At 41.7% G+C, this 129,703-nt stretch overlaps 3 protein-coding genes and 1 long non-coding RNA gene across 10 annotated transcripts in view; 3 read left to right on the top strand and 1 right to left on the bottom strand.

Annotated features, from left to right (window-relative positions):
• The first annotated feature begins 11,676 nt into the window (after nucleotides 1-11,676).
• Nucleotides 11,677-74,681, top strand: MTMR2 (myotubularin related protein 2). The gene is made up of 15 exons (XM_050331393.1): nucleotides 11,677-11,846; nucleotides 33,557-33,662; nucleotides 49,369-49,444; nucleotides 52,630-52,724; nucleotides 52,902-53,012; nucleotides 55,083-55,184; nucleotides 55,886-55,969; nucleotides 62,624-62,773; nucleotides 63,574-63,762; nucleotides 66,053-66,238; nucleotides 67,095-67,301; nucleotides 68,875-68,967; nucleotides 70,019-70,132; nucleotides 71,553-71,729; nucleotides 72,702-74,681. The coding sequence occupies exons 1-15, from the start codon at nucleotides 11,761-11,763 to the stop codon at nucleotides 72,861-72,863; spliced, it is 1,938 nt and encodes a 645-aa protein (XP_050187350.1). The 5' UTR covers nucleotides 11,677-11,760; the 3' UTR covers nucleotides 72,864-74,681.
• Nucleotides 74,682-76,086: 1,405 nt separating this feature from the next.
• On the bottom strand, nucleotides 76,087-100,173 carry CEP57 (centrosomal protein 57). Of its 2 annotated transcripts, XM_050331394.1 has the most exons (11): nucleotides 100,062-100,173; nucleotides 94,816-94,972; nucleotides 91,622-91,801; nucleotides 91,195-91,316; nucleotides 90,189-90,302; nucleotides 84,649-84,726; nucleotides 83,398-83,502; nucleotides 83,167-83,247; nucleotides 82,560-82,804; nucleotides 78,650-78,794; nucleotides 76,087-77,296 (listed from the first exon to the last, which is right to left on the bottom strand). In XM_050331394.1, the coding sequence occupies exons 1-11, from the start codon at nucleotides 100,089-100,091 to the stop codon at nucleotides 77,060-77,062; spliced, it is 1,494 nt and encodes a 497-aa protein (XP_050187351.1). In that variant the 5' UTR covers nucleotides 100,092-100,173; the 3' UTR covers nucleotides 76,087-77,059. The 2 variants fall into 2 exon arrangements, with proteins under 2 accessions (XP_050187351.1, XP_050187352.1); XM_050331395.1 differs by lacking the exon at nucleotides 90,189-90,302.
• Nucleotides 100,174-100,729: 556 nt separating this feature from the next.
• On the top strand, nucleotides 100,730-113,902 carry FAM76B (family with sequence similarity 76 member B). Of its 6 annotated transcripts, none has more exons than XM_050333195.1 (10): nucleotides 100,730-100,932; nucleotides 101,033-101,097; nucleotides 101,627-101,681; nucleotides 103,203-103,358; nucleotides 104,301-104,497; nucleotides 106,488-106,535; nucleotides 106,735-106,815; nucleotides 107,493-107,625; nucleotides 110,571-110,672; nucleotides 111,329-113,902. In XM_050333195.1, exons 1-10 carry the CDS (start codon nucleotides 100,828-100,830, stop codon nucleotides 111,416-111,418), a joined length of 1,032 nt encoding a protein of 343 aa, XP_050189152.1. In that variant the 5' UTR covers nucleotides 100,730-100,827; the 3' UTR covers nucleotides 111,419-113,902. The 6 variants fall into 6 exon arrangements, with proteins under 6 accessions (XP_050189152.1, XP_050189151.1, XP_050189154.1 ...); XM_050333194.1 differs by having other exon boundaries at nucleotides 107,490-107,625; XM_050333197.1 differs by lacking the exon at nucleotides 106,488-106,535.
• A 15,090-nt stretch (nucleotides 113,903-128,992) lies between these two features.
• The window catches only part of LOC126649236 (uncharacterized), a 5,098-nt gene continuing 4,387 nt past the window's right edge, over nucleotides 128,993-129,703 (top strand). Inside the window, exon 1 of the long non-coding RNA XR_007630997.1 lies at nucleotides 128,993-129,159. This is a non-coding gene — a long non-coding RNA (uncharacterized LOC126649236). The remainder of the gene's footprint in view (nucleotides 129,160-129,703) is intronic.

The raw sequence follows: 129,703 nt of genomic DNA, 5'->3' as shown, positions 1-129,703 counted from the left end.
AAGATAGTGCCGTTTAAAGAAGTAAATAATTTAAAAAATGGAATTAAAAAAACCCACCCTGAAGAACACTTCATTAGTTTCTCAACATTGAATATAGTCTTTTTGTAAGTGACTCAAGTGCACAAAACCTCACAAAACTTCAGAAATATTCTTTTCTTACATCTGTGTTTTTAACCCTCAGTAGTGGCCTATTTTGGCTTTCCCTTTGGGTTTTCTTTTTAAAAAAAATTTAAAATTGAGTCCTTTTTATACACTTAACTGTGCCTCCAAAGCCTCCTGCTATTAGATCGGTTTTAGCTTTCAGCAAGTGAGAGTGTGCAATAAAGCAAAATCTCCCAGTGGCCACCAACGCTGCGACACAGCATAGCTGTGCACTTGGATGACAGATTAGCTCCAGAAATGCTACTTTTTATTAAACTATCTTTCATCAGAGAATCCTTTCACCAGGCTTTTACAGCTTTTGATAAAAGGCAAGATTTTCAACAAGGAGCCCAAGCCCTGGCTCCAATGCCCACTCTGATCAAAATGATGATGTCTGGCCCACGGATTTTAGCCCCACCACTTCTAGCAGCACCCTGGTAATATGATGCAGCCCAGGTAGAAATAAGCAATGCAAACGAACAGAAGTCTAGATAATATATAGAAAAGAATTAAGGTCGTTTAGCCTGATAGAGAGGAGATCTGAGAGAGGATAGGATAGCCTAGACAGAGTCTTTGAATGGATAAACCATTGTTTCCAGGGGTAAAGATTAGGTATTTTCCATACTGATCTGTACAGGCCAAGAAATCACATGTTCAGTTTAAATGTCAGATGGAAGCTTTTAACAGGAAGGATAATATGAAGATGAGGAGGGTAGGGGGTCTGAAGCTCCTCAGGACGTGCTTGGACAGCTGTCAGAAATTATGGTGGTATGGTTAGCTGTCTTCAGCCAGCGGAATGAACTAAATACCTTCATGGGTCCCCACAGAAAGGCAGAAAAACTACTGAAAACAAATGAAAAGTTTTTGTGTTGAGGAAGAAAAGGAAAAAAATAGTTTTGTGGTGTGGGGGAGCCCAGCTGGTTCTGGGCTCTCTGTAAACTGAGATACCGAAGATGGAACTTCTTACACCTGGCAGAGGGTCAACCATGGACAGTAGGACTGTGACACAGAGTGGGTTTCCTGTTAGGAATGTTAACCTATTGTGTTAAGACATGTGGTTCTGTGTCCAATCATAAATTGTTATGTTAGTGGTAAACCAATGCTGTGTATACATGTGTTACCCAGAACTGTATAAAGGTAGATACACTGTTGCAATAAGGTAAGCTGGTATCCTGAAACCCTGTCGCTTTCCCGCCTTGACAGCAACATTGTGGGGCTTAAATCAATGAATACTCATGAAATTATACGAACATCAACATCTCACAGCCCACTCCCCCATTCTGTAATGCAACTACTCAAATTCCATTCTGCTCCCATACCATAAAAACATGACAGGATGCTTAAGAGATATGGGTTTGTCCCAACGGCCGTGTCTGCCCCTTCAGATGCTTTCCTGGGGAGTGAAGTTAAGGAAATCTATTTGAGCCCCCTTTCCTGAAGAAAAAGATTTTGATTCTGTGCTTACATTTTTGTGTTGAAGTTACCAAGGCACACTGGCTAATCACTGGAATGATCAGAAAGTCCAAGTGATATCCGAATCCAGCCCAGAGCATGTCTAAGTTGATGTCTTTGTTCACTTCACAAAACTAAACAGGAGTAGCTTGTGAGAGGATTAGATATCTGCAATTCAATCTAGATGATTGCTTTATAATGGAAACCCACCCCTCTCTATACCACCCAGAAAGCCATCACAGGATGAAGTACTGTGGGCTCCTGTTCCACCCTGGTTGAAGCTTCAAGGGGCTTTCAAGACAGAGGTAAAAGAAGACATACAGCTGCTACAGGAGACAGGCTTAACAGTGTGTGAATGCCATGTGCTTGTAAAGATATTTAAAGGATTAGTGGAGAATTAAATGTTTGTCTTTGTTGTTCAGCACAGCTTCAAAGCTGGAAGACGACAGATATTAAAGAAGATATTTCCCTTCTTTTAAATACCGGAAGGAGACTCCTAAAACAATAGCTGGAAAATGCAGGCATGACCTAACAGATTTATACACAATGATGCTGAACGATTCTTATCAGATGGGTGAAGAGCCTGCTATTCTGCAGTATAAAATGGTGATATAAAGTTCACAATTTAAAATACCAATGAACAATCCCTAGCGCAGACAAAAACGCCAGCTCAGGATTGCTCTCTGGGAAACACAAGGCAAGCATCCTGGCTGGTGGTTTCAATTCATCCTTCTGTGTTGGGCTGTGGGTTACCTGGCCAAAAGCAGTGATGTTTCCCATGGCCCCTCCTCAGAGCAGTTCTCTTGGGCACCCAAGGGTGGTTACCAGTTCACTTGCTGCTGTTAAATCTGCCTTGTACCGAGAATCAGAGCTCTTGAGTTCCAGGAAATTTTCTCTATAACCTTTTAGGAAAAAGCAAATCTGTCAGAGAGATGCTCTTGCAGAGATTCTTAGGCCAGCAGGTGCTTTCTGGGGGAAGGCTTTAGTTAAGGATTCAAGTAAATTCAGTGCCTTAGGTGGCAAGAGGGATGGGAGAGTCTTTCTCAGAGGTGTTATGACAGTAAATTAGATTTTTACTGAAGTGAGAAACTTGCAGCTCCAGGAATAGGGCTAAAGGGGTCTAAAGATACCTTGGTATGTTCCTGATCCCAAGTTATTCTGCGTAGCTTAGATAAATCTGGGGACATTGGCTAAGTTGTGGCCCACACCCTGCAGTAACTGCCTTTCAGTCACAAGAGCTCTGCCCAGGGCAGCCACTCTGTTCTGCACTGTGGCTGTGCTCTGGCTCGGGGCCCTTCTGTCTCCAGCATCATCCTCTCAAAAATACCAAGTCCAGTGGTTCTGAAAGTAGTTTTAGAAGGCAGACCGATGGCTGTTTTCTGCATGAGGGAACATCTCTTCCAGCTGCATTTGGGAGCTGTATGGATTATTCTTCTTCACTACTCTTTTTTTATTTTAATCATTATAGAAAGGGCAGAGGAAAGGCAAAAACCTCACTCATTATATATTTCTCCCCTCCTGCTCCAGCCTACTTCTCTGAAAGATGTCATCACTGAAAGAGTTAATTTGGACTAGTGGCAATTGATATCATCCTTAGAGAATAAATGAAAATTCTTTGTAACAGTAAACACTCTTTCTAAGCAAACACAGCCTGACTTCCTAGGCTGCCCATCACCTAACACAGCCTCATTACTTATGACTTCACAGGCCCCACAGTGAAGAAAATAGCTTTATTCATCTTTACTGTTGCCATAGTATAAATTTGAAATGCATTCGGTTTTGTCTTAGGTTTAATGAGAGTGAGAATATGCTCTACACAATATTATCCAAGTATTTTTACAATGTGCACTGAGCTAACATATATTCAGATTATTGAGCAATATATTCAAAAAGCGAAAGGCTTTAAATTTTGTCCATGAAGAATGTTGTAGCAGAACAAGGACATTCCTTGCCTTGCCTTGCCTTGCCTTCTTTTCCTTTCTAAAAGAATCTCTTACTGGGGATGTTGGTCCATCCTACAGTTGAGTTACATAAGTCTTGCCTTTACAATGGATTCTTGTAATTCATCTCCAGGAAGGATCAGACATCAATTTTTTTGAAGCAGGTATGCATGCTCTGCAGAGGGAATGCCCTTGGGATAAAGAAGTATCTTTGCCTTGGAAATTCCACTCTGCTTTGGTTGAGAAGTTGAATCTTAAACCTCTGTTCTTTCACTTCTCAGTTTCCTTAGGCTGGAAAGCATGTTGGCAATACTCCAGCATGACTGAAGCATTGAGGGAGCTGTGAGGCACATGCTGATGGTTCAAGCTAGAGCTCATTCTGAATTCCTGCTGACTTCGGGCACTGCCAATGCCGCAAAGCACCTCTGCTCTCTGCAGTTGTTTCTACAGCAGAGTTGGCCAAAGCAAACGTGTCCCAGCCAAAGCATCAGCCTCCAAACTGGCTGTGCTCACAAACCACCTGAGCTTGTCTATCAGCACACTGGGGATGGGCTGAACCTGTTGGCAGAGCAGCAGCAGATATTGCCCAGAGACACTGATGAGCTGCCAGAGCAGCTGCAGATGGGAGATGGTGGAAGACTGTGCTTCACATCACCATCCTGTCACACCACTCTGGAACCCCCATGATGGACTGAGAAGTGTCATTCCTGGGCAGGCGAAAAAAAAGAAAAAAGAACAGTGCCTTAAATTCCTTTGTTCTCCCTCCACGGTAGTGCCAACATATCCAGCACTAAAACTCACTTCTCATCCTTCTCCTTCCTTGTCAGGGTCAAGAATTCCCAAGCTAAGAAACGAGGGCTAGCATCTTCCTTCATAAACTCATCACCAGCAATATATGACCCTTTCAATCTCCCAAACAAACTGCAGGGACATGCAGGGCAGGCTTTTCAGGGCAGGAAAGAGGATACTGTATTGTGCTCCTTCTCCTTACCTTTTGAGCCAAACACGAGACAATAATCCATTTCAAACATCCCAGACCCCAACCACACAGACATGCACAGAGGAATGAGGGTATCAGAGCCACCAAAGTCTCTGAGTTAAGTACTGCAGGCTCAGAGGTGATTGACTGTAGATGATTGTGAGGTAACTTACTACACATAAGATAATTAAAGCTTAATTTTGGCTTCACAAACTGCAGGAGTTTACATATCAGCACTCTGTCTTGCTATGCAGGGTAAATGCAATTGACACCTAAATGCTGAATATGACCAGAAATGGCAAAATTTGGTGTTGCTTGTGAAGTCTGAATTCAGCCATACTTATGTGCAGGCATTAAACTGATTTCTAATTACACAGTCTCTTCATGGTTTTTGTCCTGAACCTTCACTGCATCCAGCACTGAGATGGGATGTCCGAGCCAGATCGCATTAGATTGTACCAGGAAATTTAAGAACCAGGCAATTCCTAAATTTTTGTACACATGCCATTCCATCCTAAATATTTCTTTCATGGATTAATTTGATGAATACAACAGAGATTGTTGTATTCTACAATCAAACAAGTGGCTAGATGGACACAAGTCAGCTACTTCTTTCATGATCTAAAACCAGCTTCAGGAGGAGGGAAGTGGTGTTGATGCCTAGGAGAAGGGTAACAGTGATGGGTCCTTCCAGCTCATTCCAAAATTTAAGAGTCTGAGACCACTTGTAGGACATTTCACACTCCTGCAGTTGTGCACTTCCCTGACTAGTCACTCACTACCACCTTCTTGGTAGAAGCACATACTTCCCTTTTTAGCTGTCTGGTGCTCCTAGAAGCACTGCCCAGCATCCCCATTCTTGGTATGTAAAGGCCCTGGAGTCAATGAGAAACAACTCCCTGGGTAGGTTCACATTGCTAAATAAGATGGCATCAGGGAGATGCTGGACATGGAACCAAGTGGAGCAAATTGGCTTCTGCTCATACCAGAGCCAGTTCCTTCTGGAGCAGTCTTGTCACATCTCTGCAACATTTAGCCTGATTCTCCTCTGGTCTCATTACGGCACTAATTTTTCATTTTAATTTTGGAGGCTATTTCAAATCAGCATTTCTACCACAAAGGGAGAGCCACTAGGCAGGTATTTTCATGGCAGGAAAGGACAAGAGCACTAGGCTGTTTCAGAAGGCACAGCTTGCTGTCTCTGTGCTAGAGGCTGCATAGGGTGCAGGAGCCCAACCTGGTGCAGCCCCATCCCATACCACTCTCTGAGAGCCATTACTGGGGCCTACTCCATCTCGAAGATTGTTCACCCAGTGGTAAATCTTAGAAGGCAATGTGAGTGCCTTGAAGGCAGCAGACTGAAGCAGTCTTGCCACCCCAGGTGGTAAGCTAACAATAAAGTAGTATGATTAATCAAGGCACTAGCACTTAAATTTGCTCCTTGTCCCTCTTATTTGGCATTATTAACAACTCTGTGATTTGTCTTTTCCAAATTACAGTTCCACTGGAAATTGCAGTAAGATTCTTCCCTTGTATTCAGGGGCTTGATGTGCCTTCAGTAGTTTCCTGAACATTTTCCACAGCTTGTGCTTTGAAGACAGGAAACCTACACAGAGCAGATAATCAAACGCTCTCAAATACTTCATTTTTATTGCACTTACTGTTCAGCTTGCAGTTCTCCAGCCCTTTCATCACTAGAACTTAACACCCTGTTGCTTCTAAAAGAAAGTCAGACAACGGTATGAGCCTTCCATGTGGAAATTTGAGCCTTCAAGGTAAATAAAAGGGAAACCAAAAAGAATTAATTTCTACCGTGTTTTATATTCTAGAAGTGTCCTTCTAATTTTTAATATCATCTCCAGATCTTACCATTAACATTTTATTGTGTTTTATTGAAACACTATCACAATGTGCATCTTCCTTAACAGAAAAGGAAGCATAAATGAGATAAAATCAGGTATTCTTAACCATTTCCCTAATTGTAGCTATTAAATACACCAGCTGCAGATTAAGATCTCACTACGAGAAGTCTGTGTGCACATAGACAATATAAAGATAATGTAGACATAAAATTACCTGCATTTAAAATGACTGTTTGCTTGAAAATTGGTGTATAAGTCAGGATTGTAAAATTCAGATTTGAGATCCAAGACCTAGAGACTTATCCTGCATATGAACACCTAACCCCCTACCAGAGACTGCAAGTGCTGAGACTTCAGACACACTCCTAATGGCTGACAATATCAAACCAATTCTTTTCCCGATGCCCTTCCTTCCTGATCACCCTGTAACCTCTGTAAATACATTTATTTCCAGCAGCAGTGGTTTAACAAGCACCAGAAATTTCAAATTTAACTCCTGTGAGTAAATTTTTCTTCCTTCATGTTTGCCAGATTGGAGACCATTACACAGATGGCAAGGAGCTGCTAGAGTGTTGCAGTCCAAACCTGTAGACAGTCAGACAGCTGCTGTGATGTATGTAGTCTTTCAGGAGAAGAGACACTACACTGCTTTATTTGAATTGACACAAAACATTGATCTTTGTGTTTTGCAGCATGTAATGGAAGTCCTGCCCGTAGAGCCCAAGGCCTGTGGCTCTCCAAGTGCCTGCACCTTCAGTCTGCTCATCACTATAGTCCATACCTTGGATTGCACTGGTACCTCAGCTGGGTGAGAGCAAACACAGACTGCAGGGCATTGCAATAAATCAGTATCTGCAGAGGCCATTGAGAATGAAGAGCATGAGGCAACGAAAAGCCAGGTGAATTGCCTGACTCTAGGTCGTGGTCTGTACTCACTGAGCACTCACTGGGGTGGATCCTGACGTACTCATTAACCTGGCTGATATGCAATGCCTGACTGCTATGCAAGCAGCCATGAGCTGGTGGTGGGAGTGAGGGCAAGAAAGCACGACACAGGCAGAGTAGCAAGCAGAAAAAATAGTCTGCCCATCAGAAGTGCTCAGAGGTAGCAAGCTATAGCCTACAGGCTTAGGTCCAGGTTGAGTCCAGAACTCCATGTCTCTAGCATCTTGCACCAATATATATGCATGAGTGCATAAAAAATAAAAAAACAATTAGGTGACCAAAAAAAGTCATTAGCTTCTGCTTCTGTCAGACACAGAGGGGGTGCAAGGCAAAAGCACTGTTGGGGTGCCATCATAGCCAGTAAAGAATCACATCATGGGCGAGCTAAGGTGACCATTCTGATCAGTACAGCGCCTTGGAGATACAATGACAATTTAAGTGTAGCTATAAGTCCCTCTCTTTGTTTTGACAAGTTTCCAACTTCAACAGCACAAGCATCATGCCTCAGCAGGACCAGATCTGTGCATGCACCCTTTGACCATCTTGTAACAGATGTTCTTGCAACCACAAGCAGCTCTAGCTCCAAATCACAGCCACAGCGAGTTGTTCTTCATCCATCTCTCTGCCTGTGCCAAAGCTCTTGCTGTTTCTGACCTCATATTTTATCAGCCGATGGGGCTTGATAAAAGGAACATGCCACCTCCAGTGTGATTTGATGATCGTACATCACAGTGGGATCTCACCAGTAACAATCCGCCCTTCCCAAGGCACTGAGAGTCTTTTATTGGCTGCCCACTGCCCTTAAGCTGCACATCAAGGAGACAAGAAAATGTAATAAATCTGAGAGCCATTTTAGTGAATCAAAGGGAGAGATGAGGGTGTCTCTGGTTGTGTGGGTTTCAGAACAATTATGGGATTGAGTCATGCTGCAAATTTGTTGGAGTCACTGATGTGGACTACTAGAGAAGCCACAGTGTGTGAAACTGCCTTTGCCATAAACCATTTAATGTGCTGGCTATGAGGGCACAGGACTGTATGAGTATAGTGGGGAAAATATGGGAGATTCATAGAGCTCCAGCAAAGAGAACTAGTTTTAGGATGGAATGATTTTAATGTTAGGGCAGGACCGAAGGGGACAGAGCAATCATTTTCAGAAGCTCTTGCTCCCCTGTTATTTATAGGGCTTTAAACCCTGTGTTGGGTTGTGTGATGAGAAGAGAGGGAGGGAGGGGAACGTCTTATGAGCTGTACCATGTAAGGGCAGGTTATGACAAAGACTGCAGCAGGTGAACAAGCTTTCTTAGAGAGGAACATTTGCACACATGGTCCTGCTTTCACAGTCTACCCTTTGACCACTGTAGAGCATGATTCCTCCTCTGCTCCAGGGACATTCAGTCAAGGAGTCACAGACCATGACCAAACATCCCTGTGAGAGGTTATGCCAGGACGCCCAGCATGTGTGATTGTCCCTAGCTTTGGTGAGCCCTGTGGTCACAGTGTGAGACATGACAGACCTGTGTTTGGCTGTGCAGCAGCAAAGCTGAGGAGTTAGTCCTGGGATGATAGCATCTGGATTTGTAATATCTGGCACATTCATATACCAGATGTATGGATTACACATACAGAGCTAGAAAGCCCCTAAGCTAACAGACACATAGTTTAAATACAATGGACACAAATACTATCTCACTTTCACACTGAAGGACTGAAGCAAAAATCTTGCTTCCCTCACTTAATCATGTCTTACACGGTACATAAAATTATCCTCTTTGCACTGTATTCACCACAACTTTGACAGCCTCTAAACACCTAAGAAAGCCTGGCTATGTATTTTACATTTTGTATGTGCTACAACCACATAAAATTTAAGAAAGTATTGGAGGATTCCTGTTTGTCCTTTAATTGGAATTAATCTTTTACTCCTTTGATTTAAAGAAGTTCCTTGTCATTCTCTCTTTCAGGATATCACCTCAGCTGTGTCAGCCACATGGCATTAAAGATGAACACAATTTTATTACTTATCTGTGGTGTTAATTTTATTTTTCCATTTCCTGTGTTGAAATCACAAAATGATAGAACATCCCCACCCTAAAAAAACCCAAATGATGATACTTGTAAGATAATGGTAAGGGATGTGGCAAGCAAAAGTAGGTTAACAGACTGAACTACACTTATTTTGCATCAGTTATAAAGCAGTCTTGTGAATTGTCCTTAATTGGTTTTGGTTATGTCAGGCCTTTATTTAATTCTCCATCACTTTCAAGAGCCCTGAGGTAACACACTTCACAGAGAATATTCTGACTTGAAAATGCAGTATTGTTGAGCAGAAAGACTTACTGAGCAGACTGCTAGTTTCTTTCAGCAGCAGGAGAGATCCAGGAGGTGATTAGCTTTGTTCTCATTTACAAAGCACCAGTGGGAATTTCTAAAGGGTTTCACAGGCCCTGGGGATAAGGCCAAGAACAAAACAGGGCAGTGAAAAGCAAATAGAGCACTTCATCAATAAACTACTTAGAGATGCCACATCAATAGCAAATTAGGAAAAAAGGAAGGCACTTTAATACTTTCACATAGCAAAGGAGGTTTATATATTGTTTTTATTCCTACTTGACTTTTTTTAAACAACGGCACCTCTATCAAACTAAGCTTAGCAAAGGGAATAGAGGTAATACCAACTCACCACCAGGCTATTTGATAAGACTTGAAAGGGAGAGATGCACTGCTTTGTGCTAGTTCTACAGTGCTGACCTCTCCCAGGGGTTACTACCGCCAGGAACTCCATCCTCGGAAAGGCTGAGAAAAGAGCGTACCAGTGGCAAAAGGCTACCAGGAACTAACTGCCTGACTGCTTACCAAAGATGTAAAAGTACTGCTGTCATAGCACCCCCTGCCCACATGTTGCCGCAGAGGACACCATTGGCTCACCAGACATAGGTGTGGATGGAAAGCTAAACAAAAGCGGAAGGCAGAGAGTATGTCATTAGTACCTCATTTTTGATTAATAAATGGTACTTCTAAAAGATTTATTGCCCCTAACTAGAGAGGGGTGGGGAAATCAACATTTAAAATAATTCTACAGCTGGTGTGAAATCAGCACAGGTTTATCAATCTTTTAATGGTAATGATGTTGAGGCATTTTGTTTGGATTGTAATGCTGCAATAAACCACTAGCAATTAGTTTATTTTTCAAATAAGAATCTCACTTTTAACCTGCCTGAAAACAAGAGTTCTTCTAGGCTGAAGCCTCCCCTCCCCCTCCCAATCATTTGTCAATTTATTTACTTTTTGTTCAGATGATTAAATAAACCACACAAAAATAAACCCTGCTTCAACTTGTATTTTCAAGTTTGCACCAGCTTCAAAACCATCCTACATCAACCTTGTTCAACAGCAGCTGATAGAGACTAAAGGAAAGAGCAACAGAGGGAATTTCACAGCTGCATCATACAGTCTCAAACAGGGCTGCTGCAAACCCACTTCATCATCCTGCTTGTGTTCACGACCTTCTGCATGACTTCAACTGCTCTGGAGTCACATTCTGATGACAGGAACAAAATGGGAAACAACAGAGAGAAATACATCAACTAATTTACTCCTTGAAGCATGAAATAGGATGATGTTTCAGTAACCATTTACAGCCACAGAGTTTAGAAGATATAGGGTTTATCCTGTTTTGAGGTGGTATTTAAAACAGGAAGGTCCATTTGGACTGATGCTCCTTACATGGGATGGTTTTTACCAACAACCAGGCCTTACTGGAAACCCATCTGTCTCCTAACATGTCCCCAGTGCTTGGGGTTTTTTGCCTTGTGGGATTCTTGCCAAAACAGCCGAGCATTTGAAAGACATCTGCATGCTTGGTATGGGAGGCTTAAGGTGCAGCTCCTCAGTCTTCGTAAGCAATGCCAAGAGCTTTTCTCTTGCTGCTCCATTGTTCCAGGGAACTGAGTGTACCATGGCTCTTCCTGCGGAACGTTTCATACCGAGCGCTGCCTGCGAAGCCTCCCAGGCACAGATCATCATGTATGCACTCGAGCTGGCAGGCAGGTAACTTCACAGAGGATCCGTGCCAGCACCCTGCAGTCAGTCTCCTGTCATTTTGACCTGCCATGTTCCACAGCTCCCACACCATCCAGCTGAGGGATGAGCTCAGACAGGATTCTGGAGCACAACTGCTTTCGACTGTTGGGTACACAGCCCAGCACAAGAGCGGGTCCCGGCAGGGTACCCCGCAAGGCACTGCCGGCCCTGCCCCTCTCCCCGCACGCCGGGGCGGTGTCTCTGTGTCTCTGTGTCTCGGTGTCTCGGCCCCTCGGCCGCCCCGCCCCGCCCGCCCCCCGCGCGGCACGCCGGGCCAGCATGGCCGCCTGCCGGCCCGCGGGGAGCCGGCATCGCCGCTGATACACAGCGCCCACCGCGGGGCCGCCCCGCGCCGCCCGGCATGGAGGAGAGCTCCAGCTGCGAGAGCCTCGGCGCCGGGCGGGCGGCGGCGGCGGCGCGGCCGCCCAGCGGCGACTCCCTGTCCAGGTAATGCCGCCGCAGAGCCGTCACCGCCCGCCCGCCCGCGGGGCGCCGGGGCCGCCGCTGCCGCAGCGCCGCGGGACTCGGCCCTCAGGGACCACCGCGGGGCCTGGGGGGAGAGGGAGGGGCCGGCAGGGGAAAGCAAACCGAGGGGATATGGGGCTGGTGCCTTTTCTCCCTCTGTGGGCCGGAGGCTCCGGCGTTTCCCCAGGGTCGGGTCTCTCCCGGCGGGGAGCCTCGGGAGTGTCCCTGCGGTGGGGGTGGCGGTGCAGGACGGCAGGCATGGGCACCGCTCTGCTGCGGCACAGCAGGTTTCTCTTTCAGGCCTTTGGTCAGAGCAGGAGGTGCCAACCGCACCAGGCTCTCGGTAAATCCGTGCATAGCCAAGGCGGTGCTCCTGCCCTGGATACCTGCGGTGAAGGGATTTGTGAGGTCGGCAGCACAGGTGGGCGCTGCTGGAAGGGCAGGTACGGCACCCGGTTGGTAGCTGCCTTCGTGCTCTCTGCCTTGCCCGTGCCAGGCCTTGTCCTCTGCTTCTTCAGGAACACATTTCCTATGGTGTGTTGAGCGTTTGTGGTTTTGCCCTTATGGCTTTTTCTGAGAGTTTGATTTTTGTGGTCTCAGTGGCTTTTAATGCCACGTGTGTAATATTCAAGGTCTTTAAGCCGCGGAAGCCAAAAGGAAACTTTCGTGTTCCTCCCATCCTTCGCAGGCTGTCGGTGAAATTTGATTTTTGTGACTTGAAAGCGCATCTCTTTTGGGCCATGTGTTTGATGGAGGAGGGTGTGGTAGGAAGGACACTGACAGACTGGCATGGACTGTGGCATGGGAGGGCCTGGGTGTTGTGGTAGAGCAGGGATACCTGGGAGCAAGATGACCTGATGGCTGCTAAAGGTTGTTCTGTCCCATACTGGCTGCACTTGCCATGCCCAAGTTGTAAGATTATATGGTAACTCAGGATGAAGGGATCTCTGCATCCCTCCGTCCAGCCTCCTGCTCACAGCAGGGGCAGCTCTAAGATCGGATCAGGCTGGTTTGGGCTTTTACTCAGACTGGTCTTGAAAACCGACAAAGATGAAATGCACAGAACCTCCTTGGGCAGCTCATCGGCATCTCCTGCATACCTTCCACATAGGCACTGAGGCTGCTCCAGGCTCCCATAGTCTCTCCTCATAGGCAGGTTGCTCCAGCTCCACTATCCCAGCGGTGCTTCCCTGAACTCCTTCCAGCACATCAGTGTCTTTCCTACACTGGAGGGCTAACACCTGGATGCAGTGTTCCGGAAGCACTGTAATGAGATCCTTTCCCAGATCTCCTGGCTCTGCCTCTGTTCTTACAGCCCCCATGGTGCTGGTGGCCACTTTCCTGCCAGCGTCTCTGTACTCCCTTGTTAGGCTTTGTATTGGTTTCCTTGTGCAGTTTACCAGTGTCCTGCCAGATGCCTACAGGCCTCTTTCTCCCTTACCTAACTGACCCAATATATTCTTCTTTTTTCCTCTGCATCAGCTCAGGCAACTTGGACCCATATGGAGGTCAGTCACTGTAAGAGGCCTGTGGACACTAAAGAGAGCTTAACTCAGAAGAGCCAGTGGCTACAAGGAAGCTCCTGTTCAGCCTCTCAGCAGCATGCCCTGCACAGATGGAACTGTTGGGAAATTGAGATGATAAATCTGTTTCTGTTGAGCATGCACAAGGCTGTGTCCTCCAAGCCCTGAAAAGGCCCAGACTTTAACAGATTTCTTGGGATATAAAAAAGCTTACTCAAAAGCTTTCAGAATTTCAAGTCTCTGCTCGAACATCTAGAACCCATAGAAGAAAGCTGGTCAATTTTTTTTATGTGTTCCAAACAAAATATATTTTTTTCTAGCCAGGTGTTTGAAATAGATGAATTATTTACATCTGTAATTATTAATAAAAAACTCTCATCTTGATTTGGCGTATGCTGTGAAACTTTTTAGTTGAAATGGTCAAGATTAGGGCAAAATTATAAGACAGAAAAATAAGGTTCTTCTAGTGAGAGATGCCTGGTGACCTTCAGAATGTTTATTATCAGATCCCTGTGCAAATCTAGTGATGCTTACGCACAAATAAATAATTTTATATGAATTAGACAGTACATCGATTTTTTTTTATCATTAAAGCTGTTCTGCAATCTGATTTTATGCATCAGAACAATTCCTCTAAAGCTAATGGGACAATTTGTATGCACTGAAATGTAGTTATTTTCATGCTGTGTTTGTGATCTAATAGTTTGTGATCATAGGTTACAATCTAATAGTCAAGCTATTAGATTGTAACCTATGACTGTGACACATTTTTACCAAGTGATTTTGTTTAAAACGAAGAAGTTAGCTTTGGGGGTTGATGTGGGGAGCATAGTGAATCATGAGGGTGCTGTCATCAGTTTTTATAATCCATTTTGTTTAAAAGGAACAAAACCCAAGAAATGAGTAGAAGGTCACTCATCCCAGAATCGCAGTTACCCAGCCACGTGAAACCTTACTGAGTTGTAGTTGCTGAATTGTTTTACACAAGATTTAGAAGACTTGGAAGGGTGCTAGTATGAAATACATACAGCAGTGCACTCCTTGGATTCTCTCAGCTCCAGGTTGGAAGTGTTATATTTCTAGAGGTACTTAAGATCTAACTCCTCGAGAAGACATGCTTGATAGAGTTTACTTATACTTAAGGTTGCTCACATTCAAATAAGTGCCTTAAAGAACTTATGTAAGTTTATTTGTGTTTTAGTAATGCCCATGAGAGACAGCAGTAATGGCATTCAACCGTGAAAGTTGCTCTGATATTTTAGTAGACTAAAGTAATGTGCAATACCTGTGGGCCTTGAGGAAGATGTGGGAATAACTAAACAAGTGTTTTCTACTTTCTCTCTCAGCTGGAAAAATGTTTGAAAAACTCTTAATGACATAGTATAGCACAGGGTAAAAAATCCACAGCTCTATATGAAAATACAAATTAGTTTCAGATGAGCAGGTCACAGTTAATTAACTCAGCTGCCCTCATAGTTGTGCTGAAACAGCCATTCTGCTTTTCAAGTCTCAGCTGTCTCACCCTGTGCTGGGTTTGGGTGGCACAGCACTGAGTTCTGCAGCTCTCTGTGATTTGCAGAGGTCAGTATTTAGGATGGACTTTCCTCTTACATCCTGTTCTCATGAAAGACACATGACCATGAGCCAACTACTTATAAAGAGCTGTGGTGGTATTTAATTAGCAGCTTGCAAGAAGTGCTTGTGTGTATCTGCAGTTGTCAGTCCAGGAACAACCCGTGAGACAGAAGAAGGAGTGAGGTAAAACACTGATTCTAATGTTTGATGAGCTACAGTACAGTTATGTCCAGAGGAGTAAGCTTTACTCAATATTATGGGCTGATCTTATATCTTTAAAATGGCCTGAGGATCCTGGGTGAGTGAGTAATAAACACATTTCAGCGGTGCTAGTTATTCAGTCTTCTTCGGAGACCACTCTTAAGATGAATTTGTGGGTGGGGTTTTTGTGTTGTTCTTTATTCATGTTTGAAGTTCCATATGGACCCTTTGACCTTTGGAATTCAAAGGAACAGCCAACAAAATTCTATCATAATCTTTTCCTTTAGTGAAAGGAAAGTCAGATAGAGCCATGTATGACTTTAGCAGAACATATGACTGTAGGAAAAAAGTGATGTCAAACTTCAGATATTTACTTTTCATTAAAAGTGATTAGGCATTTTCTCCATGTAGTCTGTGTGCTTATGTGCTGTAGTTTGATTTAACGTGGGTCTCTTTATATTCCTCGGAAATGTTACCTGAAAGAACATATCACAGTCCAGTAAGATACCTGAGATGCTTTCTGTTAGATCTGCAGAAGGTAAATCTGTATTGCCTGTGCAAAAGTGTGGAAGTGATTGTACTGTAAAGAAACTGCTATAGGAGATGTCAGTGATATTTCAACCTTGGTATAAAATGAGAAAAAGAGGTAAGGCAGTGGGCAGATGTTTACCATCAGCGTGATTGTAGCAATGTTTGATGTTACCACTGTCTTGGTTGCTTGTTACCACTTCTGTGCTGGTGGTTATCATCCACAAAGGTCTGCAGACATCTTGGATCCTATGCACTGCACTTTTACTGAAGCATATGAGAACGATCATGCTCCTTGTCTTTATGTTTTCAGGAATAACTCTGAAAACATAAACTCTGTGTAAATCAGTGCAGCAAGGTCTGTTGAAGCAATAACTCCATGAGGTATAAACTCCCCCTTGTCTCAAATAGGGCCCTGTCAATACCTGGTCTAATTTAAGGCTATGTTGAAGGAATTCTTTCCCTGCGGGTGAGAGTGATGCTGGAAGGAGCTGAGTCTGTGAGCTGTTGGCTGAGGAGGGCTTTTGCTGTAGCACCACATTGCTACCAGATGTGTGAGCTTTGCTGATTGAGTTGTTTTGTGATGAGTCATTGAAGTTAGAGTTTGAAAGGGAAGATTTTTGCCAGTTCTGGTGTTTGGTGAAGTGCGAGTAGCTGTCGTTTTCCTCGTGGGCCTTGAGAACATTGCTTGCATTTGATTTCTTGTATGTGTGAAGCAGGATTTCTCAAGAGTCATTACCATTAAAGACAAGTATGCTGCTGGCTGAGTGTTGATAATAAACTGGTTTTTGCATTAAGAGACTTAACACTATGCCTAGAACTAATTAGCAACTCCAAATGGGCTCGTCATTGATTTTAATATGTAAGCGATGATTTATAACAGTTGCAACTGAAGCCCATCCTGAGATAGGTTTGGGGGTTTTTTTGTTACTGTGTGTTGTGAAGCTAACTAGCAGTTTTGCCTGCATATAGATTTGCAGAGCAAGAAGAATCTTTTTAGAGTCTCAGGATTTTGGGCAGAAAATAACAGTCAGTAAGAAAGAGTTTAGAGCTTTTAATTTACACAGTGTGCTTGTGAAGAGAAACCATTAACTCTGAAGAATTTGGGAACTGTTTTAAGTAGCAGTCTTTGCCATGCAAGTTTCTATTCCTTCATTCATCAGAAACTACTCCTACTTGTCTCAGGGTGCGAGACCTTCAGTCTTAAACATTTTCCTCTGTTAGACGCGTGCACGTCTCATTGTCCCAGCCCTAACTGTTCAATAAAACACTTTTTATTGGTGACAAAAATGTTGGGTTTTACGTTTATTTTTCATTTGAGAATATAAAATAAAACCGACACTCACCTGTTCATTGCTGTAATTAATGTTACATTGCTGTTTAAAGGCTGCATGGGAATTTGCGGTGCTGTGGTTCTAGCTCCTGTACAGATGGTGATGATTTCTGTGCTGAAGAGACAGGGACCAACTATTTAGACGTGCCTAAGCCAGGACTACTCCATTTTTAATAATGCCTGGCGAATAATTTTACTAAGCTCTTGGATGTGCAGTCGAGTGCTGAGACTCCTTGCTGAGAGACTGGGCAAAGAGCAAGAAAGTCTAAGGATGAGATGAAAAACAGTGGTGGAGACATGCGGTGAGATCTGGCAGCTGGTGAGGAGTAAAGCTAGGCTCAGAACACGACTCTCTTGGGTCCCAGCAAGAACTGCCTTTTCTGAAGAGAGATGCTGATGCTATGTTGACTAACTACTTGCTAGACAGTTCTGAGTTGTACACATAGTTCCTTAACTACAGGCTATTTACAACAGAGATGCAGTTGCAGAACCTGAATTTTAAGACTGAGAATGACCTGACAATGTCAGATTACACTTCCTATCTGTTGCAAGATTGTACTCCTGCTATGACTTCGATTATAGGTTAACACCTGCCTCAAACATATTTTATCACCTATTTCAGATGTTTTATCGTCTCCCTTCCTTTGCTAATTTTTTTATACCTCACATACAAAGGCAATAACTGCATTTGGAAAGGTCATAATACTTCTTGAATGGCTCAGCAAATCGATAGTCCACATCTTCTTTTTCATTAATCTTTTCCTGATGACCTGCTTTACTGTCACTGGTTTTTCATGCTGAGGATATCACCCAGTGTAAAAAGAGACATGGTCCTTACACTGGAGGGCTTATGTTGACTCAGGAGTTGGACTTGATGATCCTTGTGGGTCCCTTTCAACTCAGAATTTTCTATTTTACCAGAAGGCTTAGTGAAGGAAAAAAAAAAAAAAAGCATTCATTAGAAATGCATCAGAAACAGAGGTCACTTTGATATATAGGTGTTACATGCAAGTCTATTTGTAATACAACACATGAAACAGTCTTTTTATTTGTCCATGGGAAGCCCATTCCACCATGAGGAAGAGGGTGACAGGGAGGGAATGAAGTGCTTGGTTTGTAGAGGTGTCTGGGATAACCCAGGGAAGAGAGAAAACAGGAGAGACACTGTCACAGTAGTTACCCCATCTTCATTTTTAACTGAATAAACATCTGGCTCTTCTATTACCCTAGTAACTGGGAGCTAATTGAGGAAAAAATCAGTGAAAGACAACAACAAAAAGTCAGTGGAACTTTTCAAGTATTTGCTTTTCCCTTTCCTACCATCTGTAGTTACTTTTACCAGAAAATGTTCTCACTCAGTAATTTTCCAGTGATTTCAAGGTAGCTCTTTTCTTTATTTCTCTCTTGATTCTCTGTTCCATGGATTCTTTTCCATTGCTTTCTAAACCCTGATATATTTGATGAGGAGAAAAGTGTTAGCAGTTTTTGAGTCCATAATCCCTTCAAGGTGATGTTCTAGTAATTTAGTTAGCTCTGTACAAATGCTTCCACTTTACAGATCTGGCCTTTGTAGTCTTCTGGCCATCGCATCAGAATCATCAATACTAGGTCACCCAATGATTCAAATTTGATCTGAGTCAGGTGTGGGTGTGTGATTGTATTTCTGCTAACTATTTAGAAAAACATGAACTTATGGATTTTTTTCTTTTGTTCTGAGAAGACTGGCGACACCTGTTTAGAATGAAACAATGTGTTTATCTGGATTTATTTACTGTGGTGTAGGGATTACATGCCCATACAAAGTGTTACACTCAAAACCTTGTTTAAGGGCAAAAAGGCAGCATGTCTTTACATAGCAAAGAATTTATTCTTAGTGTAACTGAATTTTTGGAAGTTTAGCCATTATTAGTCCAGGTGCAATTATTACAGGAAAAGAAAGAATAATGATGCCGTTAAAATGTCAAACATTCAGTTCTTGGTTTCTACTTCTCTTCTTGGTGTTATGTTTATCCCTCTCTTACTCCCTCTTGGGGCCTCAGGGCCCCAAGTTTGCTGATTTTATTCTTGTGGTGATGGGTGTTATAACAAGTTGTCAGCATCTGGAGTCCTTTGCTAGGAGAAGTATGAGGTTCATCCTGGTGATTTTGTTTTTTCTTCTTTACTATAGGATTCACCTGGGACCATTTTAGTATGTTTCGTAAAGCAACTTTACACCTGTCTTTTTCTTCATTGCTCCACAGTTCCACATTACATCTGATTTTTTTTTTTTTGCCATATATAGTCGCTCTTATGGGTATTAGACGCTATTTCTTTGTTCTCTTTGTTACCCCTAAACCCAGTTTTGTCCAGCCCCAAGTCTGCATTTCTTTGGCTGACCGTTGGTGAGTTGTTTACAGCCATGGTCTCCAGTGTCAAGCTTGAGCCCAGTTTTTTCTCTTGTGCCTGTACTCCTCCATGCCACATCCCGTGTCTCCACTTCTCCAGACCTCTGCTGTGATACCAGGCTGTTGTATTTCTTTATACAAAGTTGCTACATTATTGGGGAGTGTCTTAATATGTGTAAAATAGCTGCTTGCAACTGTTGTCTGTGCAAAACTATGGTTGTACCTCACACAAACAAAAATAAAACGAAGTAGATACACACACCTGGCCAGTTACAGAAATTGCAGTCACACCTAAGCCAGTTAAAAAAGTTGCAGGCAGGCCAAGAAAAGCAAGAGCGGCTGAGGCCTTGAAAATTCAATACAAAGTTTATGGCCCATGAAGAGCAATGGCAACACTGAATGACAGGGCTAAAAGTTAACCCAACTATTTTTTTTCTGTACAAAGTGTAACCGATGGAATGAATATACATCTGGTCATTGCTTGGTGTTTTGTGATCAAAGTGTTTGGTGGGTTTTTTACCCCCCTACAAAATACACTGAGGTGAACCACAGCCTCATTCCTACCTTTGCCTTTAGTGAAAATTTGTGCTATTTTTATTGCTGTGTTAATAAATCCTGTTGTTGATTTCAGTTGACACCACTGATGAATGGTCTTCTAGAAGAGTAAGATTGCACAGATCAGCAGTAGGATTACCCTCATCAATGAGTTCAGCTAAATCCTGCCCATGAAAGAGCTGAAGGCTGTGAACAGCTTGGTTACAATTCTAAGACTGAAGGGCGGGTCTGGCTGCTGTGGAGAGCAGATGCTGAAGGCAGGGACAGGTCACAGAGAACAGTTCTGGAAATGGGAGCCACTGTGCAGGAGGGCCTCCAAGCTCTGTCCACAGGCACATCATGTGAGAGAATAGAATCACAGGATCACAGAATATTCTGAGTTGGAAGGGACCCGCATGGATCATTGAGTTGAACTCTTAAGTGAATGGCCCATATAGGGATTGAATGAACAAGCTTGGCGTTATTAGCACCATGCTGTAACCAACTGAACTAATCTCAGAGTGTGAAACCTGTAGTACCAGAGATGAACTGCTGAAGGATGACTGTCAAAATCAATCATCACAGTAGAGGTTGGTTTAACCAGTAGATGGGATACCTTTAATAAATCAAAACTGATCAGCAATCCCATAGAACCTCTGAAAAGAAATGAAAAGTGTGAGATATTCTGCTCATATTTTACCCAAGTTGACTTTTGAGTAGACTGTTCTTGCAAATTCAGTCTGTGTCTTCCAGTCTAAGAATGGCTATCCCACTCCCACTCTGAAAATGAACCTCATAAGAGAGGAAAATGAACCTTATAAGAGAGTACTTTCCAAGTCTTTTTCCTCAAAGGTAAAGCAACATGCTAACAAACTGGTCATGAAACACGGGTGTGAGAAGAAGGATATGGTGGGACTGTTTGTGGTTGTGCTCAGGACTTGTGCCAGCAGAACAGTCTTGGGCCTTCACTTATTACTACCTGCTGGGGCATAGCTCATGCTGCCTCCAGCACCATGGAGAGACATAGTTAGTCTGTTTTTTGCTAAAACATACTCTGATTCTAGATTCCACTTTCTGCTTCCACCTTACATAAAGAAAAATACAGGCATCCTGCATGAGATGTTTCTCATCTTATTGGATTGATACAGAGTTCTGGTAGTCTCTGGGGTTTTTTTGTAGACAATGGTGTAGAGTGAGTCATCTCAGTTTCTCTGCAGTGACTCTAAGTAGAGCCTACAGTGAATAATTCAGGTGTGACCACCTCCACAAAACTCCCTCCTCATCATGGTGGTAAGGGCAAAAAGTGCATTGAATTTGGGTTGTTCTCCACTCCAAAAAAAGGAAGGAGCTATTTCTTAATTCACAGCTTTCCTCTTTTTAACGTTAGCTAAATCTGTTCGCAAGTGAGAAGAGAGCAGAGATTTGTAGTTTGGTTTCCTAAGCCCCATTTCTTCATGTATGTGTGTGTACCTGTCTAGTTTGTCCACTAGTAGTTTTTGTAACGTGGGCAGTTTTAACCATGTTTGACAGAGGAGTGGAAATAATAACTTAGAACAAGTTTTGCATTTAAACAAAGATGGGAAATGGGAGGGGAGGGCACAGGAGTTCTTCCTTTACAGAAAAAGCTTGTTTCTTTTTCAACACAGAGGAATACTTAGATAAGAAGGATTACATGTATGTGTGCAGATTGTTTTGGACAAGGCTTCTGTAAGTTGAAGAAATACATTTTATTCTCTCATTTTTGTATTTGCTTATTTTCCTGTGCTGCAAAAAGGTGTCTGCAAAATGCTGTGTTCAGTTAAAAGCACAAAACAAATACAAACTACTCTGCTGCAAGACACTCATCATCACAGATCCAGGGTAGGATCTGGTTCAGATTGCCATATCTCCTTGTGAAGTGGCTTATCTAAAACCACCTTACCCTTGACAAAGTCAATACACTCCACAAGTAATTCAGTTGAACAAAGATAAGTGTCCACTCTGGGGAGCTGAGTTGTTGTCTAGACTCCACTGCTTGGGTTTCCATTGGGTAAGTGGGAGCATAGACACCTGTGGTATCTACCAACCGGAGCCAAACCATTCTGACCTCATTGATGCTACTCCTTTTTGAGTTACTTTGCTTTTCATATACGTTCCTCCTGCTTAAGGAAGCAGAAATGGCAAGACGAAGTGGCTGTGGGTGATCTTAGACTAGCCCTCATTTTGATGAATGAGAACTGATGTACAGAAAATCCTCAGATGGCTTGCAAACTTTGTGTGCCTCATTTCAAGGTGGAAAAATTTGAAAGGCCTTTGTTTTCACCATGTACCCTACAGGTGGCCAGTGGGGTGCATGAGTGTGTAGAACCCTTTGCCAAATCTGGGCCATATGTCAATAAATGAGTGGCTGCTAAACACTTATAAACTGGGCTTTTTATTAGGCAATAAATGGGACTCAGCTTGTGGAGTGACCTGGCACCAGTTATGAGTGTTGAACCTGGACACTTTAACTGATGGACCACCATCTTCAGTGATGCTGAGCTCTGAGATTTGTGACAAGATACACAGTTATAGAATTGTTAAGGTTGGAAGGGACCTCTGGAGATCTAGTCCAACCCCCTGCAAGGCAGGGTCACCTAGGGCAGGTGACACAGGAACACATCCATGTGGGTTTTGAATGTCTCCAGAGAGCGAGACTGCATGACCTCCCTGAGCAACCTGCGCCAGTACTGTGCCACCCTCAGTGTAAAGAAGTTCTTCCTCATGTTGAAGTGAAACTTCTTGTCGTTTGATTTATGGCCACTGCTCCCTGTCCTATCAATGGACATCACTGAAGAGTGTGTGGCACCACCCTCTTGGCACCTGCCTTTTGGATATTAATGAGATCCCCTCTCAGTCTTCTCACACAGCTGTTCAGTGTTTCTGAAAACATCCTGTGTTGTCTTATGTTGAATTTCTGGAAATATGGCCCCCAAGTATTGTATACTTGTCTGACTTTGAGCTTGAGATTTTGCTAGGGAACAATTTCATGCAAGGACTGGGTTTTCAGTGGAGTAAAGTTGTTCTCAGTCTTTTTTTTTTGCACTGCAGCAAAGCACATGGCTGCATATTGTCTGTGAAAGCGTATCAAGGTGTTACACCACGTCAGTTTTGCTAGGTGATACAATATTCTCCAGATTGGCTATATTTATATATCCTTTCCTCCTTCTTTTGATTTTTCCCAGGATGGAACAAGTAATGTCATTGATCAGTAAATCGCTGGTATTTTTAATTCCTGTGGGTGTTCGGTTTATTGGGGCAAGGGGGTTGCGTGGTATGTGTTTCAAAGAAAATCAGAACATTTAACAATATGTGTTACGTTCTAACTAAGGTGTTTCTTAAATAGGGACATAGGAAGGAATCTAAAGAAAAACTGAGGCAGCACATGGACTGTGAGAAATACATGTATATTTGGTTAATCTATATGCAACTGGTTCTTAGTACGAAAGTAAAAGTTAAGGTATTGCCAGAATACAAGTAGTAAAAGAAAAGTTATATCTGTCTTTTATTCAGTTCTCCTTTCTGTCCTAAGGTGAGTAGTTATTAATATAATTTTTGTTTCTGTTTCTTTCCTTGATCAAGTTAATAGTTTTTTCCTAAAAATAAAAATAAATTTATAAACAAACAAAATATTTAATATCCTATGTCTTCATTCAGAGTGTTTGCAGAGACAGATGTTGCCAACCCTCTTTCTCCTGTGGTGTGCAATGGTAAATCCAAGGTTGCTCAGATGTAGGAGATAGCAGTACCACCCAGGTCTCTTAGTTCCCTGCTACAGAACATCACTGAGCCCTGGAGTCAACACCTTCTGCAGGCAAGGCTAAGGGACATGGGTGTTCTCGTAGCACCAGGAAACACTTGGATTTTTGAGTTGCCTTTTTGCCAGAGCAATCATGTGGCTTGGCTGTGGTCTGCTGAGACTGCTACTTGGGCTGTTTGGGGAAGAAAGCTGCAGGTCAGGACATACGCTGATTCACTGCGGCCTAACAGATCACTTGCCAGACACTCTGTCAGTCAGTGATCTCCCTGATGGCTTTCTGTCTGTCCCTTTGCAGCAGTGCCTCAACCATCTGAAGCGTGAGGTGCTGGAACGTCTCTGCCTCAGCTGTGTTTTTTTGATCTAGAAATACTATTTTCTCGGGCAGTGGGGGCAAGATCTTCTTCACTTCTAGTTCAGTCCTGCCCTCTGTAGCATCTTTGAAAACAAAGGCTCTAACTCCTTCTGAACAACATCGAAGATCCCCAAAAACATAGCAATAAGGAATTAGGAAGATGCAGAGAAGAGCAGGTGGGAGCACTGTTCAGCAAACAGGCGACCCTGTTTGTGTTGACAGTAAGCAGGGTTGTGTTTTGAACCTCTCTTCACCTTATAGTCATAATTTATTTTTGGTGCTAAGGGTCTGTGTGGGTGATTGGAAACCCCTGAGCTTTGGATACAGACCCAGATGTGTGCACCACCTCTAGGAAGTCTGTCAAACCTTCCTCCCAAGGCTTGGGGCAGGGCCAGACCGACAGGGCTGCCTTTCTGTTGTGTCTCACCTGCAGGAGGTGGGTTGCCTGTCTTGCCCCCTACTCACTGCTCAAACTCCTAATGCTGCAAGCAAAAGTGCTTGTCCTAGTGGTGGATTTTGCAATCCAAACACTTCCATTAGGAACAGGAGTCAGACCAAAGTACTGGATTATCAGCCTGCTTTCAGAAGGTAGTAAGGTGGAAGAATTTGATTCAGCACCTATTTTGTACTCTGTGGGTTTAAGCTGAAATTGAATTGGTGAAACAGAGGCAAAATGCCAATTCCCTGCAGAGGTCTGACAACTTCCTGAATTTTTTTTTCTTACGTTCTCTTGTACCTGAGCATCATCCCACACCAGCTGGGAGCTTGTTAGAAACCTAACTTCCCTTTTGTTCCTCTCATGAATATAGATCATTTTGTAGTTATCTTCCATGTGCTGATCAGAGAATATCGTTTGAGACCTCTGATCGCTCTTGTTCTTCCTGTTTTTTACCTTCTGGATTGTTGACTCATGAAAGCATGATACTGTGGGCTGCTTGCTGTTGTTAATTACAAACTGCATATTGGTTTGTCTTTGGGCGTTGGCCTTCTATTCTTGGAATCTTGCAAATATTTTAAACAATCAGCCTATTGTTTAGCAAGTGCATGCACTGTAGGCCTTTTGTGAATATGAGTTAAAAAAAATAATAAAAGAATGACTAATGGAGCACGAACAGTGCTTGTGACACTGTAGTCCATTGTGTAACTACTGAGAGCAAAATTTGCATTCCTAGAAAAGCTTGTTCACGGTCAAAATTTAGGGCATTCTCTTTATGGCTCATGGGAAAACATGTACTATATATTCAGCTCTGGATGCTATTTGGAAGGATCAACTTTTAAAAAATGTCATTTTCCTCCCTTGGAACAGTGAAGTCAGACTGAGACCCAGCTTTGCTTGGCAACAGATGTGAATCTTTTTCATTCAGGCAAGTGGCATGGGGGGGCTATTTTAGGTCTGTCACATACATGCACCATGATTTGTTTGTTGAAATGGCTTCTTTATAAGATGATACTGAACTTTGACATTGCCGGCCCTTTTGAATAGTAAGGGTACATTGTTGTATAATGTAACTGTCTGCCTCTTCTGAATGCCAGAGGCAGCCTGGCAGTTGGTGCTTTTCTTTCCTTCAAAAGCATATTTGTTTATGGCTTTTAGTTTTTCTGCTCTGAGATTGTTACAGGTTAAGCAGAGGTTAACTTGTAACTGTTAAGTGGGATCTTCAAATATTTTGAGAAATCATGAGTTCCATGCACCTGAATCGTAGCAATTGTCTGTCTTGCATGCACCTAAAAAGAGGGTGCAGGGTGTTCAGAGGGGTAATGGTGCATCTCCTATGCACTATTGATGCATTATGGTGCATCACCTATGCTATAGGTACTGTGGCACTTGCTGTCTAGGTAGAATTAGCCTGTTTTGATTTTGCAGTTTGCTGTGAAGAATTAGGATGGGGTCACTGCTCGCTGGAGATACTACTCCTTTGGCTGTCTGTGAAATCTCTTTGGGAAAGGTATGTGCCCATTATTATGGGCACACATGGTACTGATCACTGTGGGAGTCCTGTACTGGGAGAGATGGTGCTGAAATGTTAAAACTTAATTTACAACAGCAGAGCCTGTTCCGGCTCCTTGGCAGAGCAGAAGCCAGCACAGAATGCCCAGCTCCTGCTTCAAGGCCCTGGTTCTGTTAGATGCTGGCTGAGCTTTGAAGTGTTTGCCTGAAGAGGAGCATGTGAGGGACTTCTGAGGACCCTTCAGGGTCTATATGCATACACAGATAAGGACTATGGGGACCACTTAGCCTTAGCAGAGATTCACATAGAGCTACTGTAAATGGGAGAGTCTGATGTGGGCAACAGCTGGATGTCCCAGGCCAGTTCAGCCAGGACTAGCGAGGACAGAGTCGTATTCATGGGGAACAAGCACCAGTTTGTCTCCCTCTGTTCTGATGTGACCCAAGGGGTTTTTCAGCATTACTTTTTTCTTCTCTGAAAAAAACAGGAATGTTGAGGAGGGAGTGTGGTCAGCTTGAGTTTGGGAAGTGAGCAGGCAGCGCTTAATACCTTTGCAGCATTACACTTGTAAGTGAAGTGCCAAAGTGCTGCAAGTGCTTCTATTCAGGGCTCTGCTGTAAATTCGAACCAATTGGACCCTGCTCTCTTGGCATCTGAAGCTTCCAAATTAAATTGTATTTGCCACTAGTCATCATTAATTTGCAGTTTTCACCTTAATAAATTTTAAGAAGGCACATAATGAGAAACTTCTTTAAAAAGCAGAAAGAGAGGAAATGGAAATTTGCCCTCTCAGTATTTTTCTCATTTATGACCTCCATGTCTGAAACTGTATCTCTCAGTGGTGCATTTTGTCACTTGTTTTCCATGTCAGTTCAGTGACTATTGAAACAAAATATTCTGTTTGATACTGAAGAAATGATGTGAGCAGCTCATGCTAATTAGCATCTGAGTAATAGACACACCTTTGCAAGCAATGAAGAATCTACTTGTACTGACAGGGAAAGAATTTTCATAAAGAAGGTGCTGGAAAGGTGACTTTATCATCACTATGTTTTGGTTGTGTTATTTATAGGATTGAACCAGGTTAATATTTTAAGACACTGGTACAAAAAAATAGGTGTTCTTAAGCCCTGTGAATATACTGTAAATAAAAATGGCATATTTTTCACAACTGTGTTTCCCTTCTGTTCCATCAATTTTTCATAGAATTATGGGTGTTAAATTCATATGCACATTCCTGCTCATTGATTTAGGAGGGGAACTTCAGGAATCAGAACCTAACTTTTTTTTTTTTCCCCTTCTTGTGGTCTGTTTTGGTTTTGTTTTATTTTGTTTGAGGTTTTTGTTTGTTTGTTTGTTTTTAGACAGTATCTTATTTTGAAGCAGGACAAAAGTCTCTTTCTTACTTTTCAAAGTCTGAACAAGTATCAGAGAACCATAGAATGGTTTGGATTGGAAGGGACCTTACAGATCATCCAGTTGCAATCCCCCTGCCATGGGCAGGGTCACCTTCCACTAGACCAGGTTGTCCAGGACCACATCCAGTGTGGCCTTGAACACTTCTAGAATGGGGCATCCACAGCTTCTCGGAGGCAACCTGTGATGGTGTCTCAGCCCCTTCATCGTACCCAAGTCCTTTTGTGCATAGGATTTACTTGTCTTTGTGAAAGTGTATATAATTTATGTTCTTGCTGATCAGAAATACTGTAGAAGGAATATATGTATTTTTGATGTTTCTGCTGAACAGAAAGAGGCACACTTCTAAGAACTTGCTTGGAAATAACCATTCTCAGCAATTACAGGCTGAAATAGTTTAGCCAGCTTACACCTCATTGATTTCATGACTTTTGTCTAAGGTTTTGCCAGAAACCGTTGTCAAGTTTTATGTGATACATGAAATTGGTTGTTGTGACTCTCTTCTTGAGTAACACAACTCAAGAGAAGATGTTATGTAGCATGGTTATCCTTAGGCCTGATATTCACAGAAAGCTCTTCACAGACATCTATTTGGAGGGGTTTTTTTCCTCTGGAGAGTGGAGACAGCAAAGTAAAATGTCCTGGGTTTGAAGTACAAAGAGTGTTGTATTAAGTTCCCTATAACAGGGGTAAGGATACAGGTAGGAGGGCTCAGTCCTGCATTGGTCTGCAGCAGGTTAAAGCTTCAGGGCTTCACAGTTTGATTCTGGCACTTTCTTTGCATCTTTGTGGTTACCTTTTACCTGTCCTGGATTCACTGTTCTCCATGAGGTCAAATCACCCTGTTCAGAAGCTGTACTTGTGCTTTCTACTTCCAGGGGAAACTATTGCTTCTCTACATTAGAAAAGAAATAATCTCATTGTCAAACCTTTACTGTAACAGTTGCAAAAAAAAAAATTGACAGCTACAAGTTTTATTTCTTTTCCTAAGCTTTCTGATATGTCACATTTTTTACACTGCAGGGATCTGAGGGTAGAGATTGCCTTGTATCGTTATGGCAAATGGCATATAATGATACTCTTTGAAGTGGCTTAAGACCTTATCACTGGTTTCACCCAAAATATTTTCCCTGCACGTTCATAGTTTAACAGATAGAGTTTGCCTATCTCAGATGTTTCTGTTTGCAGCTTCTTTACACCTTTGTTGACAGCCTCAGCTCAGCACACTGGCATACCTTCAATTCTGCTACGGATGCTGTAATACCTTTCAATTGCCTGAACAGGAATCACCGGAGGGCATCTGTCTGAGTCTGAATTATGTTTGAAAACCATCTGGCATGTTGTGGGATAGTCCTAATAATAACAATGAACACTTTATCAGGAGTTGAGTCACTGTGCTTGGTTTCCAGTATAATTCTCTTATTAGTTGCATATATGTATTCCATATAGCCAAGGGGTTAATGCTGCGTGCAGATACTGTATAAGACCATTGTGCCGACAGCTCACATTTGGACTCGTCATTCACAATCTGGCTATAAAGAAACATATTTAAATAATAAAAATAATTACCAAGATGAAAGACATGGATCAGCGTTAATTGCGTCCTAGACCTGTTTCCTGTGTCTGCATGGGGGAGGAATGAGGAAAGGAATAAATGGGAATGGCAGTCACAGGAGTAAGGTGCTTTCCCTGGAGGTGCTTTTGACCTGTTGAAGAGGTCTCTTTTCGTACTTAACACAGACATCCATCAGTAAGGACGATGCAGAGCTGCCTCGGACTGAAGCATAGAAAGAAAAATGCTCCAGGAGGTCCTTGGTCTTCCCTGGTTCCTCACAGGAACTCGCTTATTTTCCTATAGGAAGAGCTCAAAGTATTTTGTGAACCTGAGTATATGTTGTTTCCTAGAACCTTAATGAGGTTCAGAGATAATGCTGTACTTTGGCACGTTTAAGTAGTATTGAACTAGGCCTTCAGCTAGCAGTGACTGGCACAGCCCTAGTGATTTTGAACCCTTGCTGAAACCTGTCCAAACCTACCTGTGTTCTCAGATGTTTGTCAGGTGCCCCCCCAACCCAGAAGTTACATGTGACCGTGGTGCCTTGACTGTCCCTCAGGTTTAGTCTGTGTTGCCTTACTGGTTACACAGCTGTTAAGGGGTTGTCACTGTGAGAACAGAGCATCCTCAGTGGGGTCCTCAGCATGTTAGGCTGGTGCCAGACGTACTCGTCATGTTGCCAAAAGTATGGTAAGAGACAGCTTTAACTTTACATTGGCAAAGGCTGGGACAATATGCAGAAGCTGTGTCAGAAGCACGAGTAAATGTTTTGCCTGAGATGATGCAGAAGGGCTGGTGGCAAAACGTGGAGGGAGCTCTTGTCTCCTGAGTTTATGTATTGGCCCCAGGATGTTCTCCTGCTCTCCGCCACCCAGAGGCATACGATACTGTGCGGTTTGAAGATCTTTGCTTTTGCATTGGCAGCAGAGAAGAGCTCAAGATTGACTAAACCACTGAAACTAACAAACTTCTCATGTGCAACACTTGGAGGGGCATTAGATTAATTAGTTTGCTGAGCAGTGGAGCTGAAGCTGTGCAACTGTCCGACAATGATAAGAGGAGGGAGCTGGAAACCAGCGACCTTTTGGTTGTCTGCTCCTTCGTTCCATCTCAGCTCCCTAGAAATGACAGATGAGAAGAACAGAGGTAGCCAAACATATGCAACCTATGCATACTCTGCCGAGCTGCATAATCCAGGGGTATTGTTCACTGCGTGTGCAGGCTGTGCTTCCCAAAAGCTCCCACAGCCGACACTGAGAGGAGGCATCACTGGTGGTTTCTGCGGGAGCAGAGGGACATTGGTGTGGGGATCTTTTGAAAATCCACTTCTAAAATGCAAACACTTTCCTTCTTTAACACCCACTTGAAGCCCAGTGTGATCAATAAACACAAAACACTTTCACAGCTCAGACACACTGTGGATTATGGTTCTCCCCCCTCCTTTTTTGTTTCTTTTTGTTTCTTTTTGTTTCCATTGCATAAAGCAGTCTGCCCCATAGTTTGCCATAGTGAAATTAATTAACAATTTCATAAAAATCTTTGGTCTTCAATGGTTAGATAATTGCTGCTTGTGTATTAAGTAGGCATTGGGAACGTACCCGGGCAGACAAGTTGTGTCAACCCAAAAACTGGTGAAATTTTGATCCTTTTGTCAGCACTCTCTCTCCTGGGAGCTGTTCAGAGCAGGGTAGACAAACACCTCTTGGGAGATGTTTGGGTGTAGCTTGTCCTAGCGTGGGGGCAGAGAGGCTAGCACGCTCCACTAAACCTTTCCAACCTTTCCAGCTCCCTTTTCTATCAATTAAGGATGTGAATTTTTTATGCAAAAAATACTTGGTTGAGTAAGCTGTCCGGCATGGTGCACAGGGCCATGTCAGCTGCTGGTATGCCCTGGTTTAGATACTTAGCACCTGTGCTAAAGGATTTGTAAACTCAGCAGAGTTGCTGACCTTTAAAATACATTTAAATACACAAAAGTCTGGGACCTGAAAGGGAAGGGAGCTAGAATGCATGGCTTCTGGAGGCTCACTCTGAGACTCTGGCTCCCCCGGCTGGAGCCGGTGCGGGAGAAGGCACGGTAGGGACCCAGGCACAGGAGTCAAAGGCGTCACCCTGCAATAAAGGCTTCTACAGTATCTGCTTGCTCTTCATTGATAAATAAGTACCGCTAAGTACCTTATAAATACCATCTCCTTATAGGTTGCTGTACAGTAAACAGGTGCTGCTCTGTAGAATGATTGTGTGATTCCCTTTTTTTTTTTTTTTACGTGCTTATAAAAAAATTAAATTAATTAAGCACTTGCAAATGTGAGGGTGAACACTTTGAAGATGAAGAGTGGCCATGCAGAAGCCAGGCTGAAAGGAGTTGCAAGGCAACACATCAGGGGTCTGAGCTCATTTAAGTAATGTAAAATGTGGTTTAGAGCTAAGCCTAATTTAGCATGCCTTCAGGCTGCTGTGCACAAAGTGCTCTCAGCCTTCCTCATCGTCTCCAGATCCAGATTCCTTCCCTCTCTGTATGCTGCATCTGATGATTTATATAGCCATGTAATGAATCCAATCAGCCCTGTTACCCACCAGAAGACTCTCTCCAACTTTAATAACAGTTTACTGCCCCGTCAGATCAGCAGATTGAGCCGTGCATCCCGTGGTGCCCATCCAGCAGAATGGAGATGGTAGCAGTTTACCTGGCAACACTGCAGGAGTTTAGCACGTTGAAAAGTTGAGTGAATAGCTGTTGAACTGTGTACAGCAAGTGCATTTGGTGGAGTTGTGCTATTTGATTGGCACACCAGTGTCATTTATTTTAAATAATTTTTTATTGTTCCCAGAGGTTCCATTTTGAAGTTTCTACTTCATAGGATGAAAGGGTTGCCAATACTCTTTAATGCTTGGAGATAGAAAACTAACTCCCAGCAAGAGCCCAGTTTTGCTGTAGTCCTTCATGTTTTTAACACTGTTCAATACTTTGCCAAACTCCAGAGAATAGAAATAAAAGTGGAACGTTCTGGCCTTTTGGTGGCTGTTTATCAGCAGCAAAACAATTTCTGGACAATTAGCAAATCTCCAGGCCCTTTGGAAGCTCAGATTATAGCTATTTCTAGGTTGTCACATCTAATTAATACAAGTAGTAGCGGTAATGCTCCTGTTGATATTCTGTTTTGGCCGTGACTAGGCTTGCAAGTCTGAGAGCTGATCCTTAAGAGTGTCTTTAAACCCAGATAAAACCTTTTTGGGTTTGGTAAGGGTGTGAGAATTAATTGGCACAGGTAGCATTTACTGCTGTACAGTGGCTTCAGGGAGTGACATTGTACTACAGAGGATCCTTCTTTACAGTCATCTGGGGTCTTAAAAACCTTAGTATTGAATGCTAATTTTAAGCAATTAGGGTTCTAGGAGAGGCTGCAGCATAAAATTGCTATAAAATATAAGCTTACTTTAATTGCTTACAGCTATATTAGAAAAACTGTATAAAAAAGAAAATTGTTGTTTTGCTTTCTTATTTAGCAAATCACACTTTGTGTCACCAGAGAGGTATGCTGGGAGAGTCTTTTTAATTCTCCAAAGGGTTATACGTATACTTGAAGGAGAGAAGTTGTGTGTGATGAAAAGAGGTTTTATTCTGAATTTCTTCCACTGCTGTAAAGCTGCGGTTGGAGCTGTGCTGGCATGCGTTCAGGAGTCTGTCTGTTTTCATCCCCTTGCAGCACACTAATATCTCCCATCTGAAAGCCTGAAATGGAGGCCCTTATTTTCTGTGACTTAGGATTTGATCAAGTGTTAAGGAAACTTTTCTGTCTGACCATCCAGGAGCCACTCTGGCACTCGTGCTACCTGAGCTGAGCCCGTAGCACCTCTGCAGTGGGTGGCTCCAGTGAGCCGGTGTGTGCCCTGCTTGACTCCCTCCCTACACAACCCCCACTCACACAGTCAGACAAGGCTTCCTTAGCAGCTCAATCCCAGGCTTTCCACAGCAGAGCCTCAGTCATCTCAATCCTTAAAACAGTATAATTATGGTGCAATAATAAAATAGCAGCTTGACCTGAGTGCCTTTGAGGATGGACCCAAACAAAGGAAACCCTGGGCTTTTATACCCCAACAGTCTAAGTGCACAAAAGTCTGCGGTCCTGGGCTCCTGCTGTGTCTCTGAGTGTCCGATCACCTGGCTAGGCCACAGGTCCCTGTGCCCTTCGTTGTGCAAAGGGTTGGCAGTTCACAGGCTCTTGCCTGAGGCTCCCTCCACCCAGAGCTCAACCTGAAGCTGGCACTGCAGGTGCACACCCAACTACCTGCTCTGAACATATTCCTCAGCGCTAACTTGTGGTTGTGTTAGCGTTGGCTCAGTCTGAGCTGATATTTGGTAATGAATTGTCTACCCTTTGGTAATCCCTGGTAACAGTGAGTAAAACAGGTTCTCTTAAAGCACTGCTGAGGGCTGAATAACTGAGAATGGAAAGGGTGGAAACAGCAAAAAATGCATGATATGTCTGTGAGTGGCTGAACTTGTGAGCTTTTGAGTCTTCTTCAGCACAGTTTTGATACACTGTGGTGTTTCTTTTTATAGCACTTCCACTTCGCACTCGGACCATTCTACTCACACCAAATCTGTTTCTGCTATATCGTCCGACTCGATTTCCACCTCAGCAGACACCTTCTCTCCAGATTTAAGGGTATGTATGTTTTGTCTTAAAAAAAGAAAAAAAAAGTTGTAACCTCCTTAAGAGAATGTCTTGCTTCTGTGAGTTGGATACGGTAAAATGTCAGCTTCCAATAATGCCAACATTTGTGTAGCCAAATCATGAAAGAACCTGAAGTCAAACAGGTGAAATTGTAGTTTAATCTCTACCATATTATCTCCTTTATAAAGTTGTTTAATCTTCAAAAAGCTGACTGCAACCATCACTTAGAGATGAAATTTCAAAGGAACTCCCATTTTCTTTTAGGTACTTTAAGTAAGTGAAATCCTCAACCTGTGAGTTGTATATAGCTTTTTTTCCTGTTGTGTGTGTATATGTAAGAGATGTTCTCTCTTGAGAACTCCTCCTTGTTTGTAAACACTGAGTCCTTGGAAGTATCTTCTTTCAGAGAAAGATTGCTATCTTCAAGCTGAAAAAAATGATCTTCTGTCACAATTAATTGCTCTGACATTAAAAAGGTCCAAACAGGGCTCTTTTAAGTTTGTTATTAGAGTAGTTAATTATAAATTCAAACTTCTAGTTCAGTGTCACGGGATTTTTGAAAGCTATCTTATGAAACCAAGGGTTTGCTGATATATCTTTGCTTTGAAAAAAACATCCCTGAGTATAATACTGTTGGTACTGGTACATTCTAGTAATGATCCAAGCATTTCTCAGCTGTGGTTGAGAGTCTTTGTAAAATCTAAACACAGTAAATTTGCATAAAAATATCTGAATAAAAAGCTAATTCCTCTGACAACCATGAAGATTTTTTTTCCTATGAGTATTGTCTCAGTCATCCATAATTAATAACAGAAAGTTCATAAATTACAAGAATATGAATGTTTCTTTCTAAAGGCAGCTTATTAGCCAGTTTTAAACTAGGATTTTAAACAGTAGTTTATGTGTAATCTATGACAGTTTACACCTTTTACTTATGGATACAAAAATAATCTTCCGAACCCTGAGATTAGCTCAGTTGGTTACTGCACTGAGCTTGTAATATCAAGGTTGTGGGTTTGATCCATGTATGGGCCATTGACTTAAGAGTTGGTGGTGATCCTTGTGGGTCCCTTCCAACTCAGAATACTCTGTGATCTGTGAACACACCTGGGTATGGAAGTTTGTTTTATGTCTAAACTTTTTCCTGGTGTGAAGTTAGGGTGCTAGTTACTCCAGCATACAGAAAACATCATTTTTAGCCTGAGGCTAAGTGATTCATTGTTCCGAATAAGATTTCAAATACTGCTACAGCTCTTAACTGTATATTATATATATTATATAACATTATAAAAAATTAAACTCAATTTCTTAATTTTTTACTGAAGTTTGCATATGTGGCGTTTTTTTCCAGTTTTGATGCACAACTGAACTGCTTTTTCACAGTTTATGTGACACTTGAGGACTATCTTTAGAAGTAGAGAACTAGGCAATATTTCCTATTTGGAATCAAGGTTGTCTTTCCCTTCTGGCAATTAAGATGTCTCAACATGTTTTCCTTCTAACCCTGATTGCTGCTTGTAACTCTTTTCCCCTCTTTTATCACCTTATCTGTGTGTACTGTGAGCTGTCTGGGTAGGGATTCCAGCTCTTCTGAGCTTGTCTGATTCCCCATCCAACAGGGTCTCTGTACCCATTAGAAATCAGTGTCCACAGAGGAACATTCACTTAACTGCATAATAGATTCTTCAAGCAGAAGATACCTATGTATTGCTTACTGGAGGCCATCAGAAACCCATAATTCCATACTGTGCCACAGTTCTCATAATTTGCAGAGTGATTTCTTCACAGCCTGCCCTCTTTTTTTTTTATTATTTCTAAGCAAATTGAAGTTCTGCCTTGGTTGGAGAAAATGCTGCTCTTCTTTCATTTAGAATAGTGTTTCAGAAGAGATGGTTAAGCAGAGAATTACTTATTTAGAATAAAGGCACTGCAGGCCAAGTGTGAGCACCTGCTTCTGCTGCCAGAATGCTTCTTGCTCTTCACCTGCATTAATTCTGCATGCCCTGAATTCAACACAAGCTTCACGTACTTCACCTAAAAACTTACTCTTGCAGAGGTGGTGTGAGTGGCTGTGATGGAGTTGTGTGTAGGTGTAAAGCTGGTTCTTGCCTTTACGCTTGAGTAGCTGTTTGTCAGTGGTAGACAGACCTAGTGAAAATGAATTCCCATGCTCCTGCTTATGTTAGGGTATAGGGAGAAAGGGGCAGTTTCCACTACTACATGTTGACCTTACCTCTCCTAGAGGAATTCATGCATTCATCATTGTGCTCTTTGTTCCTGAGAGTGTTTCATGCTGGAGAAGAAGCCTGGGAGGTGAGATGAAGATCAGTTCTCTGCCTGTGAACAACCTCTTGTGTTGGTATTGCCAGTGCAACTGCAGACTCACAGTCTGTCCTCAAATCAATCACTGTGGGTGCTGATGTGTTACTGTTTGCTCCCTGGGCTTCCTCTTGTAGCCTAATGCCACCTCCAAAATGGAACAGTTAGTATGAGTGGTGGTCAGCTGACACTGATTTCTTTCAGGTCTTGAGGATGATGGATGTCCTTTCCCTGGACTTATCATTCTTTGTCCAACTTTCTTTGAATTAACATCTCTGTCATGTGACAGTTCTGCAAGCTTTTAAAGTCAGTTCTGTGAGAGATTTTTCAAGGTCCTAATTGTTCTTACTATTTTCTTTGTTCTTAATGAAATGTGGCCTTGCCTTCGATATTGCAGATGAGGTCATACCAATAACTGATACAGTGGCTCAAGCATGTTCTCTGTTACTGCTCTCTCCTTACATGCCTGAATGTCTTGTGTAGGTTTGATTGGCACAAGACAGCACAAACTCCTGACTCTTAACAGGTGCTGAGATCTGAGCTAAGCACCCCATTGCTGTGGGACAAAAAGAAGTCCCACATTGTTCCTGGAAGAATGTACGAGAATAAGCCCTGCAGAGGGAACTAATGCATTTTGTGGTAAATGTGCTATGGGAGGCAAGTGCCTGTGCTACGCGTTGTTCTCACAGAAAGGTGTTGCATCAGATAGCTTTAAGAGGCTGAAAATAAGCTTTTCAGGATTTTGACGTGGATCTGCTGCTTATGGGATTATGATCTCGATGTATATTAAATTTTTTCCTGCTACATGGATCCATCATAACTCCTACTTCTATTTGGTCTCTGCCTTTGTGTGTGCATTGGCTCAAATTTAGGAATTGAACTTCTGTGACGATGGAAAAACACTTTGTCATAGCTACAATTAGCACTCTCTTTTTCTGTGGGGAATTTTTAGAAGAATAGTAGGCGTCCATTGGGAGGAGGGAAGCAGGGGAAGGACACACCTAATTTCTTGCTGTCTGTGCCTGCAGTTTTCTTTTGGAGTGCAATTAACACTCTGTGTGTGTGCATGCATGTGTGTAATGAGGTAAATGAGACAACCACAGGGGATTCCTACTGAATGCATGTGCAGTATTTTTCCTACATTTTTCTCCAAAGTATTTAATAATAACCTTTATGAAGGTTTTTATGTTTTGTTTTGTTTTTTTTGGATTTTTTTTTTTAATGTATATTGAGTATTTCAGTATCTGGAACTAAGATTAAATTGCCTTTCCATTAGAAAATTTATAGAATTTTCACTTCATAAACTAACTCTAGGTAACTTTTGGCTCCTTCAGTTAGTTTCATAGGGAAAAAAAAAGAAGAGGAAAAAATCCCCAACCCTCAACAGAAAAACAACAAGGCATTATTAGTTTCTCCCTCCACCCCTTTCTTGATCTCAAATCTGAAGCTGTTTAGAATTTATTTAGGGAATATACTTTTTGAGGGAATTTTTAGCAAGTATGCTGCCATATGTTTTAACATAAGTTATAGATCAGGCAAGAACAGAATTGAAGTAGTTGGAAGTGCAAATGGAGTTGGAAATCCATAGATACTTTGTAATTTGGGCTGAGATGTTAAAAACACCTTAAAGCAAATATTGCCAAAGGGATTGAGGTGTATAAATAGCTATTACAGATCTAGGAACTTGATGGTTAATAAAATACAGTGAGTTTCTTGCTCATAAGTCCTATAAGGCAATATTTTCTCCAGTGCTTATGTGGGGAGATGTGTCCATGCATTTTATAGTACTTAAGTCTTCTTGCTGATGTTCTAACTTCTATCCTTAGGGATTTTCATTTTGAATTAGCTGTTGCTTTATAGGATAATGCCTGAAGTTTACCAAGTTCAAGTCTTCAGAGTAGCCCTTATGAAAGGATTGGATCCTCATTTGCAGTTGAGAAGCAGTGTATATGGCCAGTAGAGCTTGCTGCCACTTCCCTTACAATCACTACCTTTGCCTGATAATTTGTTAAGGCCCGTTGTGTTTGCTTTTGGATTGTATACAGCAAAAGCTTAAACTGGAGGACAGAAACTCATATGGGTTTTTTTAATATTGCTTTTTGCATCTAGTCCATTCTCTGGACAGGGGAAACCAGTACAGCGGCCCTGTATGTCGCCTGCTTAGCTTGCAGCCTTCAGAAAAAGTGGTTCAAATTTTTGTTCTTAACTTTGCTGTTTGGGACCACTACAATGTTCTCCCCTTAGAGGGCAACGGTAAGATCCACAATTCCTTATATTCCTCTGAAGTTCAGAGAAAATGCTGTACAAGCATATGACCCATCCTTTGTGACTGTTTGCACCCTCTATAGCAGTTTTCTTCTTTAGTGTATGAGGAATCAGTGGATTTGCAGTGGGTTTATATAAGACATGCAAGAGCATTATTGTAGCATTCCCAGGACTCAAGAGATTAGAAGTGGGAAGAAACAGACTGGCTGGTGTAACCTTAATTTGTTATCTGTTGTGTGTATGTTCACACAACCAGCCCATGTGGTTTATTTTGTAAGATACATAACTGATGCATGACAAAAGGTATATGAAGAAAATCTTCCTTCCAAGATAGTAAATGGATGCCTTTTTTGTCTCCTTACGTTTCCTGGATGAAATCTGTTTGGGCAAGTATGCATTCAAGCTAGCCAACCACAATTCCTTTGTGCTCAATGGAAGGAAATAGGTCTTTTATGATCTGATTTGTTTCGTCTTTAAGGAATTGCCCATGCTAGGTGAGAACATCATGGAGCTGAGCTAGAGAAGTCCTTGGTGCAGATGTTGGGGACATTATTAGAGTGGCAGCAAGTGGTTTCTCAACTTTAGCTGTGCTCCAGTAAAGGTGCAGTTTTGTCTGTTTTGAAAACCTACTGTGTTTCTCTTCTGTTTATGGAGAGAGTTCAGGGTTATGTCTCTCAGATTCTCTGACTTCTAAAATTGAGGTAAATCCTGTCCCTCAGGTGATGTTGGACAGGATTAACTGAAATGCCAGTTACTGACTTTACCACCTTTGTGTTACTTTGTTCTAATTTTCGTACAAAGTAGCTTAGACTAGTTTTATGTAGAACATGTATATCATTAGTAAAAAAACATATTGAAGAAAGATGTGATCCCCCCCTCCATCCTTCGCTGTAAATCACTAAAAGTAGCCTCAGTGAGCTTTTCCATTACTATCTCCCTGCCAACGCAGGAAGTGTGTCAGGCTTTGGTTATGTGTAACACATGTTCAACAAGAGCTGGGTTTAGAGAGTGACATAACGTTTTAAACTCTAAGCACTCATTTAAACAATGTTTTTTAGTTTTGCTCTTACGGGACTTTTCACCTAGTGAATGATGCTAGCTTGGAAGCACTAAATCATGACAAAACCTCTGCTGAAGCACCTCCATGGTCGTTGAAGATTTTCTACCCTGACAGTCAGCTCCATCCCTTGCCTAATGATACATGGGGATAAATATTCCTATTTCAGACTGGCCCTTGTCTCTTTGCCTGGGACTGCCTGTTAGCAAACTAGTTCATAGCAAATGCAAAGATGTCTTCTGCGTTGTGAGCTTTCCTTCCCGGTGCACTGGACTGTGACTGCTATTAAGTTACAGATGATATTGCACAAGCCACCAGATGGTGAAGATAATTGACCTCCGACCACAAAAGACTTGGCTAGATGTGAACTGGTGATACAGCAGCGAAATTAAATAAACAGTTCATCTTCTTACTGTCACTATGTGAAGATTTGGCTATATGTTTCTCTGCACCATTGCTTTGGGCTTAGTTATATTCACATGCGGAGGTGTACTTCACGTTTTGGTGGGTGTACAGGAGTAGAACCTATGCAGGCAAAAGTTGCCCTTACTTGATCTGCTGTAGTATTTCCACAGGTCCATTTGCACACAGGAATGAAATTCAAGGGACAAATCTAAGAATAGGCAATAGTGCCTGTTTACACTGCTTTACACTATTGAAGGTATCAAGCAGAAGGATTTAAAGGGCAGCAGAAGAGAAGTAAGAAAGTCTTATAGGGAAAAATATTGTAGCTCTCTTGAAAATCTGATTTTGACTCTACGAGTTGTGCATGCATGCCTGTGAGAAGTGGGCTTCCTTTGTTTGGAGCATTAAGTTGTTGATGAACAAAGGCACAAATGACTACTTTTGGAGAATGAATAATGCTCTTGTCCATAAGCGTGGTCATACCAGGGCAGCCCTGTCAGTGACTGCAATTTAGCCCCTGCCATTGCCATGCTTTTCCAAGACTCCAGTTAATAGTAAATGCTATATCTTTCATAAAAATTCCAGTAATTTTCAATTTAAAATATCCCAAGAGATGGAAAATCTTGGTCCCATCCTTGTACCAGTAAGTCCTTTCTTCACCTCCTCCTTTCAAGGAAACAAACCCACAGAGTAGCCAACCTCTGGGTTGCAAAATATTGATTTCATACAAATTAGATAGGGGGAAAAGCCATATGTAGACAGTTTTTTGTCTCCTTTACATGGGAATAATACTCCCTAAGTGCTCATCTAGTTAGAAGAGAGCAAAGACGGCAAACGTTGCTAGTTTTTCTTATATAGAGGTACCTAAATGCTTGAATATGGAGTAATGTACAGTGAAAGAAATATGTGGAAGCGTTTATGATTGCCATCTATTAAGAATGGTAAAACTAAGAGAGTAAGCAAATGGCCTTCATATGTTCCTCAAAACTATTTTCGTCTCTTCCTATTTGACTGCAACATTTCTCCTAGCTACAAAGTGCAAGAATTTTCCTTTTGTTGAGTAAAACCAGGTAAGAGGTGGCTTCCCTCTCCTCTGTTAGTTACAGTTTTGTAGATTGAAGGACAAGTCAGGCAGGAATGAACAAGCATGGTATTTAAAAGGAGCACATAGATTTGTGGCTGCATGCAGTATCTGCCAAAATTTGATTTTCTGTAGGTGTTTTTGCATGGAATGAAATATCCTTGTTGCCCTCTGTAGGATTGTTTGTTCATTATAGATATATAGTTACCTATATCTTGAATCCTTATCATACATATCACAAAATTCCAAAGTGAAATTCCTGGTAATGGAGACAGTATTCTGTAACTTATTTTAGTTGGTAGAATTTATAACTCTGTCTTTGTCAGAGTGTTTTTCTGTTACTTAATGATGATATTAACTTCACTGAACTAGTTTAATGGTTTCCTTGAAACTTTTAGTCTTTTGTTCATGTATAAATTGTTTGCTAAGCAAAATTCAGTAAAAATAAAGGGTAGAGTCAGGCTTATGTGCTGTCCAAAGTTTTTGAGCAGCCTGTGGAGAGCAGAGGCGTTACGGTTTGAGATGTATGTAGAACTCTTGGCACTGAAGAAGGTTCTGTATTAAAAAATGTTGGACTTGTCTGAATAGATAATATCTGCAACACTCTGTGCCAGAGAGTGTTGCTGTGTTGAGTCAATGACGACCTTCTGTCAGAGCCTAATGAGAGAATTGTCTTGAGCCACCAAGCCATACAAACTTGAAGAGACAAACCAGCCGTGGTTGAATGAGTGGCCCTCAACAATGTGTTCCTTTGAGCTTCTAAGCCTTGTACAAGAGGTACTTGTGCAGTGAGGGCCCAGGAAATTCAGCAGCCCAGAGAGGCTGTTCTTCATCTCTGGACATTCAAGTTTGAGTGGAGAAGAGCATAGTTGAAAAAATAAAGCAGAAAACCCTGGGGAAACACTACATGGTGGCTGCTTCCTCCTACTGAGGAGTCCCTTTATATTACTCTGGTGACTGTATTTTTTTTTTTTTTTACATACACTAATCTTCAACTTCTTTTTAAAGATTTTCAGGACAGTGGTAAGTAAGCAAGTGATTTCTCAAGCCTTTTTATACTTTCTCCATATATGGTAGGTAGAGACCACAGTTTGTGATTTATTTTTTTTTTTAGTTAATTCAGGAAAGCATAGTTAAAAGGCAGTTGCAGTGTACTATGTATGTTATTGTCTTTAGAGTAATGTAACAGGTGATTTGATGTCAGAACATTTTTTGACAACTTAAATACTTCTTGTGTTGTTTTTTAACCAAGCTAAGAAGCCTTCTTTGGCTGATTGCTCTCTCAGGAGCTGAATGGGCTTGATGTGGTCTTTGGAGAGTATATTTGATTCTTTGTGTACTATTCTGAAATGATCCATGTGTCCATGGTGTTTTGTCTTTACCCTTTTGAACTTCTAATATTCCGAAAGAATAAGACACAAAGCATTTCCCTGCAATTAATGTCTTGAGGCTCTGAATGCCTCTAACATAGTTTTTCAACTCAGCTGGTCATAATCCTCAGAAAAGTCCCTGTGCCTCAGCCAGGCAGATACTACTGTTTTTTCCTCTAGTCTTTGGGCTGTGGTATTCTTAGTGATTTGAAAATAATCAATAAAGTCCATTTACTTGCTCAATTTATGTTTTATTGCATTTCCAGTAGGATACTTAGCACATAAAATCTTCTCAAAGTACACTTGAAATAGCCATAAATGGCAGCTGAAAACCTCCTCAAAGTAGCGCAGTGTTTTCAGTCAAGTAAGTATGGCTTCTGTTCTGTGGTCCTGCTAATTGAGCGTTGAGAAGATAGATGCATCTTAGCAGTAAAATGTGCCCTTTTTCCTGTGTAAGAAATGTTCCATTTAGAGAAGAAACCAATGCACATATGAAAAACCGACCTAAAGAAGCATACTAATCTTGTTTCTGAACAGATTTGTGTCAGTTCTGCAGCTTCTGTCAGTGTCAGCTGGACAGAATTGGACCTCTGTGGGGATTATTTTCTGACATGAATGGAAAGAGGTTCTGTATCTGTTTGTTTCAGACATTTTTACAGTGTCATTGGGATAATGATAAATCTTGATACACCTGCCATAGTGGCATTGTCTTTGTTGATTGATGGAAACAGCTATCAGGAAAGGAGTGGAAGGGCAGTTCAGAGGAAGGAAGCGGTGAACATGGTTTGAGACCCCCCAAAAGGCATTTAAAGGAGAGAAGCATTGGTTATGTAAGTGTATATGTTTTGCTGTGGATTTACAAACAAAATAAATGAATGAGTGAAGTATGTAAAAGTAATCCTATGGCTAAGTCTTTGCAGGAAGGCTGATTTCTCTCATGTGGTTCTTTGAGACAGCAGACAAGAGCCAGCTCTGACCCAAAAGCTGTCTTTTATGCTACAGCTAGGATGACCTATCCTACAAGCTTTGGAGTCGTGCCTCTTTAAATGAGATTCATTCAGGTTTTGGATCTGGCTTGGCTCATTTCCTGCTACCTTTCTGCACAGAGCACGTTTTTACTTCTCTGCAAAATAGAGGTTGTGACTGCTCAGTTGTATGTGGATGTCCAGGAGATTGGGCATTGCTGTGTTGGCCACAAGGAAGCACGAGGGTTGGGATTTGCTCTGCCAGATCTGCATTGATGTTCCTTTGCCCTAGTTATTAGTCTTCAATGGGAAGAGGGGTACTCATCCTAAAGGTGCATCTCCTGGGTATTCTGCTTTCCATTGACTGGTACAGGGTGACTTGCTGAGGAGTTGATCTTCAGTTTTAGCTGAAATGGATATTCCTGCAGCTTACCGACTACCCTGCCTACAAAGTGGTGAAAATGCTGATTAATGAGGATATTTAATCATTTGCCAGTTCTTGAGAGAAAGAAATTTAAAAAAACAAGCAGGGAAAGAAGGAAAGTTTAGATATGTTAAGTACAAACAAAATATTCCTAGGTAATCCATTAAAATGTGAAGAACCAGACAGATATTTTCCTGTAGGAGATAAAACCTTTCACGTGGCTGTTGAGTTTCAATTCCATATTTCACACATAATTTGAAAAAATGCATGTTTTAAATTCTACTCATTCTGTATGTATATTATTTCATGTGTACAATGTACATGCACATTCTTGTCCTTGCAGCATATATTTTGCCTGTTGCTGCTGACCAGTGCATGCTCACAAGGTTGACATAGACGTGCCAAATCTGTGAGTAGAGGGGCTGCAGAAGCAAAGAGATTTTGTGTGTGTGTGTATAATGCTTGTCTGTACAGACAGGTTATATATGTTTATGTCAAGGGGCCAGTTAAGAGACTGCCTTCCTGCTGTAGGAAACATAAAACAGGACTGTGTGTAGCTGAAACAAAAGCAGCTCCCAGCCTGGAGAGCTTATCTTCTCAGTAAATGGGGCAGACGTGGTTTTGGGGAAAGGACTAATACAGGAGCAAGGTGGTCATGCAGTTGGATCGAACATGTTGTACAAGTGCTGAGGCTCTATGTGTAACAGATCTGTTCAAAATGTGCAAAATGATTTGGAGTGTGTAGGAGGTTACCAAGGAGAGATTAACTCAGAGTGAAAAAAAGAATCAGAAAAAGGGTACATTTTAATTTTGTCTAAGCAAAAAAAGATTATTTTTGCTCATTTGATTGTGATTCAGGATAGAAGAATCTCTACAGACTTAGGAAAACTGTTACACAGCAGTTTGGTAACACAAACCTGTAGTCTCCCCTTAAGTTTTGTGAAGCCAAACAATCTGACCTTTGTGGGTTTCAGGACTCAAATATTCAGGAGAAAGTAGAAGAGAGTAACTGAAAAATGGCTAGGAGTGACCTCGGGTGCTCTCCTCATGCATCTTCGTTGTCTGCAGGTATGTGTTGTGTCCAGGGACAAAGTTACTCTCCCTGGTCAGTCCCAGCTGCTCTCTCTCCCTCTCTCTCTCCCTCACTATATGCCTTCATTTCTGTAGTCACACCTTAAGCCAGTCCTGGCAAAATGACCCAGGTTATGGAAAAACTTCCATTATACAAGCCATTAAGAGAACTCTGGCATCTTGACTGCACTAGACCCGGGGGCAATTAGAGCAGTGGCAGGGTGGGTAGGAGGAGGCGTTCCTGGCTTGGCCTCAGCCAGCGCAGGATGTGTTTGTCATCCTGGCTGTGCAGCTACTCTGGTAGGCAAGCGCCTCACCAGGCAGTACAAGAGGAAAACACATCAGTTGTTTTGTTCACAGGCAAAAAGCAAACCCTGAATTTAGAGTTTCATGTACCCTCTCAGATCCTTCTGGAACAGTATGCAATGATGCGCAGACCTCTGAGATCCTATGTGTGGAGTTTGCTTGCAATTTAACTCTGTACCAGACTGAGTTAACTGTAGCTGCTCAGGGTGAGCTAAATGCATGAATCTTGTGGGGACATCAGTCAGGAGAGGGATTTTTGGAGCAGCATGCTGGCTGCTGTCTTAGGAGGCAGTGTGAACATGTGGCTGGAGAAGCTTGCCAGAACTGCAGTACCCTGAATTGCAGCAGTCTTACCTTTTTAGCAGGATCTAAACTTTTTTCCCTGCCCCCATACATGCAAGCAAAAGGTATAATCTTTTTGTTGCTCAGATCTGAAGGTTACGTCAGCAAAACAGCATCAGGATTTCCCTGTGTTGTGTGCAGTAGTTGGGAGAGCATGAGAGAACTCTGCACCTTCAGCCACGGGTGAGTGTGCTGGAGCTTACACAGGGTGGGATCCTGGAGTAAGAGGAGTGGTTGTTAAGTGTAGCAGCGTGGGTTTGTTCTGCCGAGTCGCTGCTTGAGCAGAGAACAAAGGTAGGTGGTGTCATGAATTCCTCACACCCTCTGAGCTGAGGCAGGACTTAGGTGCTAAGGTACTCCTAGTCTCAGGATCTCAGTGGGCTGTTTTATCTAGAGGGAGAGCTGCTGACGGGTGGGTTGGATAGAGGATGTTACTTGATAAAAGAAGACAGAAATAAAGGTTGTTCTGGTGTGTAACTAGACTCTTCGTTCCCCTGGAAATTCAATTATCAAGCATAACATTTCTGTGGGGAAAAGGTAACAAAGACCTTGGCTGGCTTAGAGGCAAGGCAGAGTAGTCTACCAGGTTTTGATGGTTGTATCTGTTTCTTATGGAAACCATCTAGGGATGATTATGACAGATACAGCCAGTGTGCAGCTCTGCATCTCTGTGGTCCTATTCTTAAGTAATGCTGATTCTGCCCAGCTCTGGCTGTGGCCTTCACTGCAGATCTCTAAGAACTCTTTAGTTTTGTTCTCACCAAACAATTTAAAAACCTGAGGCAATGCAGAGGTGGCGCATTTCTGTTGCAGATGTATGTGGCACCCGCCTGTGTCAGCAGCCAGCCATCACTCTCCTGCAGCCAGGCTGCTGCAGTCATGTCCCTGGCTCCCTTCCCTGCTTCCTTGCCTTGCTGACGCTCCTAATTTAATTTTGCAAGGTTTGCAGAGGGCTAAATTTGGGCCCAGGAGTGTTATTTTTAGTCTTGAAAAGAGGCTAACGTACAAAAAAAGATTTTGCGCACAGTTTAATGAACCATTTTTGGATTTTGAGGGGGAGAGGAGGATGGCAGTAAGATGGAAGGGCTTTTCATGTCATCTCTTTAGTGATAGAAAGAGCAAGGGGTCCATCTATGATATTGACATCATCTCAGAGCTCCACGTGCGTTGTCCCATACCATTCTTTCCCCTTGATCTCTTTCCAAAACTCCTCTTTTTTTAGACACCCACTCTTCTTCCCTCCTGCCAGCCTCCATCCTTCAGTGCTGCCACAGATATCTTTTCCTGTGCCTGTTTCCTGCATTTTCAGCCCTACACAGATTGTATTTCCCCAAACCAATTTTAAGGAGCCATTGATGGAGGTGGATTTCAGGAAAATGCCTACCATTCATTTCTTGGTTTCTGCCAGGATGGGTTTCAAGTGTTCATGTTCCAACTAGAGGCTCATTCAAGGTCTAAAGCTGAACAGAGAGTGCAAAGACCAACACCACAGAGAAGTGTTTGTCCTTTGCTTTCTGACCATGTCTGTCTCACTCTCTTGGGAAGGATACTGTTATCCAGATCTGATGTGCTTGCACCAACTTTGAAATCATCATGGACGCAGGTAGCCTTTGTTATCTGAGATAGGTCATGTGGCTGAGGTCAGTTATGGGATGGTGAAAATCAGTTTAGTCCTCAAGTCTGTAGCAAAAAATAAAAGAAAGAAAAATAAAAGGGATGGGGAGACAAGAAGGCTGACCTTGAAGTGCTGTGCTTCCAGGAAGCCATCGGTTTGCTGCCCTGTGTTGAGGTGAGTTCAGGTTTGGATCACTGACCCTTTCCTCTCACCCTCAGGACTCCACATTTCAGGGAGTGTGCATGAGCAGATGGATTTTATCAGACTTAGAAGAACCTAAGTTCTTAAACTGAAAAGGCTTTCAACCTTGCCTTTAGAGAATGTTGTTGACGTGGAGGTCCTTGTCTTTCATGCTGCTTGCCTGTTCCCCCTGTCTATCCCCCACCTGCAGTACAGTGTTCAAAACCCACCTGAGCACTGCCCACCTCTGCCATCGTGGCAGATGTTTGTCAAACTGAGTGTGTTCTATGTATCTTACCTCATATTTGTTTTGGCTTAAGATATAATCCAGTCCCCCAAATGTTTACTGCTGGACATACTCCCGCTGACATCTGCAGGAGAGCAGCGAGTCCAGCTGTTGACCGAAGTGATCCTCACAGCAGCTGCTGCCCGTGTGGGGTACGGACCTTCGCAAAGAAGCTGTGATCGTGTTCTGAATGCAGAGTGTATTTTCACTAATGTCCTTCCAAGATAAAAAGCCAAAAAGATGACCACCACTTACAGGCTAATTAGCCAGAAGCCTCCATCTCATTTATCACAATCCAGATGTTATCCTGCTAATTTCAAGGCAGTTACTCAAGCACAAAATTAGACACACAGGAGTTGAGAGTGGATCTACATCACATACTTTTGTCAGGGAGGCCCTCAGTCAGGGCTTTGATGGGCTGTGTGATCTTTGGCCAACACAGCTGTGCTGACAAGAAGTCCTCAGCATCGACTTCTGCTCATTATACCATCAAAACCTTGTTTTTACTGGTATTGCTGATGTGGGGGAGGAGAAGCTTCCCTGCAAATTGCTGCCAGAGTGAGCTCTGTCAATGGTGACCTCTCCTTAGTCATCCTGTGGACCCCAGTACAACTGCTCTGGCAGCCTCCCTGGTAAAGCTGACCTAAGTGGGTGCGCTTGTGAGGTTCCTGTTAGGAAGCTGGGACTGCACCTGCTTTTATTATTAATTTTTTCCAAAAGTCTTTTGAATGCATTTTTAAAAATGTACATCTTGTTCTCAAGAAGGCTTTGATCTTGTTAATCTTTTCATCTATGCATCAATCTGTTGTGTGAAAATGCTGGAACGTGCTATTATTGTGGCGGGCTTTCCTAGGATTTTGTTTCCATTTTTTTTTTTGCATAGTTGAGGGAATTTTTATTTCCAGAGGCTCTTCTTCTGGCTTGATCCTACATGAAAATTGACCACAGACGTGTCAGGTTCTAGAATGCCACTTTAGGCTATGCCTTTGAATTTTCTTTGCAGGGATTTCCTGATATCAAATTGAAACAATGCTTTCTGTTGCCTTGCATAATGTTAAAGAGATTGAGAGTGAACCTGCACATTCAGTTGCGAGCAGCAGTGAGCTCTCGTTGTGTATCTTCACGGGACACATGCCAACTTTGAACTCCAAGTTTTGTGGTTTCTGTAGCATGAGGAGAAGTCTAAAGTAACTTACCTGCTGTGTTTGTGGTCATTTGGCCAGTCTGAGGCATGAAGAATATCATTAAATCCATCTGCATTTGGGCCACATAGACTTAGCCTTAATCTTGATCACTTATATTTGCTTTTCTCTCCTAGTTCTTACCATAGGCTTAGACCTCAGGTTATGCTTTCATAGTTACGGCCATACTTTCCTAAAATATCCATCTGTTCATGAAAGCAGCTGTTCTTGTGAAAACCCTTGCGTAAATGCAATCAATTGTGTGAGAAGTCATGACCCGTGGCATAACCTGGATCCAAAGGAAAGTGGAGAAGGGGTCATTTGGCAGCCAAAAAAAAAAACCAAAACCAAAACTGTACCTCTTATACATGCATATCAAAACAGAACCTTTCCCAACTGATCCAAGTCAGGACTTTCACAATTTTCAGACCCTCACTGAAGACAGTGGTGTGACAAGGTGTCCTTTTCAACTTTCCTCAGTGTAAACTAGAAATTGTTCTGCTGAACAGTTGATAGCATTGTGGTAATAGTTGATCACTTCAACTGGGAAAGGAACTGGTTCCTTTGGCTTTGTATGTAACTGTGAGAGAATTCAAGTTGTGAATTGTGGGTAGGAGAAGGTTGGAGCATGAAAGGACACCTGGGAAGTATGCTGTCAAAGCACAGAGCCTGGTGTTAACCCCTGAAGAGGCTCAAACACTAGGCAGTACCTCAAGATCTTTGAATAATTTTTTTGTCCTCGATATTGTTGGCCCCTTGCAGGTAAATTTAAACTTCTTGGTTTATGAAAACCTAATGGATTTCTCTTTGTACTTGTGTCATTTGCCTAGGTCCTGAGAGAGACTAATAAATTGGCTGAAATGGAAGAGCCACCTTTGCTACCAGGGGAAACCATTAAAGACATGGGTATGTAAAGAGGAAATTCCTTATTGTTTACTGACCAAATAGAATATCCATAGAGCAAAATATCTTGGCAGTCACTGACCAACGAGAGCAAATTGCTGATGTTTTGAAAGCCATGATCAGGATGTTTCATTAGTTGAGGGGACCAAGGTAACTACGTGTCTCCTTTTAGCAGGTAGCAAATACAAAGCAATTCAAGGCACCTTAGAGTGACTGATGAGGTTGTACAGCCTTGCATTTCCTGCCTCCTGAGAGGACATGGATCGACTGTTTCAAGTTGTCCTTGCCACAGGGTAACTTCTTATGCTGACACAGCACAACTGTGTGTCAAATCTCTGTCATGGACTCCAGGAAAGGATACAGTGCTTTTGCAGGGAACTTGCTGTGATATGGGGATGGGGTTTTGTTTGTTTGTTTGTTTGTCTGTTTGTTTTATCCAGATGTTCTGACATGCATCAGGTTTGCCGATGCTCTCCAGTTTGAAAGCTTGAGTAAGCCTCTTGATTAATTTTCTGTGAAAGATTTTTCATTCACTTCTTTACCATGTTGCCTTCCTCTTAAAATGATATAAAAGAGTGCAACTTTAATCCTAAACATAAAAAATAAAAAAAAATGGAAATACCTCACCAAAAAAACACCCAAACAAACAAACCAAAAAATCCACCTCAGTGTTTAGTCTTTTTTCTACCTCTTTCCTAAGGACTTTGAACTTGTACTCCGACCAAACACTGCAGACTGACATCTAACTCGCACCACAGACACAGTTAGCTCTGACAGCAAGAATATATTTTGAAGGGTTTCTAGGGAATGGTTTAAGAGATAAGAGTGTCCAGTGTTTTATCTGTTGCCAAATGATGAGATGAGCCATATAAATCTGTAAGACTGGGTGGCTTTTGGAGTAGTCCAGACAGCAGCTGCCTGGTCCAGCAAGAAGTTTAAGGCAGCAAAAAGGAAGTATTTGTTATTCACCAGCAATAATTATTTCCTGTTAAAAGTGTCAGGAAAGGCAAAATTTTATAGGGATGGGAAGAAAAAAATATTTTCAGCTAACCTAATAATCTAGGGTAAGATTGACCTGTAAAAGACAGGGATTCCACAAGCAAGCGAATGAGTAAATCTGGTTTTCAGTTTCTTTCTCCCATAGATATTCTCTTATATATACCAAAGACTGAGCTTGTTAGACTTTCCCTTGGTGACAGCACTACTACAACCTCTCCATTATAGCTGGAGTCCATTCTCACAAACAATGAAGCATTTTAATGCCTTGGAGATCCCTATTTATCAGGTAGAGACTGCTGAAATCATACAGCTCTGAAGGGGTTAAGGTCAGACAAGCCATGTGTGTAGGTACACGTGTACATGCATAGTGTAATTAAGTAAAATTGTTTCCTTAGGAAACCAAGCTAATAAAATGCAAATGTGAAAGATGATGTGGCTTACAAGCTGGCAAGGCCAGTGTTTGAGATCATGCCTGGGGTTCCTTACCTGCAAAACATTTTTCTGGCACCTTTTCTGTTTACCCAGAAATCCTGTTCTTTTTCAGATGTAAATGCACGCTTTTCTTATTAGTAGATTTTGTTGGGGTTTTTTTAACATTTTGAAATTACAGTTTGAATAATGGGAACTCTAGTAGAAAAACCAGGCAGGCTGCCCTCACCCCTATTATGCTTCACAAGTCTGCTTTCAAATCTCTATCAAACGAGTCTTTGAAAAGAAGTGATTAATAATCAGCTACTAATGAAACACTTGGTTTAATTAGGACTGGCTAGAAGCATTTTGTGTTTAATTGTCCTTCAAACAAATGCATGTAAATTTATATAAATAAATAAATAGTGGAATTACTAGCATGTATATATATTATTTCTTTTTAACCAGATACTGTGTACTACATATTTTGCTCTGAATTAGCCACTTCTGATATTTTAAGGATCCTTCTCCACATCCAGATCTTGAGAGTCATTGAAGACTATGCTGAAGCAGAGCTGATGTGAGGATGATTTAGTTATATGAGTTGCCAGAGCCCTGGAATAAGGCAGTCTCCTTCTTTCTCTTCCGCCAGGCTAACTCTCATGAGATAAATGTAGAAGAAATTAAGGTCCTCATCCTGATGCCTCAGTAGCCTCACACCTCATGTGTATGGTGGGTGTCACCTGGAGGGGAGGCGAGCTGTCCTCCTGACACAGCTTTGCACAGTGGGTCCCATGGGGTGCAGAGGCTTGAGATTATTAAGATGATCCAGGGAGTTCTTTCATGGATCTGGCAGCCCTGGTCAGTGGATCTCATCTCTGTGTTTTTGAGGGATGTCACTACTTCTTGGTGACAGCGTAAACCATTGCCACAGCACAGGCAGCCAACTGCTTTAGCAGCAGAAGACGTGATAGGCAGCAGAGGTGGGGAGGGAACAACTTAAATCTTGGCATTTTTAATTGATGTAAACCAGAAAGGCAGTTAGGAGGGGTGTTTGCTGTGAAAAACCAGCCTTTTGCTGAAACAAGTGAGAAACATTTGAGGCCTTTTAAGAAGGGGACTGTTTTGAGTCACTATCACTCAGCCTCAAAAATAATTGAATTGTTGCAGAGTAACTTGATCGCTGACTTCAGACCTAAAATCACCAGCAGTTGGGTGTTATACAGATTCATGGCTGCTGCAAATCACTGTAGCTCCGCTGGCTTTTGGCAGGAGGGCCTTCATCCCAGGGCTGACTCTGCGTGCAAAGGTTGTGCAGAAGGACCCAAGCGCCCTAAAAAACACATGTAGGAGAACTGCCTTCTCCTGTCCTAGGTGGCACAAACCATCCTGGGGACAATCCTTAGCTTTTATGCAGACTGTTGTAAGCTTCAGAGGCATGCATCCAGGCAGAAGTCGTCTCCTCTTTTCATGCATGGTGTTCTCAGCTACTGACAGTAAGAGTTAACAGTTTGAAGCCAAGCACTGGGTGTTTTACGGGGTAGCAGTTTTCTGCAAATGTAGGATTTCTGGTGATGATACTACTTCTGCTCAAACTCTTACCTTCTCCACGGAACCTAAACTTGTACATTAGCTCTAGGCTCTAGGCTAGAATCCCAGATGAAGCTTGTTTTAATGTCATGATCTGAAAAGTAAAATCCCCTAATATGGTTGCTGTCATAATTTCTCTCCCATAAGTTAAATCATGAGATCAACAACTTTTTTTTTTTTCTTTTTTTAAGCTAAGGATGTTACTTACATCTGCCCCTTCACTGGAGCAATCAGAGGAACCCTTACTGTTACCAATTATAGACTGTATTTTAAAAGCATGGAACGGGTAAGCTTTTGAAATAATCTACTTTTGTTAGCTATTTAATCTTCAGACCTAGGTGTTCTGTGAGAGTAATTCTGTGTGAAATGTAGCTGTATGTTTAAAAATATAGACATAAGGGAGTAGGAGCTGGGGATTTTTCCCCCTCCTCTTTTTAAACTCACAAATTTCAACTGTCTACAGGACCCTCCTTTTGTCCTAGATGCATCTTTAGGTGTAATCAACAGAGTGGAGAAAATTGGAGGTGCTTCCAGTCGTGGTGAGAATTCCTACGGGCTGGAGATTGTATGCAAGGTAAACTCTTACCTGTGTTTTACAGTAGGAGAAGGGGAATGTATATTTTAACAGATTTTCTCTGTAGTATTGTAGGAAGTTCTGCAAAATGTTTCAGTCAGTATGACTTCACAGGCATCAAAAACCGTCTGATTTTAAAGGTATTTTTCAGTATCTCCAGTTCCAGTCATTCGAGACAAGATACAAACCCCTTTATTTAGGCTTTGTGCTGGGCAGTGACTTTTCTTCCTAGGGGAAACTTAGGCCTGCATCCTATTAATGCAGTTCCCAGGGTTGCCCATCATACTATTCCAGGTAGACAGCAGTTATTGTGGAATACAGCACGTACACCTTTCTCTCATTTGCATTTCAAGAGCAAGAAAGGAGCACGTGTCCCCCTAAATCATTAGCTCATGTGCACCTGCTGCTGTGCTTTGTGGTGAGGGACTGGCAAGTAGCCTTCAGTCCTCCTCGAGGCTGTTCTTTCATTTCTTTCAAGGCAGTACATATTTCACATATGCCTCGCAAGAGCCCTTGGAATGACTGATAATATGAACTTCAATAAAAATTAACAATTTGCCTTCTTGTGTCTGCTTGCTATATACCCACGAAGCAGATAAAGCCCCTATCTTCCCTTCTAAATCCATACCACTGCTGTTTATTGGGTCATGGCCCCTCTGCCTGCCTCACTGGCCACATAGGAAGAGCTGGATTCAGAACCTTGAGGGTCTTGGTCTGCTTAAAGCTGTTGTCAGAGCCCTTGAAGGCTAAGAGGATGCCACTTGTTGCTTAAGAGCAGAATGAAAAGGGGTCCCAAACTACTCTGGTCACTGCTGTGACTTGGAGGCACCAAAGCTAAGCAGACTACCAGGCTGTGGGTGCGCTGAGTCAAGACCAGCTGATGCAGTCGGCACCAAATCATCCAGCTGCTCCCTTGTCCTATTGCAGTCCTAATCCACCCTGGCTAGCGTAGAGATGGGGTGCTTGTGCCGGCAAGCTAATTTGTTCCCTGTTTTGATCTGGATTCCTAGTCCTCAGCCATTTTGTTTATATGCAAATTTGTACACATGGTCAGGTTTGGAATGAACTGCATTGTTTGCCTGGGTGGGAAACTTGGACACAAACTACATGATGAGTGTTTTGGCTTTTTGTAGCATATATATGCCAGCCTGCTTGGCCTAGGATATGCAGAGCAGTTCAGTGCAATAACAGAGGGGTGCAGATACAGCTTATACCTCCTGAAATGTTCTCTGAGACCAATCACGTCATCTCTATTTGTGAGGATGCAAAGTCTTTATCTGTTTATCTTATTCTCTGACTTACTCTACAATCTTCATATGCTTGAACTTGATAGCTCATTTCCTGCTGGTAGCTTTTAAACAGTTTACTGCAAGTGTTTGAGTTGTGGGCTTGGCTGGAAAAACTTGGCACCTTAGAGGTGCTTTATTTAGTTTTGGCATTTGATTTGGTAGAGGAGTGTGGAAAGGAGGTCCTGAGTTACAACTCTTTGTGGAAACTACTGCTGTGTGAAGGAGGAGTTCTTGGTTTCAAGACACCTTCTTGAGTGCTCTGAGAGATGGAAGCTTTAAAGGGAGATGGTGTTGAATGCTTTGCACCCACCTGGCTGTGCTTGGGCTTGGGCTACTACATGCAGTAGCTCTGTGGAGATACTTTGTGAGGCAGACCCTTCCAGTGGTCTTTTGGCACAACTCGGCATGAGTGCTCAGTGAGAGCTAGGAGGTCTGTCTCACAAAGTCCTGCCGATCAGAGACAGCTCGTCCCTGAGCGGGGCTCTCCCCTAGGCTTTCAGCAGGTAGAGAGCTTCATGTGAAGGCAAGGTGCTGTGGTCAGGCACACCTGTGCACTTCGTCTGCTCCTCTGAATTTGGGGCAGGCTTTGTTGGAGTTTGCAGGCAACCACTGAGCCAAGCCCAGCATTGCAATACAAGTGTTCCAAGTACAGTATTAAATCAGTACCAGAAGGAGCATTGTGGCGTGACCCTATTTTGAATTCTTGCTTTTGGATTTTCTTTGAATTTTGAAGTGGTTCAGAAATTTGCAACTTGATTTCCCTCCTTTTTTTTTATCCTAGGATATTCGAAACTTGCGATTTGCTCATAAGCCTGAAGGGAGAACTAGACGGTCTATATTTGAGAACCTAATGAAATATGCTTTCCCAGTTTCAAACAACCTGGTAAGTGCTTTCTCTTCAATTTTTACAAAAAAGACACAGAGTGGCAGTAAACTGTTTCATTCTATCCTTCTACTTGGTACAGCATTCACATGAGGTACATTTTCTTGAAGGAAGAGAAGTGGTGGTTTTTAAGTCTGTTTTTAACTGAAGTTGATAGGAGTTTAGATCATATAGAAAACAGGAAAAGTCTACTACTCTGGGCTGGATTCTTTCCTGCGTGGAGAATGACTTACTGATTAAGCCTTGTGACAGAGGGAAAGTGGTCAAAGTGCAGTGACATCCATCAGACGTTTACAGCTAATGGTGACTGCACTGCCCCAAATCTGAAGTGCAATTCCTCTGCTCTGTAATGTTATGACACTGCAATTGTTGTTTCAAATGCTCTTTGAAATAAACTGTTTGTTAATATGTAAGAGAATTCTTGTCCAAGTAGTTTTTTTCTTTCTCTCTTTAGTCATAAACTCCTTTTGTCCATGAAGTACTAGGTAATAGACAAGCAAGATCAGGGGTGTATTGGAAAGTACGCTGTTGGTTGAGTTACCTGATACAGCAAGAGTGTTAATCTTTTTCTCAAAGCCCTAAAAAAAAAGTAAGTGCGGTGGGGAAAAAGGAAGGGTCGGTCATGTGTTAGTATTTGAGATATCAAACATCCTTAAATGGGCTCTGAGTGGGCTCTTAATGGTAAATTTTCTTTCTTTCAGCCACTTTTTGCATTTGAGTACAAAGAGGTTTTCCCAGAAAATGGATGGAAAGTGTATGACCCAACTTGGGAGTACAGAAGACAGGTGGGTATTGTGCCACATCCTCTCTGCTCTTCAGAAGTGAGGCTCTGTGCAGTAATACAGTTACAGGTCACGTGGAGTGGAGAATGATGCTGCTGGCAGATGTTGTGCAGGCTGGATTTTGTTCTCCACACTGCATTGATGGATGACAGCAGTACAGCTTTAGAGACAGTAGCATCCACTGATGGAGATTGGCTTGGGCTGCAGAAACTGGGAGCTAACTTCAGCCTTTAGTAGAAAAAGCTAATGCTCTGTCTTGGTCATCAGCTGCTGCTGGCAGTGAGGAACAGAGGGTGGGTGCATCTTGTAGGTACACTGCTGAGTTTCACACCTCAGCATTTGCTTGTATCAGTTTTAATTCTTTCCAGTTTTTCCTGTCTTAAACAGGAACTTGGGAGGAAGAAAATTAAGAGTAGAATGCCTTTATTATCATAGGGAATCAGCATAGGAATCAACGTAGATAGTTTTGTGATTTACCATAGCTTAGAACACACAGTAGTAGTGTGTCCAGAGTAGACTGGTTAAAGGTATTTATGGTCATGAAGTGACAGGCTCTCAATTAGGAATACTGTGGTAAGAACTTGAGTAGTTCTCCCTGGAGGAAAAGATGAGAGAATTTTGTATTTTATAATGGAATTGCTCCTGCCATAAAACTCTCAAGTAGAGGAAAGAGCTCAATTTGGTGACACACTTGCCCTGGACACAGTAAACATCTGTCTCATCTAGATCTGCCAATAAAAGCAGTTTTCCTTTGTAAAATTAAGAAATTTTAAGCCATGTAATTTAAAGATTTGTGTCTTTCTCTTGCAAAGAAACAAACCCACTGTCCTAGCCTAGCTATTTATCTGATTTCTGCATCCAAAATGTAAGGATTCATTTTTCTAGCTCTAGTCTTCTAAACGCTGGGCATGCCTTCTAAATTGGTTATGTAGGCCTGTCATTAACAGATGGGGAGAGAGCTCTTCACTGTAGGGGGTGATTTGTTCTCTCCTAAAATAGCTGCCTAAGATAGATCGCTGGCTTCTAGGCTGCTAATTGAAAGTGAGATGTATCTTACTGTATCTTACTGTATGCTGCCTTCATTGCAAAAAGTGTATGTTTTGCAGTGAGATGCCACAATCCAAAATCCTGGTAGAGACAAAATCCATTCATTTGTAGTCATATTGTATCTAAGGTCAACTTTGGTTACGAGACCAGATAATGCAGTTATTATTATTACTTCGTTTAGAATTTACCTCTTTCTTGGTAGTTATTTTATGGAAAGATCTGTTTATAGAGAAGGATCTGCAGCCCAAGCTATTTGGGCAAGATGCTTCTTCATAGGTCCGAGAACTTTGGAGTAACAACTAAAGATCTCCACTGAAAAGCACAGCACTCGCTTAGCCGAGCTTCAGTTGAAACAGATGAAGTACCAAAGAGATTCTTGCAATACCTGGAAAGAAGGAAGGGTGTCCCCTGTGAATTTCGAAGTAAATTATACCACTTTCTTAATCCTGCCGTGTAGGTTTTTTATAATAGAACCTTATCTGTCCATATTAGTGTTCTTATACTATGATCTGGTGTACCTTAAATTTGGCAGGAGTTCAGTTACGTGGTGAAAGGGTACATGTATTTGCACTCATGTAGTTTGCAGCTCTTCGTGGCCTTTCTGTAAAGAAAATGAGACTGGGCCGTGGTGTCTTTGTTTCTGGTCACACAACGTAGCACTGTTGTGTGTAAAACACGACAGCTCGAGACATTGCTGCAATGTGCAGTTGTGCTATGCTGCTTTTGTATCGTTGTTGAGTAGAAAGGAAAAACTTTGCCTGGCTGCTTTTATGTCAAGAAACCAAACTAATGTCCAGGTGCTGAAGTCCTTGGTCATTTCCTTACATTGCCCAAATCAGGATATTTTGCAGCCATGGCCTATCTGAATTTTACCCCTGATGGGCCACAGTTACTGCCATTCCAGATCATGCAATCCATCTGTTCCAGTAGCTTATCTTCAAAAGTGACCAACGCCAGCTGCTGAAGAAGAGACAAACCATACTGCAGTAGATGTTTATGTTGTGATGTGGCCAGGAGGAGAATTTCATCTCTTTTGTTAGATTGATTTAGGTCCTGCAGCATGATGCTTTGTGTCCCCTCCAAAACTTTTAGGTATTTCAGTCTGTTTATTTAATTCCAGCATTTATAACCATGGATGTTCGATTTATCTGTGTGAATGTCTCAGCCTTTTTTCTTAATCCAACCAGGTTCTGCTAAAGCAATAACAAATACTACAGTAAATCAGGATTATGTCCTGAAATGGCAGCAGGGATTCGTTAACAGTGAAACAAAACTGGCATCATCAAATCAGATAATGTCACTGAGTCTGTGAATTGTGATCAGAAACAGAAAAGCAGGACATATGCACTGTCAGCAGGACATTTCGGAACTGGTTTAAAAACTGTTACAGAAGAGCTGGCCTAGGGCATAAGCAGTCCAGCAGTATGGCCAGGCATCAACTCGGTATATCTTAGGCCAGGTCAGGCTTTTCCTGTGGGAGCAGGAACACAGAGAGAGGGGAGCAGGCGAAAAGTAAACTCCAGCTACCAGGCATTCAGAAAAGACATACAGACCAAGATCTGTGGTCTGCACTGGTAGACATGGCAAGTTTGCGTGTGGTATTATTTTTTTATTATAATTTTCACTGAGATTAATAGAAGTGTGTTGATATGATAGCAACTGTAGCAATTAGGAAAGATACTCAGTAAACCCCTGACTTCTCTGTTAGCATTCTTGTGAAAGATGGAAATATGTAACTTATTAAAAATCTGTGATTGTGTAAAACTATGGGGAGTAATAAACAACCTGTAGAGAACAAAAGGAACTCAGAGAGGTTTGAGATTTAGTTGGTAAATGGAATCACATGTGGCAAATGAAATTTAAAACTGAAATTGCTCCCTGATTTTTATTACGTGCAGGCTGGCAGAGTTTAAAACAGAACTGCAAAGTGAGTAAGACTCAGTTGAAACCAAAAGGCCTTGAGATGCCTTTGGAGTAACTTAAAGCTTTATTTTCCTTAACAAGGTGGGGAGCATTTGGAAAATATTACAAGGGGTTGTGAGGCAGGAAATATGTGATATTTCCCTACATAAGTCCTTCTGGTCCAATCCTATGCTCTGGTCATATCTACCACGTAGCCACAGTATAGGCTTGTGATTGCTCCTTTCAGAGAAAACATATAGAAACTAGTAATTCAGAAGAACTGACCTGTTTTGAGGGTAAAAGAAGAGCCCCAGCATTAGTATACAAGCAGAGTGGGAAAGGTAGAGCAGGAGAACAGAGGATTGCTGGGTGTAACGTAGCAGAGTAAAGTGAGAATTGAACTGTTAAGTGTCCCATGGTTTAACTGAGGTCTCACTTATGCTAGGTATCTCCCTACTGCAGAACAGATCACAGCTCTCTTGTGCTAAGTGGACACAACATGGGCTGAGTGTATGGCAGAGGGACCAGCTTGGCTGTGCAGCTACGTCCTGTGTTGGTGTAGGGATGCGCCTCAGCCAATGTGCTTACCTTCCTGGTATCTCATGGCTCAAACCAAGTTTGAGAGGCACTCTGCTGGTGTGTAACTCAGGACCCTTCCTGCCTTGCCTGCTGCGGATCAAGGTGCACCTACATAGCTAAACTCAGAGTTGATCTGCTGGATCCCATAGAGAGATGTGACTGTGTGTAATTTCACCAAGGAAATTAATTTTTTTTCCTGTCAGTGGAAGATCCCCATATGCTTAACCTTAAATATGTGCTTTGCATGAGACTTTCCTGGCCAGGTAAGATAGGAGGGAGGGCTGCAAGGCCTGTTCTTAAACCTAGCCATGTGTCAGAGGCTGACACAAGCCAAGGATCAACAGGAGGCAGTTTGGACAAACTGTATCCTGTTTGGAGAATAAATTAGTTGAATAGCACGGGAGTGAGGTGCATTGTTTCAGCTTGTCTCAGTGAGAATGTTCATGGGACGTTTAATTTATGACTACAGATGTGGCTGTGCTGCCTTCCTTAGTTTGTCCTCTGGCAGCCACCAAACATGGTGAGGGCTTTTTTAGCCTCATTTTTTTTTTTGCTTTTTAAATTATTTTACCTAAGAAAGACTGACCTTTTGTAGCAGCCTTTGGTCACTAATGTGGACACCCAACAGCCGTGTGCTGTGGCAGCTTCCGAATGATCAGCCTCCTGTTAGCGAGGCACACCTGGGTTCCTCCTGCAGGTGCACAGGCAGGCAGCTCCCAGAGCCATTCCTTGACCTGCAGAGGCTTCCTGAGTTATATCTGTAGCAGTGTGGTTTGATAGTAGGCTTTTGGGTACTTAAAACTCACTAGGAAGCGGTGAAATGCATCTTAGATGAGGAAATACTAGTGTGCTTTATATCACGTTTAGCTGTCTCTATTGATTCCAGCTGTAGAGAGGGCAAATCTGAAGGAGCACGAATAAATGCAGAAGCTACTCTGCATTATGGCAAACGTCCTGGGAAGCTGCAAATTCAGCTTCTCTTCTAGCCCACTTGGCTTATTTCTGTTTGCTTCCAGTCCTTACAGAAAGTCACGATCCAAATCCAAAGCGTTTTGGGTGGTGCTGTGATTCGAGGCTCCCGTGCTGGGGGAAAGCAGACATTCCCCATGATTCAAAGGAAATTTGAATGCTGACACACAGTGTCTTTTCTTTCTTTGGGAGCTTGTGATGGATTTTTCTGGTCTGGGCTATTGCAGAGGAAAGATCTCCTTCAAATTTGTCAGTGTGACAAGTGAAAGTCTTAGAGCTGTGGGGAGCTTTAGAGCTTAGTTCTGGCCCAAGCAGTGTGTGCTGAAGCCATTCTGACCAGCACTGTGCAGAGGGTGCTTTGCAGTGCCCACTGCTTAATCTTCTCTATGAGCAACTGGTAGAGTTGCAGGATAGAATGAAAAGGAGCCTTTTTTCCATGTAGCTGTTTGTCAGCTCCCATTTTCCTTGTCAAGACTGTGCTGACAGTGTACTTTTCATTCAGATTTGGGGGAGGTGAAATCCCCAGGTCTTGCTGGTGGATCCACTGCATGTACTTACTAGGACAGGACTGAAAACTAATTTGCCATTAGCCCGCTTCCAGGTAGTAGCCAGCTTGTTTACAGCTGGCACACAGCTATGAGCAAGAGTCTTGCTGTTCCCTGGTTGACAGCAGAGCTGGTGGACCCAGCAGGTAGACTGAGCATGTTCTACCCATCAGTAAGCTTGGACTGTTGTCTACACATTGCTTATGCCTGTTTCTGCCAATTCTTAGGCTTCAGACTGCCGAAAATAGCTTTCCTTTTAGGGTTTTGGGGTATTCGTGATCCTGGCAGCTCTGCTGATTTCCTTGTAGTAACATTTCCTTCCCAGGGAGGGCCCCAGCAGAGAGGTGGTTCACAAGCAGGATGTGTGACTGGAATTAGACAGAAGGTCTGTCCTCCCCTCAGATTTTTAACCATGACCTCTTTTGACAGCATGACTCACCGCTGTGATGGTGAACCGGCTGCAGTTGGTGTGGGTCAGCCATAATTACCACAGCTTGTCTGACTTGTGTTAGATTTGTCATTTATTTCCTGTGTGAGCCATGACAGTGGTAATCACTGTCCCACCACCCTCCTTAAAATGAAGTACTGTTGTTAGAACAGAGGCATGTATTGTTTTAAGAGTTGATGTTCCCCTAAAACACACTCTGTGCTTAACAGTCTGGCCATGTTCAGAGCAGCAGATGTGTCTTCCCCACAGCGATGCTTTGTGTCGGTGCTCACCCCTGCTGCAGCAAGTGTCTGTTCAAATCTCTCCTTGCAAGCGTGCTGTACCAGCCACTCTGTGTCGATCTGTTCATTCCCAGCATCAGCCAAACCAAGTCTGCAGGTTGTCAGGATCCTCCCCGCTGTGCTTCAGATGTTACCTGAAGGTTGTTGTCTGGGAAGCTCTTGAGTGGCTTCCCCATCAGGGCACATTGAGCTCAGTGATATGTTTGTGTATGCACATTCCCGGCTCTCCCAGCCCAAGTCAGACTAGTACAAATGGAGATCTTAGTCTGACAGAAACATGGGAATTGCACATCACATACAGTAATGCAGCCAGAGACATAAAATTATTAAGTTTTTGGTGTTTTTAGAGGATTACACAGTTGTGCCACAAACACTCAACAAGGTCAAACCAGACTGAATTTTTGGGGGTGTTTTACTGCCTCTTCTACCTTCTGCCCCTCCCCTCCATCCTGTCTGGTATCTCCATTTTGCATCCCTAATTTCCACCCACCACGTTTGAGCTAAGTGCCCAGAGAGAGGTAAATTGGTCACGCATTCTGTCCTGCTCCTGATTCTCCTGTGAGCCCATGGTGAGACCAGGAGATATCTTAAAGATGCGCTCAGGGGGATCACCTGTGTTGCTGCATCTGTAGCCTTCACAGTTCCTTTGCCATAGGTGACCCTGCCTGAAGTCTTCTAGTTTCACTGTTCTTCAGTGACCTGAGCAAAATATCCACCTCTCTGGGAAGAGGCATGAAATGCAAATTACCAAGATAATGCGTTCCCAGATGCCAGCCCTAAATGTCCTTCATTAACAAAAATTGCCTTGAATTTCAGGTCTGGGGATTTGACTATGCTGAGGTCTCAGAGCAACTCATTTGCTAACGTGCTGTTGTTTCCTCTTTAGGGAATTCCCAATGAAAGCTGGAGGCTGACCAAGATTAATGAGCGCTATGAGCTTTGTGATACGTACCCTGCCATTCTAGCTGTGCCTGTAAACATTCCTGATGAAGAATTAAAGAGAGTAGCATCTTTCAGATCAAGAGGACGCATACCAGTGAGTGGGACAAAGGAAGCCACTTTGATGTGGTTTTGTTACACATACCTTTGGGCAATAAATAATACCAAGATCAGGCTGAGTGGATTCCAGGGAGCCAATAAATGGTCGATGGATAATAAAAGTGGCAGCAACACATTTGAGGACTTAAAAAACAGCAGTATCTGCTGGAACTACTGTTGTGAAAGAGATGTAGACTAAACCAAAATGAGAAGATAAGATAATTTAGCTCGACTCAGACCAAATCTCCATTTAATTCCTGAGAAACACAAAGCAGCCCTGTTGGACTGTTTACAATTGTCTGGCCTACTCTGACTTTCAGGATAGAGGAATACTTAGTGATACTCTTGATTAGAATACTTGATAAATGAAATTAAGGCCAAATACATTGTTATGATGATTATTTCAGCAGTAACTGAAAATGTACTGGTGTACTTCTAAAGTTTGTAGAAAATTCTATCTTGTTCCTAAAGTACTTAACTTTGACATGGTATAACATAAAGTAAGACATAGCCCACATAGTGACTCACACAATAGCCAGAAAAACAGTTTGCATCATATTTAAAAGTCAGACTTAAATTATTTGGTCACCTTTTGTTTGTTCAAACTTTGGGAATGCCACAAAAATGAATAAGGACGGAAGAGTTCTTTCTTTCATTCAATTGTGATTTAATAGAATCCAACCTTCTGGAACTGGCTTATACAGGATGGGATCCCAGACTAAGCCATTACAGGTTGAACACTTCACTGGCTAAATTAATCCCATTTTTCCTTTATTTATTTCCCATTTGTTTTCAAAGGTCTTGTCATGGATTCACCCAGAAAGTCAAGCAACGATCACTCGCTGTAGCCAGCCAATGGTGGGAGTGAGTGGCAAGCGAAGCAAGGAAGATGAAAAGTACCTTCAAGCCATCATGGATTCTAATGCTCAATCCCATAAAATCTTCATATTTGATGCAAGGCCTAGTGTGAATGCTGTAGCCAATAAGGTCGGGTGCTTTTTCCTGTGTCTAAAACTGGGAATGTAATAAGTTAGAGCACATTTCCCACCTCAACTTCATATTATTCATAAGGATCACAAGTGGGTCTTCCACTGTAAAGGAAATCTGCATGCAATGATCTGATTCTCTAGACAGACTTTTATACCTGCACTGGTATTTGTGAGGTATCATTGTGACTACTAAAGATCCATTATATTAATCTACAATGGGAAATGAAATTGCAAGGGGGAAAAAAAATGAAGTAATACTGAGGTCAAACTCTAACCCCCTGGATCTTGTGTATCACCATTTTCCACTTCACGTGGTTGGAAGACTGCTTCCTCTTAACAGCACCAGGACTCTGTCCCCATTAACTGTGATAGGAGCAGGGAATACTCAGTACTTCTGAAAATCAGGCATCATGATTTTTAATTTCAAAATATAGCTGGGGATAGCTAATGTCTAGGAATAGTGCTCTGTTCTTTCTGCTGTTGTAGAATCATAGAATTCCTTGGGTTGGAAAGGACCTTTAAGGGTCTAGTCCAACCCTCCCTGCCAAGGGCAAGGACATCTTCCACTAGACCAGGTTGATCAGAGCCTTGTCCTACCTGACCTTGAATGCTTCTAGGAATGAGGCATCTTCCACTGTTCTGAGAAACCTCTTCTAGTGTTTTACCACCCTCAGTGTAAAAAATTTCTTCTTTATATCTAGTCTGAATGTACTCCCTTTTAGTTTTAAACCATTAGCCCTTGCCCTGTCACACCAGGCCCTACTGTCCCCAAATGACTCCATCTTTCTTATAAACCCCCTTTAAGTACTGGAAGGCTGCCATAAGGTCTCCCTGGAGACTTTTCTTCTCAGCCTTTCTCATAGGAGAGGTACTTAAGCCCTCTGGTCATTTTTGTGGTCCTTCTCTGGACTCACTCAAACAATTCCATGTATTTTCTGTGCTGAGGACTCCAGGGCTGAATGCAGTACACCAGATGAGGTCTCACAAAGGTAGAGTAGTGGGGTAGAATCACCAGCCTCAGAGAACAATCACCTGCTGCCCATTTGGCTTTTTGTGCAGCCCAGGATACGATTGGCTTCTTGGGCTGCAAGCGCACATTGCCAGCTCATGCCCAGCCTCTCATCCAGCAGCACCTCCAAGTCCTTCTCAGCAGGGCTGCTCTCATTTTGTTCATTCACCAGCCTGTGTTGATGCTAGGGGTTGCCCTGACACAGGTGACACCTTGCACCTGGACTCATGAGGTTCCCATGAACCCTCTTCTCGAGCCTCTCCAGGTCCCTCTGGATGGCATCCTGTCCTTCAGGTGTGTCAACGTCACCACTAAGCTTGGTGTCATCTGCAAAATTCCTGAGAGTGCACTTGATCCCTTTGTCTGTGTCACTGATGAAGGTATTAAATAACACTGGTCCAAATACCAGCGGTGTCACTCACTGGCCATTGAGCTGTTGACCACTACCCTCTGGCTGTGACCGTCCAATTCCTCATCCACCAAACTGTCTACCCATCAAATCCTTACCTCTCCAATATAAAGAGAGAAATATTGACAGAAGTTCAGGTAGATGACGTCCATAGCCCTTCCTTTCATCACTACTCTAGTCACTCCTATGTAGAAGGCCACTAGGTTGGTCAGGCAGGACTTGCCCTTGGTGAAGCTGTGCTGGCTGTCTCAAACAGCCCCTGGTCATCCATGTGTTATAGCATAGCTTCCAGGATGATCTGTTCCATGATCTTGCCAGGCACAGAGGTGAGGCTGATGGGTCAGTAGTTCCATCTTTCTACCCTTTTAAAAATTGTGTTTCATGCCATCACTTTAAGCTCTGTATTAATGGTAGAACTGCTTTGTTGCACTAAAGCTCATTTTCCTTTCTTCTTTTTTTTTTTTTTTTTTTTTAAATCTGCCTTTCCCACTGCTTAGGAAAGGCAATTAGTGTGTGGGTTATACTCCCCTGTAATAGTATGTTAAATTTTTAAATGATAGAATAACGAATGTAATGAGCTAGCAACTTGAATGGAGATAAATGATAATTACAGAGGAAAAGAAGCCTTGTAATGTGATATTCTTTGGTAAAAATTATAGCATTCATTAGCTATTGCAGGAAAGAGACACAAAGTGTGTGCGTGTACATGTTTGGTCCCAGCTGTAAGATAAAGCCAGTGTTTTCTGCCTGCTTTAGATAGCCCAGTCACTGTGGTATTTTGTCAGCTGCCATTTGCTCAGGACAAATGACTGGGATAAAGTATAAAACATGTTTTTGCTTAATGATTTGTCTGTGGATTTTGTTCTTCAGGCTAAAGGAGGGGGCTATGAGAGCGAGGATGCCTATCAGAATGCAGAATTAGTGTTCCTGGACATTCACAATATTCATGTTATGAGAGAGTCGCTGAGAAAACTGAAAGAAATTGTGTATCCCAATATCGAGGAGACTCACTGGCTGTCTAATTTAGAGTCAACTCACTGGCTAGAGCATATCAAGGTATGCATGTCTGCATCCAGTGCATGTGGCTGAGCAACCACAAGTCCTTACCAGTCTGTTCACTGGGAAAGATATCCAGAGCTAACTCCAGGATTTTCAATTCATGGTAAATTTAAAGACTTAGAATTTGATTTTTATTTGTGAACGCCTAAAACCATAGTTTCTTGGAATCTGGAGAAGATGGGAATAGGGACAAGAGAGGGGCCTGAAATAGTGAAAGATGGTGTTTTGGAAATGAAGTATGTTCCTGGGTAATGCATAACTGTGAAAGTTTTGGTTAGAGCTCAGGAGTCCCAGAGTTTCCAAGCTCTTGACTCAGGGATCCTAGTGTTACTGCCTGGTCCAGACCAGAAAATGCTGGGAGTTTGTGCCCTGTCGGCCTTCCAGGAATCCAAGTAGAGTCAGAATGAGGAGGCAGAGTGTTTCAACTTCTACAGATGTTGGTTCTCAGATTAAGTTCTTTCTCTTCTAAAAATGTCCAGTTTACATTGTTACTCTGCTAAAGCAGACAGGGACAGATCTGCTTCTGGGGCAGCTGCAAGGTGATGGCCATTTTGTATTCATGTCACACACAGAATACTCCTGTGTTTAAAGCCTGACCTGTTCTAGGACTGAGCTTAACGCAAAGGCTCTTCTAGAGTTGTGCCTACACTAGAGTATAGATGTGCTGTCATCTTGTTGGAATAAAAAATGTGTTCACCAGTTTGCTGTCCTAGTTTTAAAGTAGTTGGAACTGATTTACCATTCTGCTTGGGGCAAACAGAGCCCTTGGTTTGTCCTGTGTTGTCACTAGCCATTTTTCATGTATAGTTTCTGTTCCAAAGAGATTTTGTAATTTGTTTTTTCCTTGTCCTAGCTCATTCTTGCTGGAGCCCTCCGGATTGCTGACAAAGTAGAGTCAGGGAAGACATCTGTGGTTGTGCACTGCAGTGACGGCTGGGACCGGACAGCCCAGCTCACCTCTCTCTCTCTGCTCATGTTGGATGGCTACTACCGAACTATCAGGGGCTTTGAAGTCCTGGTGGAGAAGGAGTGGCTGAGCTTTGGCCACAGATTTCAGCTGGTGAGTCACTATCCCTTGGAAGGCACTATATGGAAAGTTATTGTCCCCCTTGAAGGATTTCAAAGGAGTTTAGCCTTTCCTGTGAGAATTTTCCTGGTTGAAGACAGGTGAAACCTGCTGCCACTGTTTTCTGCCTATAATTCCAGTCATCTTTTAACTTCCTTGGGGGCTGTATTGGTTAGATAGGAGGCACAGGGAGTATTAAATCTTTCAGGTGTCTGACTGATATGTCATGTTTCCATGCTTAGGCTTGAGCTAACAGTGTGCTTTGGGTTCAGGGCTGGCATTTCTGCTGGGAGTTGGCAGAGACCACTGGGGTATTTTTTCTTCCTTTGCAGTTCATTCAATTTTCTGAGACTGTTAGGCCACTGTCATCACAAATGCCTTGGTATTGAAGAGTTTGGAGAATTTGGTTATGACCTTGACCTCACATTTTCTTCAGGCACACTTTATTTTTGGGGGGGCTTCTAATTGCCTAGGTTTGATCAGCAGTTTGAGCCTGGACCACGAGTAGCTTGTGGTTGTGTTCCTGTTGCTGGCAGAGAGGCAGCTTTGTGGGCTTGTGACACAGCAATTTGTTATGGTTTGCACTGATGGGAACTGAGAGGGCCTTTCGGTAGTATCCTTTCAGTCTTTGTTCCTATTGTGTTTTGCTCATAGCTGTTGTCTAGTGGTTGTTAAATTTTGGCAAGGACTAGAACAAGGTCTGTTTACAGCACTTGCAGTGCTGAGTTGCATTGTCAAATGCTCTGAGGAAGGTGGGGAAACTGAGGCACTAAAGCAACTGAGGTTCTGCTGCAGCAAAACTTGCTATTTGATGTTTGAGCAACGACTGTTTTAGCTTCTTCCCTGTCTAGACAAGGAAGATAATGATAGTGATTTCCTTTGGTGAGGGGTGAACAGCATTAAAGAAGAGGTAGAGATCTCTGTTGCATACATGTTATTGTTCTTTGTACGGTACTTGGGGCTCCTGGGTAAGACATAACCATTAATGTACTATAGTAGTTATGAGGAATCCTGCCTCACACGTCTTGGCCACACAGCGTGGTCAGGGTTGGAGGCCTGCTTCTGGGAATACTGTGATCACTGCCTCTCTTGAGGTGGCAGGAGACGGCCTGGGCTAGTGTTTGTACAGCACTTGGAAGCTGCGAGGTGTTGCGTGACGGTTATCGCCACATGCCATGCCTCTAGGTAGTGTTTAGACCGAGCCCACTGTACTACTGAAGTAGCCAGGACAACAGCTGCAACTGAAGCAAAAAGCATTCTCATTTTTCTTCCTTCTGAACTTCAGCTTTTAACTGAAATCAGTGCCAGCATAGCATCTGGAGCCTCTACTCAAACAGTTCTTGTTTTAATTTAGCACGAAAATATCCCCATAAAGAATTTTCACTTCAGAGATGAAGGGAGTAGTTGTCCTTTCCTCCTTTACTCACTAATATGGACAAAGCAAAATCAAGACTCGTTTGAAACTTTTTAAAGCTGTTGGTAAACGTTTGGGTGACTGGCAGGAGATCCCAGCAGCTTCCCCGTGAAGCCCTGTGCGACTCCTGTTCTTTGTCCTGCTCTGTTTCAGAGGGTTGGCCACGGAGATAAGAACCATGCAGATGCGGATCGCTCTCCTGTCTTCCTCCAGTTCATCGACTGTGTCTGGCAAATGACAAGACAGGTAAATTGCCACATTGTGGCACTTGTATCCACAAAGCCAGTATACCAAGACATGGCACAGTGTCTGGACACAGGAATGATTTCCAAGCTGACCATTACAGGCTCTACGTTTGGGAGGTTCCCCTACGTTTGGGAGGTTTTTTCCCAGATATGTGGGACCTGGAAGGTTTTTTGTGTCTTCTGTGGCACAAATGTCAGCTGTGGTCAGGCGGTTCACTGAAAAAAAATTAGGCTTATCATGGATTAAACCAGGAGAAATAGGAAAGAAGGATGCCACTACATATGAAGCTGTATCATATTCACACAGAGAGAAAAAGAGGCTTTACCATCATTGAAGTCACTTTCATCATGCTCTCCTTGGATTGCTCCTAAAAGCAGGCATCCTGACCTGCAGCTGGTGAGCTCAGGATGTTGCAACTGGGGCAGCCTGGGAAGAGAAGGATGGTTGTGAGGGAGGAAGGCATGTGTTTGCAGTTCACTGCATGTATTCTTACTGACCCTTTGCGGAGCTTCAGTTCTCCCTGTCTCAGGTCTGATTGTTTAGGCATGGATCTTCAACAGCAAACATGGCCTGTGCCCATACACCTGTTCCTCCTGCTGACCTGTATTGCAAGATGCCTCCCTGCTGGTCCCTCTGGGAAGTACTGTGTTACACACACAGGTTACTTCCATTTAGCCCTGGGAAATTTCCACTTTTTTAATGCGTTGTTTGACATGTGCCCTTCATACACAGTCTGGTGGCGTGGTCTGTCATGAGGGGCAAGCTTCGATTTGAAGCTGCACTGAGTGTGTATAAACACAGTGCTCTAACCCTTCAGACCTTTGGCTTTTGCTCAAAATTCCTCTCTGCAAATGCAGAGCAGCTTTCCAAGAGAGAAACTCTTGCTTCTACAAGGAGCAAATCTGCCCCTGAATATCCAGCCAGGAAGGGAACAGGGACAAATCCTGTTCTAGAAATCAAGAGGCCAACTCCTTACCAAGACGACAGAGTGGGAAGAAAGTTTATTTTCCTGTTTTAAAATCCCAACCTAATTTTCTCTTTCTGACTGAAGTTTCCTACAGCATTTGAGTTCAATGAGTACTTCCTGATCACCATCCTGGATCACCTGTACAGCTGTTTGTTTGGGACCTTCCTGTGCAGCAGTGAGCAGCAGAGAGTGAAGGAGGTAAGGTGGCTTCTCTCCAAGGTGAAAGCCTGTTCCTGGGATGGCTTTAGCTCACCACATACTGCTAGGGAAGTTGGTTCCTCGCTCAAAGATAGTGGTAGATGGGGGTCTGGGAAATGGCAAGCCCCCTTCTCAACAGCTGGTACCTGGGGTTTTCCTGTTTGCACAGCCTGCTGTCTGTTGGAGACACTTCATGTTTCAGAGCAACATCATCTCCCCTCTGGACAGTGCTTCTGCTTCCAGTTGCTCACTATGGTTGAATAGCTCCTAGTGTCTCCCAGGTAGTGGAAATGCAGTTTTGCTTTGAACTTTAATGTAACCTTCTCTGTGGAAACTGGTGCCTTTCTGTCCTCTCTTTTCTTTGAAGTGGTTCCTTTAGGGTGCTTTTAACTACAAAGTGTGTGCTGTCATTCTGCACACATTACAGCACATAACTTGTCTCAGTGTGTGTTCTTGCTATGCATTTTTCCTGGAGAGGACAACACTCCTAGTATTAGTAAGGACGTGCCTCTATGTTCTGCCACAAGCCAGCTCTGCCCTGCAGTCTTGTCGAGGTTTGTTTGCCAAGGGAAGAGCATAGAGGTGTATACATTCAGACACAGTCTGGAATCAGAAGGAAAAGCAGTGACACTCCTTCTGTCTCACCTACCTAGAGGTGAAGCATTCTGTCACTGAAGTGCTGTGGCCTAACAGCACACAGGTACATGAGGACAGTGCTGTGTGGACCTGATGTGATCATATTGGATAGCACTTAGGTTAAAAAAACCCCAAACAATAAAACCTAACTGTAATATAAAAGTGGTTGCATTTTACTGTAGTGAAATCGGGATCCCTGTTTCTCTGGAGTCTGCAGTGATTGAATAATTGTAATGTCCAGAAAATAAAATCTGCATGCTATTTGCATGTGGCCTTTTTTTTTTTTTAATATTTTAAAAGGCCTCAGCCTAGTGAAGTACTTAATCTAGAAAGTACTTCAACACTGGTTTCAGTGGGACTATTCACAGGCCTAATTATTCCACTAGATCAGGGCCTAAGTCAAATGTTTTCTTTATTTCTTTTGCAATTAAATACTCCAGCAAGTCCTTGAGGAGCACTTTAAAGAAGTGAAGTTTAACTAAAGCATTGAGAGTTCACATGCCAGTGTCCCCTCACTGTGCCAATGGCAATTCCTGGTCTGTGTTGGCAGCTGGGTGGGTAAGAGGGGTTGTTCTGTGCCAGGGCATGTAGTGTGTGTGTCTGCCTGCATCCATGTGCTTTTAGTACACTAACCACATCAAAAGAACAGTTGGGGGGGGGGGTTAAGCTACAAAAAAGCAACTAGCTCTGTATTAATGACAGGCATATGTCTATGCTGCTATAGTTTGTAGATAGCTGGAATTCGCATGGCAAATAAAACCTCCTCCACCCCCTTCCCTTACAGAGCCTTCCAAAAAAGACCGTATCACTTTGGTCTTACATCAACAGCCAACTGGAAGACTTTACTAACCCCTTGTATGTGAGCTACTCCAACCATGTCCTGTATCCCGTGGCCAGCATGCGCCACCTCGAGCTGTGGGTCGGCTACTACATCCGCTGGAACCCCAGGATGAAGCCTCAGGTACCTCTTCCACAGATCCTACATCTGTTTCCCTCTCTGGTAGTACTGATACTGTTATTTTGCAGTTCAAGATATTTGAAGCACAAGATGTACAAACTTATGCTGCCCCTGCTTAAATTTAAAAACCAAAGCCTAAATTGAAATGCCAGCAAGAGCGAGCAGCACCTACAGCTGGCTGGTGCAGCTGCTCAGCTTGTGAAATCTGCAGGACCTGGATACACTTGGCAATTTAGAAAATTCCTCACTTAGAATAGGGGAAAGAAACATCTGAATTCTTTTCACAAAAGAGCGAAAGAATCCCAAGACTTCTTTGGATGTGGGATTCTAGATAGGATTTTTGGGGCTGTATTTAGGCTACTGGCAACAAGAACCTGGTGCTTTGCTTTGGCTCCCTGAGGCACAGGGGTCTGCCTGGAGCCCTGTGACACCCCTGACTCCAGCCAGCAGGGATGCTGGCTTGCCCCGGGGCAGGCACCTCAAACAAGCAGGCCCTGAATGCTGACATCACTTTTTAGGACGAAAGGGACAAAATTTCCCAGGTTGCCCCTGTGGCCAACTGCAGTTGACAGCTGTGCAATTCTGGGGTGTTAGAAACAGGAACCAAACAATGCTTTGCAGTCAGAACCATGTGAAAACACTTAGATGAACCTGTAATTTTTTCCCCAAAACTCCAGGCCAAAATGCTGTGGCCAGCAGCCCCCAGAAACGTCAGCTTGGCAACTGTTATCTTTCAAATTTTTAGCTGTTATCTTTCAAATCTTTGTTTAGCCACCGTTGCACTGTGTACATTGGATCAAAATGAGCATCTCAAAGCTAGAGCAACTGTGCTGTACCCCTGAGCACATGACTGATAATACTCATGTACAACCCCCTCCTCTCTCATAGCTGTGTGTAAGGTCAGCAACTGTTTTGTGGTTCAGGCTTCCACTACCACACTTACCTCCCAGCGCTCAGCTACATGTTTGCTTGCAGGAACCTGTCCACAATCGCTACAAGGAGCTTCTGGCCAAGCGGGCCGAGCTGCAGAAGAAAGTAGAGGAACTGCAGAGAGAAATCACCAACCGTTCCACCTCATCCTCGGAGAGAGCCGGCTCTCCCGCACAGTGTGTTGCTCCTGTACAGACAGTTGTATAATATGGACTTTTCTTGCTGAGGATCCTTCCCAGGACCACGGGGGCAGCTTTTCTGAAGCCCTCTGGATTTCCAGCATGGTATCTGGAGGATGCCAACCTATTTATTTATTTCTCTCCAGGGTAATTTATTAGTACTGTAGCACTAGAGGAAGCTTAAGCAAAAACAACAGACAAGGCCCCCTATGCAATTAATCTTCTCAGTGGCTAGCTTATAATACAAGCCGATTGCTCTTACCACCTAAAAGAAAACTAGAGCTTGCTCTTTGCTCACTGATGTGCTGGAAATCACTTGGCTTTAAAGAGAGACACTGCACTAGAATGAAGTACTGAGGAGGAAAAACATCTGCTCAGAACTTTGAAAGGTCTCCCCTTTGCTAAAAGGAAAGACTAAATCTGACTTTGTATTGGAGACTCAAATGCAGCTGTAACAGCACAAACCCTCTGCTATTAATTTCTGCACTGCAGTGTAAATGAGGGTGCTTGCCAGCACACTTGGAGAGAAGCAGTGATAGTGTCTGAAACATATCACTCCCTTCACCTTGATCTAGATCATAGGAAGCCATGCAAATGATGCCTTATTTAAAGAAAGGGCAGCTCCTCCCACTAAAACACAATGGTAGAGGAGAAACCTACAGGATTTGTACAAAACCTACATTTATTTTGTAGGATGCAAAATCAATGCATCTCTGCAACTCCAGAATCTCACAGTTTACAGTGGGTGTGCCAGGATGCAACTTAAGCACCTTTATTTCTGGCCTCCTGTGCCTCATAGTCACCAGGGGAAAGGTAGTGGAATGCCACAGGGCATGTGTGAACTGCTGGGATCAGCCATTACATTTTGCTTGGGTAAGCATAATTAGTGACTTTAATGCTTCTGTGCAGGGTCATAGTGGTGTACTTACAGTATTTCAGTGTTCCGTTAACTAACGAAAGCAACTGTACATCAACCAAAGATGCCTTTCTGCCTGCATTCCAACCGCTGCTTAAGGTTATTCTGGCAGACCTAACATCTTAGCCACATTTAGGCCTTTTTCAGCATAGTCTGCTTCAAGAATTAGCATCACTTGACTAAGCTCAAGTTGAAATTCAGTTTTAATACAAAATTTTACTGCAGAACAGGGGATAAAACACTCGGTAAAGCCGTGACTTCCCTGTTGCTCTTCCAAACAGGTAAGCACAGGGCTGTAGAAGATTCGGCTTACAGGAAAGGCATTTAGCTATGTGCAAGGCTGCTTCTCACTTGAATGCTAAGGAGGAGGGCACTGCTTGGTGGGAGTTCTTGTATTGCTCTCTTATGACAGGATCCCATACTGTGGTCACCTGTCAGCATGCTGCTTCACTCAGCTACTCTTCCACTAGAGAGAAGGATTTTCCAAGACAGTACAAGAGTGGACCAATTTCCCCCATAAGATACTGCCTTTCAAAAGCCACATTCCTTCCCAGGCAGTAACAATAATTTCCCCCTGCAGCCTCCACTTTTGCCTGCTCTACTACTGCAGTCACCATCTCCGTGCTTTACAGAGAAATCCACAGCCACCTTCTGACAAGATGAAAACAGGCTGTACAGCATCAGCACATTTGTTATAGGGTGGCCTGAGATATTATGGTTCAATAGTGCTAAAGAATCCACACAAAATACTTCTGAAGGACTTGGATTTGCTTTTATGGTAAAGGGCAGATCTGCTCTTACATACAATCATTATACAAGATGGTTCATTGCATTCTTCTGTATTAGCAAATTGACTATGTGTGTATATTTTGTTTCTTGATGAAGGCTGTTTGGTTTTGCTAACACTAATAAAAACTGATAAAAGGGTAACATTCCTGTGCTCTTACTTTCAACAGTGTGGTTCTCCAAAGGATTTGCAGAACACACAAACAAACAAAATAGCATTGCAAGTTTAGTATGCGAAATCCAGATCTCCCTCATTTTTCTGCAGATGGTCTTGCAAGATGCTAATTTTCAAACTCTAAAATCTAGAATGACAGGAAAACAAAATCAGTCTTTGGACAAGTTTCTCTTATCCTACACAGACCAGCATTAATACAGATACAGTGCTTAGCTGCTCAGTATTACAAAAATAGAATCACAAAACAGTCTGGGCTGGAAGGGACCTTTAAAGACCATCTAGTTTCTAACCCCCTGCCATGGGCAGACATCTTCCACTAGACCAGGTTGCTCAGAGCCCCATCCAACCTGGCCTTGAATACTTCCAGGGATGGAGCATCCACAACTTCTCTGGGCAACCTGTGCCAGTGCCTCACCACTCCCACAGTAATGAATTTCTTCCTAATACCTAATCTAAACCTTCCCTCTTTCAGTTGAAAGCCACTCCCTCTTGTCCTATCACTACATGCCCTCTACAGCTTTTAGGTACTGGAAGGTGCTGTAAGATCTCCCCAGAGCTGCCTCTTCCCCAGGCTGAACAACCCCAACTCTCTCAGAACCTACTGTCCTAATACACTGTCAAGTGCAGAAACTGATTTTTTCATTGTGACAGTATTTCATACAAAGTATTCTGAAATACTTTCACCATTAAAAAACCCTCCACCATCTCTGCACTTTTACAGTGCATTGTAAAAGGAGCACTCACATTTTTTGTACGTAACTTACGTGAAGCCCAAATTCACTGGGATGATTTGGGATCTACTCTGGATGCTCCTTGATGCTCTCACACCTAGTAGGCTTCCAACTTGGGCACCTCATTCACTGCAGGCAGCACATATGGAGCCTAAAATACTCCTAAGCCCTCCATCAGTAAGGAGCTGCATTGAGGACAGCCTGAGGTTGTGCTGAAGTTAACCAGGGATCAGCTGAGGAAGCTGATCTCCAGAAGTCCTTCCTAAGCAAAACGACCAAGTGTAAGTTTCAGCTACCGATTTTTCAAGACCTCTAGGATGAACTGCTCTCCAACTGGTTACTCCCACTATACCTGGTTAACAGCATCTGATTTCTCCCATCGCAGCTAACACTTTCTGCACCTTCAATGCCAGGAGACAAGCAGGGTGGATCACCTACACATAACTTAAACTCAAAGCCCTTGTGCCTATGTTGATCCTGTAGAGCTCCCTGTTCAGCTCCAGGCAAGGGTGGACAACTGTGACCCTCACCTTACCTGCATTATCTCACATTCATCACCCTGACCAGGGAGAAGTCACCGCACCCCAAAAAAGGGCTGCAGCAAACACCAAGCTAATACAGAGGAAGTGCAGGTTTCCCACAATTCACTCAACAGACAAGCTGGCTTTATTATTTTTCCACTGTATATACAAGTAACGGTCTTCTGTACATTCCGTTAATAGGAAATTCTTTAAATTATTAACATAATAAATAAAATTTACTCAGCTGTGCAAGTCAGAGCACAAAATTAATTGCACCACTACCAAAGTAGATAGCTCATCAAAGCACATATTTCAAGTTAAAAGCAAGATGCCAGGACTGAATGGCATGATTGAGGCACTTGCAGTTTAAAATACTTGTGGTTTATCTCACTCCTTTACCACCCACAGCTGTGAACCAGGAATAGGTATTATCCCCTATCCTATACCTTTTTCCTAAACTAGGATTTCTGTAGAAAAATATCACTTGATCATTAAGCAACATAATTCATGTGTTATTCTGCTCCTTTTTTGAGTTCTCAAACATCCTCTGCCATTCATGCTGACTAATGCAACGCAGCAGAACGAGAACTAGGAAAGCATTTTGAAGAGAGCTCCACAGAACACCTTTAAAAGGTGTTCTCTGAGAGATGGAGCCATTGCAGCTGCACACAGAACTGACAGAAAGCCCTTAAGACTCAGGGCTGCAGCATCAATTTCAAACAAGGTGCATCCTCAGGAGCCTCCCAGTTCAACAGCAGTGTGAAATCGTGCTGGCACATCACACACACACCAACCCACATAAACGTGCAGTGCTTGGGTGTGCTGAAGGAAAATGGAGGGAATGCTGGAATCATAAGATAAGGGACCCTACTGTTCAACTCAGTGGCTGGGTACCTTAAAAACAGAATGTGTTCTAAGCTAGATCATAATATATACAATCAAATGCAGGGATGGAGAACTAAGAGCCTGTATTTCAAAAGTGTGCTTAGTGTAGAGTAGTCTCTTCCACACAGTGAAAAAGGCAGCTGCTTTACATCCAGAATGTGAGAAAGTTTGGCCAGTTTGGGATGATTCAAGAACATGTCTGCAGAAAAGTCAGTAGTCCCAGCTGATATCATCTTTCTGTAGAGAAGTCTGTATGGTCTGCATGTCTCTCAACAACTGAAGATTCTTGCGACTCTTCTCCCCAGGTTTCACTTTGATGGGACCAGCATTCTTTCCTTTTGTGGTTACTGTAGTTGTTACTTTAACCTCACTAACAGGGAACCTGCTGTCTTTCATTTGTTTAGCAGAAGTCTTTTTGGACTTGCATTCTCGCTTAAGTCTCTCTAGCTGAAAGAGAAGCAAAAAAAAATATTAAGCAGTGACCTTGTTTCATTTTATGTTCAGCAATTTTTCCAAACATATCCCACCACTCATCTCACCCAGTTAAGCAAATGGATGTTTCCAAGTCACCCTGAATAATAAATATTTTCCTTACAAAACACTGTTATATTTGCATCTTTAGAACTATGATTAGCTTATAGTCTGAACTACTAGGTTACCTCTTTAAAAACTGACAAGTTCATTATGGGGAAATATCTCCATCAGGAATGTAATGGAAAAAGCTGACTTGTCACTGTTACCAACTGTAGAAAAGTTTTTCTGCATACATACTAGTGATTTTAATAGCTGCTCACTGTCAGAGATGTAGCTTTAAAAAGAATGCCAGCACCCTGCTGGGGTGAAGAGGCAGTATCCACACACAGCACTGTAAATAAGACTCGGTACTCCCCAGAAAAGAGTGAGCTGGCACAAGGCTGAGTGGGGAACTGGGCAGTCTGAGGTGCAGACATTCATATGCCCAAACTGCAACACAGGTGGCTTCTACAGTTCCTCTTTCTTCAGGTAGAGGTGCTTCCTCCTCCTAGTTTACAGCTTGCAGCAGTTTTCCTAAATCCTGGCTCCTAAGCTTTTGCCAATAGCATATGAGCATCATTACTACTGGGAACTACAGCACATCTGCTTCTCTGCAGCAGTTCCTCTGAAGATCATAAGAGATCAAAAGTGAGTAATGCAAACATTTCATATGTCCATTCTGGACATCAGCAGCAGAGCTCTCAGCACATATTTTATGTGTAAGTTATGTCAGGTAAGGGCAAGTCTCTGTTCATATGAACTGAGCCAGATTAAACACATGGGGTTAAGCTCTTTGAAAGAAATTCACTAAAATTAATGAAGATGAAAGAAAACAGGAAATCAATATGTTTTATAGTTTTGAATGAACAAGCTACACTATTCAAAACATTTTGAAAGATATTAAATAAGCAAAACAGTCCTTTTTTGTCTTTTAAAATGCAAATCAAAACATAAATAGGTAATTTACTCAAAGTAAAGGAAAACTGTTAAACATTGTTCAAGGGACAAGAGGTGTAAAGCGTGATGCAATTAAATGAAAGCTCTGCCCAGGAAAGCATGAAGAGTGGGCACAAGGGTGACAGAAAGGACATTTCTGCAAAAATACTGGGATAGAAGGATGGAGGCATGCAGACTAACTTTGGGACATCAAAGCTAGAGCTAGGCAATACTACTCTAAAGTAGTTATTTCTGCTTTATTCAACTACTATTAGATTAGGATATCACATTAAAAAAGCCACTTAAGTCAGCAACTCTACATGAGCATGAACACAGTCAAAAGAAACTCACCTGCAACCGATGCCTCTGAACTTTGCTGATCTGGTCTGCCTTTGCTTCCATCTTTCCCACCAGTGCCTCAAGTTCCCTCTCCAGATCCTCCTTCACTGCAGTGGTTGGGGCTTCCTGGATGAGCTTTGACAGCTGCTGGTGATCACTACCATAGAATTCAGACAGAACAAGGCTTGCATCAGGCTCCCTTGGCTTCTACCGTTTGCACCCCCAGTTCAGAAATAACACTTCTAGGAAACCAGAGCATCAACAGCCAGACATGACCAACACACCGTAACAAACCAGTAAGAACAGTTTTGCTGGTTTGTAGCACATCCTGGTGGCAGGCTGCTCCTACATTAAGTCTTAATAACATAAATAGTTTCCAGCTTCAAGTCACACATTCAAAATGACCAAATAACCCTTTGAGAGCATGATCTCAGCACTCACTCAGTTTTGTGTAGATGTACCTACTGCAGTTGCCCAGTACAGTAACAATTATGGTCTGTTAACCAGGACAAGCAAAATGTCTAGTAAAGCTGTCCTTTAATGGAGTATTTGTCCACATCCTGGTTTTGGCTAGGACAGAGTTAATTTTCTTTTTAATAGCTTGTACAGTGCTGTGTATTGGATTTAGTATGAAAATAATGTCGGTAACACACTGATGTTTTTGTAATTGCTGAGCAGTGCTTACCCTAAGCCATGGGCTTTTCAGCATCTCCTGCTCTGCCACTGAGGAGGCAGACAAGATGCTGGACAGGGGGAATAGCTGGGACAGCCAATCCATACTGGCCAAAGGGATTCCATACCACAGAACACATCATCCTCAATATATAAGCTGGGGGGAGCTGGCTGGGAGGGACCCACTGGTGCTGGGGACAGGCTGGGCAGCAGACAGGTAGTGAGCAATTGTGTGCAATTGTAGAGTTTCTTTTTCCTCGGGTTTTATTCTTCTCTCCCCTTTTGATAACTAATAATGGCCAGTCTTCGCGAGCGAAGATCCGGGGAAGGTCTTTCCACCTTCCAGCCTGCGCATTGGATTTTTTAGGTGAGACACAGTGTGCGCGGAACTGAGCCCACCCTTTAATCCTAAGGTTCATCTGCCGGGGCCAAGCGAGCTTGGACGGTGGCAGCGAGGTCCTTAGGACGTAGGTGGGTTGCCTTTAAGGGCTAACGAGCTCCACCTGCCCGGGAGTGGCCCTGACCGGGAATCGAACCCGGGTCTCCGCGGTGATAGCGCGGCGCCTTTACCACTAGACCACCAGGGGCTCCATTTTTTGATAACTATTATAATTACATTTTACTTCATTTCAATTATTAAACTGTCCTTATTTATGCTGATGAGTTTTACTTTTCTCAATTCTCCTCTCCATCCCACCACACTGGAGTGAGCAAGCAGCTGCATGGTGCTTAGCTACTGGCTGGGATTAAACTTCAACACTCATTTTTGGCACCCAGTGTGGGGCACGAGGGGTTGAGGTAATGACAGATCTGACCAGAGTGTGTGAAAACAGATTTTTTTTTTTTTTAATAGGCATTCATTGTATTGGCTTGATAGTGGCTGGTCAGAATGCTGATTTATAATCAGAAATTTATAATTTCCCTGACCATGAAATTCCTCATGGCGGGGGGTGTGTGTGACCTCAGCACCGCCGTCCCTCCGCACTGCGGGAGCCTCCTACTGGGGAACGTTTATAACTACACCTTTCACCTTTGCTCCTCACAGGGCCAACCCGCGGAGGAGACATCCTCCCACACCTTCCGCTTCTTCTCCGGGCTAATTACAACAGCGTTTGAGAACTCTGAATACCCTTAAGATGTTAAAACCTGCACGGTCTTAGTGCTAGGAAGCAGCATGGTGCTGAATGTGGTTCAGATCAGGGGAGGGTGTGCATTTGGGAGCAGTGAGCTGAGTGGGACTGAGTTGCTGTTTAAACCTCACAAACAATAAGGTTCCTTTAGAGAATACACACCACAGGGAACCCTGACTTCTAGCTGTGGGACCATAAGGAAGACATGACGAAGTAGCATGGAAATACTATCTAAATCATAGAGGCACAGGTATGTGAATTGCAGGGATAAAACAAACAGCAACTTTCCTGAAGAATCCCCCCATTTGTGCTTAAGTCTCCACTGAGCAGTTCCCCAGACAAGAGTGGCAGGGCTGATCTTATTCCTGATCCTATGAAAAGGAATTCTAATTTGTTTTTACACAAATGGAGAATCCTAGGACCAATATTAGAGGAGCCTTGTCTTCAGCCAGCACAGCAGAGGGACAACCAGCTTTATGGACTGTGGATCAGATGGCCCGGCACATCAGCCTCACCGGAGTACAAGGCTCTAGGAGACCCTGGTCTACAGTGCACCTAATGCCATCAAGCTGCACAGGGGCAGAACCCATTTGTATTTCTGGAGTGACAGGGGATCCCAACAGCTGACAGTCCTGGAGGCTGAAATCAGCCAGAGTCATTGGCAAAAGCACCCCAGTGCAACTGGCCGAAAGACTCTGTGCAACCTTGGAAGAGACCATCTCAGAAAGGGGCATTTTAAGGACCCAAAAGGCTACTGGGGGGCTTTCAGTATAGCTGCCTGGGAGACAAAGGAAATGAAGCAGCTCTCTACCCTGCCCGGTCTCTCAGAGGACCCTTCTGTTGTTGAAGGGGTTGAAGGTCAAAGAACAACAGGTAATAGAATGATTTGGGTTGGAAGGGACCTTAAAAGATCAACTAGTTCCAAACCCCCTACCACAGGTAGCGACACTTTCCACTAGACTAAGTTGCTCAGAGCCCCATCAAGCCTGACCTTGAATATTTCCACAAATGGGGCATCCACAGCTTCACTGGACAACCTGTTTGAGTGCCTCACCAACCCCACAGTAAAAAATTTCTCCCTAATATCTAACCTAAACCTGCCTTCTTTCAGTTTGAAGTCATTACTCCTCATCCAATCACTACACATCACTGACAAAGTCCCTCTCCAGCTCTCTTACAGCCTCCTTTGAGCACTGAAAGGCCACAGTGAGGTGGCTCCCTGGAGCCTTCTCTTCTCCAGGCTGAACAACAGGAGAGGTGCTCCAGCACTCTCTGATCATCTTTGTGGTCTCCTCTAGACCTCCTCAAACAGGCCCAAACCTTTATGTTAGGAGTACCAGAGCTGGACACAGCACTCCAAGGGGGAAGTCTCACCAAGGCAGGGCAGAGGGGCAGAATTACCTCCCTCGACCTGCTGGCCATGCTGCTTTTGATGTAGCTCAGGACAGGGCTGGCTTTCTGGGCTGCAAATGCACACTGCCAGCTCATGTCCAGCCTCTCATCCACCACAACCCCCAAGTGACTTCAGCAAGCAACTATCCATAACCTTTCCCTGCCCCAAAAGGCTTCTGACAGATGAGTCCAAAGTCATGGACTAAATGAACTCAATAGACAGGGATGGTCCACAGACTGTGGGAATGATATGTGTATGTGCACACATCAAAAGACTGGAAAGGTGATGGTGGTTAACTGGGATATATTGGAAAGTGTGGAGCTTGGGTAGGACATAAATGATACAGTATAAGGGTATACAGTGCCCATCCCAACAGAGTGGAGGGATGGGTGTGTGGGAGGGTGCGTGTGAGTGAGTGGTTGCACGGTACTTAGCTGCTGTCTGGGTTTAGCCCACAATAATCCACTACATCAGGGCTGTTGCTACACTTCACTGCTTCTTTTGAATTCAATACTGCTGCATATAAACACAGGCATGGTGTCCAGACTGTTTAGCAGAGTCTCCCTCTAACTGCAAGGAGAAATGACAGCCTCTGCAGAATGACAGCCAGCAGAACGAAGATTTCCTAAACTAACACCTTTCTCAAGCAAAGCCTTCCAAGTTCAAAGCAAAAGGCAAAAATATAAAACATATTCATAATCTGCAATGGAGAATATAGCACACTCACAAACTCATCTGTCCAAATTCATCTTGTAAAGTCAGCAACACTTCTGAGAGCTCTTCCTGAGACGAAGACGATTCCATCGGCAGGGATGGCCTTCTGGTTTTGCTGGCAGGATGAGCAGTGCTGATGGGTTTTGCCAGTGGAGTATCATTTACCACATGTCTGTTACACAAAGCTTTCGTGTGTTGTTTCATCAGGTGTAGCACATGTTGCACGTTGGCAGCAACTGAATGACTGGGACTGGTAGACTGGAAGGAAAAGTGAAAGAGACTTCTTTTAAATGGCATTGATAATGATAATTGATAACACTGAAGAATATTTAAAAACAAGAACACTTTTGTTTTGCTGCCAAGAATGTATTTTTTGTTTGAATTAACATTTGTTTGAATGAATAAGCACTAACAAGAACAGTTTGTCAAGCAGCATAATGCAGACCTGTTTCTGGAAATGCCAGCTCAGCAAGTTATCAATATCCAAAATGTATTTTGAAGACAAACTGAAGAAAAGCATCAAAGAAAATTAAATGATGTGACCACTGGGTGTCAGGAGTGCACCAAGTCAAAGTCACTTAAGGAGTTGCAGCTACTGAGCATTAAGCTTATCAGCTCACCTTCCCAGCCACAAAGGGTACGTCACCCAGACACAGTCTGTAATGGGGCTGCACAGTGGAACGGCTTCCAAGAGGGCATTTCTGGAAAGAAAGAAGAGAAATGTTTAGCAAAGATTACATTACAGCAAACCCATTTTCCCTTTACCTTCTAATAAAGGATGCAACCCACTTCCTGATCACATGCACACATCCTTATTTAACTCCTCAGTAACTCTCTTCTCCCCATCTTACCTTCTCTGGCTGCTTAGCTTTTTTCCTGGGTTGTCTTGCTTTTGGAGAAAGCAATGGTGATGCTGCTTGAATCAGTCGTCTGTTGGTTTCCAGGCCTGTCTGAAGCTTTAATTGAGGGAATAAGAGGAGTTACTGAAATTATTTTAATAAATAATCAGAGACAGAGTAAGCAGAGAATTGCAAACCAAGAGTTTTTGAAATACAGGCTCTCTGAAAGCAAGGGCTGTAAATTTTTAGGATGCTTTTCTTTTCCAAGGTCCATTTAAACATTTAATACTTCCTCTGGTAGCATTACTACATTTACTAGTAATCCTAGTAAATTAGAGAATTAGCCTTATTGCATTAGCCCCATGCAGGCAAGTGCCCAAACATCAGCTGTGCTTTACACTTGACAAAGTATTAGGGAAATCCAAGCCACTCAACCTGCTCAACCATGATCCCATGGCATATAGTTAACCAGCAACTACTTCTGTTTTATTGACAGTAAAAAACCACTCCAAACAAACACAATAAACACCCAACCACCAAAACATCTTTTGAAAGATTTAAGTTTAGAACTCCTTGTTGACAGTGAGAATCCTGTATGCTTTGCTGTTGGCTTGACAACAGCATGTTGCCAAGACATGACACAGCTTTACAAATCATGTCATAACCAATGTCATATAGAAGCATTCACAGCACAATTTTTCCATGATGAATTTGAGATCCCTTTCCCCATCACACCAAACTCATGGCCTAACACATTGCCTCCATAATTCCTCAGCAAACAATGAGCATTTAACGAACAGTACACATCCAGGTTAGGAGAAGACCAGCATCCTTATGGGCTCATAACCAAAAGTACATTGTCTCTTTTTTGCCTTCTTCTAAAATATTTTAATTACAATTATGAACAAGGGAGCATACTTGTTGACCTTGATCTATTTCTATTTAGAGATCCCCATGCACACTCAATTATTAATTAGTCTGAATTTCTACTCCTCTTTTCCAACAACTTAGTGGAGAAATCAAAGCTTCAGTGCCCATTTGCTGTCAGAAAAAGGTTTCCAAAAAGCTCAGAGAACTTCAGAATATTTGGTATCCCAGAGAGGAGGAAAAAAATAAGGAAAAATAAAAAAAGGCTAAACCCAGGATTTCATTATTCTTTGACGCATATGGGAAGCTCCTTCAGTAAGCTTAGCTGAAAATTTGATAAAAAGGAAGAGCTAATTACAGTGCATAGCAGTACAAAAGAAATTTCCTGTTGGTTACCTCAGCTGCTTTTTCCTGAACAAGCTTCCTTGCGTGTTCTTCCTCCCAAAGCTTCTGTTCCAGCTCTTTCATTTTTTTCTAGTCAAAGTTGAACAAAAATAATAGCATTACTAATTAAACCATTTTTACTTCCTGAACCCTACAATACTAAGAACTTGAGCAAAACTATGAGTCCAACTTATGACTTAGAGGTAAGTGAAGCAAAGGTAACTGAGCATTAGAACGACTGCTGATGCTTTGTCTGTATAGGCATAAATGCAGCAGTCAAAAATCTCATGCTTCAAACTTGATTTTTCTTACTTCCACAACTGATATCTGAATTTAAGTCACAGCTGACAGCAATACCCAAAGCTGTCTCTCTCCAGCTGTAAAAACACTCTAGAAAGTAGGTTGCTTTGTGTACATTATCCTCCAAGATTTTGTATTACAAAAGAGCTAACAAAGACATATCAGGTATCATCCTCAGGCAAGAGAAGACTTGCTTTACTTAGACCACTAATGGTATTTTTGCTAAAACCTGTAACTTACAGTCTTACAAGAAAAGACTTTTTGAACATCTAGCCACCCTCCTAATAAAGAAGAGGGAGGAAAGTTTGTATGATGCCTCTGAAGTAATTTAATTTTTTAAATCGCAAAAGCATGTAAGAACTCTTTCGAAACTCCTTTTCAAAGAAAAGGTTTAAGGGCAAAGCCACACATTTCTTTGTAAACCCTCCAACAAGATGAAAACCTTGTTTAAACAGGATACACTGAAATTCCCAATGTTAAAGTTATCAAATAGCTTTCTGACTTTTACACAGTAGAAAAAAAAAATAATCCTGAGCTCCAGTACACAAACCAACTTCCCTTCTCACCATCACCCCCCAAAGACTGATAACTCACAAAGCCACTAATCAAGCTTGAGGCAGAAAAACATGCAATACAGAGCAACAGCTGTATTTGTACACTTCTGTTTGTTTATAAATGCACTACACTGAGGTAGAAAAAAAAATTCAGTTCTGCTTTACTTAAGCATTAACTGCAAGAATAATGTAATGAGCTGTTATACAAAGGTGTTACAAGGCAAAAGCCTGGATAAACACTGAGGACAAAGGCACGATATAAAAGAACCAACTTTTTCTGTTGAATACAAGAAGCCTCCTGATGATTTTTTTTTCCATTCAAAACAGATGAATGGTAACAAAGGTTGTTTTCTGCCTTTGTGCACAGTTATTGGCACAGATCTTGATATCCTTGCGGTCAGTCTATAAAGATCTTTTATTAACCTGTTAAGTTTGACAGAATTTTCAGTATGAAAAATATGCTGTTTAAACTGAAGATTGTCATGAAGCTGGGCCAAGGCTTTCATTCTGAAACGAACAAGTATTCCCTCAGCTAGCTGTCCAGCTGCATAGCAAGTATCTATCTTACTGTATCATCCATGATGGACCCTATTAGAAATATATACCTAAGCTAGATTACTGAAATAATTTTGTTTTCTTGTTTATAGAAGAAAGTATTGCACAGATTAGTAAACTATCATTAAGAAAGAGAGGGCACAGGGCCAACCAAACAGACCCTCCTTGCTAGTACTGCCCATTGTCTAAGACAGCACTGCACAGCACATGGGCTGCCTAAACAGTCTGCTTGACCACCCCTAGCCACTGCAAAGAATTTCAGTGAAAAAAAATAAAACCAAAGTATTTCAATTTCTCTTAGAAAACAGGCAAAAATAGACATTAAGTCTCATGCAACCACCTCAGAGAATCACAGAACCACAGGATGGTTTGGTTTTAAAGGAATAATTAAAGGTTACTTAAGTCCAAGACCCCTGCCATGGGCAGGAACACCTTACACTAGACCAGGCTGCTCAGAGCCCTGTGTCCAACCTGATTTTGAATATTTCCGAGAATGGGGACATCTACAACTTCCCTGGACAAACTGTTACAGCATTTTGCCACCCTCATTGTAAAAAATTTCTTCCTTGTATTTAGTCTAAGTTTATCCTCTTCTAGTTTAAAGCTACTGCCCCTTGTCCTATTGCTACAGGCCCTGCTAAAACATCTGTCACCATTCTTCTCATAAGCCCCCTTTAAGTACTGAAAGACCACAACAAGAGCTCCCTGGAGCCTTCTCTTCTCCAGGCTAAACAACCCCAATCCTCTCAGTCTGTCTTCATAGGAGAGATGTTCCAGCCCTCTGACCATTTCTGAGGCCTCCTCTGGACCTGATCCAAGAGGTCCATGTCCTTCAGGCACTGGGGACCCCAAAGCTGGGATGCAGCACTCCAGACAGAGTCTTACAAGGGCACAGTAGAGGGGGAGAATCACCTCCCTCGGTCTGATGGCCACACTGCTCCTGATGCAGCCCAGGATATGGTTGGTACTCTGGGCTGTGAGTGCCCACTGTTGCCTCATATCCAATTTTTTATGCACAAGAGCCTCCAAGTCCTTCTTGCCAGGGCTGCCCTCAATCCTTTCGTTCTCCAGCCTGGAGGGAAGTTGCCCTGACCCATGAGTAGCACCTTGCACTTGGCCTCATTGATCCTCATGAGGTTCCTGTGGGCATGCTTCTCAAGCTTGTCCAGGACCCTCTAGATAGTATTCCATCCCTCAAAAAACTTTAACCAAAGACAGAAAGTTATGAGACCTCACAGAACACTTAAATGTCATAAAACTGGTTGCTGGGATAAGCATCCAGATTAGTTCCACCAGAGAGGAAATGTCTCCAGACTAAAGACAGCTTTTACCTCTGTGCTTCTCTGCCTTGCAAATCAGCATCTGCTGGACAGCTGAGCAGTCAGTGTCCACCCAGCTGACACAGGGAAGCTGCTGCTTCTCACCACCTGGCAATGAGAGGGCAGAGGGAGAGCTAGAGGTGTGGGTAGTGTACAGCCACAACAGGATGTGAAGAATGGTTCACAGAATGGTGGGAGTTTATTAAGTCTCATTGTTAGCATTAAAATCAATTACTATGAACCACAGTTCAAAAAGCATCATCCACACATACATTCAAATTCTGGTCACCTGGCTACACACAAGACCAGAGCCCAAACTGCACTTTTAGGGAACAACCCTGTCCTTACTCCATTCTCAGACAGAGACCTGTTCAGATCTTTTCAGTCAGCTATCCAGAGACTGCACTGCAAGTCTACAGTTGCAATAAACATGCCTCAAAAGCATTTCTAGGGTAAGTACTCCTATTACAGGCACTTCACAGAAACAGTAATCTCAGCACTTCTTTTTCACAGGCAATATTAACATTAGCAAACTCCTCGAAGATAATACACTTATAGGGTCAGGTAGTGGTTCTGCAGAGATGAAATGCTCTCAGTAAGATCCACACACAACTTGCGCTCTGGCAGCGCCTGAAATCAGAGGCAGTTAAATTATTGCTCGCTCATGAGCGGTCACCTCACCGCTTTCCATCCATTTCAACACACCATGTATGAAACAGTCTTTATTTCTTGCTTCAAATTGAACTTGAAAACATTCCTGTGGTCCCATGGGCATAATTACAAATCAAAGATGAAAGATGCAACTGTTCTGGTCGGGGAGTACAGTCACTCCGTCAGGATAAGGTAACACCTAGCATACGGACGCTCACGTAGGAACCTAGGCCATAACCACAGAGGCAGACAGACTTGTGAACCAGAAAATGGCTCATCATCACAAGGAAAGTGACCTTTAGTCATAACTAGATCCAGATCTTTTTCAGCTCCCCGAATTCAAAATTGTGTGAATTAAATACCCCATCCCACTAAAACAGATTTAACTGTGACAGCTACTAATCCTAAAGATAAAGAAGCAAAGACATCTAGTTAGATTCAGAAGAAAAAAAACCACAATAACAAATAAGAATCTTAAGGCTGAAATGATTTCCCCTAGCCATGCACAAAAAGGCAAACAACCCAACCTTACTAAACTTCAGTTGCTACCAGGCAAAAACTTGGTAAAAGCCCTTCAGAGGGAATTCTGGTTGCTGAACCAGTTATTACAACTTTGACCCTGGAGGAAACTGCTGCTTCTTTCACTCAACAAGACCCAGAAGACACTTATTTCTCTTTACAAGTGTTTGGTCTAAGTCAACAATGCAGACACTTGTACTCCACAACTGCAGCTCACCACAATGGGGTGTCAGGATCTTAAACAGCTTGTTACAGCTGCCTTGGCTCAGGGACTTCCAAGAACAGTTATAGTGTCTAGAGGTCCTGCAGCAAACCAAGTAGCTGAGGATTTACTACCAAACATCTCCTTATGTACTCCCAGAGATATACCATCTACTTCAGCACCTTGTAAAGGGCCGGCATGCAGGGTGGCAAGCCTGTGATTTTGACAGAACCCAGACCTGCCATCCTCAATACCACAGTTTAATCTTGTTCTATCTGGTCCTTTTGGGGGAGCAGGGAAGAAACTTGCAGGTGGAAGCCTCTCCCTAGTTAAGTTCTCTGTAGTTTTCAGGCTTGGGAGACTTGTGGTCACTACAGCAGTAGAAAGAGGTAAGTGCATGTGACCTCAAAAGCCAACATCACAGAGAGTACACAGAAAGATTTATGGGGTTTGTGTGGAAAAGTTTTGGTAACAAGTGGCTACAGGCATGGCTTCTGTGAGGAGCCACTGTAAGCTTCCCCTCTGTCTGAAAGAGCCAATGCCAGCCAGTTCCAAGACAGACCCACCATGGCCAAGGGTTGAGCCCAACAGCAGTGGGGGCAGTACTTCTGGAATAAAAGACTTAAGAAGCAGAAGAAAACCTGCTGGGGAACAGCAGCCAGAAGAGAGGAGTGAGGTTATGTGAAAGCAACAGCCCTGCAGACCCCAAGGTCAATGAAGGAGACAGAGGAGGTACTCCAAGTGCCGGAGCAGAGATTCTCCTGCAGCCCATGGTGAGATTTGGGTTTATTTCTAATTATAAAGTTACAAAAATAATAAAAGTTCAAGGGTCAACCCACCACAACAGCATATGACCAAACACAATCACACTGAGCTCATAAAAGCTACTGATTCAAAAGGAGTACTGAAAAGGCAGCCTGGTTCAAACCCACTGACAGCTATCCCATGCTGGAGGCCTTGCAAAGCCATGCTCCAGAAATCTGCACACAAAGTAGCTAGCAATAATTGTGTTTCTTAAGAAGGAGGGCTAAAAGAAAAAAAAAAAAGAATCACACACACCAAATTCACATAAGTCAAGTTAAATATGAGTCATAACAGAAAGTAACCGTAAGTTATTCAGTAGCATGGAAGGCAAGTCAGAAATTGAGATCTTAGGAATGCCTGTAAAGTTATGTGCCTAGGCACCACCTAATCATAAAAGAGGAACACAGATACTGTTAAGGTTTAACACCAATTCTTGCAGTATACAGTGACCTAAAGTCCATCTAGCCATGCAGACTTTCAGTAATAACTTTAAATTTTTACAACACTTCAGCTTGAAAAAGAAGTTTACTCGCTGTCTTTCTCTACAGCACAAAGTTTTGCTCAGCTCTTTTACTGACATATAGATATCAAGTGCTGATTACAACAAACAAGACAAATCTGACACAGTATCCAACACAAATGACAGACCTCTGCTATGGACTGCATCGCAGTAAGTCTCCTATACTCTTTTTCCAGCATATCCAGCTTTTCCAATTTAGACTGAACGTGTGACTGATCAAGCCGATCTCTCTCCAATGAACCCTTGAAGGGAGAATTGAAAAGGAAAACAATTTATAAATACAATAAGACCATCTACAGTAAGCCTTGTGTCTGGAGCACAAAGGAGGCCCATACACAGTGCAGAGGAACTTCTACTTCCTCTGTGCAATTTTAAATGGTGCTGCAATCAGGGAGCGAACACCACTACTGCTCCACCAATGCTGGGGAACTGCACACTCAACCACATTCTGATGAGAGAAGATTCTGCAGTCTCTCCTTCCTCCAAACCAAGGTTTGGTAAAAAAACCAAACCAAGTTCATTATGCAGCTACTAAAGATAGCTTTCTTCTACATTTTTTTTTCTTTAACAAATATTTATCAGACAGAAATAGAACAGCTACAGAGACCAATGAACAGAGAATTCTAGGTGATCCATACACCTGTAAAATTCAAGTTCATTTGGTCAAAAAAAATAGGTCAAACCCTAGTCACTCATGTAGAAATAGGAAATTTTACTGCTACGTCTACAGAATGGGTATTTCACCACCAGTTTAGCAAAAGCAGTGCTAGCAAAGAATATCCCCAAAGATCTGAAGAGTGTGAACACAAAAGGGAGGTTTTTTCCCAGTGGTATGTGGGTATAACACTGGGGGATAAGGATGAGCTGTTGCAGTAAGCCAATCCCACAGAAGCAAACAATTCTTATTAATACCAGAGCCTGATATTGCCTTAGAAACAGGTGCACAAAGAAAATATCAGGGTCATGAGAAAACTGGGAAATGAAAGTAGGGAAACTATCCACCACTAAGTATATAAAGGCCAGCTGAAATAGACATGCACATTTGAAAGTATGAATATTACAGAAACTATGAAAAATCACGACACAGTTAATGATTTTTAGGATTAAACTCTTAATATAATTTTGAGAACACACCTGTTTCTCCAAGAGATGAGACTTCTCATTTTCTGCATGTTGGATCATTTTTCTCATGTAGTCCAGCTGTTTCTCCAGAAGGCTGCACCGAGACTCCGCAGCTGCCAGCTGAGAAGCCAGTTCTGAAGACAACAGAAGGCAGAAAACTGAAATCATGTACTGTTTGGTCCTGGGATTTTTTTCTGTTTTCAAGACAGTTCCAAAACAAACAAGAAAAGGACCATCTAAACAAACTCACATATTAAGCCAAATTAACTTCTGTATGCATGCAAATCCTTAAAACAAAGTATGTTTTTTAATTATTTTTTGTAACTCCATGTGTCATTGCAAATTAAGAGATACTGAAAGTAAACTGAAATTATTTAACACATCAATAATGTTTCATCCACATCACTGTTCCATAGTATCTATACATTTTGCAAACAACCTTGATTTTTCTTTGACACTTCAGTCTTGTCATGCTCTTTATATTCCATTTGTTCACTCAGTACTTTTTTATAGTCTGCTGTTTCCCTGCTGAGGTGTTTTACATTCTCCTCCGCCTGAAACCTTTCCAACTCCAGTCGATGAATTTTTTCCTGGAGATTCTTCAGAGCAGAAAATATGGCTGTAATGAACAAATACTTTTTGTTAAATATTATTAAATCAACACTTCAAAGCAACATTGAACTTGAAACATTTTTATAAAACCATGTTATGTAAGAAAACTAGAGTGTTCCTTACAAGCATCCAAGACTCTTTCCAGGAATTAAGACCTGCTTCCCTTTAAACCATAACTGATTCTAAAACTAATAGATGCCCTTGGTGCATACCTTTCACCTGATACATTTAGGACAGATACAACTATTTCCCAGAACAAAGCATGCAAATATTATGTTAAGTGCAAACAGTGCATCCCCTGTCTCTTTGTCAAAACGAAAAAAAGTTACAACTAGGCAGTTAAAATAGTGGCAATTCTCTATATCATCGCTCATAGCCACAGAGCATAATCAAGGTTAGCTATCAGAAGGGCTGTAGAAGTGTTTATTCATAAGTTCAATTCTTTTTTAATTCTTCTGGTTTTGCTCATGTTCCCCTCCTCCCCCCAAAAACAAGCATCTCCTTTGTGCTGAACCATTTTCCCTTTCTGTTGCGTTCCCAGCTTTAGCAATTACTAAACGAACCCTTTATATATAATTATTATCACAAAAAGAAAAGCAGAATGAAATAGAATTCACATCACCTTGCAATTAGACCATCTGCTGGTAATCTGATGTATTACATTTCTTAGCTGTATTGTTTAATTCTGTAAAGGGAACCACAACCATAAGCCCTTTCCCCAATACAGGGCTGATAAAGCAAAATACAAGAACATCTGTACATACAGTTCATATAGCAGATTAATCCGCAAGGTAACATCAGCCCACTCCTTTGTGCTTAAATCTACTCCAGAGAAAGAATATGCCTTTATTACAGAATGCATGAGCACTAAAGAAGTTGGGATTGCATCAGATTACCAAAAATAAAGATAAAAGGCAAAAATATTTATCAGAACAAGTTTTCCAGAGTAAAAATTCATCAAATCTTGAAATGCAGAATAGCATGAGACTATCACATGAGTAAGAAGTACCTGCTTTAAGGTATCTGTTAAGTACATAGTGTCAGCAGTCACAGTTAAGGGGAAGTTATTAATAATTTGGCCTTATTTGCTTTATCAGAGTCACCAACTAGCACCCTGTTCTCTATTTATAATACTGTTCCTAGAATTCAGTTGAAATGGGCATAGCTGAAACTATAAACATATTTGTTACTATTATCCTTAAAAGCTAAATTGAAACCCCTGTATATTCACAATAATGACTAACAAAATACAGCAATAAAGCAACTCAAGCAATGAATAGATAAAGGTGAAACCCAACAGGATGCCAAGTATCATTCAGCCATTTCTATTAGAGTATTAAAACCAACTATGCATGCTGAGACACACAGATACAACACAAAGAAATTAAAACCAGAATAAACAGAATTTGCTATACTCAATTTCAGGATTTTTCAATATGACTTTTTTTTAACATGGGAAGGAGCAATAAGGACCCTCAATAACAATCAAATCAATTCTCCCATCTGAAGTTAATTATCATATTCTTACACTTACTAAAATATACACTCCAGATAATTTCTGCATTTTTATTGGTTGTGTAAGAAGAGAAATATATTGGATCACATCCAGGTTTGATTCAATTTTCAGTATGTATTCATATTTACTTACACTTCAACATTTTTTGAAAATAAAAATATTTGTTGATTCTTACAGAGGGATATGATTTATCCGATTGTCTTCCATCACCTGTAGTTATTTCACAGTTGGCAGATTCCCTGTTTGAAACTAAGTTGCAAAGTGGAAGCTTATGAGTCAAAGGTTTGTTGCTAATACAATCTACATATGCCATCTACAAAAATACATCTACGTCAGTAATTTATAAGGAAGCTCCTTCCTGCACATCCAATTTTTCATGTCACAAGATTCTTTCAGTTTCGTGTCAACAGCACTCTCAGAACTGATGGCATTGAGAGTAAATACTGGATTTTAAAGAGCACTTCAAGAATTAAGATTTCATCTACTAGGTAACTAACATACAAGTCTCAGTAATTCAGACATGAACTGTGTTATTGGAACAGGGACTTGAGGTTATCATTCTGATTTTTTACTTAGTTTCAGTAATATTACGATTCATCCTAAGTATTTCTCACTATTTTCCCCTATAAGGAAAAAAACATGAAGTTGTTCATAACTTTAGGCCTCCATGACGCTCCAGTCTCAAAGGAACATTATTGCAATGAACCTGAGCCAAACAGCTTATCAAAGGATCAGCCCTGCTCTAGTCTCCTAACTCCTCATGCTGCCTCCTGTACTCTACACCCCACAAGGCAGCTTTGGAATACATCTTGCTGCGTGACAAGCCAATTCACTAAAATAACAAAAAACTAAACAAGAATGGTTTTTTTGTTCATGCCCTGTCAGGCAAGACAAATCTGTTTATCTGGAGATGAACATCAGGACCAGAGTGAAAAAGGAAGGAGAAGGAATAGCCTAGAAACAAAGGATAAATGGGAGTAAAACGGCCTCCCTTTTTGGTGTGGTGAGCTCTCAGTTCAGCACTGTGCTCCTCTCTGTATCCTCCAAGTCTTTGCTGACATGATAAATACTTAACACACCCTTTTTGACCATGACAAGCCTTATGATTTCTGTCAGACCAAATCTCTTCCTTTGCTCCAAACCATTCTGAGGAAGTTTCTTCATTTCTAACTCAGCTGTGAACTCAGGAGAGGAAAAATTAAAAGAGAGGAAGACTGAAGAACAGGCAAAGAAAACATGTCAGTACAACTTCAAAAAGCACTCAGACTTTTACAGTTCTCTACTACCAAAGAGTAGCATCTTTCTCCAGCTGTAAGATGACCTTTCTCATCAGGTGCTCTTCAGAAAGATAAGAGCAAAGGACCTACAAAACAGATGACCTGGACATCCCTGGGAAGTGATAAAAGGATAAAAAGACTGCAAACTCTGTAGATGTGGGGGACATACATGTATTTATTTCACCACATGATTCAGAGACAGGTAAGAAAACTCTGATAAACTATTACCTCTGCTATTACTTTCAGGATATGGAATTACTGGTTTCCATGGGGAGCGCTGCAAATCAGAATTAATAAATGGCTTGTAATTTGGGTATTCTATAAATGAAGTTGCAGAGAGTCCATCTGTGACTGATGAAGAGTTATGAGCTTTGTGCAGATCATCCTGAAAATAAAACAAAGATGTTATTCACATTTGTTCCTTGTCACAATAACAAAAATAAAGAAAAGCAGAATTCTATCAGATGATGTCTGGAAGTACTGCTGAAGGAGACTATCATACCACAAAAGCTGTATTTCCTTCCTTAGACTGTGTCATTTTTACATCCAACTGCCCCTCCATTAAAAACAGTATCTAAGAGAAAAATGTCTCTCGTACAAGTTTCCGATTTCTGCTTTTGTCTTCCATTTACTGATACTGTCTCTTGCTTACTGGGAGAAGGCAAGACACAGTCAGTTGGAAAACAACTGCCTTGTTAATTACTGCTTATATTTACTGCACATGAGATACTGTATAAGGTGGCTACAGATGATAAGGCACACCCAGGTTCTGAACCACACTTCTACATGCCCTCATCCAACACAACAGCTCACCAACTGCAGATGCAAGAGTCCCAACCCCTCTCTTCCGCTGGCTTCAATTCATCTTTCCTACCTTTCCATTAATATATTGAACCTCTCAAGACACATTCAGATGACTTTACACGACACCTGTTTGGTGGAATAAGCATAGGAGAAGCAGCAGCAGATCATGGCCAGGAAGGTACTCCTGCCTCCAAGCACCAATGTGCCTTTAGATCAGCTTGAGACTGCTCTCAAAAACAACACCACAGAGACCACAGCTTCCCAAGCAGTCTACACCAACTCTCCAAACATCTGCGGTGTTTTGGATGTTGCAATGACCAGAGGGGACAACCAGAATGTGAAGATGCTAGGCAGATGGAATACCATTAAGCCATGTGCTTTCTAACATGATTCTTCTAAGCAAATGAGACACAGCGCTTGGAATACCATGGTTTACGGTTCTGACTCAAAATTTGGCTACCTGGCCTAAGCCTTCCAACCTGTGTATATGAGCTAAACGGAAGACGAATGCTTATTTTTCACGTACAAGAGTAATTTCTCTCCACTGTACTCAACACTACATATTTCAGTGACAGAACTTGAAGGCAGCCTAGGAGAGAAGTGGGCTGCAGGCAGACGTGAAGCTCCTACAGCTTTCCTCCTCCACTAGTATGTCAACTGGGGAACTGCTGATCTTAGCGGGCTGATTTTATGCTTTTGCAAATACCAATCATTGGGAGCATATTGTGACCTGAATTAAAATACAGAAACTATTAAGTATCTCATACCAAATTAGACAACAGCCCAAAACACACTATGAGGAGGAAAAATAATACAGGGAAAAAATTTAAGAAAATTTGTAAGCTATTTAAAGCCCATACACAGTTAATTTCCACTTATAAAGAAAGTGATTAATCATGGATAAGAAATTAGGACTTTAAGAACAATGAATATATCAACTTCTGTTTCTAAGTACAGTTTTACGAATGCTTTGCAGACTGTGTTTATAACATTTTCCTACATAACATAATGACTTTTTTCAAGAGAACTGCATTTGCACAAGTTCTGTTACCACAGAAAATCAATTAAAACACTAATCCCTAATTAAGAATATCTTATTACCAGTATTTTGAAGAAGTATTGTATGCACGCAAATACATGCTCTCTTATGCTCAGCAGCCTCACTGGTCCAATCAGAACCAGTGTGAATTTAAGACTGAAAGTTTTTAAGGTGCTAACAGGAAGGCCTAAACCTCACTCCTGCAAAAATACCATCCGTGTTACAGGACATTGCATTGATGAACACAGAACACTAAGACCAAATGATGAATTAAAAATTAACCAAGCAAAACACAGTACTTGCAGCAGGCAATAAAAAAGAACAGCAGCAACATAAACCTCAACAACTAAAACAACAGCAACTATTGATTCAAATATCAATATCCTGTCTGTTATTGATTCAAAGATATCCCATGAAATAGTCAAAAAAAAAAAAAAAAAAGGGGGAACCTGAAACCGAAGTAGGACTGCCAGCATCACAATCTTTCTAGATGTCTCTATCATCTTTTATGTCTTTATAGGTAAAGTCTTGTCTGAGAATTAAACCACCAAACCACAGTAGTTCCTTTGTTTGTGTTTGTTTTTATTGGCACGAGTAACATTTTCCTAGCCACCAGCAGACAGATTTGAAAGAAAAAGCCGGCATACTCAAAACACTTGAACACCAAGTCACCAAAGCAAAGAAATCAGAGGCTTTGGACTAGTTGTATGCCTTCTAAATTCCATCCGGATGCAGGCAACAGGCACTAATTTGAATAGTGTAATAGTCAGTACAGATATCTGCTTGAAATAAACACTGAAAAAATTGTGCTGGAATATGATATGTTGTACCAGCAATCATTCTTTGCTTCAGTCTAAATAACCGCTTGCTACCAAGCACATTTTCCTTATATATTTAAGGAAAAGACTATCTTTTAGTTCAGACCATCTATTCAGTTTCCCAAAAAGTGACTTAAAATAATCCTACTGAATACTTTGGGAAAGTTAATGAAACAGAATCAAGGAATTTGCCATCAGAAAGTTCAAACTCCAACATCACAGCAATTCTCTGTTCTTCTTCCTAGTTTCTCTCAAGTCATTAAAAGTCATTCAGGTCTGTTCCTGCTCTTGGAAGATCTCATGGGAAGCATCATGCTCCAATGCTGAGGAAGATCATGAAACATTAAAAAACAAATAATTCAGGCAACTCTATATAATTTGCTCTGAATCTCAGCTAGGCCACATTTGCTCACTACATCTCCTCTCTCTCTTTCAGGGTACTCCCTGTAGTCTTTCATTCCTTATGCCACACTAAAGCCTCAGAATAGTAAATGAAGAGGCTTAACAGTCCCAGAAGGAGCCAAGTGCACCAATATTACATAACAGTAGTCAGCTGAGCACATTTAATCTCAACAGGCCTGCAGACATTACCTTCCCAAATTCATTGCTTCTACCACTGCCTATCAGCTGCCTACTCAAGCATGCAGAAGGGAACATTGAAAACACAGAGCAGTGATAGGTGAACACACCACCAGCACACAGCAACCTCCTCAAGCTCTCAAAGACTGAACACAATAAGGAAAAAAGACACAACCTCATATGGAAAGTTTCCCAAAAAGAACCAGCAAATTGGGACTGATGGACACTTTTCAAACCAAACAACTTGTGCAGATGGTAAAAATGACCCACCATAAGGTTGTTACTTCCCTGACACTATAAAGAGATACAGCACACCACGAAAAACTATGCAGAAGGCTATTAATCTCAGTGGTGTATCAATCTTTTCAGTAAGGAAAAAAACACCTGTTTTTGTCATTATCTTACACAAATTTACTAGATCCATGGACAGCAAAAATAACAATGATTTATAAACAAGTTCCATCTAGAGAACTAAAGAGAGAAGGACACGACATCTTTCAGGCAATAACTGCAGCAAGGAAGCAAGCACGAAGGCAAAAAGTCAGCATCACTGGCACTGGAAAAAGAGCCTAAATTAGCGGTAATTGCAAATTTTTCTGTGGGTGCACAGAAAAAAAAAGGAAAGAAAAAAAAAGACTAATGCTTGGTAATGCTTTAAGTGGTACACAGTAGTCCTCACATGTGGCTACAAAAAACCCCCAAAACAGAATAACAAGGTACTGAGTTTACAAAGCATAAAATATCCAAGTACCCAATTATTAGAACTTTCAAACAGTCACTCTGGAGGGGCAGTCTCAATTAACAACCTGCCCTCTTCCCTCAGTACTTCATAACTAGGAAAGTAGAGAAGAAAGGACAGGCCCTATCACCCAGAGACCAACTTAGAGTGCTGTCTGTGCTTCCCTGATACAGACCGAGTCAGGAGCACTCTACATTTCAGTACCATCTCTAGTTAAATGCAAACATTAAAAAGTTCATTCAGTTAAACAACTACATCAAATGGGAGAGAAATACTGACACAATACACTATTTTTTATCAAGTGTTTCCTGTAGAGTGCCACATGTATGAAAAGCAACTATTTTCCAAGTTTGGAAAACATTAAATTTGTTTCTGTTTATCTTTTTTAACACATACAAGAAGTCTGCAGGGGGCAACTGTTTTTTACCCAAGAGTTTTGTTTTGTTAACTAAATTAATTAAACGGCCTACATTTACTAACTGGACACTAAAACTAGTCTTGTGACATCCTCCTCTAGGCACGCTAGAAAAAAATACCAGTCAGGAAGGAACATAGGAGTCCTCAAACTACTCTTGCTGGTGTAACTGTGGGCTCTCTATGCAAAAGAGGAGATACAGATAACAGAGAACCCTGAGATGGGTGCTCACCCTGCAGGCATCGAGACCCCAAACCGAGTCCCGAGGAGACAGACCTCACACGCCATCATGCTGCACCCTTTTCACCACCTCTGCTCCTCCAAAGCACGTGCAGAGACACAGCTTCGCACAAGCTTTCCCACTGCTCCTCTACACTGCGCATCTTCACAGGGATACGGGCGAGGAAATTCCGGTCCCCCGTAGGTTACCTCCTGCGCTGCCAGGCGCTCCCACGTGCGCCCAAGGGCGCAGGAACACAACAAAGCTCAGCCTCAGCCTCAGGGAACGTGTTCGCCTTACAAAGAGGAACCCCCAGAGAGGCTCAGTCCAGCCCTCCCCACTCTCTGCCGGGAGCCCTGGGCTCGCTGTGCTCACCCGGCCGGCCCAGCGCGGCACCACCGCGGGTTTAACCGAGCCCCGCCTGGCCTTCGTGCGGGAGTTTTCAAAGCCATGACCTCAAGTCACTCCTGAGAATAAACCCAGTTCAAAGCTTTATTCCCATTCACTTGCAGACAGCACCTCCAGACAGCGGTACGGGGTCAGCAAGAGGGCTGGTTTCAACAGCAGAGTATCTGTCTCTTTTTCTGTCGCTTTAGAAAACATACGTGCGTCTCCTACAGGTAAATATACGCACACACATATATACATATAGATGCACATATATATACATATACTTACATGCACACAGATAGATAGATAGATAGATATACGTACATATATAGTACTTAACAGACAAGCTAGCTTCCACCGTCCTCACGGCTCCCGGCAGGCCGCCAGCCCCACACCGCCCCGCTGCTGACCCCCAGAGCCCCCGAGCGGCCCGCCCTGCCCCTCCCCGCGGGGCTCCCCCCGACCCTCACCGTGCGCTGGTGGCCGGGCGCCGCCGCCATGTCGGCCGTGGCGGGGCCCGCGCTAGCCCATGTCCCTTTAAGGCACGGCACCCGCGCGGCGCCTCGCTTGACTGACACGGCGGTCCGCCAATGAGAATGGAGGAAGTGGGGGCAAGTCCCGCCCCGACACCAGCTCAGAATTGAGTGACGCGTCAGATGTCCAATAAAAAAAGAACAAGGGCGCCACTTAGCCAATGGAAGGGCAGAAGCTGAGGGAGGGCGGGGCTGCCACCGCACTCCGCCGGTGGGGCGGGGGGGCGGCGCGTGGGCCCGCGCGGAGGGGGGCGGGCGGAAGAGGCCGGCCTTTGTCGGGGGAGCCCCCGCGGCCCGGCCAATCAGAGCGCGGGGCCGCGTCCCCGCCCGGCGCGGCGCGGGGCGGCCGCGGCGCGATTGGCGGCGGCGAGCGCGGCGGGGGCGGCGATTGGGCGGTGGCGTTCGAAGGCAGGTTTGGCGCGGGGCGCCGATTGGCTGCGCGGGCGCAGCGCGAGCCCGGGCCCGGGGCGGGCGGAGGCAGGGAGGGAAGGGCGGGGGGCGCGCGCGGGTGACGCCGCCGCCGACACAAGGGGGGGACGCGGGCGGCGCGCGGGGCCCAGCGCGGCACCGGCACCGGCGGCGGGAGCGGGAGCGGGGCGGGGGCGGCGGCTCCTCCGCGGCGGCCCCTGCGGCCGCTCCGTCCCTCGCTCCGGCGGCACCTCCCCATTCCCCTCCCTCGGCCCGCCCGTGTCCGCCCCGCCGGATGGCGGCGGCGGGCGCGGCGGCCGCCCCGGCGCTTTATGCGTGCACCAAGTGCAACCAGCGGTACCCGTTCGAGGAGCTCTCCCAGGGCCAGCAGCTGTGCAAGGTACGGGGCGCGGCGGCCCGGCCGGGGCCGTTCGGGGCGGCGGGCGGGGGCGGTGCGGGGCCGGCCCGGCCGGGCAGTAACGCGGCGCTTTCCCCCGCAGGAGTGTCGCATCGCCCACCCCATCGTGAAGTGCACCTACTGCCGCTCCGAGTTCCAGCAGGAGAGGTACGGAGGGGTCGGGCGGTGTGCGAGCGCCTTCGCGGGAGCTGGGCCTGTTGGGAGCAGGGAAGACCGAGAGGGGATCTCGTCAGTGCACACCGATATCCGAGAGGCGGGTGCCAGCAGGGTGGTGCCAAGCACTTTTCAGAGGTGTCCGGCGACAGGACAGGGAGCAGTGGCCATAAACTAAACCACAAGAAGTTTCCTCTCAACACGAGGCAGAACTTCTTTACACTGAGGGTGGCACAGCACTGGCACAGGCTGCCCGGGGGCGTGATGGAGGCTCCCTCTCTGGGGACATTCGGAACCCACCAGGACACGTTTCTGTGTCACCTGCTCCAGGTGACCCAGCCTTGGCAGGGGTGTTGGACTGGGTGATCTCTGGAGGTCCCTTCCAACCCGAACTATTCTATGTTCGTATCCCTTCCAACCCAAACCATTATGTGGTTCTGTTTGCTGGTAATTGCGGGGGAAAGAATGTTAAGGTATGTGTGTTTGTTGCCAAATTCACCTTTGTGCTGTTTTATCTCTTTAGCAAAACCAACACAATATGCAAGAAATGTGCCCAGAACGTGAAGCAGTTTGGAACGGTAAGTAGGCTCTCGGTTCTAAGTGCTGAAGTTAATTCATTTGTGCTTTAAACTGAAAAAAAACCCCAAAAAAACAACCTTATGTTGCAACTAATCTTATTGTCTTTTGGGAAAAAAAATAAACCCAGAGATTGCCATTCAGAAATGTGATGGAAATGTCATTCTATCTCTTGATTTCCTATGTCGGTTACAGTTCCTTTTTTTCAATCTGAAATCCATTTGGGTTATATGTAGCTTAAAGATTAAGAATAATTTCAGTGTAGCTATTTGTAACAAAGCAAAGTTATTTCACCTCACACATGTGAAGTTATTCTCTGTGTGTTCTCATGAGCACACGCTTGATGGCAGGAAGACTGTTAGCCCTCTCTGTCCTTAATGGGTGGTAAATGTGAAAATCGAGCGATGCTGCATACTTTATATTACGTAAGTCTTAAAAAAAGACGTGTTAATCGTGTTAAGCTATTAAGTAGAAAAGATTTTGAGTATCATCTGCATTCACGTTATTTTGCGTTTGCTCATGTTGAATTTCAGCTCCAGTTCTGCTGGAAAAATGAATTTTTCTGTTATGTGAATACACACATTGTATCTGAGCCACCCTGCAGATATGAGTTTGTAGGAGGTATCAAGATAATCTTGTTGTGGAACAAAAGGGCATAACTTCTCCAGGCTTGACATAAACGATAATAGATGAAATTCAGCTTATTTGAGAAATGTAACAGCTGCCGGTATGTAGTCAGGCACTTTGTGAATGTATATGTAAACTGAACAAAGAAATGCTTTCAAAAGCTTAAAGTGTAGCAAAATGAATTGCAGGACAGATCCAACAATGATTTTATAAGTAGTTCATCAAAAAACATAATTGCATTGAGGATAATCAGCCATTTCTAACCTGTGAAAACTGACAGCAATTTCATTTTCCAGCACTGTAGTAATCTAGTTGAGCATATGATATTGAAGTTGATAACCTGACCTGGTGGTACCTGAAGTTGGTTTTTGGTTGTTGGTGGTGGTTTGTTGTTTGTTTTGTTTTTTAAGTTTCCTGCAGAATTGCGGGGATCAGGGTACTAATCTTGGAACTGTAGTGTTATTGAAGCCCTGAGTGTGCAAGGGAGAGGGATGCCTTCAGAAACTTCCAGTCTAAAAAAATGACTTGATTACTCTTATTTTAAAGTTTTTCTGTAAGTAATTTCTCTAGGATTGTAGTAAAACTGAGAGAAAATGTCATCATATTAAAAAAAATAAGAAAACAACGGGTGTAGAGGTGAGTAATCAGATAGTTATGTGTGTTTCTTTTATTGATTATGCATCTGAATTTTCATTGAAAAGTCCAGACTGGTTTTAACTACTAAAAAACGTCATTTTAGGGGAAAAGTTTAGTACTGAAGATAGAAATGGTAGGAAAAAAGTTCTTTAAGATAGGTTGTATGAAGCCTTAGTAGTTTCAAAGCATCGTTGTGTGATTTGAAATACTTTCAGAAAATGCAAATGTATTGATGTCATTTCAACTTATCTTTTTTTCAGCCTAAGCCTTGTCAGTATTGTAACATTATTGCAGCATTTATTGGCACAAAATGTCAGCGTTGCACCAACTCAGAGAAGAAGTATGGCCCACCTCAGACATGTGAGCAGTGCAAACAGCAGTGTGCTTTTGATCGAAAAGAGGAGGGAAGAAGGAAGGTAGGCTTTGTTCCACATCTTTAGTGGCTTAGACTGACAATACACAGTATTTCTCCTTCATAAGAGAAGGACTAGCAGGAATGTTTTTAAGTTCTCTAATATTAGGTTTAAGTTGCTGAGCTGTACTTTACAATATTTAAATTAAATTTTGTAACTTGGCAATTGTTATGTTAGGTACTGAGCTAATTTACTTTAAATCACTCTTTGTAAAAATAGGCTTAAGTGTAAGCAGGCAGTTGTAGCTGGAGAACAGAAAGTAAGTGGCTGAACATTTACTGGTGCTTTGATATTTATTTTATTTTTATTTTCTCAGCCATTGGATCTTACCTACGTCCGTAACTTGAATCTGTTACTTTACCTCTTCTGATTTGCTTGCCTTGCTTTAAAGTACAGCATCAGAGAGGTAGACTGCTCTGAGTAGCCCTTTGTGTTCTGTTTTGTTAAATAGCTTTGGTGAGTGCCACTTTCTCATTCCAGAGGGTGCTGAGGAAAAGAGCTCAAAAGCCTCTTGACTGAACCCAGGAATAATACTGTTTTTACAGAAGAATTTACTTGGTACCTGTAAAACATTGGCTGGACATCTTGATTCTACCTGCAGTATAATGGGTTGAGAGAGGGTGCATGGTGTCTCAACTGAAAAAGATTTGTCCTTTTAAAAAGTTATTGTCATTTCTGCGACATAGAGCGAGTCCAGCATTTGCTAGGACTCTTTGTATCATAACTTTAAATTACAAAAAGAACTGGGGTAAGATTCAGTAGAATCTTTACTAAAAGATAACTTGCATACCTTGGCGGTACAGTAGTGATGTTTCATACCAAAGAGATGTCTGTGTTTTTCCCAAAGATAACAGATGAAACAGTTTTTTCTTGCAAATCTTGAGGACATCTCTCTAGTGCAAGTGTACTTGGAAATAAACCCCGCTATGAATTATTTCACAAAAGGTTGACGGGAAGTTGTTGTGCTGGCTCTGCACGCTGTCCTACAAGAGAGTGCTGCAGAAGACAAAAGAACAGAGGAAGAGCCTAGGATCTTCACATTCTAACTCCTCATCCTCATCTCTTACTGAGAAAGACCAGCATCATTCAAAACACCACCACCATCACCACCATCATCATCGCCACAGCAGCAGTCATCATAAGTAAGTATTTCAGAAATTAAAGTAGCTGTTGGTAGCTCTTCATCTGTGTTCTGTTTGTACTGAGATAAGGTCAAAGTTAGTATAAAAAGCTGTTTGAAACATCAGAAGCAGTAGCAGAATGTTGTTCTTCCATGGTCTGTCAAAATCCTTGTATTCTTACAGTTTGTATGAAGGGAGTTTAGCAAAAAGCAGTTGATGTTCAAATTGGTAGCAAGTCTAGAAAAAAGCTCACGTAATAGCTACAGAAACAAGTTACTTAGTGGTAGACTGGATTTGGCTTTCTAAGCGGTAACTGCTGTGTGATAACTGCTATTTTACACACATTTACCCTGGGATAAAAGGTGTATTTGCAGTGAGTACAGTACAGCTGCTTCATTCAGAATCCCCACCCTGACTTACTTCACCCTGACTGGTTTGTGCACAAATGCTCGCAGGTAAATGGAGAAGCAGAGGCAATAGTGTGGGATTATCTTCAGTCTAGGACCAGTTTGTATCTCTTTGCTAGTTTTTATAATCAAATCTTGCTGGAATAGGCAGTTTGTGGGTGGCTGTGATACTGACATAGGGACATAGGACTGTCAGTTCGTTTAGTGTCACTCTAATAACATTTGACGTAGTTTTGTCCCGTCTTCTGCATCTTTTCTCAATATGTCATCTGTGGCCACGGCGTCAACAGCATACCAACCTTAATATACATACCCAGTTTATTTAGTCATAAACCCCAGAATTCATTTGTGGTTTTATGCTACCGTAATAGTAGTCACAATTCTTATTTTCATTGGTAGGCTTATGGCAGCATAACTTTAGAGCTACTTATTTTTTGTGTTGGATAGTAAATGCTGTGGCTGAAATGGTAATGACCCTGATCTCAGACACACAAACTTTCCTTCTAAGCTCCATGTTTCCAGTGCTTATGGTTTTTCATCTTGACTGAAACTTGCCTATTGAAGTGTGACTGAAAGATAGAAGCAAAATACACTGGAATCATATTTGGAATGAGGAAAAGAGAAATGCATATGCTTTCACTTTAAAAAAGAGAAAAATAAGATTTGGGTTTTTAGGAATTTGAAGACAAAAATCGTTCTTGTCATGCAGAGAGTTATTGTACTGTTCCTGTTCTTTAAAATCTGCTGAAAATTAAGTTACAGCAAGTTAAATCTAGTTTAATGTATGTGGCAGAGGTATAGTAAGGATTAAATAAAAAAATAGTTAGCTCTTTACTACAGAATAGAGCTTCTGATATACTGAAGAGTTGTAACAGTAAGTGTATCTCTATACAGATCACAATGTTCCTGGTTTCCCACTTTTTTTTTTGTAGGCTGCCATGGGTCCATTGCTTCTGGTCCAGTCAATATGACCCTTTTTCTCTGTCCGTTTCATTTATTGTTAAGATCAGACAATAGAGACAGTGCGGTAGAAATACAGATTCTTTGAACTATTTCACGTAGTGCAATCTTCTACATTCCACTATTCCTGTATCAGTGCTCTTTATTAGTTGCTTTTGAGATGATAGAAAGCAAATTGTTACACCTGAGAAGTAGTTATTTTCAGGGATCCAAAACTTAACTTTGCTCTTATGCCACCAAATGAGCACTACTTCAGGCAATGTTCATACGGCAGTATGGAAATCCCAGGAGTGCTGCTTTTGACTGGCTTGCTGAGTGTGAGATTAGCAACACAGAGTTCACAAAAATCAGGAGGTATCAGCAAAAAAGTTTAGCCATCAGTCTTGAAGTCTACCCCTTGTGACTCGCAATAGTATAGGTATTTAGCCAAGAAATACCTTTACAACAGCCTGACATAGTAAAGCGTGATCAGGAATATGACAGATAGTATCAATGTCCAGCTGAAAATTCGTAAATGTTCTCTTCTTTATTAGCGGAAAAAAAAAAAAGGTGGGAGGATTTTTCTCAAGTACAGATACCATTCACATAAACTTAGAAATAATGGCATGTTTGGTCAGTTACCAAGTACATTTCACATATTTCAGAATCAGCAATCTGAGTCCAGAACAAGATCAGGGACTATGGAAACAGAGGTAAATATGATATTATTTATTAATTTTCTTTTAATTTGTCTTTCAGTTTTCATTTAAAGAATTTCCTTTTTCTTGCATTTCTGGCTAGTCTCTAGCATTCCAGCTAGGAGCATGAGTTAGTTATTTTACATGTACCAAATGGTGATATTAGAGAGTTACATAGTATGAGGCTTTAGGTTTACATTTTGTTTGATTTCAGCCATAAATCCTCTGCAGCTATTCAGAATGAAACTCCAAAGAAAAAGCCCAAACTGGAATCCAAGCCATCAAATGGAGATAGGTAAAGTTATATTTTTGTAAAGCCGAGCCATTTCAACCAAATAAAGCACTGATTTGTGGCCAGTTGCCTTTTTTTTTTTTCTTCTTTTGTCTGAAGAATGAGGGAGGTGAAACTATTGTCTAGCCAGATGGATTATTGGGTGGCATCTGAGTGCTGTCAGTCAATTAAATGACTTTATTAGCAGAAAACTAGCACTGTTTTCCTGCTTTTAAGCTGTTTGGAGCAAAATTAAACAAAGCTTATGTATAAGGCAACAGTTATCAACCAAATGGTATTCCCTGACATCAGTGTTTTATCAGTTAGATGGCAGGGTTGAACCTGCTGCTTTAAGCTGACCCAGTATCTAGAGAATTCTTTTGGACCTTAATATGCAAGACTGAATCTTCATTCTGTCTCTGGCCAAATAGTTGGAATAAAAGTGGCTGCTTCAGTCAGAAGGTGTTTGTCCCCCTCAAAGCTAATACTGAATTATATTTCTGCAGGTGTATGTAATGTGTGCCATTAGTAAGGTAATTTGCCAGTTGCATCCATTTCTGTCAGGTACATACTTTTTTTGCATTAGTCTTTAAGGATGTTTGTGGAATTTTATTAATTATTTAATTTGAAATAATAAAAAAATAAACTGGGTTTTTTTGCTATTGATGTTGTAAGTAACTATTGTTTTTCACTTTTAGTAGCTCTATAAATCAGTCTGCGGACAGTGGAGGGACTGACAACTTTGTCCTCATAAGTCAGCTGAAAGAAGAAGTAATGTCACTTAAACGTCTTCTGCAGCAAAGAGATCAGACTATTTTAGAGAAAGATAAAAAGGTAAAAGTTCGACCTGCTTAATAAGAACTTTATAATTTTGTTTTCTGTTTTGTAGACTAACAGTGCCAAAACTGTGACATAAAACAAAAATCAGATGCAATTGTTTTATGTAGCAGCTAATCAGATCTTACCATTTAAAGAACAAGTTTGGGACTTCTGTGTCATGAATATATTTTGTCTCTAAGTGAAAGAGGAACTCATCTTGCCTCACTTCAGCCACCCAGAAGTTTACCTGTTTCTCAGGCTGCATGCCATAGGTGATGGATTAAATGCCAGACAGTGGTTTGCCTGCTTTACATGTTCTAAACTGAGTCATGGCAAAAAGCAGTAACCATTCTGAGTTTAGCATAGTTTTTATTTAGTTTTAAACTAAAGCAACTATAGCAATGTTAAGTCTACATCCAAATTTACATTATAGTGTATGAAAGTTAAATGGTTTGGTTTTATAAGATTGGTAGCATGTGTAGTGTAGGATGTCCAGTCTTTGTGGTGGTTGGAGACTAAAAGAAAAACTTGGATTAAACAGATATCAGTCAACAAAGGTTAAGTGAAATAGTCAGGCCCAAATGGCTGCAGTGAAACTATTAGAAATGATTCACCCTTCAAACAAACCAATGACTAACAAGAGAAATAACTACAAATAGGCACTTTGCATTGCATTTCTTAGAGCTTAATTCTCTGCCATCTGAATAACTAGATGCTTTTAAGACACTGTAACAGTGGCTCTAGAATATCTGTTCAGGATTGAGTAGGTTATGGAATTGTATTAAAAATAAATTTACCATATTTTCAGGTAAAATTTTGATTTTTAGGGCATGGTGGCCTGTCAGAACATTGATGGTTAAGAAAGACTCCTGAAAGGAAAAATGCTTCCACTTTTAAACCATTGTTCAGTAGCTTCATTTCTACGCTTAGATGTGTTTTGTAAAGGATATTGAACCTATTTTCATTTATGTCACTTGCAGTATATGTAGGGTTGGAAGTTCTTGTTATTTCAAGTCTTTAAGTGTTTAATGTGAAAGAGCTGAGCAGTCTGTCATGGATTCTCTTTACATTTTTTCTTCAAAGGACAGACATTAGGCCCATCTCTTTCTTATGAAACCAGGAGAAGAAGATCATAAGTCTGTAGGGAATTCACTTCTCTTTTTGTTTTTAATCTGTTGGGCAAAGCTAACAAAAGGGGTAGGTAAGAAAATGTCACCTGCTTCTGCATAACCACTGCAGTGACTTGTGTTGTGCTGTTCCCATAAGGAGAGCATCTAATAATTTTAATATTCTCATTGCTAAAACTGTTTATTTGACTTCGGAGTTCTTTGAACTTAAAGACTCCTTCAGGCATGAGTTCCTCACTTTCAGAATGTCACTTACTTTCTGCAGCTGCTACAGGGAGGAGAAAATCTGAACACACTGGACAATATTTTTGTAGCTGAAAAATTTACAACAAATTAATGCAGTGCAGATTTTTTTTTTTTTTTGTGAAATAGTAAATTTGGAGACTTGTACTGGGGTAAAAGCCTGAGCCAGACCGGTGGAAGATTCCTGTTAAGGTTATGTCTCAAGATTTGTTCAGGGACAGCATTTGAACGATTTGGAATGCTCCAAAAAAAACCCTCTGAAATATATAACATGGCAACAAAACCAACTCGGTACACCAGCTTTACAGACAGTCCTCATTCATCATTTTTTGTTACAAGTCAGGATGTCAGCCATGTCATTATCAGCGCTTACTGTTTGCAGTATTAGCCTTGGTTGTCTTTCTGCACAAACTGTTAGTGAGACAACAAAGCATTACCATGGAACCCTGAAACTTGATTATTAGGAGAAGATTACAGTTTGCTGAATGTTCACAGGTAGTGTGTTTGTTCATCTGGTTGCATATTTTGCTGTGGTGCAACTATCACTAGGGTTTTTTGATATGTAGCGTGTGGTGTGTGGCTTTGTGTTGAATCGCCTGTAATTTACAATGGCCATAAGTGCACACCTTGAACAGCAGTCTGTGTACAAGGAGGTATAATATGGCATTGTATCAACATACCTGCACCTGACCATTTGATTGAAAGTTCTTTTAAATACTTTAAATACTTAAATACTTTGTTTCACTACATGTGGTTTGACACATACTGAGGTTGGTAATAGCAGTCTCAGTGCATTAGTTCAGGAGTGCAGGCTCTGGTTTGTTATGGCATGCATCTTTGCTAGCAAAGAGTCTTCATTTCCTGATAAATCCAAATTGACTGGAGAGGTTCAGAAGACCCCCGTGAGTCTGGGATGCTTTGAAGAACTAAACTTTTTAAAGAAGTGATTCCTAAAATGTCTAGGTCCATATACAGCAAACTGTTAGTAGTTCACGCAGCTGGCACATGCGTCCAGAAGAAGCATTCAGCGCTTGGGTAGAAGCATGTATCACACTTTAGAAACACCTGCCTCAATGTATGTTGCCTGGATCTCCGTCTCTCTCAGTAGAGACCCAGTGGCAGCAGTACCACACTGTACACAGAAGTTAAGTCATTGAAATTACATGTTTCCAATAACGCAGTTTAATTCCTTGTTACGGATCGAGAAGCAGTGAAACTCTGGAATGTAAATGTCTGTCTAGGACAAGTTGTAGCATAAAATGACACAAAAGAATCCTTTATGCTGTCTTTGTATGGAAGATTTTTCATATGTTACCATACCATATAGCTGAGAGATGTAACTAAAGATTTTGCTGAGGTTTAGCCTTCTTTATGCAAAACAGCATGCTTACATAAGTACAGGTTTCTTCATGTAAAATAGATATAGATACTTCTTAATGTGCTTCTGAAGTGTTGAGCTGTTAATACTGCAATAGTAAATAAATACAGTGTTTCCTGAGATTCCTGAGGCTTCCATAAATATTTCACAGATTGATTAGAAGCCGTGTACTGTAACACTTCAAGGAATCTTCATAGCATTCATGTTTTCAGTTGACAGAACTGAAGGCAGACTTCCAGTACCAAGAGTCTAACTTGAGGACAAAGATGAACAGTATGGAGAAAGCTCACAAGGAAACTGTGGAACAGTTGCAGGTGAGTAATTGCTTATCACTACTTGAGAAATACTTCACATGGAGTTATGTATTCAAGCTGTTCAGTCAGCTTGTTCACTTGGCATTGTTCACTACAATACAGTAGTTGTAAGTTCTTGAGTGGTCATTGCCATATTTAACTCTGGATGCACTGTACAACGGTTCTGCAGTCAGCAGACAATCTTCATATGAATTAAACTCACTCTAAGAACCTCTTTTTAACTTAAGAGGTAAAAGCTTTCTCAAAGGTTATGTTATTTCTTTTCTCTGACAATTTATCAGTTGTCATTGGGCTATGGATCTGATTTAAGGGCTCAGCATTAACACATTGACAGATGTCTGTTGTTGAAGCATACTCTATCAAGAAGAAAGCCTGAATTAGTTGTGTTATAAATCACAGACTGAACAGACACCTGATGCAATACTGGATATACTAAATTTTGCAGTACAGAAAATGTTACTTTTTCTGTTAAAGATGGAATATGCATATCAAAAAACATAAATAGATCTTTGGAAAGTGGTCATTACCTTTTTTGAATATTCTCAGCATGTACACTTTGAAAATTTGTTCATAAATGCAATGGAAAATCAGTACATGACGCTACTGTAGGAAATGTTTCAATAATTCATACTTTTTTTTTTTTGTCTGTATTACAGGCCAAAAACAGAGAACTGCTCAAACAGGTTGCAGCATTGTCAAAGGGTAAAAAGTTTGATAAAAGTGGGAGTATCCTCACATCTCCTTGAGGAACTGGTTTTTTGTGGGGTTTGCTACTCAATGTTCATTTGAGTAATTGTGTGAAGCCCTTAAAATCCTGTGTAGTGGAAAAATATTTTTGCACACCAGATTAGTTGGCATGTTTCCTACATGTTTTTATAATTAATATGCAGCTTTTTTTAGTTACTGTTCAGATGAAATACTTCAACTGGATTGAAGAATGTTTTTATTTTTTTGATATTGGAAACTTTCTGCCAGCAATAGTATTAAACAATTGCATAGAGAACATTGCAGTGCTCTCTCTAAAAGGACAACATGCAATAACAAACTAGGTGTACTTTTTACAAAGTAGCAACTGAGTCTTTTAAACTACACTGATGTCAGCCAAACATTTATGAATCTACAGTGACACTGAACACTGGTTTCTGGCAACTGTTCTTTTACTTTGTATCAAAATATGAATTTAGAATGGAAATCATGGTGCTCTCAAACTCAAAAGAGGCATATATGTATGTGTAAATACGACTGTAATGGTTATATTCTTAGTTATAACAAGTAATTAGTGTTTTACATTCTTGTGATAGGGATTGACCGAAAGATTATCTATTGTACAGTAACAGAGGCAGTGTGGTTTTTGTAAGATTTACTGTAGATTTTTCTTGCAAGTGCCTTTCTCCAACTGTTTATTTATAGGAATGTTGGTATTTTGTACATAAGGTTTTTATGTTTTAAAATCATGTTTAATAAATGTTTTATGTAAATATAAATGTGTGTACAGAGGAATCTGAAACAAAGATCAAAGTGGCTAGTGCAGTGCTCAAAGCAGCATTAAGAGCTAGCTAGCTAATTGATGGACAGTGAATTTGGCTTTAGATAACTGTCGTAGCTTGTGTCTGTGAGGTGTAGAATTTTGTTAGTGCTGCTCATGCCGAACATTTCCTGAACAAAAAAACAAAATGTTTTTGTTTTTTTTTTCCCCGCACTGGAATTTTGTGGTTTATTTATAAATTTTCCCCATTTGGCACAGCACCAATTTTAATCCACAGCAGGCATTGTACTCCCAATGTTACATCCTTAACTAGTGATATACACTCAAAGTTTTAAAAGCGTTTATTTCGCATTGTCTGAGTTAATGTACTTAGTTGTAAATTATGGTGATTCTTCTTAATAAATTGCAAGACTCACGTCTCCCAGTAAAGATACACAGAGAAAAGAGTAGCCAAAACCAATGGCCTTTAAATTAATTGAGTGGATGTAGTGTCGAAGGGTGGGTTGTTTTAATGTTTTGGGTAGATTTTGATTCTAAATTATATCAGTTTAAATTTAGCTCTGCTCCCAATGGACATTAGTCATATTCAGAAATTTCTATTAAACACTGATTTAGTATACCCCAAGGTCTCTGTTCAGGAAGGGAAGTTATGAATCAGCATAAAGGAAAGTAGATTTACGTGGGTGAAGGTTTAGGTCATCTCTGGGTACTGACTGGTAACAAGGTAGCTGCTGATATTACAGTAAACTTAATTGTGTGAAAGCAGCTACACATTTTTAATTAAAGAACTAAAATCTGTAGTTCTTTGGCTTTTCACCCAGGTACTGAACTATGAACACCTTTTCAATTGCTCAAGTGAGTTCCAGCAGTGACATACTACTGAAAAATATGAAAAACTCAAGCTACCATGTTTCATATGCTATATGTGTATTTTTATACCCTAAAATCAACTTTGTATGTTTATAAATGCTCTTCTTTAAACTTACTGAACTAGGGTAGAGAATGCTACTGTCCTTTGGGGTTGTTATTAATTTTTTTAATATACAAATTTGTGACTTTTATTAATTCAGAATTAGTATTTGGGTCATTTTTTTCCAGTTTGAGTGGTGACTCAGGTTCGATGAAATTTGTTTTAAAATACAAAAATGCTTAGCAAAATGAAATGTTTAAATTAAGTTTACCTAATGATATCAGTTCAAGGTGTAGTCACGACATTTTAAATAAACAAAATGAAGTTCTGTATTAGAAGTAATTGACTTTATAAATCTCAGTCAGAAAAATTTTTAGGGGCTTCACAGTGTTTAGTTCTAATTAAATACCTGTGGGTTTTCTTCCATAATCTGATTTTTAACACTGATTTTTTAAAGTTGTTAACTAGCCAACTGAATCCTGGTCCTGAGAATCATGTCCTGGAGCTGTAGATTATTGACATAATAAACAGACGTTCTTTAAACGTGGATCTGCAAGGAGATTGTTGTACTGTATTGTGCTTTTTAGCCTGTTTCCAGATGTTGATTAGCATTGACCAGTAATGGCCATTTTGGCTCAAGTTATTTATGTATTTTAAGCCTGTGAATATTGCGGCCCCCTTTTAGATAGTATGTCTAAATACTTGTTCTGCAGTGAAGCTATTCAGCTGTCCACATGTATAGACTATTGAAATACTGTACTGGCACACATCTGACCATTGACATTTTGTACCTTTTCTAAATCCAATGTTTCACAATAAAATCTTGTCAAAACATTGATCTCTCCTTTTAAAATTATTCATAAATCCATATTTTGTGTTAATCTTTCATGCTGTGTCACTCACTAAAAGTCTGTGGCCAAAAAAGGGGCAGAATTTAATACTTAGGTTTCTGTGAAGATTAGGCACCTTGGACTGTTTGCAGCTTGTAACAAATTAGGGCTTCAGATTACTTTGTCTCATGAAAATATTTTTGTTTTCTACAACAGAATTACAATACTTAGAAATATTTTCTTATAGAGAAAAAGAAAAAAACCTGAAGGTTTAGGTCAAATGTAGTGACATTTAATAAAGCCTTCAACAAGCTTTTTACATACTGATTAGCATCCACATTTGTGTTTAAAAGTACCTGAATTTCGGTCTTACTCTGTTAACTATCAAGTTGTTGTTCTTCCTTTACATTTGTTGTACAAGATGAGTGATTCTGAGATTTGAAGCAACATTTATAATTTCTTTGTGTGTTCTGTTTCTTGTGTCAGGAGGAGTTAGGTGCCCACAGCAACACCCTGCTGGCTGTCAGTCATGGTGGTTTCTAGTGCAGCACAAATTGTGCTGCAATTTGTAGGTCTCATTTTAAATTTTCCTCAGTGATCAATCTTCATCTTTCCTCAAGCCAGAAGAATACTTCTCATTCAGGAATTAAAGTTCAAAATAAAACAAACAAACAAAACCCAACAAAAAAAAAATCCCCTTACCCCAAACCAATAAGGGAGTAAGATTCTGTATCTGTTTGGTCTAGAAAGGGGGAATCTTTGTTTCAAAGCGTCTTGAAACAGTTATTTTATATTAGCTATAGTAATGAACAATATGCTAGTCTAATATTGGATTGTTCTTCGCCTCATTTTAATGCAAACTTGCAACAGCAACTTTGAAGCCACTTATTTCTAAAGCTGAGTGCATTTCAAAACCCTGTGTGGTACCTAGTTTAGGCATGGCTTCCATATGACACATGCAAATGTGTGTAACTGGCCATGTAAGTGATTGAATCCTGAAAAGAGGTTTGCATCACTTGAAACAAATTTCCTTAAAGAAAATTCAAATTTATGTAACTTGTGTGTAGGCATTCAGGCACTTCTTAATGGTATTCAGTAGCTTAAAAAGCTCAGAATCCAACACTAATCTTTTTTTTGAAAAGAGTGATGTTTATGATTGAAAACTATAATCCTTAACTTTCTGAAATGCAGTAAAAGCTGTTCATTCATTTTTATTCCTTCAGATGAGTTACTAAAACATTGGTGCTGCAATAGAAGATACATTTTCTCATATATTAAGTGCAATTGCTTTAGCTTTCTTCAGGGAAGAGCTACTGATAGGTGAAATTACTTCTGTTGAATCCCACAGAAGAAATAGGGGCTATTAGACAAGGGGATTTTAGAGGTGGAAGGAGGACATATTTGTGGTGCTCCTTGGGAAAGGAGGGTAATGGGGATGTCAAGGCTAATGGGAAACAGACCTCTGAGATACCATGTTACTTGTTATGTGATGTACTGAATCACAGGGTTGGGTTTTTTTAAAGGCACGTATTTTTCATGTGTGTGAAATGCAGCATTGCTTAAGGGAGTCTTTTGGTTTGCTTTGTTTTTTTTTTTAATTATACTAGAGTCCAAATTTGAGAAATGAACAGAATAAACCATTTAATTAAATGTGACTTCAACAGATATTAGAATGAATTTGCAGGCCAAGTTGATTTTTACCTCCAGGTGTAAGCCCCTTCCACTTTTTCAGTATCTTAGAGCAATTTATTTTGAGCTGAGTACCGAAAACCTTAAGGTGTTTTCTCTTACTTAATCAACAGGTGTGTTTTGCTTTATTTCAATTAAAGGAGTAGGGCTTTCACAATTAATCCTTCATCAGGTGCGTCAATGCATGTCTTAAGTTTTATTTTTAGATGTTACCTGGGAAACCTGTTACAACCTTCCAAAAAGCAGAAGAGCCGTGAACCTCTATTTGCTGGAATAACTTAAATCACTGCTGAAAGGCAAACAATTATAATCAAGCTGACTCCACTGAAGCACTGTAGTAGTGCTCATACAACCTGTTACAGTTCTGTAGTTGCAGAGCATGTTACAAAATGCAACCAGGAACAGTCATTTCAAACATTCCTTCAGGATCTACAAGAATTTGCCTGCTGGTCACTTACCTGACTCGAGGTACAGCGTTCATTAAAGTTATCATCGGCAAAAAACCTTTCTCATATAATCATGAAGTGGTCTAAGCTGGAAAAGATCTTTAAGATCATTGAGTCCAACTGTTTACCTGGCACTGCCAAGTCCACCACTAAACCATGTCCCTGCGTGCCACATCTACACGTTTTTGAACACTTTCAGGGACAGCAATTCCTCCACTTCCCTGGACAGCCTGTTCCAGTGCTTGACAACCCTTTCCATGAAGAATTGTTTCCTAATATCCAATATAAACCTCCCTTGGTGCAATTTGAGGCTGTTTCCTCGCATCCTATTGCTTGTTATTTGGCAGAAGAGGCTGACCTCCACCTGGCTACCACCTCCTTTCAGGTAGTTGCAGAGTGCAATACTGCTTCCCCGATCCTCATTTTCTCCAGGCTAAACATCTCCAGCTCCCTCAGCTGCTCCTCATAATGTTCCAAACCTTTCAACAGCTCCGTTGCCCTTCCACATTACAGCATCTCAGTGTCTTTCTTGGAGCGAGGGCTCCAAAACAGGATACAGGATTTGAGGAAGGGCCTCTCCAGTGCCAAGCACAGAAGGACAGTCACTGCCCTGGTCCTGTTGGCCACACTATTACTGATACAGGCCAGGATGCTATTTGCCTTTTTGACCACCTGGGCACACTGCTGGCTCATGTTCAGCTGCTGTCAACCAGCACCCCCAGGTTCTTTTCTGCTATGACCCAGATGCAGGACCTGGTACTTCACCTTGTTGAACCTCATACAATTGGCCTCAGCCCATCAATCCAGCCTTCCTGCTCTCCAGCAGATAAACACTCCCACCCAACTTGCTGTCATCTGCAAACTGACTGAGGTGCATTCAATCCCCTCTCCTAGATCATGGATAAAGATATTAAACAGAACTGGCCCCAATACTGAGCCCTGAGGAACAGCCCTCGTGAACAGCTGCCAACTGGATGTAACTCTGTTCACCACCACACTCTGGACTTGACTCTCTGACTCGCTGGATTCGTGCACCTGTCCACACCATGAGCAGCTAGATTTTCCAGGTTGAATGCTGTGGAAAAGTGTCAAAGGCTTTACTTAAGTCCAGGTAGACTACATCCACAGCTTTTCCCTCATCTACAAAGTGGGTCACCTTGTCATAGAAGGAAATCGGATTGGTCAAGTAGGATCTACCTTTCGTAAACTTGTGCTGGCTGGGCCTGATCCCCTGGTTGTCCAGCATGTGCCATCTGATAGGACACAGAATGATCTGCTCTATGACCTTCTCCATCACTGAGGTAAATTTCATTATCACTGTGTTCAAGACAGCCTCCAACTGTCTTCTAACATCTGCAAGAGTAGAGTGAGCACTCAGTACCTCCTCTTGCTGGAATGGCATGATGCTATTTTGCATAAAACCCAAATTGCTGTGCAAGATGAATTTGAAACTTAATTTCTGCGTTCTTTGGTTGAAGATAGTTCAGTCTTTCTCCTGTGATAAATATGATCCAGTTTTTAGGGTGTGATTAGTAGTCTACAGTGCTTTTTTCCTCTTATTTTGCCTTAAAAGTAGTGGTATGTAAAAGTTTTTTAAAAGCAAACACGCCTTTGGATCATATTTACCGAAACAGATGGATGGAATGCACCTCTTCCCTTCCTGAATGCTAAATATAGTAAGAGAAAAATAGAGCTAAATAGGATGGCTGCCTACATAAGGCTAGCCACTAGATGCTGCTTAAACCCCACAGAATATGTTTGTGTGTGCTTTCTGTGCACCAGCCAGCACCTACAGTGGATATAGCTGTTGCTGTTCAGATAGAACACTGATGCTAACATGAGAATATCCTAAATACTGAAATATAGTACTTTGTGATACATTTTAAAAAATTGGAAATTTATTTTGGAAAATTTAGCATAGGATCATAGAATCATAGGATGATCTGGGTTGGAAGGGACCTTAAAGTTCATCTACTTCCAACCCCCACACTGGTATTAAGCACATGTAATATAGTTAAATATAGAAAGAAAAATTGGAACTGTATTGTGTTTTCTCTGATTGCTTTAGCTTAAAATAGAAAAACCCCCATTTTACAAGTCAGGAGGCTGATCCATGGAACAATGCAGTTTAAATGCTGCCACACAAAACACAATGGTAGAATTCAAAGTAGACTCCAGGACTTCCCAGATAGTATGGAGGCTGACTATCTGTTCCCTTTGAAGGAGTTGCTGTGAATAAGTTAAAGTTTTATCCAGTCACCATAGATATGTAATAAATCTGTATCGTTAGTTGGCTGACTTTTCATCTGTACCTTAGAAACAATTATTAAATGTAACTGATTTCTTCATAGTATAAATAACAATACAAAGGTGAGAAGATTATACTTTTGACTTGGAACAATAAGGCTTAAGACTTAGTGTTCTGCTTTCTTTGAGTCTGATGTACTTCTAATTCAGATTTTTCCCTGTCTGATTCTGTTAGTAGTTGTATTTGAAATCTTACTGCTTTATAGTGAAAGAGAGTTCTCATCAACATTTAAAAAGTCCAGGCTTGGATTCAAAAAGATGTAATTGTAGTAGAAGGGAAAAGTGTTTTCATTTATATACTCTTATAGCCATGTTCTGTATTGTATTTATATATTCTGTAAGCAATCTTAAGGAGAAAGACACAGCCCAATCAGCTCCTTAGTACAAGAGAGTCATGGACATAGGGGATGGAGTCCAATGGAGTGCCACAAGGATCATGAAGGAACTGGAACATCTCTCGTTTGTGGAAAGTCTGAGAGAGCTGGGAATGTTCAGCTGGGAGAAGAGAATGCTTGGAGGGATCTCACCAATGCCTATAAATACCTGAAGAGAGGTTCATAGAGGGCAGATCCAGGCTCTTTTCAGTGGTGTTCAGTGCCAGAACCAGGGGCAATGGGCACAAACTGAAACACAGGAGGTTCCCTCTGATCACCAGGAAGCACTTTTTTCTGCTCTAAGGATGACTGTGCACTGGTACAGGTTGCCCAGGTTGGTGGTAGAGTCTCCATCTTTGGAGATAATCAAAAGCTCAAAAGACATGGTCTTGGGCAACTGGCTCCAGGTGGCCCTGCATGAGCAATGGGAATTGCACCAGGTGACCTCCAGGAGCCACTTCCAACCTCTCTTGTCCTATAACTCTAAAACCTAAACAAGTCTTAACAAGGCAATCATTTTTTTTCCTTCATCTATTAAAATGCAGTATTTTGTGATGAAAAATTAGGTAAGCAATGGTTTGATGTGTTCAGTTTTTCCCTTACTGTGTTCAGTTCATTTGGATGGAACTAAAAAAAAAGCCCAACATTGTTTATAATAGCAGTTCACCTGTTAGGCAATGTGCTGTTTCAGGGAAACACTTCAGATTGTGTGAACGATTGTTACATAAGCACCAAGATAGTTTGCTGACTTGTAAAATAAATAATTTTGCACTAAGAAGCATCTCTAAAAGCTGGTTTTGGTAGCAAATTTCAAGTAAGCAGAGCAGGGAGTAAGCAGGAGTAACTTCCCATCTCTTTCTTTCCTGTTAATCTGTTGCCAGCATGATATAAATCTTATAGTAGCATAATCAGAAAAAGTGTTTGAAAATAGCAAAGTTCCCAAGAGTACTTATCTTGCTGGCCAAATCTTTAAAGCCCTTTTGCATTATTTTGTTTTATGTTTAGTGACAGCATTCTAAATAAGTTTGGTCTGAAGCATGTAGGACATGAAGGACATTTGTAGTGTTGTGTTTTCCCTTTATCCATAGATATGTTTTCCCTTTTGTTAAATGGCTATGGTTGAAGTACAGTTTTAGATCACATTCAGTATCCCATTTTCAGTAAAGGCCCGAGTGCTGTACTTTTAAAAAAACCTTCTGTTTTCTTAAAAGAGGTTTTGGATGTGTATCAAAATTGTAAGTCAAGAGTCAGAAAAGCAGTATTTTGAAACTTGGAATTTATTATGTATTTATGTACAATATTTATATAATATGTATTTTTAGTTTATTAATTCAATTAAAAAAAGCAAACTCAGTGTAGTTCTTCACATCTTTCCTTGTGTCAGGAGAACAGAGTCCTGCAGTTGAATAAGGAATATAATTTCCCCTATATTTTGTTGCGGTCATGTGGACAGATGCATTTTTTTGCCTGAAAAGTATCCTTGCAGCAACTCACAGAACATTGTTCCTGAGGCATACAGGAATCAGATGGCATCTTAATCCTTTCATAATGCTGTCATAGTTAACGTTTTAGGTTGAGTAAACTAGATGATAGTGGGAAAAAAAAAAAGCTAAGTAATTGAGATACTTTTGAAAAGCAATAAATAGGAATTTTATAGTGATTCAGAGTGTACTCATAAACTTGGTTCTACTGTCAAGATTGCTATCAGGTTGATAAACATGCTTTATCAAAAAATGAGTATGTTTTACAAAACAGCAAAAACCCATGCTTTTCATTCTTGGACTATAATTAGGAACACAGATATTGATATATTATTTACAAAAATAGCATTGGAGCTTATAAAACTAGTAATTTATGTAGTCTAAAAATATCCCTGCTACTTGAGAGAACATGACAGAATTTTTTTGTTAGTTAATGGAAAACAACCTCTTGATAAGTTTTCAACCCCACTGGAAGCTTTCTGTAGCCTAACTCCTGTTTCTTAACTCTTACTAACTTTGTAATCTTAGTTGTATTTTCTGGAAAAAAATCAATCAATTTTGTCACAACTTCCATGATGGTTCTTTCTTTGTTAATACATTAATTGGCTTAGAATTTAAAGACTGTGACTCTGCCCTCAAGCATAAGTGTATTCTCCTAGCAGATTCTACTAGCATTTTTATTCAATTAAACTACTTTGCTGCTAAATTAGCGTCACTGACATTTCCTCTTTGTGGTAAGATTTGTTCTTACAGGTGTCAATTGGTTAGTTATCATGCATCTGAAAAATAATAATAAAAAAAGGGCCCATCAGCTTCTTAATATAAATACACTTCCACCTGTTGTTCTGGTGCTATTTTTTACCAACATTAAAAATGCCCAGTTTTGGGTGCTGGAGCTAGTGAAAAAGCTCTTCTGGCCCTCCCTGGAGTGACTGTGCTCTCCAGTTCATTCCACCCACTGCAATGGCTGAGGTCCACCCCACCTACAGTCATTCTCCAAGAGGCCAGCAGGGGTTGTGCACATCAAGCCACCACATTTTATTTCATAGTGGAGTATAGGTCTTCATGATTGACAGTACTGCAAAATCAAGAAAATTTGAAATATTGCTTCAATAAGAGCTCTGTTTTCTTAAGCATGGGAGAGGGAGTTAGAGTTGCTGGGTACTTTCCTGGTGAGGATTTTCTCTCTGAGTCCCTTTGAAAGGGTGTTAAAAGGCGTGCTGTCAACCTAGCAGCAACCTTTACTGATAGACAGTCTGAAGATGGAAACTTTGAGGAAGCAAATATATGAGGCTCACTGGAGAAGGAAGAGGCAATGCACATGGTAGACCCCTAAGGGCCAGAGCAGAACTTGTTCAAATTACACCTTTGTTACCTTGTGATCAAGGATCGAGGTCAAGTTGAGATGTTATCAATGACCAGTTCCACCAGAATAGACTAAACCTCTCTAGCACATTCTTAGGGCCATTCACACTGCCTACAAGGACAGTCAGTCTAGGATTCCTGTCAAGAGGTCAGTGAACAATTTAGAGTAAAAAAATGAATTCTCATTTTTGTCCTCTAGATGAGCTTATTTTGCATCATTGTATACGGGACTTAGCTTCCTAACAGAGGAAGTATGAATGCTCTTAGGCAAAAGAGGCCTCAATTTGACTTATTTCTTAGAGTTTTGCTGCACATGCATATTCTGGCCAAATTACCTCCTGTATTCAACCAGGAAATCCTTGCTACTTTTCTTTTTTCCAGTCTTTCAAAATGCAATTGCACTTGTTGATGCAATTTCAAGGCTTAAAGGCAGAATTCTATGCCCTGCTGACCCTGAATAAGGTTGCTGAACAGACATTAGAGGGGAAAAAAATAAAGAAGAAAATAATGACTACCTCTAATTTATATAAATTATATATATAATTTATATAAAACATAATTACGTATAATGTACTGTAATATACAATATGATTTATTATATATTATTATTATGTTAAATATAAATATATTTTTATATCTATATAAAATGCCTGGTTACCTGTCTTTTCTCCCCACTAGTGCAAAGCTGATGGGATCAGTATCATGGGTCCTAGTCATGCATTCTATCCTTTCATAGACTTGTTTTCTCTTAAAATCAACGTGTCTCTTTCCAATCAGCCCACCTCGGGTCAGCTGGTAGACATCAGTAGGATCGTTCTTTGGTTTGAAACCTAAATGGGTGGAGTAGGGAGTGGTTTGTGGTTTGGTTTTGAAGTTGTTGGTTTGGGTTTATTTGGTAAACATCTCTTTTCCAAATACAAACCTGTCATCCACTGCCAGGTCTCTGTTCCTTCCCGTAGGCGGGAAGTGACTGTGACCTGTTTATTTCCCTGACCTCTCCAAGAAACCTCACATTAACGACAGTTTGCACTCAACACCTCCAAAGCTATTCCTTGATAAGCCTCTCCAGGACACCTCCCCACTTAAGACGCAAACTGGTAAGTATTGTGAAGGCTGGTATCTCAGGGTACCAGTGACTGCTTAGGTAAAGTCACAAATACACATGTAAAGTATATCTAAGAGAATTAATACACCTCAAATTAATATTTCACGATCAGCAGCAACCCACAACAGTCTCAGAACAGTAGCATAGCAAAAAAGTAGATAAGACAACCCCAAATGGAGGAGAGAAGGCAGGCTCTGGCTCTTGGCTCTCTGGCTCATGTAGTTAAAAGATTTTGTTTCCTATATACCCTAAGCATGACTGTGTCACAGTTTACTCATCCTTTGTTTTTAATGGAGCTTTTACTGGATGTATCATATTGTTTTCCACTTGGTACATTCCTCTTATCTCTGTGTATTCTCCATGATTGCATTAACTTGTTTTCAATTTAAGAGACAGAAGTGAGCAACCTATTGTTGCTGATCTGTAGGTGCTGTGTGTAATGCTGTGGCCCTAAATAACACAGTTTCAGCATCACTGTATTAGCTAGTAGCCAAGCTTGGTACTTTAGAGCATTTCTGCTTTCTTCTCTGGGATACAAAACATCATATGTGTTTTGCAGTAGTAGCATATTTCCAGCCATCTGTAATTGCCTCCTACTTGCATATGCTTAGTCACTGCATACAAACATACACCTTCTGCTGAACTTTAGTAAAGCTCATTATGTTTTTAGCCGTATGGTATTCTGCAAAGGCTCTTTTTGACAAGATTAGAGCCCAGTAATCCCAATTTACCTCCAAGGAGGCCAGAGGAGATAATTAAAAAAACTACACAATCAGAACTGCTGTCCTAAGGTATCCTGAGAGGACATAATGAAATCACTGCAGTGTAGTCTTGCTCCTCTTTCCCACTTCTGGCAATAGAATAAATAGCGAAATCCACAATTGGTTATGTCAAAGAGTGCAAAGAGGCTTAGTAACTTGATTAAGGATTTATAGTACCTCTTCATGACAAAGAGGAAGTCTATTGCTGCCTGCTCTTCCTGCTTGATCTGCGTCCTGGCGCTGTGAGAAAGGTCCAGTTTATGCCAATATCTAAAATGAGTTGGCTGGCTTCCTCGGGAGAGCACCCTGCACAGTTCTAAAGGAGGAATATTATTGCATGCCACATCTTGCAGGTTGAATTAAATTCTATGGAAAAAAAAAAATTACTCCTTGTCAAATTACAACCACTTCACAAGACCTCATTTTATAGGCTGTTTTCATAGAGTCAGAGAATGACTTGGGCTGGAAGATGACCTTAAAGATCACCTAACTCCAGTTCCCTGCTGTGGGCAGGGTGGGACACCTTTCAGTATATCAGTTTGCTCAAAACCCCATCCATGTTTAATGCAACCAAAGGTTTTATCAGGCAGAAGTACACAGCCCTGATGCCCAGAGAAAAGCAGCTGTAATTCTGGATGATGAGCCTGGCTGACTGCACTGCTGTGTCAGAGCTGGTACCTGCACAAGGAAGCTGAGAGAGTGCTGGGCTGGGCATGTGGGCAGACAAACCCAACCTCCCCATCAGTGGTACAGATCTGGATCTGTTTATTCTTTTGATGAAGCCCCAAATTTTCCATCCTTGCTTCACTTCTCTATCCAGGCAAATAACTGGGCCCTATGAAAATTCATTAAGCAACATGAGATGGTCAGACGGAAAAGTAATAGGGAACACAGAAGCACTTAACTAGCTAAATGGAGAATTTTGTAGTTAAGATCCAGATTTTATGTTGATATTTATGTAAAATACTGTAATTATGTTGTGACTTGATTAAAATACAAGCCTTTCACAAAGAAGAGCAAAACATCTTGTCTCTAAACTGAGGCTGTAGAAATAATTCTTAAAATGGCAAATAGTAAATTCCTTTTATAAAGAAAGAGTATAATCAGTTAGCTAAAATAATGAGTTGTTTTGAGAAATTATCAATGGACAAAGCAATACCAAGGGAATAAGAGGCATTAATTAAGGGAGGAATGAATGTCATGCATGACAGCAGAGGGGGTTTCTGCTTATCCTTCTCTCAGTTTGTATTCATGAATTGCACCTCAGTTTGTCTGTGGGCATTAATTTTGTTTCTGCTTTCACATAATGAGACTAGAAAAGGACAAAGATAAGATAAAGAGAACAGACGATATTGGAAAAAAATACAGTAAATACAGATATTTTAGTAAAATGCAGGTTCTCATACATAATAGATACATGGACAGAGAAACATAGCAAGGAAAAGGACTAGATCTCAGTAAGTGTCTGACATTAGAGGTAGGAAATCTGATAAAGATAGGAAATTATAGAGGCTTTTAAAACATGGCTGAACTATCTGCTGAATGCTGGTTATTAGACACATACTAAGTTTCCTTGTATTCAATATAAAGTAATGCAAGGAAAATTTGAGCTTGATACTGCATCAGTTTTAGGAGAGATGGATTGCTCTTCTGGTTCTTCTGCCAACCTTCTCTGAACTTCGCATCTCTTTTAGTTTCCCTTCTACAGATTATTCCCATGTTCCCTTTTTCTGCTTAGAATAGCTTGCACCTTTTTGTATGTTCTTCTTTTCCTTCTGGTTTTCTCCTGTTTATTGTGCAGAATAAGAGGAGGATGCTTGTCTCCTCCTCACCCATGGTGCATGTGGGAGGAGGTGTTTCCAAGAAGCCTCTGAGAGCAAGATAGTAAGTGTATGGTCCTGTGGAGGTGGGATTATGGCTGGGGGAGGCATCAGATGGTTACAAAGGGGCTGGGGTAGAAAGAAGATAAGAAACAGAAAGAATCTTATGCTTTCCAGCACGTGTTAGTGACTACATAGGAGTAAGGGGTATTGAGGTCCCCCATTCTCCTTTTCTGCACACAGATTTCTCAGTGGTCCTCTACCCTACAGTCTCATTTCTTCCCTTCCCACTGCCTCCTACCCTGGCTTCTGTTGATCTCAATTGTTGAGAGATTGGGTTTGATTTTCTTAAAAAGCGTGGTTGGTCCCCGTTTGCCTTCTTGTCTAATTATAGCCCTGAATGATTAGAGTTTACTGCAGGGATGACTGATGTCATGCCCTGGAGTCTATTACATAGAGGTAAGATTTGCATGTGCAGAAGATCTTTCCTGTTTTTATTATCTGTGTATGTGTAAATGTTGGTCCTGCCTGAAACTTGTCTCTGTCTGGTAGTGATGTAAGTAGGAGTGGTTGTGGAATCTGCTTCATGTCCTGCTTCATTCAAAATCAGATGTACACTTTCTTTGTGCCAGATCCCTGTGATCTTCTTGAATTAGCTGGTATGCAACCTCCACTTGCTTACCAGTGCTACACAACTGATGTGCTATCAGCCTTGATTTTCTCATTCCAAAGCACTTGCATTACTGAAGTTAATGCAGTCATATATTACAGGGGATAAGCTGTGTACATAAGCTGTGTACATAAAATGTGTACATGGCTAGAAGTAGGTCAACAAGATCAGAAGAAAATGGAGGCACCAACAGATTCATCTCATAACTTTTCTTTCCTGTAAAGTGTTTATCATTTGCTTTTCTCCATTGCAGCATATTTTACCATTCTTTACAAAGCAGTCACTTCGCATTTTCTGATACATACAAGTGTGCAGAGTTCATTTTGCTTGGCTATTAATGTTTTGAGTTTGTGCTGTCAGTTTACATTATGTCTGTCTATGCCAGCTAATAGCTCATAGTTTCCAGCATTTCACAGACTACTCTCAGGAGTCTCTATTTCCCAGGTAAGGCAAGGATTTGCATGTTTCTATGCCTTCTGCACACCTGAAGCTCTGAAGTGTAGTTTTGAAAATTGAAGATTCTTTTTGTTTCAGAGACTGAGATAAAAGACAAGGAAAATAACACAAAACTTATCAAAATGTGCATGAAATGTAGAATCTTAGAATCTCTTGAGTTGGAAGGGACCCACAAGGATCATCGAGTCCAACACCAGCCTCTGGTCCAGAAGCTTATTTGAAAAACAACTCTTAATTAACTCAGTCCTATTTTTCTTGCCCCAAAAGGGTCCATTGAGAGGAGTCATCATAAGGTTTTTGCATTGTTTTTGTCCCACCTGAGTCTTCAAAACTGGCCTTTCCTACAGAGGCTAATTTTACCCAAGGGAGAGTTATTGTTTTGTCTCATGATGTAACCATCCACGGCTCAGACAGCCAGGTCCCTGTAACAATATTTAGAAGCTCCTTCATATCTAACATAATAGTTTGCTCTCCACATTTTTCTGGGTTGTTGTCCCTCTCTTCCTTAAGCTATATGCTGAATAAGTTGCCTTAGACATTTCAGTGCCTCAGATGCTTTGTACACCTGGCAGTTTTAATGGTCGGCTTTTGAAGACAGTGACCTCCTAAGCTTTGTCCAGGTGTTGTGCCTTGCCTGGTAAGCATTACTGTTCTGGCCTCCTAGTCATTTGCTGTTCAGTTTTGGTAAAGTAAGGTTCATGCTTCTTTGTCCTCTTCATTTTCAATAGTTCTCTGAAATTTTCTAATTCACATTCGATACAGAGCATATTGTGTAATTGTTTTTAATCATACTAATGTATATGGAAGTTACATAGTTTCTATTATAGGACTTTGAGTCATGCATGTGTTTTCCAGTATTTAGTTTATTGTTCTTTTTTGTTTCCTGCTTTTCTTGAACTTGAAATCTGATCTTAAATCTTCAAAAATCTTTTCATCTCCAAGATAATAGATTTTGCAATTAGTCATTAAATTACCAGTGCAATGCACTTACTGAAACTGTCTAGAAATGCTGTTTGAGTGTTTTCCCAGTAGGGATCTGAAAGATTATCATATTCTGATCTCATTTATACCTGCTTAAATACAGAAAGACTATGCTAAGGCAGAGGAGACACCTTCCTGTTCGATTCCTGTGTTTAGGACAAAAATCTTGGCCCACCTTATTTTAACTTTAGTCTTCATTTCTTGGAGTGGAAAAAGTTACTTCCCTGTGCAGTGATGATTAACAACTCATGCATTGCAGAACAGAAAATACATTTGAACAAAAGCGATCCTCTCTCTTGTTATTATGTTTTTTGGAGATGATAATTTGTCTCAAATTTATTTCTTTCTCATAATGCATCTCTGTCAAGGGAGCCATAATAGCAGGAATTTTGTTGCTGTAAAATAGCATGATTAGATGCTGATATTTACTGAGTTCTTTGTTTGCATATTAACAAAAAGTTGACTTCCATTAATGGCACCTGCACTTTGTGTGGAAAACAATGTTTGTTTTCTTGGAAAAGTACATTTGCATTACAAACTATTTTAGAGCTAAGTTCTTTCTGACACTCTCTATCAGAAAGTGCAGAAGAATCTTCTGATCAGTGCCTTATCACTCTGTTATCTTGAGACTTCAGGTTTCATAGGACTACAGTCCTTAAACTGTTTCTAGAAGTCTGTGTCTATCTTTTATTTGGAAAAAAACTTCAAAAACTGTTGTGATAATAGCATTTCAGGCTAGGCTGGTAGGCTAAAGAATCAATTTTAAACAGTGTATAGAAGAACAGAATTAAGAAGTACATGTGTGGATGGAAATGAAGCAAAATGCTTATTCATAGATGTTCACAAACATGTAGAGATGATTATGTTAAGGTGATGAACTGTGGAATGGGATGGAGACAGATTTCTCTAATTCACTGCTATAATGACAGCGTATTTATGTCAAACCTTGCTTATAGCAGGTTGAGTCAGAAATCTTGCATATAGGTCTTTACTGTTTCATTCTATGTCATTTAAAGCTTCCTTTTTTCCAGTACTGTACTTCTGCTTCATCCATGCCTCTCATCTTTTTGCAGCAACTGTCCTTTATGGTTTGCCAGTGGCACCAGCTTTATTACGTCATCTCCTAAAAATCATCTTTACCTGTCCCTATACTCTTCCTATCCATGTGGCCTCTGCCTGTTTTTCATGGATGTCCTTCCATGACTATGGGCTGAGGACAAGGATGTAGATAGGTCTTGACTAGTAAAATAATTTTATTTTTTATTTTGATTCATGCTTTATTATGTCACTAAGATCATGTATTATCTGAAGCAGACGTAGTCACCATATAATTTCAAGTTTTCTTTTCCTTTTGTCAACCTTACACTTCCTTGTCTGTTAGTCTGTACTTTTTAGTGGGCCAGAGTTCTGGAAGCAGCCACTGTATAATGTAGAGCTCCCAGTTCAGCAAAGTACTTGACCATACGACTAACTTAAAGGATCTATTCAGGACATATGCTTATGTGCTTTGATGATTGCTTTGCCAAGCAATTTCTGTGTCTTGCTGGGGAAAATTACAATAATAATATGCAAAGAATTTGACTATTAGACAGTCATTAATGAATATACCAATATGAAATATTTTCTTTTCCAAATGAGCTTTCGCTACACATTCGCTTTTGTGCGTGGAATTTCACAGCAAGGACATTTAAGTGATGAATAGCTGTGGAACTTAGTTATGCTACCTAGTAATCACGTGAAAGATCTCTTTATTATTGCAAATGGATAAACTGAAAGAAAGGGAATCAAGTATGGAGCAATAATAAAGTAAGTGAGATGACTTTTCCTCTTTGATTGACATCACTCCACTACAGCCAGTGCCAAAGCAGTGTAACTGAGGAGAATGCAAATAATGTTATGTAAAAGTTTACAGTCCAAGCTGAATTTAGGTTCCAGCAAAGATTTTTGAATTTAAGTATTTCAATCAGAAGAGACTTCAGGAAAAGAGAGAAATGAAATTTATCTGCTCACTTACAGAGGGAAGAAAGTGAGATGAGATTTCCCTTTTTATCTTCGCATGGGTTACCTGTGGGGCTAAGTTGGGAGGAATATTGTGCTCTCGACAAGCAACTGGATCCTGACTTGAGCCCTGCTCCTGCTAAATTTGCTTCCACATGATCAGCCTTGACGATGCTTCCTCCTTTGGTCCTTTGAATCAGCCCATAGAACAAAGCAATGATAAAGAATGGGTATCTGATTTTATTTGGTCTGGACTGGCTGCTCCTTGCCGCTGTCCTGGGACACGGAAGAAGTCAGAATTAGTTGTGGCCCTGTGAAGAATCCCATGTCACAGCTGTTCTTGGGACCATTC

Source organism: Myiozetetes cayanensis, unplaced genomic scaffold (assembly GCF_022539395.1).
Source record: "Myiozetetes cayanensis isolate MyiCay16 unplaced genomic scaffold, myiCay2020 scf5-8, whole genome shotgun sequence".
In the NCBI taxonomy this organism is placed as follows: domain Eukaryota; kingdom Metazoa; phylum Chordata; class Aves; order Passeriformes; family Tyrannidae; genus Myiozetetes; species Myiozetetes cayanensis.
Note: the sequence above shows the minus strand (reverse complement) of the source record. Positions and strands in the feature narration are given on the sequence as shown.

What these genes read in the sequence shown, in the direction of transcription:
- MTMR2 (XM_050331393.1), top strand. Translation starts at nt 11,761, where the DNA reads ATGGAGGAGAGCTCCAGCTGCGAGAGCCTCGGCGCCGGGCGGGCGGCG. An exon ending in ATTTTAAAAGCATGGAACGG is followed by an intron (nt 52,725 to 52,901) that starts GTAAGCTTTTGA and finishes AACTGTCTACAG; the next exon opens with GACCCTCCTTTTGTCCTAGA. An exon ending in TCTGGCAAATGACAAGACAG is followed by an intron (nt 68,968 to 70,018) that starts GTAAATTGCCAC and finishes TTCTGACTGAAG; the next exon opens with TTTCCTACAGCATTTGAGTT.
- CEP57 (XM_050331394.1), bottom strand. Translation starts at nt 100,091, where the DNA reads ATGGCGGCGGCGCCCGGCCACCAGCGCACG. An exon ending in TACCCTTTGTGGCTGGGAAG is followed by an intron (nt 82,805 to 83,166) that starts GTGAGCTGATAA and finishes TTTTCCTTCCAG; the next exon opens with TCTACCAGTCCCAGTCATTC. An exon ending in TTCAGAGGCATCGGTTGCAG is followed by an intron (nt 77,297 to 78,649) that starts GTGAGTTTCTTT and finishes CTTCTCTTTCAG; the next exon opens with CTAGAGAGACTTAAGCGAGA.
- FAM76B (XM_050333194.1), top strand. Translation starts at nt 100,828, where the DNA reads ATGGCGGCGGCGGGCGCGGCGGCCGCCCCGGCGCTTTATGCGTGCACC. An exon ending in AAGAGGAGGGAAGAAGGAAG is followed by an intron (nt 103,359 to 104,300) that starts GTAGGCTTTGTT and finishes ATTTCACAAAAG; the next exon opens with GTTGACGGGAAGTTGTTGTG. An exon ending in AAACTGTGGAACAGTTGCAG is followed by an intron (nt 110,673 to 111,328) that starts GTGAGTAATTGC and finishes TCTGTATTACAG; the next exon opens with GCCAAAAACAGAGAACTGCT.